Source organism: Gadus chalcogrammus, chromosome 14 (assembly GCF_026213295.1).
Source record: "Gadus chalcogrammus isolate NIFS_2021 chromosome 14, NIFS_Gcha_1.0, whole genome shotgun sequence".
NCBI lineage: Eukaryota > Metazoa > Chordata > Actinopteri > Gadiformes > Gadidae > Gadus > Gadus chalcogrammus.
Window position 1 is genome coordinate 195,222 of NC_079425.1, and position 127,500 is coordinate 322,721.

Genomic DNA, 127,500 nt, shown 5'->3' on the forward strand with positions numbered 1-127,500 from the left:
AATCTCTCTATATATAGAGATTTCTCTCTATATCTATAGATCTAGACATAGAGATGTTCCCTAACCAAAGCAGGCGTGCCTCTGTCCTGCCCGCTCTCTTTGTGTCTGCTGTCAGAGTTCTGCCGATCGGGCTGCGTGTTTGTGTGTGTGTGGCTTTGTGTGAATATGTTTATGTGTATATGATTGTTTGCATTTGCGTTTGCGTGTGCGTGTGCGTGTGTGTGTGTGTGTGTGTGCGTGTGTGTGTGGTGGGGGGGGGGGGGGGGGGGTTCACCTCCGCTGTGGGGGTCCTGGTAGTTGGGGTCCAGCCCTCTCTCCAGCAGTCTGGACACTTTGTCCACCTGCTGGTTCTGGATCAGCTCCAAGAACTTCCTCAAATTGGCCTGCACAACAACAACAACAACAACCACAATAACATCAACAATATCCAACACAACAACAACAACAACAACAACCACAATAACATCAACCAATCACAACAACAACGACAACATCAACAACAACAACATTAACAACAACTTCAACCAATGACAACAACAACATCAACCAACCACAACAACAACAACATATCCAAAATGACAAAATCAACAACAACCAACACGACAATAACAACACCAACCAACCAGAGCAAGAGCTCACCACTCCTTCATTAAGGGGAGCTCATGACTCCTTCATTAAGGGGAGCTCATCACTCCTTCATTAAGGGGAGCTCATCACTCCTTCATTAAGGGGAGCTCATCACTCCTTCATTAAGGGGAGCTCATCACTCCTTTATTAAGGGGAGCTCATCACTCCTTCATTAAGAGGAGCTCATCACTCCTTCATTAAGGGGAACCAGAGCTCATCAATCCTTCATTAAGGGGAGCTCATCACTCCTTCATTAAGGGGAACTCATCACTCCTTCATTAAGGGGAGATCATCACTCCTTCATTAAGGGGAGCTCATGACTCCTTCATTAAGGGGAGCTCATCACTCCTTCATTAAGGGGAACCAGAGCTCATCACTCCTTCATTAAGGGGAGCTCATCACTCCTTCATTAAGGGGAGTTCATCACTCCTTCATTAAGGGGAGCTCATCAATCCTTCATTAAGGGGAACCAGAGCTCATCACTCCTTCATTAAGGGGAGCTCATCACTCCTTCAATAAGGGGAGCTCATCACTCCTTCATTAAGGGGAGCTCATCACTCCTTCATTAAGGGGAGCTCATCACTCCTTCATTAAGGGGAGCTCATCACTCCTTTATTTAGGGGAACCAGAACACATCATTCCTTCATTAAGGGGAGCTCATCATTCCTTTATTAAGGGGAGCTCATCACTCCTTCATTAAGGGGAACCAGAGCTCATCACTCCTTTATTAAGGGGAGCTCGTCACTCCTTTATTAAGGGGAGCTCATCACTCGTTCATTAAGGGGAGCTCATCACTCCTTCAATAAGGGGAGCTCATCACTCCTTTATTAAGGGGAACCAGAACACATCACTCCTTCATCAAGGGGAGCTCATCACTCCTTTATTAAGGGGAGCTCATCACTCGTTCATTAAGGGGAGCTCATCACTCCTTCATTAAGGGGAGCTCATCACTCCTTCATCAACGGGAGCTCATCACTCCTTTAAGGGGAGCTCATCACTCCTTCATTAAGGGGAAGCAGAGCGCATCACTCCTTCATTAAGGGGAGCTTATCACTCGTTCATTAAGGGGAGCTCATCACTCGTTCATTAAGGGGAGCTCATCACTCCTTCATTAAGGGGAGCTCATCACTCCTTCATCAACGGGAGCTCATCACTCCTTTAAGGGGAGCTCATCACTCCTTCATTAAGGGGAAGCAGAGCGCATCACTCCTTCATTAAGGGGAGCTTATCACTCGTTCATTAAGGGGAGCTCATCACTCGTTCATTAAGGGGAGCTCATCACTCCTTCATCAACGGGAGCTCATCACTCCTTTAAGGGGAGCTCATCACTCCTTCATTAAGGGGAAGCAGAGCGCATCACTCCTTCATTAAGGGGAGCTTATCACTCGTTCATTAAGGGGAACAAGAGCACATCACTCCTTATTAAGGGGAGCTCATTACTCGTTCATTAAGGGCCCAGATGGAGGACCCTCACTCTGAATTGCCTTTTTAATGTGTGGTGAATATCAGGATGGTCTCAGAGTCCGCTGGAACAACCGGCCCATTCCGGTTCTTTACCGCCTGCCTTTTCCAGGCCACACGGCAAGAATAGATAAGAGGGGCGTGTCCCAGTGGAGGAGGAGGTGGAGGAGGAGGTGGAGGAGGAGGTGGAGGAGGAGGAGGAGGAGGAGGAGGTGGAGGGGGAGGTGGAGGGGGAGAGGAGGAAGAGGGGGAGGGGGGGTGGAGGAGGAGGTGGAGGAGGAGGTGGAGGAGGAGGTGGAGGGGGAGAGGAGGAAGAGGGGGAGGGAAAGAGGGGGAAAAGGAGGAGGTGGTGGAGATGAAAGGAGGAGGAGGAGGAGAGGAGGAGGAGGGAGGAGGAGGGGAAGAGAGGAGGAGAGGAGGAGGAGGAGAAGAGAGTAGGAGGGGGAGAGGAGGAGGAGGGGGAGGGGGGGTGGAGGAGAGGAGAGAAGGAGGAGCAGAAAGGGGAGGACAGGGGAGGAGGAGAGGAGGAGAGGAGGAGGAGCAGAAGGGGGAGGAGGAGGAGGAGGAGGAGGAGGAGGAGGGGGAGGAGCTCACTGAAGACCTACCTTGGTGTGTAGTTTGGAGATCATCTTCTCGTCGACGTGAGGCTGCCTGTACACTCGGCTCTTGTAGCGGAACTGTGTGGGGTTCCATAGGAAAGGGAAAGGTTTATGATACTAACAAATGAGACACAAAGCCATGGGAAACCTGGTGTAGAAACACTTCCTTTAACGTTTATTGTAGGCCACTAAAGCGCCCATCAGTGGGAGGAATCCCAAAGTGTTAAAGCTACACAGTTACAGTTACGCAAAGCGTTAACCCTTACAAAACTCTGATAAACTTCTACTGTTGACCTTACAGCTGTACCTCTAACGAGGGACCCCCTAGCTGAGTGGCTGTACCCCTAACGAGGGACCCCCTAGCTGAGTGGCTGTACCCCTAACGAGGGACCCCCTAGCTGAGTGGCTGTACCTCTAACGAGGGGACACCCTAGCTGATTGATCGTACCTCTAAGGACGGGACCCCCTGGCCGACTGGCTGAGGGTACTCCCTGAGCACGCGCTCCTCGTCCAGGAACTTCCCGTCGCGGCCGCCGCTGGCAGGCTGGAAGAGGCCGTAGTTCAGCGCGTCCTTCAGACCACGGCTCAGCGAGCAGAGCACGCGCTGCGTGGCCGCCCACACGCTGGCGTCCGGGTTGAAGCGCATGCATTTCTGAGGAGGAGGAGGGGAAGATCAATGACGCCGGTTCCACACCTCTTCACCTGATCAATCACAGGGAACTCATGAGAGCCTCAGCTCTCACCTTCGTTGATAAAGAGATAATAGGATTAATGTTAGGATCAGTAGAGGATGTCATCAAAGTTGCCATTGCATCGTTAAGAAAAGATATAAGTTGCCTAAATAGTTTACTGCTTTTCTTTTTAAATGTGAGCCACATCAGAGATCAGTTTTTCTTGCACCATTGATGGACAACAAGTTTTCAGGATCTCAAAATCAATCCTGGAACAGATGAAGAGTTTACTCTGTTAATGATTTACTTAAGACAGCCATCATCGGAGGCGGAGCCACGACTCATCCTAGAGGCGGAGCCCCAACTCCCAGAGGAACCCCTCCAGAAGCTTCTCTCTCGCTCCTCCTCAAACTCTGAGCGACTCAACGCCGGAACAAAACACAAAGCGGGATTCAGCTGAGGATTACTGCTGCTATGTGTGTGTGTGTGTGTGTGTGTGTGTGTGTGTGTGTGTGTGTGTGTGTGTGTGTGTGTGTGTGTGTGTCTGTGTGTGTGTGTGTGTGTGTGTGTGTGTGTGTGTGTGTGTGTGTGTGTGTGTGTGTGTGTGCGCGTGTGTGAGCATCTGTGAGCGTGTATGTGTCTGTGTGTGAGCGTGTGTGAGCGTGTGTGTGTGTGAGCGTGTGAGAGAGCATTTGTGTGTGTGTGTGTGTGTGTGAGCGTGTGTGCGTGTGTGAGCGTGTGTGTGCGTGTGAGCGTGTGTGTGTGAGCGTGTGTGTGCATGTGTGTGAGCGTGTGTGTGCATGTGTGTGAGCATGTGTGTGTATGTGTGTGTGTGTGTGTGTATGTGTGTGTGTGTATATACAACTGGACGTGCTGCTGAGCGAGTGATGAGGGCTTAGCCCTGAAACCACTCGGCTAATCGGAGGAGGAGAGAGGAGAGGAGAGAGGAGGAGAGGGAAGAGGAGAGAGGGGAGAGAGGAGGGGAGAGAGGAGAGGGGAGAGGAGAGAGGAGAGAAGAGAGGAGAGAGGAGGAGAGAGAGGAGAGGAGAGAGGGGAGAGGAGAGAGGAGAGAGGAGAGAGGGGAGGAGAGAGGAGGAGAGGGGAGAGGAGAGAGGGGAGGAGAGAGAGGAGAGAGGGGAGGAGAGAGAGGAGAGAGGGGAGGAGAGGAGGGGAGAGAGGAGAGGGGAGAGGAGAGAGGAGAGAAGAGAGGAGGAGAGGGGAGAGGAGAGAGGGGAGGAGAGAGAGGAGAGGAGAGAGGGGAGAGAGGAGAGGGGATAGGAGAGAGAGAAGAGGAGAGAGGAGAGAAGGAGAGAGGAGAGGAGGAGAGCGGAGAGAGAGGAGAGGAGAGAGGAGAGAGGGGAGGAGAGAGAGGAGAGAGGAGAGAGGAGAGGAGAGAGGAGAGAGGGGAGGAGAGAGAGGAGAGGAGAGAGGAGAGGAGGAGAGAGGAGAGGAGGAGAGAGGAGAGAGAGGAGAGGTGAGAGGAAGGAGGAGAGAGGAGAGAGGGGAGAGGAGAGAGGAGAGAGGGGAGGAGAGAGAGGAGAGAGGAGAGAGGAGAGGAGAGAGGAGAGAGGGGAGGAGAGAGAGGAGAGGAGAGAGGAGAGGAGGAGAGAGGAGAGGAGGAGAGAGGAGAGAGAGGAGAGGTGAGAGGAAGGAGGAGAGAGGAGAGAGGGGAGAGGAAGAAGGAGAGAGGGGAGAAATGAGAGGAGAGAGGAAGGAGGAGAGAGGAGAGAGGAGAGAGGAGAGAGGAGAGAGGAGGGGGGGCAGCAGAGCAGCATGAAGCTGGACCAGGAGATGTAGGTTTAAGGTACCAACGTCTGGTGAGACCCCTGCTGTTTCCTGCTGATAACCCTCTCTCTGATGACTGGCTGAATACCTCGGCAAATCGCCATGGCAATATTTCCTTTCCGAATCATCCTCTTCCTAGGTCATTTAAACATCGACAAAAGACGGTGATTGATGGGAAATTACAATCTGATTTTCTTTCTTTTTTTTTCACAGAAAGGAAAATGTCTTTGGCACAGGCACTGCTTTGAATGTCGTCCAGCATTTTGGAAACGCCTAAATGTATTATTACTCTCTATGTTTAAATCCCCCCCCCACCCCAGCATGAGCCAAATCCACTTCACAATCTCAAGAAAGGAGAATGAGAGACCATACCTTGCAAAAGCAACAAGGGTTAGGCTTTTCAATCATTTTTCCCAAACTGTTTTGTTAGTGAGAAACAAATTAAATGATTTAACATTCAGTCAGGGAGCTCAAATAAAGGCATATTAAAGGGGGGTGGTGCGTAAAAAAACATTGCATTCATTATCTTCCTCCTTTGACCCATTTTACCATTTTCTTCCTTTTTATTTCTTAACCTGCTTTTGTGACGGTCGTACCCCAATTTCATCTGTTCCATCATGTCTAGTGCAGCTATATAGAGCCCCTAGCTAGCGGCGCACAGAGCACTTAACTAGCAGTAATGCAGCCCTTAGCTAGCAGCTCACAGAGCCCTTAACTAGCAGCTCACAGAGCCCTTAACTAGCAGTAAGGCCGCCCTTCACTAGCGGCTACACAGTCCTTAACTAGCAGTAAGGCCGCCCTTCACTAGCGGCTACACAGTCCTTAACTAGCAGTAAGGCCGCCCTTCACTAGCGGCTACACAGCCCTTAACTAGCAGTAAGGCCGTCCTTCACTAGCGGCTACACAGCCCTTAACTAGCAGTAAGGCCACCCTTCACTAGCGGCTACACAGTCCTTAACTAGCAGTAATGCCGCCCTTCACTAGCGGCTACACAGCCCTTAACTAGCAGTAAGGCCGCCCTTCACTAGCGGCTACACAGCCCTTAACTAGCAGTAAGGCCGCCCTTCACTAGCAGCCCCACCCTGTGGAACTGAGCTGCAGGGGGTGTTGCTTCATATCACAGTACATCATGGGTGAAGAAAGCAGGATTAAAGGACGGAGGTAATGATGTTGTGGAACGTGGAGGAGGTGGAATAAGGCTCATGTTTGGGATAGAACGTAATCAAGTTGTAGTACTGATAAGAGTGAGCTTGAGGAGGGGGTGATACCATTAGGGTGTGTGTGTGTGTGTGTGTGTGTGTGTGTGTGTGTGTGTGTGTGTGTGTGTGTGTGTGTGTGTGTGTGTGCTTACACGATCATGTGATCAAGTGGTTCCACTGAGTGCTCGATGTTGAATCACATCCTTAAGTGCACACATGTGAATGGGCTTTTATACACATCAAAGCATGCCCCCCCCCCCCCCCACACACACACACACACTCACACACACACACCCACATGTATGAACATGTGCATACAAGCACAAACCATTACCCCATTTGAATGTATCGCCATAGCGACCGTATTTTGTCGTAAAGCAGCAATTAGTAACAAAAGATTTCACTGCCATAATTGTGATCAGGATGTCGTCCGAAGGCAGGTGTATTATAGCACTAAGCTATACTACACACCAGACCTACACACGTAGCATATATAGATATACTACACACAAGGATGTAGTATTTAGGTATGTAGTATATATAGATATACTACACACAAAGATGTAGTATTTAGGTATGTAGTATATATAGGTATACTACACACCAGTATGTAGTGGGCAGGTGTTTAGTATATATAGATATACTACACACCTGCCCACTAGATACTGGTGTGCAGTATATCTATATATACTACAAACCTAAATACGACATACTGGTGTGTAGTATATCTATATATACTACAGGTATGTAGTATATATAGATATACTACACACCAGCATGTCGTATTTAGGTATGTAGGTAGTGAGCAGATGTGTATGTGCCCAACCACTCTGATCGTCGGGGTCTCCCACCTTGCCTCTACTGACGCCTGCTGTTTGAGTGAATCAGCCAGCATGTATTAATTCATTCATCCACCATGGGTCCCCCACCCCACTGACGTCCGCCGCATCCCTGCTGCTGGAGCTGGCCTGTCCATCAATAGGATGAACACACATACTGCCTCATAGCTAGGCCTAACACATACTGCCTCATAGCTAGGCCTAACACATACTGCCTCATAGCTAACCCTAACACATACTGCCTCATAGCTAGGCCTAACACATACTGCCTCATAGCTAGGCCTAACACATAGTGCCTCATAGCTAGGCCTAACACATAGTGCCTCATAGCTAGGCCTAACACATAGTGCCTCATAGCTAGGCCTAACACATACTGCCTCATAGCTAGGCCTAACACATACTGCCTCATAATTAGGCCTAACACATACTGACTCATAGCTTGGCCTAACACATACTGACTCATAGCTAGGCCTAACACATACTGCCTCATAATTAGGCCTAACACATACTGCCTCATACCTAGGCCTAACACATACTGCCTCATGCCTAGGCCTAACACATAGTGCCTCATAGCTAGGCCTAACACATACTGCCTCATACCTAGGCCTAACACATACTGCCTCATAGCTAGGCCTAACACATACTGCCTCATACCTAGGCCAAACACATAGTGCCTCATAGCTAGGCCTAACACATAGTGCCTCATAGCTAGGCCTAACACATACTGACTCATAGCTAGGCCTAACACATACTGACTCATAGCTAGGCCTAACACATACTGCCTCATACCTAGGCCTAACACATACTGCCTCATAGCTAGGCCTAACACATACTGCCTCATGCCTAGGCCTAACACATAGTGCCTCATAGCTAGGCCTAACACATACTGCCTCATACCTAGGCCTAACACATACTGCCTCATAGCTAGGCCTAACACATACTGCCTCATACCTAGGCCTAACACATAGTGCCTCATAGCTAGGCCTAACACATAGTGCCTCATAGCTAGGCCTAACACATACTGACTCATAGCTAGGCCTAACACATACTGACTCATAGCTAGGCCTAACACATACTGCCTCATACCTAGGCCTAACACATACTGCCTCATAGCTAGGCCTAACACATACTGCCTCATGCCTAGGCCTAACACATAGTGCCTCATAGCTAGGCCTAACACATACTGCCTCATACCTAGGCCTAACACATACTGCCTCACAGCTAGGCCTAACACATACTGCCTCATACCTAGGCCTAACACATACTGACTCATAGCTAGGCCTAACACATACTGACTCATAGCTAGGCCTAACACATACTGCCTCATAGCTAGGCCTAACACATACTGACTCATATCTAGGCCACACTGCCTCCCACAGCCAGTCCAGCTGTGCAGGGCTTTCATGTGGAGAAGCTTTTTGGAATATAGGTAGGATATATTGTTTGACAGCTAGCTAGTGGTTGTATAGTGATAGCATAGCCACTATACTATCGTGGCTATGCTATCAAATCGATCCCTGTGTTACGACCCGGCTCGAGGGAAGTAACATGAAGTCGACAAACAAGGATTAAATATACGAAAAACCGGGTTTATTGTTACACAAGGTTAAACAGACTGGTGAATGAGGACCATGCTGCTGGCCCTGGCTAGAGAGCGAGTGAATGAAGCCTCCCAGGCCTTAAAGGCAACAGCAGGTGCCAGGTAACGAGGAGAAGGAGGGGCTGAAGGAGGAGCTCCAGGAGCACTGCAAAACATGGAGCAGATCTGCACATAACACCCTGTAAAAGCATGCTGTATTTGACTGTCAGGATCCCTACCCACTGTGACCTGTATCTGTATTCACTTTATAGAAGTTCCTCTCTATAAATCATCATAAGCATTGATAATATGTTTATTACACATATTAGAAATGCAGCTGTTGAAGATGAGCTGGCTGTTTAACTCTCGTTAAGGTGTTGTTTAATGAACCAGGTGCACTAGAATCCCTTCCATTTTATATATGGCGACATAGTAACCATGACAGCGGTTGCAATAAACCAACATAACAAGCTAGATTTTTTTCAACACCAACACTTTCCTAATCGCTCATTTAAAATAGGCTTTTTGGAAAGAGCAAAGCACAATGAAACAAAATGATGCTATGCCGAAGAATATTTGATACAGTTAAATTGCTTTCAGGATCTTTGATTCATCATCTTTAGTTAAGTCAGAAGTAAGTTATTTAAGTTTTCATTTTAAATTCAATCAAGAAAGAAAAAAATATTTGAACTGACTAAAATGCTACAGATCCCCGACAGAGAGGCTCTGACCGGAAGAAGGATACTTAGTACTCGGTAGTATAAGTACTACTCTCTGGTAGTAAGTACTACTTCGTATCCACACCCTCAGAACTGCTCCAGTATAAAGATCACAGCAGCCAGTTGCCTCCCAGAGGAACCTGTGGATCCTCCAAGAATGCACCTGTCCCCAGCCCCATAATGCACCTGTCCCCCGCCCCATAATGCACTTGTCCCCCGCCCCATAATGCACCTGTCCCCCGCCCCATAATGCACCTGTCCCCCGCCCCATAATGCACCTGTCCCCCGCCCCATAATGCATCTGTCCCCAGCCCCATAATGCACCTGTCCCCCGCCCCATAATGCACCTGTCCCCCGCCCCATAATGCACCTGCCCCCGACCCAGAATGCACCTGTCCCCCGCCCCATAATGCACCTGTCCCCAGCCCCATAATGCACCTGTCCCCCGCCCCATAATGCACCTGTCCCCCGCCCCATAATGCACTTGTCCCCCGCCCCATAATGCACCTGTCCCCCGCCCAATAATGCACCTGTCCCCCGCCCCATAATGCACCTGTCCCCCGCCCCATAATGCACCTGTCCCTAGCGCCATAATTGACCTGTCCCCCGCCCCATAATGCACCTGTCCCCCGCCCCATAATGCACCTGTCCCCCGCCCCATAATGCACCTGTCCCCAGCCCCATAATGCACCTGTCCCCCGCCCCATAATGCACCTGTCCCCCCCCCCATAATGCACCTGCCCCCGACCCAGAATGCACCTGTCTCCCGCCCCATAATGCACCTGTCCCCAGCCCCATAATGCACCTACCCCCGCCCCAGAATGCACCTGTCCCCCGCCCCATAATGCACCTGTCCCCAGCCCCATAATGCACCTGTCCCCCGCCCCATAATGCACCTGTCCCAGCCCCATAATGCACCTGTCCCCCGCCCCATAATGCACCTGTCCCCCGCCCCATAATGCACCTGTCCCCCGCCCCATAATGCACCTGTCCCCCGCCCTGTAATGCACCTGTCCCCCGCCCCATAATGCACCTGTCCCTCGCCCCAGGGCGCCCCTGCCTCTAGCCCCCCCTCACCGTCTGCTGCAGGTCGGGGACGAGCACGCGGACCACCAGGGAGTGCGTCCTCACGTCCTCCATGTAGGGCGGGGCCGAGGGGGCGGGGCCTATGGTCTCGTAGACGGTCTCCTCCCGGTCGGAGGCGGAGTCCTCGGAGTAGTCAGAGAGACTCTGAGCCATCTCATCCTCGCTGGAGGTGGGACTCCTAGGGCGGGGGGGGGGGGCAGCCTTCAGCTGGAGAGAGGAGGGGGGGAGCGAGAGGGAGGGGTAGAGACAGGGAGGGGGAGAGAGAGGGAGGGGGAGGGGCAGAGAGAGGGAGGGGGAGGGGGGGAGAGGGGGAGAGGGGGGGAGTGGGGGGAGAGGGGGAGGGGGGAAAAGGAGAGATGAGGGGAGGGGGGGGAGAGGGAGAGAAAGGGAGAGGGGGGAGGAAAGAAGGAGGGAGAGGGAAGGGGGAGAGGGAGGGGGGGAGAGGGAGTGAGACAGAGATTAAATGTCCTTTTAATTCCTTCCACCTTTTGCCTTCATACATGTATCTTTCATTCATAACCAGAACGTGTTTACTTGTCTCAACCAGATATTCCCCAAAGCCTTTTATTTATTTTATTTTAAGTTATGGTTTTAAGTTAACCTTTTCATTTTGTCACCAAAGACGAGCCAGGATGAAATATTTGCAGATAATTGGTTTAACATTTTGTGTTAGTATTGTATATTGTTTGGTGCGTGCATGAATGTGTGGATATGTGTGTGTGTGTGTGTGTGTGTGTGTGTGTGTGTGTGTGTGTGTGTGTGTGTGTGTGTGTGTGTGTGTGTGTGTGTGTGTGTTTGTGTGTGTGTGAGTGTTTGTGCACGAGGGAGAGAGAATACAACTATTTATCGAGTCCTAGTATCTGTGCGATGAAAGCGATTCAAATCCTGGCGGCTGACAGCTGCTCTACATCGTTACCTCTGGAGAGTAGAGAGCCCGGCGAGAGAACCAGGGAGACACGGAGAACGTAGACATTAGAGGAGTCGAGCGTTCATTCAAATCTTCATCCTCCTATTCCTCTCCACAAGGTCCTCCGACCCCAGCACAGCCGAGCAGCGTGGCTCGTTCAACCCTGGTCCTCCTGGGGGTCCCCCCTGGAGACAGACCTCTCCAACGTGTCCCTGAGCACCACAGCGCTATGAGGAGCAGCTGTCCATTCTGAACGCGTCAACGAGTTCCACAGAATCACCTCAGACGGACTGAGCTGATACCAAAGAGTCTGTAGGCTGGGCCATGTGACTCAGACAGCAAAGCGGACGCAGAGGTTAGCGGTGACTAACCCTGACCCTAACCCTAACCCTAACCACAGAGTCTGTAGGCTGGGCCATGTGACTCAGACAGCACAGCGGACGCAGAGGTTAGCGGTGACTAACCCTAACCCTATCGGTGATCTATCGGGCATTCATGAGTCTGTCAGCAGATCAAGATACCTCTGAAGAAAACAGCGAACCTAACCCTGACACTAACCCTAACAGGCCTTCCCCATTTCAATTAGAGAACAGATGTTCTGTTCTGGACTCACACACACACACACACACACACACACGCACACACGCACACACGCACACACGCACACACGCACACCCGCACGCACACACACACACACACACACACACACACACACACCCACACACACACACACACACAGCTCATTCTGCACCGTAGGTTCACTGGGTTCTTCTGAACGGCAGTTATGTCTGTGAGTTGATGATGACAATACAATCGCATAAAATTGAAGACGATGGTACTGGCATACAAGGCAGTCGATGGAACTGCCCCTGCCTACCTCCAAGCATTGGTAAAGCCACACACCCCAGCTCGATCCCTCCGCTCAACTACCTCAGCTGGACGTCTGGTGCCGCCATCGCTAAGAGCTAGCAAAGGTCGATCAGCAAAGTCACAACTTTTCTCGGTTTTGGGACCTCAGTGGTGGAACGAGCTCCCTGCCATTCTCAGGACCGCAGAGTCGCTCACTATCTTCCGAAAAAGACTCAAGACTCACCTGTTCAGAGTCCACCTCGACTCTGCATAGCCACCCTCCCCCTTCTGGCCACCATTGTACATTGTATTGTGTTGTATTGTATTATAGTACTTAACTGTGTAGCAACTGCAGTAGCTGCTATCATTGCTGTAACACAGGGAATTGGTTAGCCTAGCGATTGTTGTACTTGCACTTGGTTCTATGAACATCCATACTGTACCGACAGCGATATATTGTTGCACTTCTTATGACAAATGTACTTATTGTAAGTCGCTTTGGATAAAAGCGTCTGCTTAATGCCCTAAATGTGAATGTAACAATCTGGGACTGTTTCCTGAAGTGCACACAAACATGTTGTTTGGAATATGGTTTAACATAAATGCATTTTCCTCATTGTGTTTTATCTCCCACTGTCCATGTGTGCTCCATAATTATTATTGATACAATTCATAAAACAAACCTCTCTCTAATGTGTGTCATTCTGCGCTCTGGTCAGCAGGATGCTTGTTGGACTGGACCTAGGAGCTGCAAATGTGCAGTTTCTCACCTTATTTGTGACCTTAGTTCGATCTGACAGATGATTCATTTGTTTTCCCCGCTTTGCTTTAAAGGTTACCTCGTTTTACCATACAACACCAGCTAAGGGGGCGGGGTTAATTGACATTGCCTAGCAACAGAGGATCTATTGAAAAAGCAGATCTTTGGAATAGAAGTTCCAAGAGCATAAATAGGAATTCTTAGAGTAGAAATGCACTGGAATAAAATAGTTCCTTTACCAACAGTCAGCTAACATGAGTATAATACTTTGTTCTATAGTTTATATCAGGAGCTGTTAGTAGTTAATACCTTAATACTGAAACTTTCTAAAAAGATATCTCCACCACTTTACTGCTTATAAATCCATCCACCTGCTTGGAGAAATATGTGCAACAACAATATCTAGAGCTTTCGGTGTTAATGATTTTCCATGACACTAAAAACCGTCTCAATGTGTTTTGGACTCATATTTTAATAGGAATTGAATCCAATTATTCTAATGACTCCTGCTTAGAGTCTCACTTCAAAGGAGAATCCTGAGAGAAACAAACCCAGTGTGAGTCTGTTATCCACTGTAGGTCCAGTAGGGTTAGGGTTAGGTCACTAACCCTAACCCTAAGTCCAGTAGATCACTAGCTGCCAAACAGAACATCCAGAGGTTGTCCAAGGCTAGAACCCACCAGCTCCTGCTCAAACTGCCTGGAACCAGTTATCGGAGTGGCATGGTAACGGGGAAATATGCTAAAGATGTATATCTAATCACTCAAGTGTTTACAAGCGTCACTGGTTCCCTCTGGTTGGGATCATACTGGTGTTTAGGAATCCACCTCACGAAGGCTGGGGAGGTTGTTCTCCTTGTTGTTCTAAAGCGAGAACCGGTTTGACAGTTTGGAACCTCGTCCCCTGGAGAACAGAAAGGACCCCCGGGAAGCTGAGTGACAGGAGGGCCGCAGATTAATGAGGCTGAGTGGCAGGAGAGGCTGAGTGACAGTTGAGGCTGAGTGACAGGAGAGGCTGAGTGACAGGAGAGGTTGAGTGAGGGTAGAGGCTGAGTGACAGGAGAGGCTGAGAGACGGTAGAGGCTGAGTGATGGTAGAGGCTGAGTGACAGTAGAGGCTGAGTGACAGTAGAGGCTGAGTGACAGTAGAGGCTGAGAGACGGTAGAGGCTGAGTGACAGTAGAGGCTGAGTGACAGTAGAGGCTGAGTGACAGTAGAGGCTGAGTGACAGGAGGGCCGCTGAGTGACGGTAGAGGCTGAGTGACAGTAGAGGCTGAGTGACGGTAGAGGCTGAGTGACGGTAGAGGCTGAGTGACAGTAGAGGCTGAGTGACAGGAGGGCCGCTGATTGACAGTAGAGGCTGAGTGGCAGTAGAGGCTGAATGACAGGAGGGCCGCTGAGTGACAGGAGAGGCTGAGAGACGGTAGAGGCTGAGTGACAGGAGGGCCGCTGATTGACAGTAGAGGCTGAGTGGCAGTAGAGGCTGAGTGACGGTAGAGGCTGAGTGGCAGTAGAGGCTGAGTGACGGTAGAGGCTGAGTGACAGTAGAGGCTGAGTGACGGTAGAGGCTGAGTGACAGTAGAGGCTGAGTGACAGTAGAGGCTGAGTGACGGTAGAGGCTGAGTGACAGTAGAGGCTGAGTGACAGGAGAGGCTGATTAACAGTAGAGGCTGAGTGACAGGAGGGCTGCTGAGTGACAGTAGAGGCTGAGTGACGGTAGAGGCTGAGTGACAGTAGAGGCTGAGTGACAGGAGAGGCTGATTGACAGTAGAGGCTGAGTGACAGGAGGGCCGCTGAGTGGCAGTAGAGGCTGAGTGACGGTAGAGGCTGAGTGACAGTAGAGGCTGAGTAACAGTAGAGGCTAAGTGACAGTAGAGGCTGAGTGGCAGTAGAGGCTAAGTGACAGTAGAGGCTGAGTGACAGTAGAGGCTGAGTAACAGTAGAGAGTGAGTGGCAGTAGAGGCTGAGTGACAGTAGAGGCTGAGTGGCAGTAGAGGCTGAGTGACAGTAGAGGCTGAGTGACAGGAGAGGCTGAGTGGCAGTAGAGGCTGCCAGTTCAGGCTCTTTAATGAATCCTGATGAACAGAGGCGGAGTGGCACTCGTGTCGGTAGGGGGGAAACCCCCCAGACCACCGACCGCCTCAGCCTCCCCAAAATAACCCCCATAATTCTTCCTGCAGATCGTTGCTGCATGCGGAACGCCCTGTGTCTACGTATAAAGAATATTGTAATCTATTCGTTTCATTTTCAGAGCTGGCCGCTTGCGAGGGTCTTCTGCTCGGGCGGAGAAAGCTCACATGGAGAGAGGGGAATGCAATCAGGTGGATCGGTTCTACCGGGGGAAATTAGACCAGCGAACTGACACGCACGTAAACGCTTTAAAAAATAATCATAAAATCAAATGCTGAGCCTTTGGATTTCATGCCTCACATTTGTTCAGAGCATTGTTGTGTGTGTGTGTGTGTGTGTGTGTGTGTGTGTGTGTGTGTGTGTGTGTGTGTGTGTGTGTGTTTGTGTGTGTGTCTCTGGTGGTTGTTCTGTTCCCCATGTGTGAGGCATGTCCACTCAGTGCGGACGTGGTCTATGGTTTTGTTCTTCAGAGGTTGAAGAGTGTCGGCTGGAGGCCGGCAGCACACCGTCCCCCGTCTGAAGACGGTCTGGTGTCCGCTCCGTTCACAGGGTTCAGCTTTTTGCTGGTTGCTACCCTGACCTCCTTCTTGCTATTGTAAAGCAGTGAAAGCTTTCCCAACAGATATCGTCTTCTGTCTGAACGCACTCAAGCGCCACCAGATTTAAGAGGCTGCAGTTAACATTTTATGAGCACCCATCTTTGTTTGGATTCCCTACTGGGAGTTTTGCAAGGAGCTCAGGATATAGACAGACACACACACACACACACACACACACACACACACACACACACACACACACACACACACACACACACACACACACACACACACACACACACACACACACACACACACACACACACACACACGTAGTGCCCCCTACTAATCTACCCCCCGCCACTTTAATCAATACAAAATCAACCTCACTAAATAACATGCAGACACACTCAACACACACAAACACACACCCATAAATACTCAAACGCACGCACGCACACAAACACACACAACACATACACACACATACTCATATACTCATACACACGCTGTGGCATCCTGCTCCTCAAACCTCGGCCCGGGTGGGTGGGTGGGTCCGAGGTTTGAGGAGCAGGATGCCACAGCGTGTGTATGAGTATATGAGTATACTCATACACAGAGGAACCGCCGCCGCCACCCACTAACCGGCGACAGAGAGCGTCACTTCTCACCCCCCAATCAGGGAGATAGGGGAGACTTGGCCGGTTGGAGGAGAAGGCCAGGAGGCCATCTTAAAAGGAGCACGAGAGCTGACGACAGGAGAGAACAGGAGCGACTGGCACGGGTGAAGCGCTCAAGACCACATCCTATTATAGGCTCACGGAGACCCTATGTATAGTGCGCGTGTTTCCTGTGTGAGAGATCATTGTAATAAATGCCGAGTTCGGCTTAACCCTGACTCCGAAGCGTAACACGTACCTTGAACCCCGAGACATTGAGGAGCGGGTTACCACAACGCACACACACACACACACACACACACACACACACACACACACACACACACACACACACACACACACACACACACACACACACACACACACAGCTGAGAACGATTTGTATAAAGGCCATTTAACGCAACAAATCAACATAGATAACCAAATGAAATACAGTATAAGAATTTCATGGTAAATCAGTGTAAGATAAAGTTACTATGTTGATGGTTCAAGCTGTTGAGAGCAGCATTCTCCGGCTTGTTGAACACCGAGGGCAGAGAGAGGGTTAGGGTTAGGGTTAGGGGCATGTGCTGACCTCTAAAGCATTCACTCTCACTGTCACCTGGAGCCAGAACAGGAGCGGGCAGACCTCCACGGAACCATGGTGAATACCAGGAGGAACCAGGGAGGAACCAGGGAGAGGAACCAGAGAGAGGAACAAGGGAGGAACCAGAGAGGAACCAGAGAGGAACCAGAGAGAGGAACCAGAGAGAGGAACCAGAGAGAGGAACCAGAGAGAGGAACCATGGAGGAACCAGAGAGAGGAACCAGAGAGAGGAACCAGAGAGGAACCAGAGAGAGGAACCAGAGAGGAACCAGAGAGGAACCAGATAGAGGAACCAGAGAGAGGAACCAGAGAGGAACCAGAGAGAGGAACCAGAGAGGAACCAGAGAGGAACCAGGGAGAAACCAGAGAGGAACCAGAGAGGAACCAGAGAGAGGAACCAGAGAGAGGAACCAGAGAGGAACCAGAGAGAGGAACCAGAGAGGAACCAGAGAGAGGAACCAGAGAGGAACCAGAGAGGAACCAGAGAGAGGAACCAGAGAGAGGAACCAGAGAGAGGAACCAGAGAGAGGAACCAGGGAGAGGAACCAAAGAGAGGAACCAGAGAGAGGAACCAGAGAGAGGAACCAGGGAGGAAGCAGGGAGGAACCAGAGAGAGGAACCAGGGAGGAACCAGAGAGAAGAACCAGAGAGAGGAACCAGGGAGGAACCAGAGAGGAACCAGAGAGAGGAACCAGGGAGGAACCAGAGAGAGGAACCAGAGAGGAACCAGAGAGAGGAACCAGAGAGAGGAACCAGGGAGGAACCTGAGAGAGGAACCAGAGAGAGGAACCAGAGAGAGGAACCAGGGAGGAACCAGAGAGAGGAACCAGAGAGAGGAACCAGAGAGGAACCAGGGAGAGGAACCAGAGAGAGGAACCAGGGAGGAACCAGAGAGAGGAACCAGAGAGAGGAACCAGAGAGGAACCAGAGAGAGGAACCAGAGAGGAACCAGAGAGAGGAACCAGGGAGGAACCAGAGAGAGGAACCAGAGAGGGGAACAAGACAGGAATCAGAGAGAGGAACCAGGGAGGGACCAGAGAGAGGAACCAGAGAGAGGAACCAGGGAGGAACCAAGGAGGAACCAGAGAGGAACCAGAGAGAGGAACCAGAGAGGAACAAGAGAGGAACCAGAGAGAGGAACCAGAGAGAGGAACCAGAGAGGAACCAGAGGAGGATAAGAGGAGGAACCAGAGAGAGGAACCAGAGAGAGGAACCAGAGAGGAACCAGAGAGAGGAACCAGAGAGAGGAACCAGAGAGGAACCAGAGAGGAACCAGAGAGAGGAACCAGAGAGAGGAACCAGAGAGGAACCAGAGGAGGAGAAGAGGAGGAACCAGAGAGAGGAACCATAGAGAGGAACCAGAGAGAGGAACCAGAGAGAGGAACCAGAGAGGAACCAGAGAGAGGAACCAGAGAGGAACCAGAGAGGAACCAGAGAGAGGAACCAGAGAGGAACCAGAGAGGAACCAGAAAGAGGAACCAGAGAGAGGAACCAGAGAGGAACCAGAGGAGGAGAAGAGGAGGAACCAGAGAGAGGAACCAGAGAGAGGAACCAGAGAGGAACCAGAGAGAGGAACCAGAGAGGAACCAGAGAGGAACCAGAGAGAGGAACCAGAGAGAGGAACCAGAGAGGAACCAGAGGAGGAGAAGAGGAGGAACCAGAGAGAGGAACCATAGAGAGGAACCAGGGAGGAACCAGATAGAGGAACCAGAGAGAGGAACCAGAGAGGAACCAGAGAGGAACCAGAGAGGAACCAGAGAGGAACCAGAGAGAGGAACCAGAGAGGAACCAGAGAGAGGAACCAGGGAGAGGAACCTGGGAGGAACCAGAGAGGAACCAGAGAGAGGAACCAGAGAGGAACCAGAGAGAGGAACCAGAGAGAGGAACCAGAGAGGAACCAGAGAGAGGAACCAGAGAGGAACCAGAGAGGAACCAGACAGAGGAACCAGAGAGAGGAACCAGAGAGAGGAACCAGAGAGGAACCAGAGAGGAACCAGAGAGAGGAACCAGAGAGAGGAACCAGGGAGAGGAACCAGGGAGGAACCAGAGAGAGGGACCAGAGAGGAACCAGAGAGAGAAACCAGAGAGAGGAACCAGAGAGGAACCAGGGAGGAACCAGAGAGAGGGACCAGAGAGGAACCAGAGAGAGAAACCAGAGAGGAACCAGAGAGAGGAACCAGGGAGAGGAACCTGGGAGGAACCAGAGAGGAACCAGAGAGAGGAACCAGAGAGGAACCAGAGAGAGGAACCAGAGAGAGGAACCAGAGAGAGGAACCAGAGAGAGGAACCAGAGAGGAACCAGAGAGGAACCAGAGAGAGGAACCAGAGAGAGGAACCAGAGAGAGGAACCAGAGAGAGGAACCAGAGAGGAACCAGAGAGGAACCAGAGAGAGGAACCAGAGAGAGGAACCAGGGAGAGGAACCAGGGAGGAACCAGAGAGAGGAACCAGAGAAGAACCAGAGAGAGGAACCAGAGAGAGGAACCAGAGAGGAACCAGGGAGGAACCAGAGAGAGGGACCAGAGAGGAACCAGAGAGAGAAACCAGAGAGGAACCAGAGAGAGGAACCAGAGAGAGGAACCAGAGAGAGGAACCAGAGAGGAACCAGGGAGGAACCAGAGAGAGGAACCAGAGAGAGGAACCAGGGAGGAACCAGAGAGAGGAACCAGAGAGAGGAACCAGAGAGAGGAACCAGAGGAGGAGAAGAGGAGGAACCAGAGAGGAACCAGGGAGGAGCCAGAGAGGAACCAGAGAGAGGAACCAGAGAGAGGAACCAGGGAGGAACAAGAGAGGAACCAGGGAGAAACCAGAGAGAGGAACCAGAGAGAGGAACCAGAGAGGAACCAGGGAGGAACCAGGGAGGAACCAGAGCCTGGACCAGGACCTCAAACTCAAACTCATTAGTGGTTCCCGTGAGTGCTTGATTCCTGGATTCTGATTGGTTCTGATCTCTCTCTCTCTCTCCCCCTTCTCCTCGCCCCTCCTCCCCCCTCGCCCCTCTCCCCTCCTCAACACTATTGCCCGACTGGGGTCTTCCTCTGCTCCCTGATTGGTCAGTCAGCGGGGAGTAGAGCATGATGAAGATGGTGGGAGAGGAAGAGGAGGAGGGGGGGCAGGAAGATTGAGATCTTCCCGAGGAGGAGGCGGAGCTCCAATTAACTCAGCGTCATTCGGCGGGTCGGTGTGTGAGGCTTAATTAACGGTTCGTTATTTTTCTGTTGTTTCCCCCCTCCTCTGCTCATCAGGCTGATTCGAGTCCCAGTTGGAACAACTTATCATTTGTGGCACTTTTTCAGTCTTCAAAACTCTCTTCAAAAGTATATTCTACTTCAACAGCTGTTTCCATCTAACCTCTGTCTACCCCAATATGTCCCTGTACATTGGCCTCTGTCTACCCCCATATGTCCCTGTACATTGGCCTCTGTCTACCCCAATATGTCCCTGTACACTGGCCTCTGTCTGCCCCCATATGTCCCTGTACATTGGCCTCCGTCTACCCCCATATGTCCCTGTACATTGGCCTCCGTCTACCCCCATATGTCCCTGTACATTGGCCTCCGCCTACCCCCATATGTCCCTGTACACTGGCCTCTGTCTACCCCCATATGTCCCTGTACATTGGCCTCTGTCTACCCCCATATGTCCCTATACACTGGCCTCTGTCTACCCCCATATGTCCCTGTACACTGGCCTCTGTCTACCCCCATATGTCCCTGTACACTGGCCTCTGTCTACCCCCATATGTCCCTGTACACTGGCCTCTGTCTACCCCCATATGTCCCTGTACACTGGCCTCTGTCTACCCCCATATGTCCCTATACACTGGCCTCTGTCTACCCCCATATGTCCCTATACACTGGCCTCTGTCTACCCCCATATGTCCCTGTACACTGGCCTCTGTCTACCCCCATATGTCCCATATGGTACGGATCATATTCATGCAGGACATCAGAGCACACATCAGAGCTCCATGAAGGGAGACTCACTGGTCCAAGACAACCAGAATAGCCACACCTAAACGCAAGCAGATATGTCCTGCATACGGTGAGGCTGCTGTCCAGAGTGCTGACACACACACACACACACACACACACACACACACACACACACACACACACACACACACACACACACACACACACACACACACACACACACACACACACACACACACACACACACACAAAGCTAAAGTTTGGTTGTTTTCCATTTCTTATCAACCCCTGTAATGAGCTTGCTGTGTGGTACATGGCCCACTCACCAAACAGACCTTTGCCGAAGACTTTTGCAACATTTTCACTGTATTAATGAAAGTGAAATAAACCCCCAGTCTGCTTCCTGCCGCACCGACCACAACCCGCCTGAACCTTATCACACAACCCCTCATCAATATGAAGCTACACTCACTCCTTCAATAATACACATGTGGCCCAGTTCTGCTCTTTATCTGGTCCACATGGCCACTAAATATTGTACAGTAAACCAGAGGACTCTAGCCCTGAGCCAGAGATAGCTCTGAGAATCATTGACGACAACAGCCTCATTTGAATATTCCAGAGAGGAGAGCAGCGGACCGAGAGTGGCAACATGCCTTCGTCTATTTATATAATAAACCTATGACTTTGTGGTATGTGTGCCTGAATATCTGTGCATTTGTGTATGCGTGTGTGCAGTGTGTGTGTGTATGCGTGTGTGCAGTGCATGTGTGTATGCGTGTTTGCAGTGTGTATGCGTGAGTGCAGTGCATGTGTCTATGCGTGTTTGTGTATGCGTGCGTGCAGTGCACTCACAGATGATTGCATCTCGCAGATGGAGACAATGTAGATATGTGAGTGAGGAGAGGGGCGGTGGACCCAGAAACTCTAAAGGAGAATCAATAATGGATCGGAGGGCTTCCGCTCACAAAGCCATCCCACCAAAGAAGAACTAAAAGGTCATGTGATGATGAAGACCCCCTGGGACACCGGAACAATGAGACAGCCCCTCCTGTTAGTTTATGCAACACCTCCAGACGCTGTGCTTTGGCTTCAGCCTCCAACAACGCAGCCTTCAGCTCTCTGCAGGGCGGTGGCCTCAAGTCCTAATGGAAGGACTCCTTGTTGTCCTGCCGTCATGTTGTCAAAAGGTTCTTCCTCTTTTGTTGGTTATTTACCCTCAAGAAAAAAGCCAATTTGAAAAGGAATACCACATAAAGAATTATCTAAAGGAAAGCCGAAATCTCACCTCTCTCCCTGTCTCATATCTGTACAGGTGTGCTTAACCCTAACCCTACCCCGAACCCTGTACAGGTGTGGTTAACCCTAACCCTACCCCGAACCCTGTACAGGTGTGGTTAACCCTAGCTCTAACCCAAACCCTGTACAGGTGTGGTTAACCCTAGCTCTAACCCAAACCCTGTACAGGTGTGGTTAACCCTAGCTCTAACCCAAACCCTGTACAGGTGTGGTTAACCCTAACCTCTGTACAGGTGTGGTTAACCCTAACCCTAACCTAACCCTAAACTCTGTACAGGTGTGGTTAACCCTAACCTCTGTACAGGTGTGGTTAACCCTAACCCTAACCTAACCCTAACCTCTGTACAGGTGTGGTTAAGCCTAACCCTAACCTAACCCTAACCTCTGTACAGGTCTAGTTTCCTTAGCTTGAAAACAAATCTGCATGTAAGGACATGCTTGGATATCTCCCCCGCTTCCCTCTGCATGCTACCGACAGACCCCACAGACGAATGCGTTCACACACCAGCTCTACAGACACACCAATCCAGAGGAAGACCTCCTCCGTAGGAGGAGGGGACAATACATGGGTCAGTATACAGGTGGGATTCAAGGCATCAATGACATGGAATGATTAAACCCAGTGTTCAGGGGACTGTTTCCTCTGAGTGACTCTCTCGACATACTACTCAACAACTGTTCTCAGAGCCTCATGGGGCCTTAGCTTCAAGGGAATGGCTGGGATTTTAGATAGTAGATTGGGGTTAGAGAGAGATGATGATATGGGCGTGTGCGTGAGTGAGTGAGTGAGTGAGTGAGTGAGTGAGTGAGTGAGTGAGTGAGTGCGTGCGTGCGTGAGTGAGTGCGTGAGTGAGTGAGTGATGTTTGCGGGTGGGTGTGTAACTCGGCAGCAGCTTTTGCATGTGTTGTCAGTCTTGATTGGGTTAGACTGTATCTGCACATCTTTACAAATTCTGTGAATCAGATCAGAGGTACTCATCAGAGGCACTCATTTATTTACATAATTCATCCAATAAAACGTCCAGGCTTAGAATCCAATTAGTCCCGTTAACCCTTAAGGAAAAAGTATTTTTCGGTCCAATTTGAAATCTAATATTGACTTGAGTGAAACTGATGGTGTACAGTGATGAAGGATCTGTTTTAATTGTCAAATACACAGCAAGTGTGATTGGTGGAATGTCCCTGCCTCCATTAACCCCCCCCACCCCGCCCCGCCCCCAGAGGATATCCCCGCCCAGAGCATAAAACAGTCAGTTAGTACCTGGCTGTCGTAGCAGCCACCCGTTACCAACCTCCCAGCCATCCGTCCATTCTCCACCTCTTTGAATTTTTATGTGCAGCGGTCTCTTCAGCACGAAGCAACGCAACGTGAAGCACCACAACACAACACAAAGAACCACAACACAACACAAAGCACCACAACACAACACAAAGAACCACAACACAACACAGAGCACTACAACACAACGTGAAGCACTACAACACAACACAAAGCACCACAACATAACACAAAGCACCACAACACAACGTGGAGCAACACAACACAACACAAAGAACCACAACACAACACAAAGCACCACAACACAACACAAAGAACCACAACACAACACAAAGCACCACAACACAACGTGAAGCACTATAACACAACACAACACAAAGCACCACAACGTAACACAAAGCACCACAACACAACGTGGAGCACCACAACACAACACAAAGAACAACAACAAAACACAAAGCACCACAACACAACACAAAGCACCACAACATAAAGCAGCACAACACAACACAAAGCATCACAACATAACGCAAAGCACCACAACACAATGTGAAGCAACACAACACAACACAACGTGAAGCACCACAACACAAAGCACCACAACATAAACACAAAGCACCACAACACAACGTGAAGCACCACAACGTGAAGCACCACAACATAACACAAAGCAACACAACGTGAAGCAACACAACATAACACAAAGCAACACAACGTGTAGCACCACAATGTGAAGCACCACAACACAACAACAACAATAATAATAATAACAATGATAACAATAATAATAAGTACTTAAGAGTATGGATGTCAGCCAAGCCTTTCAGTCACAGCTCTGATGATAAAGAATCTGTCAAACACATCGATCTGTTTGGCTGTCATGCAGAGAAAATAGAAGCAAAGTGAAACACAAATCAACCCTGAACCCGTCGACTAAAGAAGGCAGCACACTTCATCGTCGGCAGTCCAAGACTCAACAAGTTTGTTGCAGACAAACTTAGTTAAGAGATTTAGTTTAGAGACCATTTCCTCTACCAAACGTTCCCGCCTCCACGGGAGATGAATAGAGCTACTAAACAGCTGGACTACCTCTCCATTTTAGTATTACCTAGTGTAAAAGGATGATGAGTTTCAACAGTATTAGGAGCATCGCAGCCCGGCTCAAGGGAATGACTAGGAGGAGACCACACATGGTTTTAGTTCAACTATAATTGTTTATTTAACCAACTAAAGATAAAGTAAATTAACGTGATGCATGTCAATCAGTAATCAGTAATGAGTGCTGTGTGTGGATGAGTGGAGAATGTGATGTATGTGCAAAGCAAAGTTAACTAAACCCCTAAACAAACCATAAGTCAAAGGAGAGAGCGATCAAGTGGCTGACTCCTACAGTTTCTATAGCTGAGGAGCTCAGCCCGCGTGGGTGTTAGTCATTACACTGATCACTCAATCAGGAGGTGCCAGAGGGCTGGCACAGTAATATTGGTTACAGCAGCAGAAGCAGCATTAGAGCTATTCAACAACAGGACTACGTCTCCCCACTGCCCAAACCTACTGCAGAATACAGACACACCTTGATGTCTCAGGTCATTGTTTCATGATTAATCCCAAGAATCCCACTTCACTGGGATTAGCGCATGGAGTATTTTCTCCATCTACACCTAGAGTAGGCTAGTGGACCTCTAAGCCACCTGGGAACCATTGGCACTCATATTCAAACTGAGGTTTTCACCAATGCTGGTGAAGTTCTGAGGCCAAGGTGGGGTACAACAGAATCCTGCTAGGTTACTCCAAGACAAAAGCCTGCCCCAGTCAGTAGGTGCAGCTGCTGCTGCTGTATCATGTGTCCCTTCTACATAAAAGTTCCAACACAATATATAGTCATATACTGTAGTTGGTATCAAATTGATTGATAGTCAGCATAAATATAAAAAAGTAATGCTTTAGTCTTAGTTTATATGGTATATATATTTTATATTCTGCATTCTAGTTGGTTATATCCTCTTCTGTTCCCCAGCTCTCTGTTCAGTTCGCTGGTGCACGGTCCTAGGTCTATAGAATGACCCCCCCCCCCCCTCGGTCCTAGGTCTATAGAATGACCCCCCCCTGAGGCCAGGGGTACGGTCCTAGGTCTATAGAATGACCCCCCCCCCTCGGTCCTAGGTCTATAGAATGACCCACCCCCCTCTGTCCTAGGTCTATAGAATGACCCCCCCCCCTCGGTCCTAGGTCTATAGAATGACCCACTCCCCTCTGTCCTAGGTCTATAGAATGACCCCCCCCCCCCTCGGTCCTAGGTCTATAGAATGACCCCCCCCCTCCTCGGTCCTAGGTCTATAGAATGACCCCCCCCCTCCTCGGTCCTAGGTCTATATAATGACCCACCCCCCTCGATCCTAGGTCTATAGAATGACCCATCCCCCTCGGTCCTAGGTCTGTAGAATGACCCCCCCCTCGGTCCTAGGTCTATAGAATGACCCCCCCCCCCCCCCCCCCCCTCGGTCCTAGGTCTATAGAATGACCCCCCCCCCCCTCGGTCCTAGGTCTATAGAATGACCCACCCCCCTCGGTCCTAGGTCTATAGAATGACCCCCCCCCCCCTCGGTCCTAGGTCTGTAGAATGACCCCCCCCTCGGTCCTAGGTCTGTAGAATAACCCCCCCTCGGTCCTAGGTCTACGGGGACCAGGCCTCGTGTGGACCATCGCTGCCCTTTGGGGAACTCAGTCTGTCCTGGACCGCCAGGTCCGCCGGCGGGCAGACCTGGGCCCCTGAGCCTGGGGGCCGGCGTCAGGCCACAGGTGGCGCTGTGTGTGAGAGCGCTGTGTGTGTGAGCACTGTGTGTGTGAGCGCTGTGTGTGAGCGCTGTGTGTGTGTGTGCACTGTGGTTGTGTGTGCACTGTGGTTGTGTGTGTGCTGTGGTTGTGTGAGTGCGCTGCGGTTGTGTGTGCGCTGCGGTTGTGCGTGCGTGCTGCGGTTGTGCATGCGCGCTGCGGTTGTGCGTGCGCGCTGCGGTTGTATGAGGGCGCTGCGGTTGTGCGTGTGCGCGCTGTGGTTGTGTGTGTGCGCTGGGTTGTTTGGCGTAACACAATGAGACGATCCCTTTGGAGTTGGAGGGCGAGTGGAAACCTCAGCTGAGAGCTGTAAGATAAACGACAAGACCTGTTCCTCCGCTGTACACTGTCCGCCTCAGTACACCTCACATCTGCTCACATGCCCAGCTCCCCAGCCTCATGCCCAGCCAGTCGCTTACACACCCAGCCTCTTACAAACCCAGCCTCTAACAAACCCAGCCTCTAACAAACCCAGCCTCTAACAAACCCAGACTTTTACCCAGGCTTTAACAAACCCAGCTTCTTACAAACCCAGGCTTTAACAAACCCAGCTTCTGACAAACCCAGCCTCTAACAAACCCAGCCTCTAACAAACCCAGCCTCTAACAAACCCAGACTTTTACCCAGGCTTTAACAAACCCAGCTTCTTACAAACCCAGCCTCCTACAAATCCAGCCTCCTACAAACCCAGCCTCTTACAAACCCAGCCTCTAACCCACAAAACATCTAACCCATAAAAGCCTCTAACCCAACCATGCCCTCAGAGAACTGGGTCTTACTTAACAACTTTAGATATTGTGATTTCCCGCGGCCCAACCAGTGTTTAGCTCAGATTAACCCATCGGGTTTAAGGGGCTTCTTAAAGATAAGGGCTCTAAAGAAGGGAACCAGACTTAGATAAATGACTACCGGACTGAAGCCTGTGTCTCTGCTTCACACCAGACCCTGCAGAACAATGACATCACTTCCAGATTGCAGAGGCTCATGGATTGCCTTTAAACATAAGCTCTCAGCCTTTGCACTACTGTAAATGAATTCAAGCACCTAAAAAAAATCACTCATGGGTCGATTCATTTGCCAGCGACACAACGTGAACACAACGTGAACACAAACTGATGTCAGTCGTGGTCCAGGCCGGGTCCTCCGTGGCCGTCGGTTGGCAGGAGAGAGTGAGGCTATCATGGCTGACCTCACACCGGCTGCTCCCCCCTCCTCACGGTCACCAGGCCCGAGCAGAGAGGAATGCACTTCTGTCATCTAATTATACAAATATAGATCAGAGTGTCTCTCCACACACTGCACGGAGCTGTCAGCATCTACACATGAATGAACATCAGGAACAATTTGTGATTGTGACGCACAACTAAGGGCTTGTTCACACTACCTCCTTCCGTAGACGGATCACATTGACTTTGCATGGGGCGCTCGCGAAATGCATTGTGGGTCCGTCCGTCCATTAGGCTCCGTGGCCTGCGTCAAAAAGCTGAGGAATGTTCAACTTTTCAGGCAGCGGGGATCCGTCGGCCAATCAGATCGCGGTGCAGATATGCAAAAATGCAAATAATGCACTCCACGCGTTTCCTGGATCCATTTTGCAATAACAAGCAGGAAGAAGAAGGAAAACTCTGGCCGTTTAAAGAAACGTGGAATGATAGGATTGTTTTTAGCTACTTTTTGATTGGCTGCAGTATGGTCTACAGAGACTAGTCCCCTAGTCCCCCGTCGACGGACGCATGTAGCGTGAACAAGGCGTTACAGACGATTACTCTGATGTTAGGAAGATAATGATGATAACGATGATGATGATGATGATGATGACGAGGATAACGATGATGATGACGATAACGATGATAATGAGGATGAGGATGATGATGATGATTTTGATGATGTTGATAATGAGGATGATAACGATGATGATGATGATTTTGATGATGATGATGATGATGATACGATGATGTTGATAATGAAGATGATAACGATGATGATGATGATGATGACGATTTTGATGATGATGATGATGATGATGATACAATGATGTTGATAATGATGTTGATGATGATAACGATGATGATGATGATGATAATAACGATGATGATGATGATGATGAAGATAACGATGATGTTGATAATGATGATAATGATGATGATAATGATGATGATGATGATGATGATGATATCGTAGATGATGATAACGTTGATGATGATGATGATGATAACAATGATGATGATGATAATGAGGATACCCCCGGGCCTTAGATGCCACTTTAAGTTAATTGGTTAGTGTCTTGGGTGTAAGCTAAGGTTTCCAATCGAAGAACAGTTTCTAAAACATCCAAATGTTCTTTGAGAGGCGACTGCACTGATCTCCTTATTATTGTTTTTGGAAAATGTTACAACCTGACTGTTGGCTTTCACATGATTCCTTAAACAACTTAAAAGCCTAAAGTCTTGGTGGCTGATTAATACAAATCTGACACCGAAAAAACCTTGATTGTGTTTTATTTCCCCTCGAGGGGAACCCCACATGGTGAGACTGATGAGACTATATTTCACAGCGTAGCCTGACCAACACTGATCTCACTGATGTTCAGAGAACACGAGGATCCCACTGACGTTCAGAGAACACAAGGATCTCAGTGACGTTCAGAGAACACGAGGATCTCACTGACGTTCAGAGAACACGAGGATCCCACTGACGTACAGAGAACACGAGGATCCCACTGACGTTCAGAGACCACAAGGATCTCAGTGACGTTCAGAGAACACGAGGATCTCAGTGACGTTCAGAGAACACGAGGATCTCACCTACGTTCATCTGACAACACTATGGAGCTCTCAGTGATTCAGGTGTCCTACTTTCATTCAACCGGAGTCAGTACTCTGATTCACTCGGCCACACACACACACACACACACACACACACACACACACACACACACACACACACACACACACACACACACACACACACACACACACACACACACACACACACACACACACACACACACACACACACACAGCGTATCCAGCAGAAAGAGGCCATCACACAGCGGAGTTTCTCCTCAAGGAGAGGAGTCTAAATGAGGCGTATCGGGGCCGTCCTCTCCTGCTCCTCGCTCTCGCTCAGTCCCTCCTCTCACTAAACGCCAACACACAACGCCGTTCACCGAGCAGCTGCTGCCCTGTTCCCTGGACCAGGGGCCCTGTGCTGTCCGCTGATTGGCTAAAGCCCCCCGGCGGCTCGGCTCCACTGACGTCCACCACATCCCAACCAGTGTTAAATGGTCAACGGTAAATGGACTGCATCCATTGCGCTTTTTCTGTAACCAGTGGCTACCCAAAGCACTTTACAATATTGCCTCCCAATCACCCGTTCATACACACACCCACGGCGACGTCAGCCACGCCGGGCGACAGCCAGCTCGTCGGGAGCAGTCAGGGCGAGGTGCCTTGCTCAGTTAAGCAGCTCCCATTGCTGTAGCAACGGGGTCCATCTCTACACCCGGGGGCCCACTCCACCGGGGGCCTTTAGTGGGCTCCTCCACCAGGGGGCCCACTCCACCGGGGGGCCTTTAGTGGGCTCCTCCACCAGGGGGCCCACTCCACCGGGGGGCCTTTAGTGGGCTCCTCCACCAGGGGGCCCACTCCACACACTTTATAATCACACATGTATATATAGTATATCCATATATATACTATATCCATATATATATGTCAGAGTCAGACCTGGCTGTAAAAGATTTCAAACTTACATTTAATTACGTGTTTTACTTGTTCAGTAGTCCTAATCACAGCTTCTCCTCATTCCCGTTGGTATGACAACCACCTGCCCACCAAACCCAATCTCATTGTGACGCAAAGACGAGAGGCAGAGGTTGAGAGACAGAAGAGGTTAGAGGTGAAGAGTAAATTAGATGGAGAAACCAATTTAGCATAAAGACTTACTTCATGCTGTTGAAACAATGAACAGCAGGATCTGAGAGGGATCAGCATTCATCAGTAATACACATCATTAATATGCATCTAAATGTCAGCTATCAACTGATTCTCAATGTTCGGAGACAGCGTAGCTTCAGTCAACGGCAGCGTTGCCATACTAGGAGTGTATGGTAACTGGTACCAGCTAGTTGAACTGGAACCGGGTGGTTTAACTGGTACCGGCTGGTTTAACTGGTACCCGCTGGTTTAACTGATACCTGCTGGTTTAACTGGTACCAGCTGGTTTGACTGGTACCAGTTAAACCAGCTGGTTTAACTGGTACCAGCTGGTTTACCTGATACCAGCTTGTTTAACTGGTACCGGCTGGTTTACCTGGTACCGACTGGTTTAACTGGTACCGGCTGGTTAAACTGATACCAGCTGGTTTACCTGGTACCAGCTTGTTTAACTGTTACCTGCTGGTTTACCTGGTACCGACTGGTTTAACTGGTACCGGCTGGTTTAACTGGTACCAGCTTGTTAAACTGGTACCGGCTGGTTTAACTGGTGCCAGCTAGTTTGACTGGTACCAGTTAAACCAGCTGGAATATCTGGTACCAGCTGAGGAGAGTGGGTGGAGGTGGGAGAGGAGAGTCATGCTGGACGTGCGTTCAGTGTCACCGCCTCACCTCCGGTTGCCATGGACGCGGTCTCATTAGGACTAATTGGCTTCTCAAAGGGCCGAGCTCGTTATCTCTTACCGCTCACTTTCTTTGCGTCTGAACGCTCTGATTACCCAGCATGCTTTGTCTCGGTGGCCCCATCCAGCTGCAGTTCAGAGATCTGATATTAATCTGTAGTTTATTGTTTAGTACGGACACGCCCGGATACCATCAAATAATATCATTGATCAATCAATTTAACAAGCAATTCATTCTTACAAACACACAGGTATGACAGCCTCCTAGCCTCTTCTCCTCCACCCCCAGCCTCTTCTCCTCCACCCCCAGCCTCTTCTCCTCACTCCCAGCCTCTTGTCCTCCACCCCCAGCCTCTTCTCCTCCACCCCCAGCCTCTTCTCCTCACCCCCAGCCTCTTCTCCTCACCCCCAGCCTCTTCTCCTCACCCCCAGCCTCTTCTCCTCCACCCCCAGCCTCTTCTCCTCCACCCCCAGCCTCTTCTCCTCACCCCCAGCCTCTTCTCCTCACCCCCAGCCTCTAGTCCTCCACCCCCAGCCTCTTCTCCTCACTCCCAGCCTCTTCTCCTCACCCCCAGCCTCTTCTCCTCCACCCCCAGCCTCTTCTCCTCACCCCCAGCCTCTTCTCCTCCACCCCAGCCTCTTCTCCTCCACCCCCAGCCTCTTCTCCTCACCCCCAGCCTCTTCTCCTCACCCCCAGCCTCTAGTCCTCCACCCCCAGCCTCTTCTCCTCACCCCCAGCCTCTTGTCCTCCACCCCCAGCCTCTTCTCCTCACTCCCAGCCTCTTGTCCTCCACCCCCAGCCTCTTCTCCTCACCCCCAGCCTCTTCTCCTCACCCCCAGCCTCTTCTCCTCCACCCCAGCCTCTTCTCCTCCACCCCCAGCCTCTTCTCCTCACCCCCAGCCTCTTCTCCTCACCCCCAGCCTCTAGTCCTCCACCCCCAGCCTCTTCTCCTCACTCCCAGCCTCTTCTCCTCACCCCCAGCCTCTTGTCCTCCACCCCCAGCCTCTTCTCCTCACTCCCAGCCTCTTGTCCTCCACCCCCAGCCTCTTCTCCTCACCCCCAGCCTCTTCTCCTCACCCCCAGCCTCTTCTCCTCACCCCCAGCCTCTTGTCCTCCACCCCCAGCCTCTTCTCCTCACCCCAGCCTCTTCTCCTCACCCCCAGCCTCTTCTCCTCACCCCCAGCCTCTTCTCCTCACCCCCAGCCTCTTCTCCTCACCCCCAGCCTCTTCTCCTCACTCCCAGCCTCTTCTCCTCCACCCCCAGCCTCTTCTCCTCCACCCCCAGCCTCTTGTCCTCCACCCCCAGCCTCTTCTCCTCCACCCCCAGCCTCTTCTCCTCCACCCCCAGCCTCTTCTCCTCCACCCCCAGCCTCTTCTCCTCCACCCCCAGCCTCTTGTCCTCCACCCCCAGCCTCTTGTCCTCCACCCCCAGCCTCTTCTCCTCCACCCCCAGCCTCTAGTCCTCCACCCCCAGCCTCTTCTCCTCACTCCCAGCCTCTTCTCCTCACCCCCAGCCTCTTGTCCTCCACCCCCAGCCTCTTGTCCTCCACCCCCAGCCTCTTGTCCTCCACCCCCAGCCTCTTCTCCTCCACTCCCAGCCTCTTGTCCTCCACCCCCAGCCTCTTGTCCTCCACCCCCAGCCTCTTGTCCTCCACCCCCAGCCTCTTGTCCTCCACCCCCAGCCTCTTGTCCTCCACCCCCAGCCTCTTCTCCTCACCCCCAGCCTCTTGTCCTCCACCCCCAGCCTCTTGTCCTCCACCCCCAGCCTCTTCTCCTCCACCCCCAGCCTCTTGTCCTCCACCCCCAGCCTCTTCTCCTCCAGCCCCAGCCTCTTGTCCTCCACCCCCAGCCTCTTGTCCTCCACCCCCAGCCTCTTCTCCTCACTCCCAGCCTCTTCTTTTCTCTGCTCCTCCTCTGGTGACGGTGAGATCACACTAGCCGTCAAGGACCACAAGGACTAGTTAGTTAGTGGTTACCTGGTTATCAGGTCCCACAGCTAGTTAGTGGTTACCTGGTTATAAGGGCACATAGCTAGTAAGTGGTTACCTGGTTATGCCAGGGCACACAGCTTGTTAGTGGTTACCTGGTTATCAAGGCACACAGCTAGTTAGTGGTTACCTGGTTATCAGGTCACACAGCTAGTTAGTGGTACCTGGTTATCAAGGCACACAGCTAGTTAGTGGTTACCTGGTTACCAGGTCACACAGCTAGTTAGTGTTTACCTGGTTAGCAGATATCACAGCTAGTTAATGGTTACCTGGTTACTAGGCCACACAGCTAGTTAGTGGTTACCAGGGCATACAGCTAGTTAGTGGTAACCTGGTTATCAGGGCACACAGCTAGTTAGTGGTAACCTGGTTATCAGGTCACACAGCTAGTAAGTGATTAACTGGTTATCAAGGCACACAGCTAGTTAGTGGTTACCTGGTTACCAGGTGTGCCTGACGCAGAACAAAGTTCCACAGCTGGACAAAGTGACTCACACTTCTCCTGTTTTTTGTTGGGTGAGTACAGGGTTAGGTTTAGGTTTAGGGTTAGTACAGGGATAGGTTTAGGGTCAGTACAGGGTTAGGTTTAGGTTTAGTACAGGGATAGGTTTAGGGTTAGTACAGGGATAGGTTAAGGGTTAGTACAGGGATAGGTTTAGGGTTAGTACAGGGTTCGGTTTAGGGTTAGTACAGGGGTAGGTTTAGGGTTATTACAGGGTTAGGTTTAGGGGACCATCCAACGTGCTGCTGTATCTGTAGCTCTCTCTCTCTCGTTGCTACCTTCAGTCACTGTCAGACCTGCACAGTGTGCACATCCGCCCAAAGCGTGCTACGATGCAGGGCTGATCACCATGCCAACCAGACCCAAGCATTTAAAGAATTGACTTTAGGATTCAGGTGCGTGAACACGAGAAACAAACTCTGTAATCATTCACAGCAACAGAGAACATAAAGAAATACATCAATACATAAAAAGACCCAGTTGGTAAACCAACGTTTACATCTTCCACCAGAGGGGTGAGGCCAGGAGGGTGGGCAGAGGCTCTGCACTCCGAGGTCCAGCCTTCTGCTGGTCCACCACCGAGACCTGCTGGTCCACCACAGAGACCTGCTGGTCCACCAGAGACCTGCTGGTCCACCACAGAGACCTGCTGGTCCACCACAGAGACCTGCTGGTCCACCACACAGACCTGCTGGTCCACCACAGAGACCTGCTGGTCCACCACACAGACCTGCTGGTCCACCAGAGACCTGCTGGTCCACCAGAGACCTGCTGGTCCACCACACAGACCTGCTGGTCCACCACACAGACCTGCTGGTCCACCACACAGACCTGCTGGTCCACCAGAGACCTGCTGGTCCACCAGAGACCTGCTGGTCCACCACACAGACCTGCTGGTCCACCACACAGACCTGCTGGTCCACCACACAGACCTGCTGGTCCACCAGAGACCTGCTGGTCCACCAGAGACCTGCTGGTCCACCAGAGACCTGCTGGTCCACCACAGAGACCTGCTGGTCCACCACAGAGACCTGCTGGTCCACCAGAGACCTGCTGGTCCACCACACAGACCTGCTGGTCCACCAGAGACCTGCTGGTCCACCAGAGACCTGCTGGTCCACCACAGAGACCTGCTGGTCCACCAGAGACCTGCTGGTCCACTAGACCTCTACACGGAGGTCCTGGTACCAGCGAGACTAGCAGGGGCTCCTCCCTCCCCCTCCTGGAGCAACGGTCCCACGTGAAGGAGATTAATGAGGCGGCTTTAACGGAGTGAAGGAACACACACACACACACACACACACACACACACACACACACACACACACACACACACACACACACACACACACACACACACACACACACACACACACACACACACACACACACACACACACACACACACACAATTGACCAATGTCACAGCCTGTTATTTATGATGGCTCCCAGAGTAGCGTTGACAGAGTTCCATTCCTCCAGCTCCTTTCTTCTTTTTACTACGCAGTCTGTCATTATTATTGTCATTATTCTGTAAAACCTTTCAAACCTGAGACAAAGACCAAACAGACGACACTATGCTACTTTCTAAAGCCGTCAAGTCGTCTTTATTGGAAGATATGAAAGGAGAAGGAAAGCAGAACACAACCACTGAACTCCTCTCATTTTATCATCTCCTATGATGCTTGTTTCACCTGAAGTCATCATAAACAGCGTCCTGACTTTATACATCACAAATGTTTGAACCAATTGGAAGTTTATGGGAACCTGAATTGGAACATAGTACATAGCACTACATAGTCCAGAACATAGTATCTCAGTCCTCATGAAGCACCAGGGGGAGGACATGTTGGAGATAGAGAGACGACAGACACCGCTGTGTATACGTGGAGGCAGAAAGCTACATCTGGTAGCTACGTCACCATGGGAACCCTTCTCATTCTTATTCTTATCCTCCTTATGTTCATAGAGCACATGTTTTGTACTCAACACAAAACACAACAACTAAGGTGTTTGCTGAGGGTGTGAGTCTCCACTTCATTGAAGGGACACATGATCGATCGGACTCAAAGCAATATTAATGATTCTGTGGAGCAAAGCTATGAGACAGAGCAGCAGAATGTGGTGCTCATAAAACAGGGAGGAGAAGGTGAACCCAGAACGACGGAGTGAAAGGATTTGCAGAGACAATGGAGATCTTCTGGTATAATTACAGCACAGATCCTCCTTCAGATCCGTTCCCTCTGACACAGGTATATATAATATGTGTCCTGTTCCCTTCGGATGGTCTACTAAACTATATGCATGATATATAGATATAGATATATACTGGTGCCTGCATCCCCCCCCCCACACACACAAACACACATGCCCATAAATACCAATATAAGGAGACCAAAAAAGATGAAGAAATGAAGAACCTGATGCAAGGTTAAGGAGTGGATGAGGCGGAAGGGGGAGGGAAAGAGAGAGAGGAGGGAGGGAGAGGGGAGGGAGAGAGACACACATTGAACAGGAGAAGAGGTGGTCATGCTCTCCCATCTTCGAGTACAGAAAAGGGACTGGGATACACTGGGGCTTCAGTTCCCAAAGCATCCCAAAAGTGAGTTGACCTTCCGGTCACAGGTTTGGTGGTTTTGGCGGGAGGCCGCCTGAAGGGTTTGTCTGTGGGGGGGGGGGGCGGGGTCCGATTCAACATCTGGATCACTCGGTTCGGTTTCTCCGACCTTTCATGAAGCATCACGAGAATCCATTTCATTCAAGCTAAGTGAGCAGCAGAAACATACAGAAATATTAACTGTGTTTATAACTGGGACTTTAGGTTGACATCAGAGAGCAGGTAGACGGACACACGGACGGTGCAGAGGTTACTGAGCGTCTTAAAGTAACGCTCTGCCCAAATGCGCTGCGCTCCTTTTACGCGCGGCCGTTGGCAGCTGCCAATGACTTGAGGTCGAGGATAGCAGCGACGGTTCAAAATGACATCCTCCAGATGGAGTCAGGGACTACAGAGAATAGCCTACGTCTACGGGCATGAGAACGGGCATGATGAAGAACAAGGTGCGAGCAGCTGGAAGTCTAGAGCTCCACCGAAAGAGAGGACCTTCAGGTTCGGCGGGACTAAGAGTTCGCCCGAGTGTAGAAGATGAAGAAGATGATGGTCGGCCGAACGCTGTACGGACTTTGGTTGGAGCGCGCCAAGTTCATACTGTGTGTGTGTGTGTGTGTGTGTGTGTGTGTGTGTGTGTGTGTGTGTGTGTGTGTGTGTGTGTGTTAAACTAAAGTTGATAATTGACCGTTGCATCGTTTCAGTTCGCCGCTCACTCATGAATCGGTCCTAAAGGTAAGGGTAATAGTCCTACCTTGAACGTCTCCCGTGGTCCGGCAAGAAGAAGGTTTATTCCGCTTCCTCCGGTTCACCGATCGATCTGTTAGCCGCCGGTACCGACAGCTCGGGGAGAGGAGAACTCCATGTGAGAGTCTAAACTATAAGGACTGAATGAATAAATAAATATATAGAAATATAAGGAGATGGCACTGAAAGCGACGAGGTAGAGAGCGAATAGAACAAAATAACAAAAAAGAACAAGAGAAACAGCGAGAAAGAGCCGCGCGTTGAACCCGATCTGAGCGGTAACTCGACCGGGCGACAGACACCGAGCAGCGCTGGTCTGGGGGGGGGGGGACCGAGTGGGAGCCGAGGGGAGGTGGGTGTGGGGGCGAGGGGGGGCTGGAGCCGAGGGGGGGCTGGACTCTGGAGCCGAGAGGAGGAGAGTGGGATAGGGGGTAAAGGGGGGAGGAAGAGACGAGGGGAGAGGGGGCGCCGGGGGGGGGGGGGGGGGGGGGGGGGACACAGCTGGTGGTCGGAAGCAGATGTGCAGCCAGCGGCCGCCGAGCTGCAAGTTGATAAAGAGAAAAGAGAGAAAGGGATGTGAACATAATTCCTGTTTCAGTGATCATTGTGATGAACTCGATAACAAATGAATGGTTCTGGCTGTAGGATGAAATGTGACGTTATCACAGCTGTCCTTTAAAAAAAAAGACTAAATAAAAAAAGTGTGAAACATGCTTGATAGTAACACAAAGAAAAAAACAGAAGAAGAAGAATGCTCCAATTGATGTGGACGGTTTAGTTACGTGGGGATCAAAGGGATAATTGAAGTCTTCGGGTCTTGAACCCACAGCTTTACTGAGTAGAACACACCGTTGCCTGCCCTTTAAACAGACTGCCACCATATTCTCTCTCTCTCTCTCTCTCTCTCTCTCTCTCTCTCTCTCTCTCTCTCTCTCTCTCTCTCTCTCTCTCTCTCTCTCTCTCTCTCTCTCTCTCTCTCTCTCTCTCTCTCTCTCTCTCTCTCTCTCTCTCTCTCTCTCTCTCTCTCTCTCTCTCTCTCTCTCTGCCCCGCCCACTTTCCCTATTCCGGAAATGATGACCTCCCTGAAAAATTAATGGCCATCGCCATGACAACCGCCTTATACGCACACATGCATGCGCAAACACACAACCTGGATGGTCATGGCAACAGTGGCAGGGAGCCAAACCGACAGCCTATCCCCCCAGACCGGTCCCGACCCGTCTGCTCCCCAGGGAGGAGACACCGGCCTCAGGGTGGAGACACCAGCCTGCTGTAGGTTGGAGACACCAGCCTCAGGGAGGAGACACCAGCCTGCTGTAGGGAGGAGACACCAGCCTCAGGGAGGAGACACCAGCCTGCTGTAGGGAGGAGACACCATCCTGCTGTAGGTTGGAGACACCAGCCTCAGGGTGGAGACACCAGCCTGCTGTAGGTTGGAGACACCAGCCTGCTGTAGGGAGGAGACACCATCCTGCTGTAGGTTGGAGACACCAGCCTCAGGGTGGAGACACCAGCCTGCTGTAGGTTGGAGACACCAGCCTCAGGGTGGAGACACCAGCCTGCTGTAGGTTGGAGACACCAGCCTCAGGGTGGAGACACCAGCCTGCTGTAGGTTGGAGACACCAGCCTCAGGGTGGAGACACCAGCCTGCTGTAGGTTGGAGACACCAGCCTCAGGGAGGAGACACCAGCCTGCTGTAGGGAGGAGACACCATCCTGCTGTAGGTTGGAGACACCAGCCTCAGGGAGGAGACACCAGCCTGCTGTAGGTTGGAGACACCAGCCTCAGGGAGGAGACACCCGCCTGCTGTAGGTTGGAGACACCAGCCTCAGGGAAGAGAAACCATTAGGGAGGAGACAAGCACGGAGACCTTTATGGCTTTCCATGTTTAGGTAACTGCTTGGCTGTCGGAGGGTGGAGGAGGGTGCAGGAGGGGTGGAGGCCTGGAGTCCGGGTCCAGGCCTCGGGTTCTCCCAGAGACTCCTTGAGGCCGCTCCCAGAGCCCCCTTGAGGCCGCTCCCAGAGCCTCCTTGAGGCCGCTCCCAGAGCCCCCTTGAGGCCGCTCCCAGAGCCCCCTTGAGGCCGCTCCCAGAGCCCCCTTGAGGCCGCTCCCAGAGCCCCCTTGAGGCCTCTCCCAGAGCCTCCTTGAGGCCGCTCCCAGAGCCTCCTTGAGGCCGCTCCCAGAGCCTCCTTGAGGCCTCTCCCAGAGCCTCCTTGAGGCCGCCTGTTCCAGAGCCTCCTTGAGGCCGCCTGCTCCAGAGCCTCACCTCCAGCCAGACGACTTCATCAGAAGCTTAAGTCGCCACCATGACGCTCTGGGACTCTTACCGGTATTCATGGTGAACTGAACGTACCTCCCACCGTGACGCACGCTAAAGAATTGTTGATATGGAGTCAACATATTATTTTATATCTGCACGTGAGGAGCGGTAGGAGGAGGAAGCCTTCGCAGCCCGAGAGGGGAGGCTATTGATGTGCTCCAGATCTGCAGATGTAATGAATGCAACAGCGGGAGGGGATTTGGAAGTTATGCACAGGCATACAGCGCATACAATAGATACACAGGGCCTCTTGGGTGAGGAAGTACATTTCTAATTACATGATCGTTATGCAGTGAGGTAGCTGTGCCCTCATGTCATTAACATGGACAACAAGACAGTCTTATTCTTTCTGTACCAGGATATCAGCCAGAGAGAGGTTTGTACCATACATTCATATCAACTGCCTTGGTATGTAAGCTTTTTCTCACGGCTCGGACCAAAAAAGGACTTCAGAAGATCCGTTGGTCTCTTTGAAGTTGCTTCATGTCTTCACCCTGCTTGGAGGCAGAGGAAATAACTCATCTTTTTACAAACTGCATTAGCATCTTCTTATTAGTCAGAATTGTTTCAGAGTAGCCAATTAGAAAGTCTGTGGGAGCATAATCTAAATGGGGACCTTGCAATTAGCAGCAGGAAGTGCCCCCAGCAGAACGCGACCGTCCACGCTGCCTCTGAACCTCTTAGACCCTCGCTGCTGCTGTAAACAAACAATTACAGCGCGTGGAGCGGGCGGTAGAGCGCAGAGCGGACCATAGAGCGTAGAGCGGACCATAGAGCGTAGAGCGGACCATAGAGCGTAGAGCGGACCATAGAGCGGACCGTAGAGCGTAGAGCGGACCATAGAGCGTAGAGCGGACCATAGAGCGTAGAGCGGACCATAGAGCGGACCATAGAGCGTAGAGCGGACCATAGAGCGGACCATGGAGCGCAGAGCGGACCATAGAGCGTAGAGCGGACCATAGAGCGTAGAGCGTAGAGAGGACCATAGAGCGGACCGTAGAGCGTAGAGCGGACCATAGAGCGTAGAGCGGACCATAGAGCGTAGAGCGTAGAGAGGACCATAGAGCGTAGAGCGGACCATAGAGCGTAGAGCGGACCATAGAGCGTAGAGCGGACCGTAGAGCGTAGAGCGTAGAGCGGACCGTAGAGCGTAGAGCGGACCATAGAGCGTAGAGCGGACCATAGAGCGTAGAGCGTAGAGCTTAGAGCGGACCATAGAGCGTAGAGCGGAGCGCAGAGCGGACCATAGAGCGTAGAGCGGACCATAGAGCGTAGAGCGGACCATAGAGCGTAGAGCGGACCATAGAGCGGACCGTAGAGCGTAGAGCGGAACATAGAGCGTAGAGCGGACCATAGAGCGTAGAGCGGACCATAGAGCGTAGAGCGGACCATAGAGCGTAGAGCGTAGAGCGGACCATAGAGCGTAGAGCGGAGCGCAGAGCGGACCATAGAGCGTAGAGCGGACCATAGAGCGTAGAGCGGACCATAGAGCGTAGAGCGGACCATAGAGCGGACCGTAGAGCGTAGAGCGGACCATAGAGCGTAGAGCGGACCATAGAGCGTAGAGCGTAGAGCGGACCGTAGAGCGTAGAGCGGACCGTAGAGCGTAGAGCGGACCGTAGAGCGTAGAGCGGACCGTAGAGCGTAGAGCGTAGAGCGGACCATAGAGCGTAGAGCGGACCGTAGAGCGTAGAGCGGACCGTAGAGCGTAGAGCGGACCGTAGAGCGTAGAGCGGACCGTAGAGCGTAGAGCGGACCATAGAGCGTAGATCGGACCATAGAGCGTAGAGCGGACCATAGAGCGTAGAGCGGACCATAGAGCGTAGAGCGGACCGTTGAGCGTAGAGCGGACCGTAGAGCGTAGAGCGGACCGTAGAGCGTAGAGCGGACCGTAGAGCGGACCGTAGAGCGTAGAGCGGACCGTAGAGCGTAGAGTGGACCGTAAAGCACAGAGCGGTCCGCTCTATGCTCTAATTTTTTCGTGACAAAAGCACAAATTTCTAACTCATTGGAAAAAGAAGAGATGAAGCAGCTACCTTTTTCTCCGTCGCGGTTTGCCTACAGTGCAGCGCACCTGCATTAAATATATCTGTGAATTATCACAATTTCTCAGAATCAAAAGGTGAAAGTAGAAACGGGTGGCCAAAAGCTGTCATATTGTTAGAAATGTGTGCTTTTGACACGAAAAAATTGAAATGACGCGTCCCAGATCACAAATTAATAGATGAAATGATGTGACAGTGTCCCGTATTTCTGCCTGCCACCATGAAGAGCTCTCTTCATGACCACCAAGAAGATCTCTTCTCATGAAGACCTCTCCTCATGAACCCTGAAGAGGAATTCAATCGTAGATCAGCCAGAGGGATATTGAAAAGAAAAAGGCTATAAAGGGCTGAAGATATAAAGACGAAGAGACGTCGTTACACAGCAGAATGACCTCCTATTGTCTTTCTTCTACACTACAGGTTCACTGTATATATACTGTGTATATATATATATATATATATATATATATATATATATATATATATTTATATATATAATTAGATATCCATATCTCCCCCCCCCGGCTCTGCTGCATGATGGATGGAGGAGGGATGAGAACGGACCTCAGTGTGTGCGTGTGGTGGAAGACCCTGTTACCATGACGACAAATTAGGTCATTTTCATTGCCTTTAGTGGCTTCATGCTGGATCTCCAGTGACGTAGTGGCTGTGGGGGGCTCAGCGATGGGACAGTTTAAGAGGTTTGATTTGAGGGTCGTCTCTTATAAATCCATCATGCCTGTCAATCACAGGTGTGTGAAACGCAATACAGAAGGGATGGGAGAGACGGGGGAGAGATGGATACCTCCCTCCTGTCCACCTCCTATGTCACCCCCAGCTCATCTTAGGATGAGTAACATTACCACCAATCCACCGGAAGGTGATCAACCAATGAAAACATCAGTGAACCAGGAAATGTTCTGTCTGGAAGAAGAGGAGGAATGAGTTCAATACTGGCTGGCTGCTGCCCAAAGTCAGAGGACAGAGAGAACAGAAGTGTCCTTCGTCTCCCAAAGGGGTGCAGCCCGTTCTGAAGGTGTGAGGAGAGAATGGAACCGGGGAGACGTGCCAGACACAGAGCGCACCCTGCCATCGCCTGGTGGACATGCAGTCCCCTCCACACACACAGCTCACACCTGCCCCCCCCCTTCCCCATCCCCCGCCCTGATCCAAAGTAGGGCAGAATGTAGGGCACGCCCAAGAAATGTAGGGCCGGAGAATCGGATAAAAGAACTGTAGCTGCCGACTCGCACCCGGTGCGCGCGCACACACACACACACACACACACACACACACACACACACACACACACACACACACAGACACAGACACAGACACACACACACACACACACACACACACACACACACACACACACACACACACACACACACACACACACACACAAATCTTTAATTTGGGTTTTCCTGCAGGTTTGTATTGATTCTGTTTCCAGGCACGCTGACATCAGACCTTGTGTTCTCAACATGTTAACATTACCAGTTCGTACCAGTTTGGAACGGGGAGGGTTGGCCGACCTGCAGTGGACCGTGCCCCCTTGGCTGCTCGTCATCAGGGCGTCGCCCCTCCGAGCCCCCATCCATCACGGAGACCCCGCATGCCATGACTTTGTGAAGGACCTGAAGGCTCTTGAAGGTCCCTGGAGGTCTCAGAGGGGGCCTGGAGGTCTGTGAGGGGGCCTGGAGGTCTGAGAGGGGGCCTGGAGGTCTGAGAGGGGGCCTGGAGGTCTGAGAGGGGGCCTGGAGGTCTGTGAGGGGGCCTGGAGGTCTGAGAGGGGGCCTGCAGGTCTGAGAGGGGGCCTGGAGGTCTGAGAGGGGGCCTGGAGGTCTGAGAGGGGACCTGGAGGTCTGAGAGGGGGCCTGGAGGTCTGAGAGGGGGCCTGCAGGTCTGAGAGGGGGCCTGGAGGTCTGTGAGGGGGTCTGCAGGTCTGTGAGGGGGCCTGGAGGTCTGAGAGGGGGCCTGCAGGTCTGAGAGGGGGCCTGGAGGTCTGAGAGAAGGCCTGGAGGTCTGAGAGAAGGCCTGCAGGTCTGAGAGGGGTCCTGGAAGTCTGAGAGGGGGCCTGCAGGTCTGAGAGGGGGCCTGCATGTCTGAGAGAGGGCTTGGAGGTCTGTGAGGGGGCATGGAGGTCTGAGAGAAGGCCTGGAGGTCTTCGAGGGGACCTGGAGATCTGTGAGGGGGCCTGGAGGTCTGAGAGGGGGCCTGGAGGTCTGTGAGGGGACCTGTAGGTCTGAGAGAAGGCCTGGAGGACAGTGAGGGGGCCTGGAGGTCTGTGAGGGGACCTGGAGATCTGTGAGGGGGCCTGGAGGTCTGAGAGGGGGCCTGGAGGACAGTGAGGGGGCCTGGAGGTTTGTGAGGGGACCTGGAGATCTGTGAGGGGGCCTGGAGATCTGTGAGGGGGCCTGGAGATCTGTGAGGGGGCCTGGAGGTCTGAGAGGGGACCTGGAGGTCTGTGAGGGGGCCTGGAGGTCTGTGAGGGGGCCTGGAGGTCTGAGAGGGGGCCTGCAGGTCTGAGAGAGGGCCTGGAGGTCTGAGAGGGGGCCTGCAGGTCTAAGAGAGGGCCTGGAGGTCTGGGAGGGGGCCTGGAGGTCTGTGAGGGGACCTGGAGTTCTGAGAGGGGGCCTTTGAGGTCTGTGAGGGGACCTGGAGGTCTGAGAGGGGGCCTGGAGATCTGTGAGGGAACCTGGAGGTCTGTGAGGGAACCTGGAGGTCTGTGAGGGGGCCTGGAGGGGTCTGAGAGGGTGCCTGCAGGTCTGTGAGAGGGCCTGGAGGTCGGTGAAGGTCATGCCTGAAGGTCCCTGGAGGTCTTTGAAGGTCACCCCTGAACCAGTGGACAGGGCTGCCAGAAGCTCATCCCTGAGATGGACTCCCCCTTCTTAGGTCAATGAAAACTTAAGGACAAATACGACCAAAGATGTGCTTCAGATGTAAACTGTAACCTCTGTGTAGGACTGTCCGTGAGAACATCAACGTGAGTTAAACAAGACGAATCATTCGGAAACGGGTCAGATCGTCCCTAGCGTACCGGGTCCCCGATGTTGAATAAGGATGCAGTGCCATCTGGTGGACATCCACAGAAGAACGTTATTTTAACATGATGAATTACATCAGCATGGTGACCTTTCAGTTCTAAATGAGACAAGGGAGAGTTCATTTACACGCATCTCATGCTTATGAATGCACATCAAGATTTTTTAGGCAAAGAACCAAAGTCAAATGGTTTTATTAAAATAATCTCAAGATGCCTTCAAACCACTTGAATGAAGATGACGTCATGTCGTTCACACACATTTAACCTGTCCAACAAAAAACTCTCTTCCAGAACCTTTTGAAAACCAAACAAATAGAAATAAAGCTATAAGAAAATATGACATCTTAAATATCTCAGTAGTAATCTAATTTATAAATAGATTTTTCTTTGTGGTGATCACCATTATATACAATCAATACAGAGATCCCAGCAGAAGCAGTTTCATCACTTAATCGGATCAACAATCAAACGCCCAAATTCAAGTCTTACTGTAGTGTTTCCCCAAATTAACGAACCCTCTTAATACAACCAATCAAATACATAATCACCTAAACACCAATGATCCATCCAGTGAGCTTAGCTTCAACAAAACCATGAGATGTCAGAGCATAAAGAATTGTATAAATACATTTAACGCAATCATCATGTAAATCCAGTAACCTTACTAAACACAAAGAAAAGCCATTTAACCTTGTTACACGTCTTTCTCTCGCTAGACGTCGTATAGTTAGACGTCTCCTGAGACCGTACCGTTTAGGGAGTCATTACCACGTCATTAGAGCCCTTTAAAGGGGAACCACTGTGTGTGTGTGTGTGTTTGTGTTAGGGGGTACTTTGTGTGTGTGTGTGTGTGTGTGTGTTTAGTACTTCGGGACTGATAATACACTGGAACATACACAACACAGTGAGGAGACGGAGTGCATAGATTCTCTGGTCAGCAGCAGCAGCAGCAGCAGCAGTGATGGATTATGTGCAATATGAAGGAGGCGGGCGTGGCCCCCCACAGAGACAGGAGCCTGAGAGCCGACGGACCTTAGGGTCTTGGAGTCTTAGGACCTTAGGGTCCTAGGGCCTTACAGCCTTATCGCCTGGGGCCTTAGGGTCTTAAGGCCTAAGGCCCCAAGGCCATAAGACCCTAAGGCCCCAAGGCCATAAGACCCTAAGGCCCTAGGCTCGAGGCCCTAGGCTCTGAGGCCCTAGGACCCTAAGGTTCTAGGCCCTAAGGTTCTAAGCTTGATTTAATAAAAACAAGGCGTCCAAGTCGTCATGTCACCATAACAGAAAGAATCAGTGAGTCTTTCTGCTTCTCTTTCCAAGTCCTGGTTTCCTACAGGCTCTCTGGATGTGGTGACGTCCTGGTGCCTCGCCCCTAGAGGGCGCCAGAGGCCCCAGAGGGCCCCAGTGGGCCCTAGAGGGCGCCAGAGAGGCACATGAGCAGCAGCGCGTGCAGCAGGAGCAGGTAGGCCAGGAAGGCGTGTCTGGAGCGGGCGCGGCCCGTCAGCAGCTTGGAGCAGTACAGGCTCCTCCCACGCAGCCAGCGGCGGCAGGCCAGGACACTCCCCTTCACCTGGACATACAGACAGACAGACAGACAGACAGACAGACAGACAGACAGACAGACAGACAGACAGACAGACAGACAGACAGACAGACACATGGCCTTTAGGAGTGCTATAAGTAATGGTGAATGTTGTAACCCTTTTCTCCCTTTAGCCGTCCACTGGGGGCCGGTGGGTCTCCAGACACCTCCTGGGGGCCCACTGGGTCTCTAGACCCCCCCTGGGGGCCCGGTGGGTCTCCACCTACCCTGCGTGTGAGGAGCGGCTGGCCCGGGCTGAGGGCCAGGGCCCCCCAGTCGTCCTCCGCCTCCAGCTGGACGGTGAAGTCCCTCTGGGCCGCGGGGGCGGGGCCACTGGAGGCCAGGCTGCAGCACACATCACTCCAGGTTACCATGACGATATCATCACACAGGTCACCATGACGATACCATCAACAGCTCCATCATCGAACACATCACATACACATCACTCGAGGGGGGAAGAAAGAAAGAGAGACAGAGACGGAGTGACAGAGACACAGAGACAGAGACACAGAGACAGAGACAGAGACAGAGACAGAGAAAGAGACAGAGACAGAGACAGAGACAGAGAGACAGAGACAGAGACAGAGACAGAGACAGAGAGACAGAGACAGAGACAGAGACAGAGAAAGAGAAAGAGACAGAGACAGTGAGAGACAGAGAGACAGAGATAGAGACAGAGAGAGAGACAGAGACAGAGACAGAGACACAGAGACAGAGACAGAGACACAGAGACAGAGAAAGAGACACAGAGACAGAGACACAGAGACAGAGACAGAGAAAGAGACACAGAGACAGAGACAGAGAGACAGAGACAGAGACACAGAGACAGAGAAAGAGACACAGAGACAGAGACAGAGACAGTGAGAGACAGAGAGACAGAGAGAGAGACAGAGACAGAGAGACAGAGACAGAGACGGAGAGACAGAGACACAGAGACAGAGACAGAGACACAGAGACAGAGATAGAGACAGAGAGAGAGACAGAGAGACAGAGACACAGAGACACAGAGACAGAGACACAGAGACAGAGAAAGAGACACAGAGACAGAGACAGAGAGAGACAGAGAGAGAGACAGAGACAGAGAGACAGAGACAGAGACAGAGAGACAGAGACGGAGAGACAGAGACAGAGAGACAGAGACGGAGAGACAGAGACGGAGACGGAGAGACAGAGACGGAGAGACAGAGACGGAGAGACAGAGACGGAGAGACAGAGACAGAGAGACAGAGACGGAGAGACAGAGACGGAGAGACAGAGACGGAGAGACAGACAGACCTCTTTGCTCTCTCCTCTGCATGACTGAGAGATTCTTCTGCCGCCTCTCTTCTGTTCCGCTCCTCAGACAGAGTCTGCTCCACCTCCAGCAGCCTGACACACACAAACACACACACACACACGGTTTTATCCACACTATGTTATTTAGCTTTTTAAAATCAATTTGGGTGTGTATACTCTCTTATCGAGACACACGGGGCTGTTGGCCCAGACCACTGGTATCATTAAGTTTCATGTTTCTAAAGTCCGTTCTGATCTCCGTCACACAGGCCTCACCTCTCCCGGAGTAGAGACACCTCGCTGGTTTCCATGGTGATGGAGTGGCTGCTCTTCTCCTGCGGCGCCCCGGGGGCCACCTGGGCACACACTGACCCCAGCTGGTGAGGAGAGGAAGTACACGTTGGGTCATTAACCCAGTGTCTCCACACTGACCCCAGCTGGTGAGGGGTGGAACTACACGTTGAGTCATTAACCCAGTGTCTCCACACTGACCCCAGCTGGTGAGGAGAGGAAGTACACGTTGAGTCATTAACCCAGTGTCTCCACACTGACCCCCACTGGTGAGGAGTGGAACTACACGTTGAGTAATTAACCCAGTGTCTCCACACTGACTCCCACTGGTGAGGAGAGGAAGTACACGTTGAGTCATTAACCCAATGTCTCCACACTGACCCCCACTGGTGAGGAGAGGAAGTACACGTTGAGTCATTAACCCAGTGTCTCCACACTGACCCCCACTGGTGAGGAGTGGGACTACAAATTGAGTCATTAACCCAGTGTCTCCACACTGACCCCCACTGGTGAGGCGTGGAACTACATGTTGAGTCCCACTGGAGAGGAAGTGGAGATTGGGCTGATTTAATCATATTCCACCTTAACTAAGGATTTAGGGTTTGGCTCTCCATTAGATAGAGCAGCTTGTCTGATTCAACTGGCTGTAAACTAAGGGACACACACACACACACACACACACACACACACACACACACACACACACACACACACACACACACACACACACACACACACACACACACACACACAGCTCCTGTTGCAGAGCCTCACCGGGGCGCTGTGGGCCTCCAGCCAGTGGCAGTGCTGCTGGGAGTCACGCAGCGACTGGGAGACGGCTCGGAGCTGGGCGGCCAGAGCACCCTGCTGCTCCTGGGCCTGGAGGAGCTGGAGGAGAACACCGCATCATCAGAGAGCCCTGGGTCTAACCCTAACCCCAACCCCGAAGGACCAGGGCCTGCCCCCACCCAACACACCCTGAAGGGTCTGCCCCACCCAACACACCCTGAAGGGTCTGCCCCACCCAACACACCCTGAAGGGTCTGCCCCACCCAACAAACCCTGAAGGGTCAGCTCCACCCAACACACCCTGAAGGGGCAGCTCCACCCAACACACCCTGAAGGGTCTGCCCCACCCAACGCACCCTGAAGGGTCTGCCCCACCCAACGCACCCTGAAGGGGCAGCTCCACCCAACACACCCTGAAGGGGCAGCTCCACCCAACACACCCTGAAGGGTCTGCCCCCACCCAACACACCCTGAAGGGTCTGCCCCCACCCAACACACTCTGAAGGACCAGGGTCTGCCTCCACCCAACACACCCTGAAGGGTCTGCCCCCACCCAACACACTCTGAAGGACCAGGGTCTACCCCCACCCAACACACCCTGAAGGGTCTGCCCCCACCACACCCTGAAGGGTCAGCTCCACCCAACACACCCTGAAGGGGCAGCTCCACCCAACACACCCTGAAGGGGCAGCTCCACCCAACACACCCTGTAGGGTCTGCCCCCACCCAACACACCCTGAAGGACCAGGGTCTAACCCCACCCAACACACCCTGAAGGGTCTGCCTCCACCCAACACACCCTGAAGGGTCTGCCTCCACCCAACACACCCACCCGCGGTGTCCCTGGAGGTTAACAGGTCTTCAGCGGGCTAATGGTCGGTGCAGATTTCAGGAATATCCTCGTTCTTGTTCAGATCCTTGCTCCTATTCCTTCACCCCCCCCCCCTGTTAACTGTCCCTCCATCCGTCTGAGCGAGCGTCTTTCTGACTGAGCACCTTGTGGTTGAGCTGCTGGGAGTACTGGTCCCTCTGCTGGATCTCCACCAGACATCGCTGCAGTTCTCGGTGGATGTGGATCCTTTCGGCCTGCAGCTGCTTCACCTCCTGCTGGCTCCCACCCAGCAGCTCCAGCGCCTCCTGCAGGAGGAAATCCGACCGGTGTAGCCCATGTCTCGGTACCATTGGCACCTTTCAGCGCTAGGTTTCTATGCATCATAGATGTTATCAGTGTTAGTAGGGACAGGGGACCCCTACCTTGAGGGGCTGCTTGGCGTGACCCCCGTTGGCCTCCTGGTTCTGCCTCAGGGCTTCGCTCGGCAGCCTGCTGGTTTCAGACCTACAACAGAACAGGCCTTTCAACACACACTGGGGACCCGCGGGGATACAGAAGACCTACAACAGAACAGGCCTTTCAACACACACTGGGGACCCGCGGGGATACAGAAGACCTACAACAGAACAGGCCTTTCAACACACACTGGGGACCCGCGGGGATACAGAAGACCTACAACAGAACAGGCCTTTCAACACACACTGGGGACCCGCGGGGATACAGAAGACCTACAACAGAACAGGCCTTTCAACACACACTGGGGACCCGCGGGGATACAGAAGACCTACAACAGAACAGGCCTTTCAACACACACTGGGGACCCGCGGGGATACAGAAGACAGTCCTTCAAGAGCTTTAATACACCATCCGCATCTAGGTTTAAATATATGGCCAATAGATATTTCTTGAAATGTATATTTCTCAAAACCAGATGACCTCATCTCAGCGAGCTGGAGTTGGGCGCTGCGGAGGTCCTGCTCTGTGAGACGTCTGCAGGCCTGCTCCTCCTCCAAGGCCTTCTGGAGATCAAGAACCTTCAGACGGACCTCCTGCAACCAACCAGAGGAACACCTTTAGGGCTCTGGCAACAGACATCCAATGGAGGAAAGAGTGAACAGCGACTGAATTGAGACCAATCTCTCTTTAGTCATTTGTTTCAAATGAACAAAATAGATGTATTTAATGAAACACCATGCAAGTCAAAGCAGTGGCATGAAGAAGCTATGCGACTCCAAACCTTCATGCGGTAAGAAAAATGCACAGCCAATGGCCCAGAGAAAAGACAAGACAAGCAATGGAATCACAGCCACCAACTTACCAGCCCGTCCCTCTCATTTTGGAAGGTTTCAATACGGCTTCCATTTGGTTCGTCCGGCCCGTAGGAAACGACTGCCCCTGAGATCGCCCCTTGCCCTCTCTTTGCCCCCACCAGCTCGCCCATCAGCCTCTCCCGGTCGTTCTGGAGGCTGGCCATGGACTTGGAGAAGGCGGACATCTGCTTACTGAAGGTGTTGTTCTCCAGGCTGACTCTCTTCAGCTCGCCTTCCTTCTCCGAAAGAGCTTTGGAGAGCTCGTCCACCAAAGTGTTGAGCTCCGATTGAGTGTTATTGCTGCTCAAGGCGTTCACCTTGTGAATGAGGACGTAGTTCTCTTTGGCCAACACGGCTAGCTCAGTGGTAGCGTCCTGGAGGCCGTGTTCAGCCTTGGTCAGGGAGGCCCGAGTGTCTCGGAGTTCTTGGTCATATCTCTTCTGCAGGGTTTTAAAGTCCTCGATAAGCACGTCGCGATCATTCTGCAAAGCAGCCATGGCTTTTCCCAGGGACTCATTCTTAGCAGTTAAATCTTTGCTTTGACTGTGGGAGTCTGATAAAAGTTGTTCTGTTTGAAGCAAATCCCTGGCCAGTTCCTGCACCCTTTGATCTGCGGTTTCTCGCTCATTTCTCATCAGCTGCACCTCTCGCTCGAACGTGTCCAACTCACTGTTGTATTTATCCTCGGCTTCGGACAGTTTTTTGTCAGTGTCACTTTCGAGCTGCTGAAGTTTATTCTTCAACTCGTCTGTTAAGAGTTTCTGGGCAGAAAGTCTTTGCTGTATGCCATTACATTCACTGGCTTTTGAGGCCACAACCTGCTGCAAATCGCTAATCACCTTTCCTTCATTGGTCTCTGCTCTCTGCATTTTCAGGGCCAATAATTCTGCTTCCTGATTTGAGAACTGAGATTTAAGATTAGATGACTCTGCTCTTAATGACTTGCTTGTTTCCTGTTCAGTTTGAAGTTCTAATATAGAGTCTCTGTGCTGCTTTTCTTCAACAGCTTTTTGGATCTCCAGATTTTTTATCATATCTTGCTGCCTTTTGAGCAGTTCCTTTAACTGGTTGTCCTTGAGTGACAGCACTTGATTCAAGTCCTCCCTATAGCGAACCAACTGCGCCCTGAGCATGGCGTTTTCAGAGTTCAGGTCATCCATCTGATGCAGAAGTTTCCTTATTTCATGTTTCATTCCTTTGGTTGCACTGAGGTCCCCATTGGCAGAGCCATCTCTGTCTCTTAGCGCCAACTGATTCTTCTCCTCTAGCATTCTGTACTCGGATATCAACCGCTCCCTCTCCGTCTGCAATGATATCATGGAGTTCCTGAATGAAGCCATTTTCTCATCAACACTCTCTTTCTCTTGAGTCAACCTGTCCAGTTTCAGCTGCAGACTTCTCACCGTGTTCTCAAGCCTCCTGGTCTCTTTGTCAGCCCGGTCCCTTTCAGAATATAAAGACGTGACTCGGTCCTCATAGCCTGCTATTTGAGCACGATGATTGGCTTGGAGTTGTTCTAGATAGCCTGACATCTGGCCATCTCTGCACGATAACAAGGAGGAGATCTCTGCATCTTTATTCTGTAGAAGCTTCTTCAGCTGAAGAGAGATTGTCTCTTGCTTCTCAAAGTCAGACTTAAATGTGTCCTTCTCAGACTGGAATGTGTAAAGCTGTTCCTCCAGATCAGAGCTAATCTTTTCCAGTTGTTGGATACTGAGTAGCCTTTGGGATCCAACATCTTCCTTGTCGGCAAGATCTCTGTTCAGTTTGCTCTTGTCCTGTTCTAGCCGTTCAACTTGAGCATTAAGTTTGGTTAGGTGCATGTTCATTATTTCTACCGTTTCATTGAGTTCAGTATTACTGACGCCTAGAACCAAAATTTGACGCTGGTGTGCAGCGGCTGCCACTGAATATTCATTGTGTCCCCTTTCTAACTTGGACTTTAACATTCGTAACTCGTTGATCTCTCCATCTTTTGTCCTCATGTCCTCAAGAAATTGTTTGATCACAAAGCCTTGCTCCAACAGCTGGCTATCTTTCTCATGCAACGCTTTTTGGAAAATATTGTTCCACTGTTTTGAGGCATCTGCCCCATGAGGATCAGACGACATTACGGCCAACTTGGCCATATTAGTATCTGCCTCTCGCCTGAGAGTTGCATTCTCCAGATCTTTGGAGTCCATTTGCTGTCCAAACTCAATGAGCATTTGATTTTCTTTTTCCTTTAATCTCTGAAGTTCATCTATTCTTCTCTGTAGAACTGCTTCACGCTCCATGTACATGTTTTGTGGAATGTTTTCATGCGTGACCTGATGTACTGCCTTTTTACTTTTCTCAGCCATTTCCAGAACTAGCTGTTCTTTTTCACTTTGAAGTCTCCTGACGCTTTCATTAGCCTTCTGGAGAACTATTTTGCATGTCATCAGCTCCTGTTCAAGGTCTTCACTTCTGTCTTCTAAATATGAACCTTTCTCTGAACTGTTCTTCAGTTCTTTTTTCAGCTGTTCACATCCAGCTTGTGAGGCTTTCAAGGCCTTTTCCAAGTCCAAAAATCGTTCCTGGTATTTGATACAGTCTTGTTGGAGCTGATTCACTTCTTGGTGCTTTTCCTTGAGCAGCTCCTGAAGTTCCCTTTTGATGCTTTTGGAGCCTACACTGCCCCTCTGAGCCGTTTTGAGTTTTTCTTCAAATTCTTTGACTAATCGTAATTGTTGTTGCTCCTTTTCTTGGCATACCTGAGTCACATTTTTCTTACTAACACCTAGTTGGGAGGATAGCTGCTTATTTTGAGTTTGCAAAACATTGACTGACTCGGTCAATTCGGCCATTCTTTCTGAGTTCTTGAGAAGCATATTTTCCAAATATTCATTTTCATTTTTTACCTTTTCAGAAATCTCTTGAACGTTTTCCAGTTCCTCTTGCAAAAGAGATTTGTCATCCTCCAATATCCTGACCTTCTCATGAAGGCATATCATCTCTTGGCTGTGGTCATTACGAATATCTTGGAGGTCTTTTATTCTGTTATCCTTGTCTCCCAAATGCAATTCATGATCATTCTCAATATGGGAGATTTTTGCCAAAAGACTCTGTTTCTCCTTTTGCAACAAGTCATTCATTTGCTTTTGAGCCCCAAATTCAGCATTATGAGTCTGAATCTGGACAGCAAGTGAATTGTTCAAACCAAGTGCTTCATCAAGTTTAAATTGCATGTTTTCGAAGGACTTGGACTCAAACTGAAACTTTTCTAATGAGGATATGGCTTCCTTTAGCTCTTCTGACATTTTGATCTTCTCTGATTGAACCTCTGTAAGCTCTTCTTCTCTAATCTTTGCGGAATCTTGGAGGCTCCTGATTCTTTCCTCTAATTGCTGAATTTTAACCGTCAAATCAATATTGAATTGACGTTTTTGATCAAATTCAAGCAATTGCTTCCTAATGTTCTGATTCTCCTTCTCCAACACGTCAATCGTGTTCTGCTTTGCTTTAGCAAATTTGCGCATTTTTTCTTTAATTCTAACATTTTCCTCTCCAACATCTCGAGCCTGCATCTCTAAGACCTCCCGCTCAGATTCAAGTTGATGCAATTGTACGAGTGCCTCTTGCCTCTCTCTTGACCCCCCCTCCAGAAGCAGTCTCATCTTATCCATTTCACTACATACATTTTCATAAGATTGGAAAAGAGACTCATAGTCTTGTTTGAGCTCTGAATGTTTAGACTTCCATTCAGATAGTTCCTCTGTTTGGGAATCTTTAAGTGACTCAAGCTGGCATGAAAATGCTTGCTTTTGTTGTGTGATATTTTCAATGGTCCGCTTAAGGCTTTCACAGGCTGCTGATAGATTGTGGTTATCATTTAGAATGCGATCAACTTCTGCAATGAGCCTGTCCTTCTCCGTGCCATGAGAAGATACCACATTTTCAATGTCGGTATTTTGTTGTTTTAGGTTTCCCACTATCGACTCTAATGATAACGTTTTGCCCACCTCGTCTTCATAATTCACCTTCATTGTTTCCAACTGGTTTTTAAGTGTGGAGTTCTGCCTCATTAGGTCCTTCCTGGACACCAAGGCTGCTTGGAGTTTTCGTGTTAGCAGAGCAGTTTTACTTATATTCTCCTGATCAACATCTTTAGAGAAAACTTGTTCAGACTTCTGAAGCTGATCTACTTGGGTTCTCATTTTCTCCATAGCCAATTCATGGAGATGAATTTGTCGCTGCAGCTGATGTTCAAGGGAGGCGATGAGTTCTTCCTTTACTGTAACCAGAGACTGAAACATGAACAAAGCTTTGTCTCTCTCCTTAAGTTTTGCTTCAAGCTGTTCAGGTAATGTGTCCAAAGACTGAACTTCCTCTTTGAAAAGAACATCCTGCTGAAGACTGTCCTCTTGCTGAATGGGGATGTTCTGATTACACTGGTCATTAGGTTCCTCAGCCTCACTAAGTTTACCTTTAAACAGTGCAACCTCATTCTTAAGCGTATCAACAAACCTGAAGGCATTTTCTTTCTCTTGTTGCAACAATCCCGTATTCATCTTGCTACTTTCCCCTTCCATTCTATATAGTTGTGCCTTTTCAAGCTCCTTAGCAAGGACATATTTTTCCTCATTAAGTTTCAGGTGTGTTTCTGCTAATTCGCTTTGAATATGTTGGATCTCTAAAGATTTTTGAGACACTGACTCAACTGCTGTCTGCAGATTTGCTTTCAACGAGCGTATTTGTTCTAGGAAACCCTTTTTCTCTTCTAGTAATATCCTATGCTCATTGGTAATAGCATCTGAACACCTCTGTGTCTCCTCTGCGGCAGCCCGTGACACAACCACCTGGCTTTCGAAGGCTTGGTGTTCATCTATTAATCTGTGTTTCTCTTGCTGACCGCCTGATTTTTCTACTTGAAGAGCCTGCTGATATTTATCCAACTCTTCTGTTTGCCCTTTGATCTTCATATGAGCTTCCTCCAAATCTTTCTCAACCAGTTCAAGTTTTAATAGCAATTCCTGTGAACTATGCTCAAAGACTAAGAGAGACTCATTTTTACTCCTCACTTCAGATGACATTGCCTCCAAGTCTGACCTTAAAGTGTCAAGTTCTGAATGCAAGGTTGAAAGGGAATGGCCCGTGTTATTTTCAGCAAGGTTAATTTTTAGGTCTCTTAAAGTTGTATCTCTCTCTTTAACAAGCTGTTTCAAAATCTCTAATTCCTGAAGGCGAGACAAAGAAATGGGACCGATGTTTTCCAGTTCAATGCTCTGATGTTCAAACTTCAACTGGAGATCATCAAGGTCATTGGTCTGCTGAGCATGTTGTTCAAGGAGAGCCTTGAATTCATTCTTCAGCTGAGATAGCTCTTGAACCAATTTATTTTCTTTCTCTTGAGATTTCTTTAATGTTTCTTTACGGGCTATTAAAGCAGCTTGGGCCTTTTTCTGCAGCACTGCCTTTTCTTGTTTAATCTGTGCAAGTTCATTTTCCAAAACGACAAAGGACTCAGACTTCTGTTTCAAAATATCTTCCCTTCTTGACACCTCATACTCAAGATATTGTATTTTTTGCTGTAAGTCATGTCTGCCCTCTTGAGAAGCAAGCTCTTTTTCTGAAATACTGGTCTGCAGTTCCGTGAGGAGGGAAGTCTTTTCATTGAGTCTAAGCAATGTTTCTGACAAACAATGTTCTTTATCATTCAATGCAGCTTCTAAAGTCTGTCTATCTGTCTGGAAACTTCCCACAATAATATCTTTCCCTCTTTCCAGTAGGGAAATATCATTTTCTTTGTCTAGGATTTTGTTTTCCAGCAGCAAAATATTTTCTTCATACTGTCTCGTTGAAACCTGTTCCTGGGATTTCATTTCTTGCAACCTTTGTTGTAGAACTGATAGCTCTTCTGTGTTCCCATTTTCTTCTTTTTGCTTTTCAAACTGCTCAAGCCTTTTCATCAGATCCTTTCTTAAAAGGAGAGCGGCTTGAAGCTTTTTCTTTATTGCATCTTTATCTTTGGATAGTTTTATATTTTCCGCTTTGACATTATCTTTTTCTTTATTCAGCTCACTATTTTCTGAGATCTTGGATTCAATGTCTTTTTTAGACAGTAAAGTATGCTCTTCCAAATGTTGTAACTTATCCTCTTGCTTTTTCATTAGGCTTCTGTACTCCTGCTCCATGCTTTGCAATTGTTTTTGTAGACTACCATTTTCATCTGCAAGTTTGATTCTTTCATTGGAGGCAGATTCTATCACCTGGGCTATAGCCAGATCTATAGCCAGATCTTTCTCCTTCAGCTGCTGGCTGAGCCCGGCCAGTAGCTCTTTCTGCTGACTGATCTGGATGCTCATGCATTCAGTTTGTTCAGCCTTTGCTTGCAACTCATGGCACAGAGAGGATTGTTTAGCAATGGCCTCCTTCTCTTTTTCACATGCACTGTGGCACTGTGCTTGCAGCTGGTTCACTTCTACTTGTAAGTCATTGATCTGTTCGTATGCGGCCTTATGACTCATCTCCCCTTCTTCAAGCTTATATTGTGCCTTCTGCAGTTGCACTAAAGCTCCATCCAGCTGGCCCTTTAACGATTCTAACTCTAAGAGATTGCGTTCTTGCAGCTCTTTCAATCTGACCTTTAAAGATAACCCTTCTTCTGATGATGCTGCCGATCTCTCAGACATGCTTTGTGACAAAACAGATAGATCATTGTCTGCATCGACTTTGCTTTTTTTCAGTTTTTCCATCTCAGCTTGTAAATCTTGCAATATCTGTTGCAAGTGATTGTTCTCAATCTCCTTCTCCTGGACAGAAGCCAATATATTTTCCAGTTGTAGTCTTGATGCTGATGCCTCCAGCTCTTTAGCCTTGAGCTGTTCAGAACCCATTTGGATTGCCGATGCTGCATCTGACAGCTTTGCTTGCAAATTGTCCAACTCTTGTTTCAATGAGCTAACTTTAACATTTTTGGAATGAATTTCACTTTCAACACTTTTCAACTGCTCCAAAAGATAATTTTTATCTTTTGATTCTTTATCGAGAACTAATAACCACTCTTTCTCAGAATCTTGTAGAATTTGCTCTATCTTATGAATGCTTGATTTTAATTCAAAGATTTCTTGGGCTTTGACACTAACCTCATCTTGGAGCTTCTCCTTTTCGGACTTGGCTTTCTCCACGGTTTCATTCATGTGGCTGGTCAGCTGCTGCAGCTCCTCCTGTGTGGACCTTGTATGTTCAACATGCCTTTGCTCCAGCGTCTCCTTCTCTGCAACAAACGTGTTAATCTCCTCCTTCAAACTAATATTTTCATTATTGATGGAGGTGAGATTGATCTGGTGTTCTTCTCTCAATGAACCGATTCCCTCATGCAGTCTTTTATTTTGCTCCTCCAGCCTCTGAAGTTCAGAAACCAGGTTGGTCATCTGTTTGGCCTGGCCTGTGTACTGGCTGTTTATTGCATGAAGGTCCATTTTTCTCTGCTCAAGTTTTTCTGTCAGCAGATTCTTCTGTACTTCTACCTGAACATGTTTGGATTTCAGACTCTCCATCTCCATTGTCAGCAATGATGCGTTTGTTTTGTATCTAGAGGCGGCTTCTTCGTTTTGTTTTGACAAACTAGAATTTATCTCAAGAGTTTCCCGAAGTTCTTCCTTGGTTGACAATAACTCCTTTCTAAGAATATCTACACTATCCTCTGCAGCCTGAAGAGAAGCATTACTGTCATCAAGGGACTTTGAAAGACTTGCTACTTCGCCAGTTCTTATAGTCAGTAGATTTCTGGCAATTTGTATCTCCTCTGAGAGTTCTGCATATTTATCTTGGAGGCTGCTAAAGGCACTTTGCTTCTCTTTTCAGACTTGCTGAAATGTGCAGACTCTGTGGAGAACAGCTGAACCTGACTCTGTAACTGTGATATCAACTCAGTACTCTGCATGAACTGAGCCCTGATAAGGGTTGTCTCTTCTGCTTTTGTTTGCATCTCCTCAAGAGACTTAGTATGTACTAAAAGAAGGGATTCTTTTTCTTTAATTGTTTCTTTTAGACTTTGGATTTCGGACATGTGTGCTTGGAGACTGTCGTTTAGCTTTGCAAGAGATTCTTGAATGTGTGAAAGCTGCTCTTTCAGGCTTCCACATTCAGTTTCTTTGGCAACAAATTTTGAGTTCAAGTTTTCACTGGCTGCCAATGATGTCTTCTGAAATTCAAGCATAACGATTTCCTTTTCCTTCACAGTGGCTTTTAACACAGAGGACTCTGAGGTTAGGATGTCAATCTGATTTCTCAGGATTAGAATCAAGTCATCAAATTGGGTCACTTGTGAACCTAAATTGCAATTTTTATCAACCATTATTTTCATCTGAATCTCTTGATTAGCTAACTGACTGCCAAGTTCGGTGTTCTTTCCCACTGCATCACTCAATTCTCTCTTGATTCTTGCTATGGTCTCTACATTTAAATCAATGTCATTTTGGAGTTTAGTCTTTTCACCAGTCAATTCTGTCTTGGTTAAACAAAGGTCTTTCTCATTCTGTTGCAACATGGCCTCTTTATTTTCAAGACACTGCTGAAGGTTCTGAATCTGAGTCTGAAGCTGGGTGATGACCAGTGACTTCTGGCTTGTCTGGCCCTCAGTCTCTACAGACTTTGCTTGCAACTGCTGAAGGAAATACCCTTGCTGTTTAAGAGAGTCTTCTTTCTCTTGGACAGTCAAACCAAGACTTTCCCTAATTGAGCATGCCATTTTTAGTTCTTCTGTCAAGTTAGACACCTGGTTTTCCATATCAGAGACTGTCTCTTTGAGATTTGAGACATTCTCAAGTAATTTGGACTGCTCAACCAATGTTTTCTGATGCTCTGAATTTAACACTGCATACTTTTCATTCAGAGCTTGAATATTGTTCCTGAATTGTTCAAGCTCTGTTTTCCTATGATTTACTTGATCTACAAGTTGCTGGTTTTCTGTTGAAACAGTTTCAACAGCAGATCTGAGGTTATTGATTTCAATATCCGTCTTTCCTGAAATCTCAGTCATCACACCAAGCTGATTGGTGAGCGATGCCACCAATTCATTCTGCATGTTCAGTTCATCTTTGTGATTTCTAAGGTCATGGGATACATTTCTCAAAAACTGTTCCTTTTCTTCCATTTGTCGATGTAGATCCAAACATTCCTCCCTTAGTGATGCAGCCTCACCCTGCATCTTGGATACAGTGTCTTTCTGCAGCATCGACTCTTTCTGAAAAGCAGAACATTCCACAACTTTCTGCTGATGCATTGTGTCTTTCTCCATCAACCCCGACTTCAGAGCAGAACCTTGTTCTTGAAGAAGAGACAAAGTTTCATGCAGTTGCATCATTTGATTGTTCTGAGCTTCCATGTTAGCACATTGCTCAGAAAAGATGGTTTCCTTTTCAGTCATTGAAAGGTTGAGTTGATTCAATTGTGTTGTCAAACGGTCCAATTGTTCTTGTAAAGCTGCAGCTTCATCTTCCTTCGCCCTTAACGTGTCTGAGAGATTCTTACATTCAGCTGATTTAAGCAGCAAACTTTCAGCATGGGTCCGTTTGTTTTGCTCAAGGACATTGTTTAATTCAACCGTTTCCAATGTAAGATCATCTATCTTTTTCAAAAGTCCTTCTATAATTTTCCGATTTTCAGAATGTTGCATTTCGAGCCCGAGAACTTTCTCTTGAAGCAAATTCCTCTCAGATACTACTTCGGCGAATGACTGAATCTTCTGTGCCAAATCTTCTTTAAGTTGTTGACTTTCCTCTGAGAGATTGACCACTTCAACGCTTAAATTTGAGTTCTGCTCAAGAAGCCCCTTTAGTCTTCCATCTAGTTCATATGCTACCTGTATTTGCTGAGCAAGCTCCTTTTCCCTGATTTCACAAGCAGCACGCAGTTGATGATTTTGCTCTGTAAGTGCTTGGATGTGTCCATGGAAACCAGACATTTCTACTTGTTTAAGTTCAAGCTCTTTTCTCAGTCCAATGTTCTTGGCATCAAAGTTGTCAAGGCTTGTCTTTGCCTCTGCCTTTTCAGATTCTAGCTTTGTGACATTTACCTGAATGGCAGAGAGCTTGTTGGTAAGCGATGTCACCTTTTTATCCCTCCTAACAAGATTCTCTTTGTAATTCTTACATTCTTGTGTTAAATTTTTCAACACATCATCTTTGCCTGCAATTTGCTGTTGGAGGTTTGAGCATTGTACTCTTAATGCTTCAAACTCTGCCTGGTCATCTGATATAACAGAGGTCTTTTGGACAATATCATTCTGCAACATGGTGCACTCCTTCTCTTTTTGCGTTAAAGATACTTCTCTCTCAATGAGATCAGACTTCAGGGATAAGTGCTGTTCCTGAAGAAGAGACAGCGTTTCTGTCAGTTCACTGTGTTGGTTTTGATTGGTGGTTATCACCACCCTGAGATCAGCAATGGTCTGCTCTCTCTCCTTGATGCCATTCTGGAGCTCCTCAACATGAGATGATACACTTTTAATGTTTTCTTTTAGCAGGGTTACCTCTTTCTCCTTAGTGCTAAGCAATTGGTTGAGATGATCACATTTGTTGGATTTCTCTGAAATGGACTGAGAGCTTCGCTCAAGGACTCTGTTCAGTTCCTGGGTTTGAACCCTCAACCCCTCTTCGTCTCTTTGAAGGACTTGAATCATTTTGCTCTTCTCAGAATTCTGATTTTCAAAGTCAATAACTTTCATATGCAGATCCCTCTCAAGTTCAGAAACATTTTTGCTTGTCACCGTTACTTGTGTTTCAAGTCTCTCGTTTTCATCTTTCAGGTGATTAACTTGGTCCTCTAGATTTGAGTTCAGCTGAAGAGCAGATTTTAGTTTTTCACTGAGTTCTTCTACATTCTTCTTTTGTGAATCAAGATCCTTATTCAAGTCCTTTAATTTGCCCTGCAGCTGCTGTTTTTCAGCTTTGGCGTTTTTTAGGAGGTTCTTGAGTTTAGAGATATTTTCTGATTTACTTTCTAGTTCTTTTCCTGACTTTATATTTTCAGATTCTCTGGCTTGCAATTCGGTGATGAATTTGTGTTTTTCAACTTCAGCTTGTTCCTGGTTATTCTTAAGTTGGTCCCCTAAAATCGTTATTGTTTCAACTTTTTCTTGTGTGACCTTTTCCAATTGCTCTTGTCTCTCTAAATGTTCCTTTAGCCGTTCAGACAGTTTTTGCATATCAATGTTGTGCTTTGCCACATCTGCTGAGAGATTGTTACGTTCTTCTTTGAGGGATTTGAGTTCTTGGTCAAACACCTGATCTTTATCAAGGAGCTCCTGCTTGAGTTTATCATTGCACAAATCTTTTTCTTTGAGCTGAATGAGGATTCCTTCTGAATCCTTCTGTAGTGTACAGGCTGACAGGGCCACCTGCTCCTTCAGGGAGGAGATGTGGGTTTCACATCCAGCTACGTGACCGTTATGGCTCACAACCTGTTCCTGGAGATCGTCTTTGAGGACCTGTATGTTTTTTCTGTACTCTGCGCCCTGCTTGGTCAGTTCCTCCACCTCTGCTGCTTTCAGCTCTCCGTCCTCCTTAGCCTTGATCAGCTCAGTCTCCGTGCCCTTCAGCTTCTCCACCAACTCTGTGATGTTTAAGTTAAGGGTTTGCTGGTCTGAGTCCTGAGAATCTCTGAGGATGTGCGCATGACACTGTGCCTCGCTCAGGGCCTTTTCTGTGCGAGCTAGGTCCTCCTCCTTCACCCTGACCTCCTTCTCCAGGGCTGAGATCTGATCGTTATAGTCCAGCATGCTACCGGACAGGGCCGATAACTCCTTTTCCTTGTCGATCAGGATATCTTTGAGATTATCGATTTCCCTCTCACAGCCTTGGAGGTCCTGAATGAGCTGAGCTCGCTCCTCTAAGTGGCTGGTGTTCAGTTTGTCCAGCTCTTCGTTGGTCTGCTCAAGCTCCGTCTGGAAGGTTTCTATGGCAGCTTCTTGTCTCTGAGTCTTGAGTTTAGGAGGGAACAGGAACAGTGGTCAGGGATGGCTACAACAATAACATCAGAACGAAAATAAGGCTTAAATAATACACATTACTATACGTCTTGAGGAGTTTTCTATAGCACATACCTTATCCTTTAAGAGACTGAGCTTCTGAGAGAGGTCTGCAACCTCTGCTTTTAATCCCAAAGACTGTTTCTCAAACCCACTGGATTTCTGGGTCATTTCCATGAGCTATGGGGAGAACAAAACAACCAGATAGTCATTCCCCTCGCCGTCAGACCCCACGGCGTTCACCCCCCCATCAGCTGTGTGTGAATGCTTACATTGTGCTCAGCGTAAAGGAGTTTATCAGACACGTCTTTGAGGTCGATCTCCTTTTCCCTCAGGTTTTCCCGCAGACTGTTGATGAGCTCCAGTTTCTCAGAGGTCAGGGCGAGAGTGTTCTCCTTCTCGATCAGTGAGCTCTCCAGGCACTCCTGAGTGTCACTTAGACTTAGAGAAACAGAACCAACGGCACATGTTTTGAACATATTTGTTTTTGCTTTCAGTTTTATCTTAAATGTAATCTTACATTTTATATTTATAAGAAATACAACCATAATGTTTAATGCACTGTCCATTCTATCCTAATTAAAATTAAAGACATTTAATTATTACCATATATGGCCACCCTTTACTATAGGTATTGCTTGACAAGTGAAGATGGTTGTAATATTGCATAATTATATTTGATATGAAGGTTTTAGCCATTGGATAACAATGATGCACGCAGAATCTCTCTGAATAGTTAGCCTACCCCTTTAGCTGTTGATTAAGACTGGTAACAAGTAGCTGGTGTTTCTCTGCATCTCTGCTCTGTTGACTTCGGAGGTTGGCGAGCTGTCCTTGAAGTCTCTCAGACTCATTCTGCAGTGGTAATCAAGGGAAGATCGTTATGAGCGGTTTAATAAAGCAACCGTAGACACACTCAAAGACGCAAACAAACAATTCTTGGTCCGATTGTTGATTAGAATTTATGGTATAGCTATGGTCTCATTAAAAATGTATAATAATTATTAACACATTATGCACATTGTATAATGTGTATGCATTACACTATCTTGTGTACCCATAGCACACTAGGTTAATTCTTCTTCTTCTTGATAACAGAGAACTCTGCAGGACTTTGCATGAGAGCAGCATTGTGGTTAATATGAGATTAGAGAAGCACACCAAACCATTAGCCTTCACCGCAAGAGGTGCCCTCCATTCCACACAAGACACACACACACACACCTGAGTGAGCGCACATCGCACTACATCTTCATCTACATCAAACGTCACCTGTGTTAGAAGGGTTTGTTCAAAGTCCTAAACCTCAAGGGGGGAACATGCAATCTCAAACCACCAAGACCTTGAAAGAAACACGATGTGATTGACAGCCATGGGTCTGTTTAACAATGAGACCAAGTAAGGTCATCCGTAAGGCCATCCCTAAGACGGATGATCAATTCTACGGGTTCAATAAATAAGGAGACCCCTGGAGCGTCTTAAAGACCCGTCTTTCTGAGCCTCTAAAAGACCTGTCTACCTGAGCCTCTCAAAGACCTGTCTACCTGAGCCTCTCAAAGACCTGTCTACCACAAAGACCTCTCTACCTCAAAGACCTGTCTACCTGAGCCTGTCAAAGACCTGTCTACCTGAGCCTCTCAAAGACCTCTCTACCTCAAAGACCTGTCTACCTGAGCCTGTCAAAGACCTGTCTACCTGGAGTGTCTCGATGCGGGCCTGGAGCTGCAGGCGGTCCTCCAGGTCCTGGCAATGCTCCTCTAGGCCCAGGATCTGCTCCTGGAGCTGGTTCCTCTCCAGCTCCAGCTCTGCCACCACCGACCGCAGTCCTCCTGGAGCCCAGAGTGAAGCAGCGAGAGGGTCAGAGGAGCAGCACCCAGACAGAAGGCACAGACGCTGGCAGTTAAAGGGTCATAATGTTGATGTGATGGCAAGCAACAGGAGAATGGGCAAGGTGAAAGGAGGAAAGGCATCTTAAGAAAGATTTCCAGTGAGTTAAAGTCCTGAGAATGAAGAACCTCCAATGCAATCCCAAGCCTGAAATCCAAAGCAACCAAAAAACATCAAAAGGTCTGGATGGACACCCATCTAACTACTACCATCCTCTGACTGAAAAAGGTGAACATCTGTGTGTCTGTCCTTTGGTTCTCGACAACCGTTCATCTGATCTACTTTGCCCTTGGCGAGTGTATTGGTACTGGCCAAACGGAGTTCAGTGTCTAATTTTGAAGTTATAGGGATGAGTGGTTCTCTAGGGAGCTGCATGTTCTGAACGTGCTCTGCGTTAGTTTAGTAAATTACCAACTGCTTAATGTTTTTTGGTTGCCCATCCTGGAGGCAAAAGCACAACTCAAGAAGAGCAATAGGATACCAAGAGGAAATGGGAAGGACATGTTAGGGCATGCAAAACAATTATGAACACAAAAACAACACTTACCACAAAGGTGGGGGGGGTCTCTGCAGGTACAGTTACCTGATCTAAGAGTTCACAGCATTTCACAGGCTGATGACCCTATCCTAGCCAGCTCAGGCAGCATGCACATGGTCAAAACTAACTCCAAATGGGATTCAATGTTAAATTAAAGATGTAACTGAAATGCTTCATGGTTCTGAGGTGAATAATTGTGATATACAATGTCTCTTATTGCACTGGGGTAAGTATTAGATTGCTGTGTTAATCTCAGAACAACTTTTAACAGTTAGTAGTCCAGATAAGTCCCAATAAGACCAAAGCAACCACATCAAAGCTGAGATAACCATTTCTGAGGAAACCCAAAAATAATCCATTCCAACAGAAATAAGATGGGTTATGTCACCAAACAGAAACCAATGGACCCCAATCCCACACGCACGACGGGGACACTGGTGGGACCCCGCTACCTTGAAGGGTTAACATCAACCAAACAGATAAAGGATAGGGTTCCAAAATAGTGCGTGGATGACCGTGTGCATGCTGGTGTAAACTGTCCAGTGGCGCTCACACCTGGGTCGGGGGAACTGTACTCGGGCCACCAACCTCCCATGTTCTCCCCCTCCATGGCCTCCGTGCTCCCGGGGGCCACGCCCGGCTCCTGGAAGGGCGCCTGTCCGTCAAACTCAAAGTCCTCCTGTGAGGGGATCAGCCGGGGTTCAGCTCAGAGGTACAAGGTTCTCCGACTCTGGACCCACAGTCATGTTCATTCCTCAGAGCAGCCTACATCACTTGGTTCAAGCCCCTCAGAGCAGCCTACATTACTTGGTTCAAGCCCCTTAGAGTAGCCTACATCACTTGGTTCAAGCCCCTCAGAGCAGCCTACATCACTTGGTTCAAGCCCCTCAGAGCAGCCTACATTACTTGGTTCAAGCCCCTCAGAGCAGCCTACATCACTTGGTTCAAGCCCCTCAGAGCAGCTTATATTACTTGGTTCAAGGCCCTTAGAGCAGCCTACATCACTTGGTTCAAGGCCCTTAGAGCAGCCTACATCACTTGGTTCAAGCCCCTCAGAGCAGCTTATATTACTTGGTTCAAGCCCCTTAGAGCAGCCTACATTACTTGGTTCAAGCCCCTTAGAGCAGCCTACATTACTTGGTTCAAGGCCCTTAGAGCAGCCTACATTACTTGGTTCAAGCCCCTTAGAGCAGCCTACATCACTTGGTTCAAGCCCCTCAGAGCAGCCTACATCACTTGGTTCAAGCCCCTTAGAGCAGCCCACATTACTTGGTTCAAGCCCCTTAGAGTAGCCTACATTACTTGGTTCAAGCCCCTTAGAGCAGGCTACATCACTTGGTTCAAGCCCCTTAGAGCAGGCTACATCACTTGGTTCAAGCCCCTTAGAGCAGCCTACATTACTTGGTTCAAGCCCCTTAGAGCAGCCTACATCACTTGGTTCAAGCCCCTTAGAGCAGGCTACATCACCTGGTTGAAGCCCATCAGAGCAGCCTACATTACTTGGTTCAAGCCCCTTAGAGCAGGCTACATCACCTGGTTCAAGCCCATCAGAGCAGGCTACATTACTTGGTTCAAGCCCCTTAGAGCAGCCTACATCACTTGGTTCAAGCCCATCAGAGCAGCCTACATTACTTGGTTGTAGCCCCTCAGAGCAGGCTCCATTACTTGGTTCCAGCCCCTTGGAGCGGAGGGCCACCTACCTGCAGGCTTCGTGGGGCCGGGCCGCCTCTCCGCGGGGCCCGGTGAGTGCCTTGCCCGCGGGCCCGGGTCAGCTCCTCCTCCAGCTCCTGCTGTCGGCTGACCAGCGCTGGATCGGAGCAGCCAGGAAAGAACCAGTCATCCTCAATCAGTTTTGTGCCACAGGGGAAGGGAGGGGTATGGGTTCATGGATGAGTTATGATGGCCTTAATAACGATGACTGAGTGAATGTAGAGAAGTAGAAAGAAGACAAGGTGCTGGGGGATGATTGAATAACAAGTGGATAAGCTAATGATGTTAGACAACAAGGATCTTTGTTGAAATCCACAGAGATAGAAGTAGAGGAAAGACACAAACAGTCAGAGGTTAAGAGAGAGGAGACAACGCCTCTGTGAGGGTGTGAGCAGATATTATCCATTATCTAGGTTTCCACTGAACAAGTCTAGTTTAATGCCATGCATCACCTGCTATGCATGGAAAACACAAGCAAGGATGGCAAGTTCACTGCCATTACTGTAAGTGATGAACACCTACAGCAAATACATAGAGAGAGAGAGGGAGGGCTTGGGGGGGCAGACATGACTAGTTCTGGGGGGGGGGGGGGGGGGGGTGTGGGGAGACATGACGGTCTTTGAGAGGGGTGAGGGGAGGGGGGGAGTGGAGTATTGCAATGTGTTTACTGTATGGATAATCTGAAATACAGCAGCATGGTGAAAGCAGAACAAACGTATCAAGCAAACCACAATTTGAACAAAACAATGCTCCATCTGTTTTGTGACATCAGGCAGAGACGGAGGGGGTGGAGGGGTGGAGGAGGGTGGAGGTTAGGGTTTGGGTGCAGCAGTATTAAGGGTTAGGGTGCAGCAATATTAAGGGTTAGGGTTAGGGTGCAGCAGTATTAAGGGTTAAAGTTGGGGTGCAGCATTAAGGGTTAGGATGCAGCTTTAAAGAAAGATTAGTTTCAAGGCAATAGGGGAGAGGGAGCGAGAGGCCATGGTACAGCGAGCAGCTGGCAAGGCATGTGCAGTTCCTCTGAAATGTATTCGTACTTAATACTAATTTACACTATCAATAAAACATTGACACAATGTTCTGCACCCTGACCACGAATTCTAGTTATTCAAACCTATTAAAGGCGTAAATATATGACGGGTTGCATTTAGTCATCTGTAGTAGAACTCCAAGTCACTATGGGTTCAGTTGGTTTAATCTAAGGGGAATCACTCAGGGTTCAGTATGTTTAATCTAAGGGGAATCACTCAGGGTTCAGTATGTTTAATCTAAGGGGAATCACTCAGGGTTCAGTAGGTCTACTCTAAGGAGAATCACTCCGGGTTCAGGAGTTGAATTTCACTGTAGCATGGCTGGCAGTAGAGTTAAGTCCATCCATTTCCTTTATGACTCAAAGGGGTCAAGGTTAAAAACCTTTGTTTTAAGCATCAGCAATAGGAATGAAAGCGCAGCAGCAGTGGTTTCTCCAAAACGCTTTAGCGTAAAGAGTAACCTATGAATAAACCCGCCCATAAAATATAGATTTCAAAAGCCGCAAAGCCAAAACATGAAAAAGACGAGTGACTTTGACCTCATCAGAAGGTCTTAGCTCAGCCTCTCCCCTGGGTTAGTTCAAACACAGACGACCCCATACCAACGCAGAAACACAATGACTCCAAACTACCGCTTTTCCACTGCATGGTACCAGCTCGACTCAGCTCGCATTTTTGGCGTTTCCACCGCAAAAACATCTGGTACCTGAAGTGGCTGCTTTTTTTAGTACCGCCTCGCTCTAGGTTCCAAGCGAGCTGAGCCGATGCTAAAAGGTGACGTCGGCAGACGGCCGGCCACTGATTGGCCAGAGAGTGTGACGAAGTCACGAGAGCGACATGGCAACCATGCTGGTAACAGCCATAGCAGCACCGCAGCCAACATATTCCACTTCTTCAACTTCTTCAACATGCCAGCTAATAATACGAACACGAATACCATCGCATCGATTTCCTCCATTGTTGTTATGTGGGTTCTGTCCATGTGTGGGTTGCGTAGGTGTTGTTTGCGTCGCGTACAAAAATACGTCACGGCCCTTTCGCGCAGCCGACCCCGCCCACGTCCAGGAGGTACTATTTGCGGGGGAAAACGACCCGTGCTGCTACCGTGTCGAGTCGCGTCGAGTCGAGTCGAGTCGAGCTACATGTGCGGTGGAAAAGCGGCATTAGACCCTGATGAGGATGTCCAAGGGGACCGAAAAAGGAGGAGATAAAAGAAAGATGGGAGAGTTGAAAAGAAGAGGAGCAACAGAAAAAAGGAAAGAAGCTAACAGAGGCTGAACTAAAGAGCAGCAGCTGTCACTGCACTGCCGGGAGTTTCCCAGTGAAGCCAGAGGGAACCACCAGGCAGTGCAGCGGACGGGCCGACGCCGGGAGGGGAGGGGAGGGGAGGGGAGGGGAGGGGAGCCTGCATGCACAAAACTGATGGGACACCATTCTGTGGTGGCTGCCCCCATCCCTGGAGCAGAGGAGAGGGGGCTGAGGCCGCGAGACTGGGAGGAGGCTGAGGCCGCGAGGCTGGGAGGAGGCTGAGGCCAGGGGGCTGAGGCCAGGGAGCTGAGGCCAGGGGGCTGAGGCCAAGAGGAAGGGAGGGGGCTGAGGCCACGAGGCTGGGAGGAGGCTGAGGCCACGAGGCTGAGGCCACGAGGCTGGGAGGAGGCTGAGGCCACAAGGCTGAGGCCACGAGGCTGGGAGGAGGCTGAGGCCACGAGGCTGAGTACAGGGAGCTGAGGCCACGAGGCTGAGGCCAAGAGGAAGGGAGGGGGCTGAGGCCGCGAGGCTGAGGCCAGGGGGCTAGGAGGAGGCTGAGGCCGCGAGGCTGGGAGGTGGCTGAGGCCAGGGGGCTGAGGCCAGGGGGCTGGGAGGAGGCTGAGGCCAGGAGGCTGAGGCCAGGGGGCTGGGAGGAGGCTGAGGCCACGAGGCTGGGAGGAGGCTGAAGCCAGGTGGCTGGGAGGAGGCTGAGGCCAGGAGGCTGAGGCCAGGGGGCTGGGAGGAGGCTGAGGCCAGGAGGCTGAGGCCAGGAGGCTGAGGCCAGGAGGCTGAGGCCAGGAGGCTGAGGCCAGGGGGCTGGGAGGAGGCTGAGGCCACGAGGCTGGGAGGAGGCTGAAGCCAGGTGGCTGGGAGGAGGCTGAGGCCAGGAGGCTGAGGCCAGGGGGCTGGGAGGAGGCTGAGGCCACGAGGCTGGGAGGAGGCTGAGGCCAGGTGGCCAGGAAGAGGCTTAGGCCATCAGGCTGAGGCCACGAGGAAGGGAGAAGGCTGAGACCATGGGGCTGAGGCCACGAGGCCGAGGCCAGGGGGATGTGAGGCAGGGGGCTGAGGCAGGAGGCTGAGGCCATGGGGCTGAGGCCAGGGGGCTGAGGCAGGAGGCTGAGGCCAGGGGGATGGGAGGCAGCCCACGGCCAAATGCTCGCCAAAGACAATGGAGGAGGGAGAGGGAGGAGAAAAATTAAATGATATTCATGCTGTCAGGATAATGGCGGTGGTAAATAATAACATAAAATATAATTAACATCTTTTAATAACGCACGGCCCCATTGTTTCTGAACAGGAGGACCACGGCATCGTGATGCGGTGATGGAATGTGACTGGCTTGGAGACGGCCCAATGACTACTGAACAAAAAGGGACACACTCTCTCTCTAGTCCTGCCGTGAATACAACCCTTGTTAAGGAGAACAGGTGTGTGCTGCACCGGCTATCCACGGGATGGACGGCGGCTACTGGTTCTCACCGCCATCACCACCGGGGCGGTCAGTACCAGTGACTGACAGCCCCGGTGGAGACGGTCAGTACCAGTGACTGACCGGCCCAAGGAGACGGTCGGTACCAGTGACTGACAACCCCGGTGGACACGGTCAGTACCAGTGACTTACAGCCCCGGTGGAGACGGTCAGTACCAGTGACTGACCGCCCCGGTGGAGACGGTCAGTACCAGTGACTGACCGGATTACTAGGATGGAACTATTGAACCAGATACCTGGACCGGTGGCGACATGAGACAGCCCGCAGAGTGACAGCTCAGAGAGTGACAGCTCGCAGAGTGACAGACCGCAGAGTGACAGCTCCAAGAGTGACAGCTCGCAGAGTGACAGCTCACAGACTGACAGCCCGCAGAGTGACAGCTCGCAGAGTGACAGCTCACAGACTGACAGCTCAGAGTGTGACAGCTCGCAGACTCACAGCCCGCAGAGTGACAGCCCGCAGACTGACAGCTCGCAGAGTGACAGCTCAGAGAGTGACAGTTCGCAGACTGACAGCCCGCAGAGTGACAGCTCAGAGAGTGACAGCCCGCAGAGTGACAGCCCGCAGAGTGACAGCCCGCAGAGTGACAGCCCGCAGAGTGACAGCTCAGAGAGTGACAGCCCGCAGACTGACAGCCCGCAGACTGACAGCTCAGAGAGTGACAGCTCGCAGAGTGACAGCTAGTAGACTGACGGCCCGCAGAGTGACAGCTCGCAGAGTGACAGCTCAGAGAGTGACAGCTCGCAGAGTGACAGTTCGCAGACTGACAGCCCGCAGAGTGACAGCTCAGAGAGTGACAGCCCGCAGAGTGACAGCCCGCAGAGTGACAGCCCGCAGAGTGACAGCTCAGAGAGTGACAGCTCGCAGAGTGACAGACCGCAGAGTGACAGCTCCGAGAGTGACAGCTCGCAGAGTGACAGCTCACAGACTGACAGCCCGCAGAGTGACAGCTCGCAGAGTGACAGCTCACAGACTGACAGCTCAGAGTGTGACAGCTCGCATACTCACAGCCCGCAGAGTGACAGCTCGCAGAGTGACAGCTCAGAGAGTGACAGTTCGCAGACTGACAGCCCGCAGAGTGACAGCTCAGAGAGTGACAGCCCGCAGAGTGACAGCCCGCAGAGTGACAGCCCGCAGAGTGACAGCTCAGAGAGTGACAGCCCGCAGAGTGACAGCTCGCTGAGTGACAGCCCGCAGACTGACAGCTCAGAGAGTGACAGCTCGCAGAGTGACAGCTCGCAGACTGACGGCCCGCAGAGTGACAGCTCGCAGAGTGACGGTTGTGTGTTGGAGTGGTGCAGGGCTCCCTCCCGACGGGTCAGCCTCCCTTACCCTCTCTCTCCTCCTCCAGGTGGGAGATCCGTAGCGCCATGGAGGCCTTCTCCCCCCGGGCGTGGTCTCTGCTGCTCACCGCCTCAGACATCATCTCCTGCCACTCCAGCACCGTGCTCTGGGGCTCGTCCGCGCTGCCCGACTCGCTGGCCTGGGACGGGACAAACCACTGAGCTGACAGAACCGGGGCGGCGGTCCACAAGCACCTCCAACGGACGGCCCAACTCAGACCGGTGACCAATCGATGTGGTGCAAGAAATACAGTGTCAACGGAAACCAAGCATTTTAGAACGAGGTTGGTCCAGCGTCTGAGGAACACACTCAGGGGTTCTGTGGTCGGTACCGTTCTGGGCTGTAATTGGATGTTGAGGAAGGGGCTCACCTGCGAGGTGGCCCTCTGGGTGACCTGCTCCAGGTCGGCCTGCAGGCTCCTCTGCTGCTCCTCGTACACCACCAGCTTCTGCTCCAGCACGCCTACACACACACACACACCTCCGTCAGGGGACCTCCTGGCTACCACCTATTGGGAGGGGGGGTGCACAGGTGTGTGTTGCTAGGATACCGTTGTGAGCTCTGAGCTGGTCGTACTGCTCCAGCCTCCAGAGGCTCTCCTCCTTCTCCTCCTCCAGCTCTGTGATGCGTTGGCGCAGGGCCGTCAGCTCTGGGGGGGCCCCTCCGCCCTGGGGGGGAGCGATGGGCCGGACGGGCAGAGAGACACTTTAGTAACAGACACCACGCCTCAGAGGGCTAGGGACTGGACCCCCGAGGGTTAGGGTGAGGGCCCCCCGAGGGTTAGGGTTAGGGTCAGGGACCGGACCCCCGAGGGTTAGGGTCAGGGACCCCCGAGGGTTAGGGTGAGGGACCCCCGAGGGTTAGGGTTAGGGTCAGGGACCGGACCCCCGAGGGTTAGGGTGAGGGACCCCCGAGGGTTAGGGTCAGGGACCCCCGGGGGTTAGGGTTAGTGACAGACACCATGCCTCAGAGGGCTAGGGACTGGACCCCCGAGGGTTAGGGTGAGGGCCCCCCGAGGGTTAGGGTGAGGGACCCCCAAGGGTTAGGGTTAGGGTCAGGGACCGGACCCCCGAGGGTTAGGGTGAGGGACCCCCGAGGGTTAGGGTTAGGGACCCCCGAGGGTTAGGGTTAGTGACAGACACCACGCCTCAGAGGGCTAGGGACTGGACCCCCGAGGGTTAGGGTGAGGGCCCCCCGAGGGTTAGGGTTAGTGACAGACACCACGCCTCAGAGGGCTAGGGACTGGACCCCCGAGGGTTAGGGTGAGGGCCCCCCGAGGGTTAGGGTTAGTGACAGATACCACGCCTCAGAGGGCTAGGGACTGGACCCCCGAGGGTTAGGGTCAGGGACCCCTGAGGGTTAGGGTTAGTGACAGACACCACGCCTCAGAGGGCTAGGGACTGGACCCCCGAGGGTTAGGGTTAGGGTGAGGGACCCCCGAGGGTTAGGGTTAGGGTCAGGGACCGTTAGTGACAGACACCACGCCTCAGAGGGCTAGGGACTGGACCCCCGAGGGTTAGGGTGAGGGCCCCCCGAGGGTTAGGGTTAGTGACAGACACCACGCCTCAGAGGGCTAGGGACCGGACCCCAGAGGGTTAGGGTGAGGGACCCCCGAGGGTTAGGGTTAGGGTCAGGGACTGGACCCCCGAGGGTTAGGGTGAGGGCCCCCCGAGGGTTAGGGTTAGGGTCAGGGACCGGACCCCCGAGGGTTAGGGTTAGGGACCCCCGAGGTTTAGGGTCAGGGACCGGACCCCCGAGGGTTAGGGTGAGGGCCCCCCGAGGGTTAGGTTTAGTGACAGACACCACGCCTCAGAGGGCTAGGGACTGGACCCCCGAGGGTTAGGGTGAGGGACCCCCGAGGGTTAGGGTTAGTGACAGACACCACGCCTCAGAGGGCTAGGGACTGGACCCCCGAGGGTTAGGGTGAGGGACCCCCGAGGGTTAGGGTTAGTGACAGACACCACGCCTCAGAGGGCTAGGGACTGGACCCCCGAGGGTTAGGGTCAGGGACCCCCGAGGGTTAGGGTTAGGGTCAGGGACCGAGGGTTAGGGTTAGGGTCAGGGACCGGAACCCCGAGGGTTAGGGTCAGGGACGCCCGAGGTTTAGGGTCAGGGTCAGGGATCCCCGAGGTTTAGGGTCAGGGTCAGGGTCAGGGACCCCCGAGGTTTAGGGTTAGGGTCAGGGACCCCCGAGGTTTAGGGTTAGGGTCAGGAACCGGCCCCACGAGGGGTACAAGTCAGGGTTAGGGACCCCCGAGGTTTAGGGTCAGGGACCGGACCCCCGAGGTTTAGGGTCAGGGACACCCGAGGTTTAGGGTCAGGGTCAGGGATCCCCGAGGTTTAGGGTCAGGGTCAGGGACCCCCGAGGTTTAGGGTTAGGGTCAGGGACCCCCGAGGTTTAGGGTTAGGGTCAGGGACCGGCCCCACGAGGGGTACAAGTCAGGGTTAGGGACCCCCGAGGTTTAGGGTTAGGGTCAGGGACCCCCGAGGTTTAGGGTCAGGGACCCCCGAGGTTTAGGGTCAGGGACCCCCGGGGTTAAGGGTCAGAGTCAGGGACCCCCGAGGGGTTCAAGTCAGGGTTAGGGACCGGACACCTTTAGTATAATGCTACGATGTGTGGCACATTTAATATACAACATCGCCCTTTGAAACGCTCATACACAACCGCGGTACTAAAGACTAGCACACGTATGCCGTGGGCTGTAACCGTGGAGATAACCTCCCCTCCTTCCTAGAACTCTCAGACTAATGCTCATTTTTCAAAATCTCATAATGTTAGAATTGCAGCATGTTCAGTTGTTCTTAAAGCATTATCTTATCTACACAAAAATGTACTGTATGATAGGTCTGCTAGATTATGGTAGGAAAATCAGAAAATATAAAAGGTCTCAACTCGATATTAGTTTGACCCAAGAATCTAAATCGTGGTCTAAATTTGATTAATTGCACATCCCTAACGTATGACACTGAGGCAAACCAAGTGATAGTACCTAGGACGTATATGCATACCAACAGTAGGTGTTTGTAAGCATCCCAATATTAAAGTGATAGTACCTAGGACGTATATGCATACCAACAGTAGGTGTTTGTAAGCATCCCCATATTAAAGTGATGGTACCTAGGACGTATATGCATACCAACAGTAGGTGTTTGTAAGCATCCCCATATTAAAGTGAGTGAGGTGATGCAGTGCCTCCAGAGGAGGTAGGTGACATTGAGTGACTTTCTATTATCTGTTGACAAGAAACAAGACCAGCTGTGATGGGGATTACAGAGAATGGTAATCACACATAAATGTTAAGATAGGAGATGAGAAAGTGTCTGTTCCTCCACCTGGCTCTTCCTCAGTTCCTCCTCCAGCTGCCGGATGCGGGACTTGGACCAGGCTTTGGTCTTCAGAAACTTGGCTTCTGATTTGCATGCCTCCTCTGTTTTTTGCTTTGCTTGAGCTGCAGGAAATAATAAGAAGATCAAACGTTAAGATTGAAAAATAATGACACCTGGAAATACAACACTGAGTTCTAAAGAGTGGAAAAAATGTGGGTGTTGTAATTAAAGATGCTTGTCCTGTTGCAACACCACAGCATCAAAATCATGCAAATCCCATCATCATCCTATTGGTTGTTTGTATGTTGTTTGATACGGGGCCAAGTCTAGCTCTGAACCTCCAAACATGTTTATATTATGGGTTCCTGCCTGGACAGACAAGAAGAAACAACTGGCTGTTGAGACAGCAAGTCTCGTCTATGAACATCAGAAGACAGCAAGTCTAGTCTAATATTAACATGTATGTGAACATCAGAAGACAGCAAGACTAGTCTAATATTAACATGTATATGAACATCAGAAGACAGCAAGTCTAGTCTAATATTAACATGTATATGAACATCAGAAGACAGCAAGTTTAGTCTAATATTAACATGTATATGAACATCAGAAGACAGCAAGTCTAGTCTAATATTAACATGTATATGAACATCAGAAGACAGCAAGTTTAGTCTAATATTAACATGTATATGAACATCAGAAGACAGCAAGTCTAATCTAATATTAACATGTATATGAACATCAGAAGACAGCAAGTCTAGTCTAATATTAACATGTATATGAACATCAGAAGAGAGCAAGTCTAGTCTAATATTAACATGTATATGAAAATCAGAAGACAGCAAGTCTAGTCTAATATTAACATGTATATGAACATGAGAAGACAGCAAGTCTAGTCTAATATTAACATGTATGTGAACATCAGAAGACAGCAAGACTAGTCTAATATTAACATGTATATGAACATCAGAAGACAGCAAGTCTAGTCTAATATTAACATGTATGAACATCAGAAGACAGCAAGTCTAGTCTAATATTAACATGTATATGAACAAGGGATCGACCGATATATCGGTCGGCCGATATTATCGGCCGATATTCTTGTTTTTTTATTTTTTCTTACTTGTTCTACCTCACCTATTTTTAATATTTGTTAAATATTGTTCATCTACTTGTTCTTACTTGTTCTACCTCACCTGTTTTTACTATTTATTAAATATTGTTTTTTATATTGAAGTTCACTAAATGTTCCTTTTTTTAAGTTGAGACTTGTAACATTTGTTATCAGTGTAATTTTTACGATTGAGGGAGCAAAAGCAGCATCGGCTCTGAATATCGGCTCTAAATATCGGCTCAAGAAAATCGGTATCAGCGTATCGGCTAAGGCTGATGAAAAAATATCGGTATCGTATCGGCCCTAAAAAATCTGTCTCGGTCGATCCCTAATATGAACATCAGAAGACAGCAAGTCTAGTCTAATATTAACATGTATATGAACAGCAGAAGACAGCAAGTTTAGTCTAATATTAACATGTATATGAACATCAGAAGACAGCAAGTCTAATCTAATATTAACATGTATATGAACATCAGAAGACAGCAAGTCTAGTCTAATATTAACATGTATATGAACATCAGAAGAGAGCAAGTCTAGTCTAATATTAACATGTATAAGAACATCAGAAGAGAGCAAGTCTAGTCTAATATTAACATGTATATGAAAATCAGAAGACAGCAAGTCTAGTCTAATATTAACATGTATATGAACATCAGAAGACAGCAAGTCTAGTCTAATATTAACATGTATATGAACATCAGAAGAGAGCAAGTTTAGTCTAATATTAACATGCATATGAACATCAGAAGAGAGCAAGTCTAGTCTAATATTAACATGCATATGAACATCAGAAGACAGCAAGTCTAGTCTAATATTAACATGTATATGAACATCAGAAGACAGCAAGTCTAGTCTAATATTAACATGTATATGAACATCAGAAGAGAGCAAGTCTAGTCTAATATTAACATGTATAAGAACATCAGAAGAGAGCAAGTCTAGTCTAATATTAACATGTATATGAAAATCAGAAGACAGCAAGTCTAGTCTAATATTAACATGTATATGAACATCAGAAGACAGCAAGTCTAGTCTAATATTAACATGTATATGAACATCAGAAGAGAGCAAGTTTAGTCTAATATTAACATGCATATGAACATCAGAAGAGAGCAAGTCTAGTCTAATATTAACATGCATATGAACATCAGAAGACAGCAAGTCTAGTCTAATATTAACATGTATGAACATCAGAAGAGAGCAAGTCTAGTCTAATATTAACATGTATATGAACATCAGAAGAGAGCAAGTCTAGTCTAATATTAACATGTATATGAACATCAGAAGACAGCAAGTCTAGTCTAATATTAACATGTATGTGAACATCAGAAGACAGCAAGTCTAATCTAATATTAACATGTATATGAACATCAGAAGAGAGCAAGTCTAGTCTAATATTAACATGTATATGAACATCAGAAGAGAGCAAGACTAGTCTAATATTAACATGTATATGAACATCAGAAGACAGCAAGTCTAGTCTAATATTAACATGTATATGAACATCAGAAGAGAGCAAGACTAGTCTAATATTAACATGTATATGAACATCAGAAGAGAGCAAGACTAGTCTAATATTAACATGTATATGAACATCAGAAAGAACTGCGACCAAATCAAAAGAATAACTATCTCAAAGACAAGTAATTAAGACAGAAGACCAAAGAGGATGCCCTACCTTCCAGCTCCGCCAGCCTCGGACTGGGCGGAGGCTCTGTGTCGGGGGGTCCCCGTCCTGGAGCCAGCTGGCCGGCGGCTCTCCTCAGCCCCTCCAGCTGGGCCCGGAGGTCCTGCTGGCTCTGCTCCAGCAGCGCCCCGTGCTCCTCCGACAGCCGACGCACCTCCACCTGCTGCTTCTCCATCAGGTCGCGGAGCTGCGCCCGCATCACGTGCTTCTCCGCCTCCATCTTGGACTCCAGGCTCTCACGCTCCACCTGCAGACGCCGCATGCGCTCCGTCAGGTCCTGTGGGAGGGGAGGGTGGAGGAGGAGGAAACAGGGTGGAGGCGGAGGAGGAAACAGGGGGGAGGAGGAGGAAACAGGGTGGAGGAGGAAACAGGGTGGAGGAGAAAACAGGGTGGAGGAGGAGGAAACAGGGTGGGGGAGTCGGAGGAAACAGGGTGGAGGAGGAGGAAACAGGGTGGAGGAGGAGGAAACAGGGTGGAGGAGGAGGAAACAGGGTGGAGGAGGAGGAGGAAACAGGGCGGAGGAGTCGGAGGAAACAGGGTGGAGGAGGACACAGGGTGGAGGAGGAGGAGGAAACAGGGCGGAGGAGTCGGAGGAAACAGGGTGGAGGAGGAGGAAACAGGGTGGAGGAGGAGGAAACAGGGTGGAGGAGGAGGAAACAGGGTGGAGGAGGAGGTAACAGTTAGCCAGTTGAAGGTGCTGTTACTATGATTCAAGAGTTCTTATTGGAGCTTCATTGTTGGAAAGTCCAAAGCCGTCCGCCAGCTGTCACTGAGTGAAGACCTGTTCCATGAGAACCTGTTTCATGAGAACCTGTTCCATGAGAACCTGTTCCATGAGAACCACTGTTCCATGAGAACCTGTTCCATGAGAACCTCTGTTCCATGAGAACCTGTGTTTCATGAGAACCACTGTTCCATGAGAACCTGTTTCATGAGAACCTGTTTCATGAGAACCTCTGTTCCATGAGAACCTGTGTTTCCTGAGAACATCTGTTCCATGATAACCTGTGTTTCATGAGAACCTCTGTCCCATGAGAACCTGTTCCATGAGAACCTCTGTTCCATGAGAACCTGTGTTTCATGAGAACCACTGTTCCATGAGAACCTGTTTCATGAGAACATCCGTTTCATTGGAACCACTGTTCCATGAGAACCTGTTTCATGAGAACATCCGTTTCATTGGAACCTCTGTTTCATTAGAACCTCTGTTCAAGGAAAACTTTTTTTTCATGAGAAACTGTGTTTCATGAGAACCTGAGCATCATGAGGACCTCCATTCAATGAGAACCTGTTTCATAAGAACCTGAGTTTCATGAGAAACTCTGTTCCATGAGAACCTCTGTTCGATGAGAGGATCTGAGTTAACTGCGCTGCCTCTGTAGGAGCCCATTTAGACTTTAGACCACTCCTGGCTGATTTCTGCCCAATCAAGGATCTCTTCACTGATTGGTTGAGGGAATCCTTCTTGCGAGTCAATCAAAGATGCATGAAACCAAACACTTCTCAAAGGTGGAGAAACGTAGGTAGGGAGAGAGAAGAGAGGGAATGGTTTTGGTGACTTAGTTTTTAAATCTTGCTCTCTTCTGTTATTCTCTACAATCCCAACCTGACAATCTTACCAACATCTCCTTTAGATAAACACACTGAACTCACAATCAATCACTTTTGGTCCGGCCTTAAATGTGATTTCTGACGGTATCACTAACTGGGAATGACAAACTTTAACTGGGAGTTAAATGTATCAAGACCATCTGAATGTGTCCAGTGTGAGTACAGTGTGAGAACAGAGAGGAGCTCAGCAGACCTTGATCTGCTGGTCTGGCCGTCCACCTCCTAGAACCTTCTGAATGTGTCCTAACATGAGGAGGAGGAGCAGACCTTGATCTGCTGGTCTGCCTGTCCACCTCCTAGAACCTTCTGAATGTGTCGTAACATGAGGAGGAGGAGCAGACCTTGATCTGCTGGTCCCTGCCGTCCACCTCCCCCTGGAGGACGTCGATGACCTGGTTCCTCCCCAGCAGCACCTCCTCCTTCTCGTGCAGCTTCTGCTTCAGAGCCTTGAGGAGCTGGGAGCAGGTAGGAGGAGAACAGCAGAAGAATCAGACTCAATGAGGAGACCACCACCGGGATGGACTGAGACCTAAAATATCCTTCTCCATGGACTCAATGTTCCTGCTTCTTTCATTTTTGCAATGTTGAAACAATCACCTCCGGGATTCCTAAAGTCCTCAGTATGCGTTTCCTGAGAGTAACATTATTGCCACATTAAACCCTGTCTGCAGTCACTGCTAAGCCTCGCTCTCAGAGAGCTGCCGTGTCTACCTGCTCCAGTTCAGCGCTGGCGTCAGACTTGGCCGCCAGCCTGAAGAGCTCCTGCTGGTGCTGGTGCTGGAGCTCCGTCAGCTGGCCGTCCTTCTCCAGGAGGATGTCCTTAAACGTCTGGATCTGAGGTGAAACGTAAAGGATTGGTCAAGAGGGTCAACGTAAAGGATTGGTTTATCCATTATTGGTTCATCCAATCCTCTCAAAATCCTGTTATTGAAGAGACATATCTGAATTGTGGTATGAGGCCATCATCTGTCATTAATGGGTTGCTGCCCACTAGCTTTCTGACATGGACTCAAGGCAGCCTCTAGCACTAGGTCTAAGCAGCAGGAGGAGGAGCGTACGTTCTGCTTGTACATGCTCTCCTTCTGGCTGAAGGTCTCCTTCTCCGTGGACAGCAGCTGCTTCAGGCTGAGGCTCTGCTCCTCCAGTAGGCTGTAGCGTTCCTCTCCCTCTCCCACCTGTCTGGTCAGGCTCTGCACCAGCAGGGTCAGCTCCTGCAGCGATCCCACCTCCTCCACCGCCTCCACCTCCTCCACCGCCTCCACCACCTGCAGGCATAGCACAGTCAGCAAACCCTCAGGCTTGGGGCCCATCGCCCACAGCTGAACAGGCTTACAAGGACGTTACCGTTTACAGGTGGAAGACTTAAAGGGGGTTATGGTTAAAGACGACCTAAAGGACGACCTCCCCAGTGCTCCACCGGCTGTGGATCAAATTGAACAAGGTTTAACTGGAGGTTTAACTCCATGTTGCTGCACCCGGATCTCATTCAAGGACCACAGCGCGTTCCACCGCCACAGCTGGGAGATCTAGGTTCAGCAGCATGGAGGCAGGTTACCCATCTGCTTCTACTGCCAACAATGATACGAAGCAGGTTGAAAAGTCCATTAAAAGCCAATATTAGGGTCGTGACGATATTTCATGCCACGAAATATCGTGATATTAAAACTTGACGAAATGCAGCGTTGAGACGAAAAAATGGTTTGCGATATAACTCTTATTTTTTATACTTTGGTTGAGGCGGGGGGGCTGGTGGAGGCAGGGGGGCTGGTGGAGGCGGGCTGAGCTCCAGCCTGGCCCGTCTGCAGATGGACGATGTAGGCCTCCTTCTCCTCCAGCTTCCTGTCCCGGTCCGCCAGCATGGCGTCCATCTCCTCGCCACGCCGATGCTGAGCAAGCACCTCCCTCCTCTGGGGGGGGGGGTCACAGGGAGGGGGGATGGTTAGGTGATGGACCCGCCCCGCCCCCTTCCTTGGGGGGAGGAGTCTTTGTATTATTATAATACAACCAGGAAGACATGACGGCGTCTACATACCGCTAGTCTTAGTGAAATGACGCTATGAACTACAGCTGAGTGACGAGGACGCAGAACATCAAGCATAGGATCTTATCAGGTGCGTTGCCCGTGGGTTTAACAGAGCTCTTATGTAATACGTTAAGTTGAAGTGCTTTAGACAGACTGTACCTTGTCTTGCAGTTCTGCGTCAGCCTGTTTGAGCAGCTGCTCCAACTCCTCCACCTTCTTCTTCAGCAGAACCACTTTCCCCCGGCTCGCCTGTTCACTGCCCTCTGCTGCCCCCTAGAGGAACACGCAGCAAACTGTTAGAGAGGACTGGTGTGTGGTGAGTGAGTGAGTGAGTGAGTGAGTGAGTGAGTGAGTGAGTGAGTGAGTGAGTGAGTGAGTGAGTGAGTGAGTGAGTGAGTGAGTGAGTGAGTGAGTGAGTGAGTGAGTGAGTGAGTGAGTGAGAACGTGAGTGAGTGCGGGAGTGAGGGAGTGAGTGAGTGTAGTAGTGCACCTTCTTGGTGGGGGTCCCCGGGCCCCCCTGCTGTCTCCTGAGCTCCTCCAGCTGGGCATTGAGGGACGTCACCTTGGCCTTGTTCTGGAGACGTAGCTTGGACAGCTTGGCCTCGCTGCCACTCAGCTCGCTCTAGAGAATCAGCAGCCAATCAGACGTCAGCTCACTGACACTCAGCTCGCTCTAGCGAATCAGCAGCCAATCAGACGTCAACTCAGCTCGCTCTAGAGAATCAGCAGCCAATCAGGCGTGGGAGGCCCAACCTGCCAATCACCCTACCTTTGGTTTCTGGTCATCGGGTTATTCGTCCAGCTTTATACCAGTAAGTACTTTCAATCACAATGACATAGTGTGCAGAATATGTTAGATGTGAGTGATTTAATTATTATCATTCTCATTCCCTTTTAAAGCACATCGGGCTGTGTATTTTATAAGGGATATTTAATCAAGCTCGATTCGCCGACATGTTTTAACGCAGAGCCAATATAACAGCAGCCTTGTCTCAAAACTCAATCTTAGATGTACAAAATTGGTTTAACTTTTGGTTCATTTTATGGTTTATAAAGATTCAAGAATTTGGTGAAATTATAACTTAATTTCAAACTTCACTTATAATGTCCGCACATGTCTTCTCCCCTATGGCTTAGGCCTAAAAAAATAAAAAGTTTGGTTCCTGTTGGTTGTCAGTTGAGGTCATGGGTAGGTAGGGAATTTATTTTATTTTTTTATTTTATTTTTTCCAGCGGCAGCGAATGATAGGTAGGTTGTTTTCATTTAAAAAAACGAGAGAATGCACTCATCCTTGTACATAATGAAGAGGTGCTGTAAACAAACTTACAAACTTAACGTTTGTAAGCCAAATTAAACATTATAGAAAACAGGAGAAATAAGTAATATATTTCTCAATCTTGTCTCCTACCTTTAAAGCCCTAACATTCCTGATCAGAGGACTTTGACTAAGTAATCATTAACTAATTACTAGTGAGCTCGATTGGATAACGCAAACAATGGAAGGCAATGTAGGGTTAATGTAAGCTGTAGGAGATCTGGATGGGATTTGACCATTTCCTAACAAATCCAATCAGCTTCTCCTCCATCTCATCAAGCAGCAAACAGCCTCTGGTCCAGACGTGCCCCCACACGTTGGACCCCCTCAGCAGACAGCTACAGAGGAGCCGTGATCAGGAGTAAACGGACCTTCAGCTGGTCGTCTTTGGCGCGAAGAGTCAAATCCTTCTCTCGGATCATCTCTTTCAGCTGAGTCACCAGCAGCTCCGTCTGGGCCAAACGCTCCGTCACTTCTCCCAGAGTCACATCCCCACCCCCACCTCCAGCAGCAGCTGTAGCTGCGGTGGTGCCTTGGGGGGAGCCAGGGGCCTGGAGAGGATGAGGATGAGGATGAGGAGAGAGAGAGAGAGAGAGAGAGAGAGAGAGAGAGAGAGAGAGAGAGAGAGAGAGAGAGAGAGAGAGAGAGAGAGAGAGAGAGAGAGAGAGAGAGAGAGAGAGCGAGAGAGAGAGCGAGAGAGAGAGAGAGAGAGAGAGAGAGAGAGAGAGAGAGAGAGAGAGAGAGAGAGAGAGAGAGAGAGAGAGAGAGAGAGAGAGAGATTACTGAGTAGCAATGTCAACATCACAACTTAACATTAGGATGTTTGTCTGTCTGGAGGATGTGGAGAGAGCAACAAGAGCAGTAAAGAGCTGATCATGGAACGGCATATAGTCAAAACTAGTACCGGTTTGAGGATCAACTCGGTCACAGGAACCCGGACAGTTCTTAACATCAGGGTTAGCAACTCTAATATATATTTGGTGATTAGTGGCAGGCCCGAGTGTAATGTAACGGAATGGAATGAGGGCTTAGTGCGAGGAGAAGGGCGAGGAGATGAAGACCAGCACACTGCCTGGATCCCAGGTTAGCATGCTTCCACACAGACATGTTCCGCCGCCTCTGGCCTTAGATACGCCGTTTAAAACTGTTCCAGTGTGGTTTAACCCACCTTATTTCACTTTTCTGTAGCACTTAAATTGAACAATTGAAATAGATTGAACGATTGGACATAGAACAGTATAAACCAGTAAAACCATTGGAGGAACATGCTATAGGGATGGAGCAAAGCGTGGGGGAAAGGGGAAGAGGGGATTGGAAACACTGCAGTGAAACAGTCCTCACTGAGCGGGGCGGTTCGGCTGAACACCCTTGGCTCAGCACTCCGTCTAAAGCCTCTCCGTGTACAACAGGATAATGAAGCAGGCTAAAGAGCAGCAGACTCATCGGCTCGGCCTAATGGGATTGACACGTGGGGATGTTCTGCAGGGGCCAGCGTCCGACCGGCAACAACAAATGTAGAGCTCAAATAGTGGACAGGACTTCTTTATAAAATACTGGTTTCACACTAATATCACAAAGAAAAATAAGGTCTTCAACTTCTATGATGCAGACATGACATGGTGATCATCATAATAATGTTGAGTGAATAATCTGATCAGATTCAAGCTGCATGATGCAGTACTCACCACCGAGCCAGGCTCGCCCTCCTCTCCAGAAAACCACTTCAGCATGGTGTCAGTTCACCTGAGAGAGAATCAAACACCGTCAGCCTCCACCCGCCCGCAGCGAGGAACACACACTCTGTTGTCGTTTGGATGATTCACTGCAGAGCAACACCAATACCTTATTCTTTATCAGGGAGATGTGTTATTAATGATGATGATGATGCTGCACAGAATATGCAATGAAGACGACCGTCAACAAATGCACACAAACAAACATTTAAGAGCATTAAGGTAAATGGAAATTAAACTCTAGTAAGTGAAACCTCTTGGTCGTCTGATCAAGGTCCCCTTACCTAAGTGTGAGGCCTGAATTCAGTATTTATGAATGCAGTCCTAGCGTTCCAGTTAAGAGTTTCAGGAGAAACCCGTTTTGACAGCGAATGAGTGTCTGACCGACCTGTTCCACGACATGGTTTAGATCAGGTCATACGTACACAGACACTACTGACACAACTAAAGGCTCCTTCAAAAGCTGTTGGCTTCAGGCATCGTGTTAACTATATCGATATCTAAAGATATAGATCTATATAGGAGAGCCACCAAGAAGTACCTTCACCCACAGGCTGAGGATGAAGAACTACAAGATGAAGAACTACAGGATGAGGAACTACAAGATGAAGAACTACAGGATGAAGAACTACGAGCCCGGTCTAAGGACCAACATGGGGTCGAGCCCGGTCTACCAACATGGGGTCGAACCCGGTAGTCCCAGAGCTAGCTGGCTAGCTGTAGCGTGATAAGCTAAGTGCTAAGTAAGCAGGAGCCTGTGTCTACTACCGGTCTACATCGTTAGGCATCATGTTCCGTTCACACTAACCTTGTGTATTCCTTGTTTTAGAACGCGTCACCTTCCTAACGAACCCGTAAAATACATTTTAGTCCGTCGGAGACGAGAACCGAAAACTACTGTACTGACAGTGTCAACACATAGTGTGCGCATGCGCACAACGCATCAGCGCTCAGCTGTCTTTGAGGAGGTGATGCTGACAGTATAGAGGCCTGGGCATGGAGACATGGACTGGGAGATTTAACAGAGACCAGTAGAACACTTGAGGCCAGATCATCTTCCCTCTCTTCTTTTGATTTCACTTCTGCACAACCTTTTCTTACCAGTAGGTTTGTCCGGGATTCAGGAACAAAGCATCCACGGAAACCATGGGCCTACTTAATAAGGATACGTGTTTTGGTTATAAGTAAGACTTAAATACAATATTTGATATAATGTCTAAAGCTAAGCTTAATGCATGTAGAGCTCGTCGTGTTTATAGTCTATGTATCATAGACATATTGGGAGGCCCAACCTGCCAATCACCCTACCTTTGGTTGCTGGTCATCGGGTTATTCGTCCAGCTTTATACCAGTAAGTACTTTCAATCACAATGTCATAGTGTGTAGAATATGTTAGATGTGAGTGATTGAATTATTATCATTCTCATTCCCTTTTAAAGCACATCGAGCTGTGTATTTTATAAGGGATATTTAATTTAATTCTGATTTGAAATGAAAATAATTCATCCTACAATGCTTGCATTAAGAGGTTGGAGGATCCCACTTTTAAAGTACAACCAGGGAAACCCAATTAAACAAAGATACAAACTCACCCCAAATAAAAATAGTTTGGTTGGGCTCAAGGGCCGACTAAGGCTTCCTAACCACTCCTTCCCTGGCCACTCTGAGGAGGCTCCAGGGCCCTTCTCACGGCCACAGCTCCTTCAGGGAGAGCTTCCACTAGCGGGGAACACAAACATCTGGCAGGGGAACCAGGGGAACTCAGGCTGGGGGTCAGAGCCGTTGGAGGAGGGCCTGAGGTAAACACTCCTAAGTCCATGGTCTCAGGTCAGCTCAGCAGATGGGGCCCTATCCACACGGCAAGAAGCGCTTTGCATCTTCATACTGAAGTTTACAAAGAGAGGAACAAAATAATGGAATGCAAACCTTTATTGATTATAGATCTTTTGACACACACACACACACACATACACACAAACACACACACACACCCACAGACACGCCCACAGACATACACACACACACACTCCAACATACACACACACACACACACACACACACACACACACACACACACACACACACACACACACACACACACACACACACACACACACACACACACACACACACACATGCCCACACAGACAAACAAAAAATCGTGTGAGCCTTTCCTTCAGGAGAATGTAATGGTTTCGACTATTATTCTCGGTTTAATTCCCATTATCGTTCTCATCCATCGACACCAATCTGCTTATCTAATTAAACCATGTCCTCCTGTCCTAGATACATCTATTTGGGAATGAATGAATGATAATGACAAATTAAAAAAGTTTGGATCAAAACAATATCAACAATAACTTGTGTCTCTTCTATTCTTTCCATTCGTTTTCTGTAAAATGAAGTTCGTCCCTCTATTCTTTTCTCATTAAACACTGCAATGCAACTCCAAATTCATCCAGGTTTACATGGAGATAAAGATGGTAAGAATAACTCATTGCATATTTTAACCTTTTCAATTCCCAGATAAAGCAAAACAATATGAGACGTGAAAGATCCGGCCCTAGCATAAATGTTTTTTTATTAAAGCCCATTTCTGGTCCAGACTGCTGCTCCCAGAGATATTGTGTAAAACATTTCCATGCTGATTGGCATGGATTATTGCATGGAAACGTAGACAGGTTTCTCTCTCCTCATTCCAAGCTGAACACATGGACATCATTCTTCATCATCCATTGTTGGGTTGTTCTGAGTCTTTGTCTTTGCCTTGTGTGACTGAGATGTCGCTGCCAGGCCTTGTTTGTATCCCCCAAAGGGTCTGTCCCCCCTGGCCCACAAAAATAATCCAAAGAGTAAAGATTCCAGGTGGAGGTTAAGGCGGTTAATCCTGTAGAGTCAGGACCTCGTCTTGCTGTTCAGGAACCAGCCACACGGCGTAATGTCCAGTTTGAGCTGCTCCAGGACCCACGGGTCCTTCTGCGCTCCCTCCATGAACTCCTCTAGAGAGATCCGCTCTAAGAACCACACAAAGGAGGTGCATCCATTTTAAAAGGTCGGACAGAAACATGCAAACATTGTTTGTTGAAACCAATTTAAGGTTTAGTTAGTCATTACATTTACATTAATACATTTCCAGTCAGGGCATTTAGCAGACGCCTTTATCCAAAGCAACTTAGTAGTACTAGATATGCTTACCATCGTTGTTGACATCGACCAGTTCAAATATCCGGTCACAGATGTCCTCCACCTTGGCTTGGGGAGCGGGGTTATTATGCTTCTTCAGCATGTAGATAATCTACAAGGACACAAACAATCATTACACACCCATACTGATCATGTAGCATTTATAGCCAACCATGTCAAATATATCGGAATGGCAGAAGACCACGAACAAATCATTACACGAACATATTTTACACCGTGTCACAGAGAACGTATTCAACATTTATTTGAATCTTTTTCTCTAAAATGATGAATACGTTTATTTTTAATCTTTTTCTCTGAATGATGAATATGTTGACCCATGCTTACTGTCAGCACATGCTTCACTTCCCTCCTGTCCAGACAGCCATTGCCATCGCTGTCATACACCTTGAAGGACCACTTGAGCTTGTCCTCCAGCTTCCCTCGGAGGACCAGGTGAATGGCCGCTACGTACTCCATGAAGTCAATCTTGTTGTCCTATTAGACGACAGTGTGTGGACGATGTTATTCTGTCCTGGGCTCAGAACACAGTCATCATCTAAGATATGCAACGTACCTGGTTGGTGTCGAAGGACCGGAACACGTTCTCCATGTAGGCGGCCTCCTCCGCCCTGGAGGTGCAGTTCACACCGAAGATCCGCTTGAACTCGTGCAGGTGGAGGTTTCCACTCGGGCATTCAAAGGCAAATTTGCGGTAGAGCTCCTGAATGTCTTGAAGAGTAATTTCCTCATCATCGATGCTCTCTGTCTGACCCATGACGTCACTAGTCAAACTATAATCATAATGTAGAAGCACAAACAATTTCAGCCATGAACATTCATTAATACCCTTCAGATCAGAAGCAGAACAGAGTAACAGTGGGTTTCAGCGTTCCTCAGAACCCGTCGCAGTAGAGTGTTCCCAGGCTGGAGACATGATCCGACTGCTCCTACTGCTGTAGTGTTTAACCTGCGGGGGCTATTTCTGGGAAGCTTCCAGGCTAATCCAGTTGCCCTGTGACCTGTATGAGTGGATGAGCCGATCTCTCCTGAGTCCTGGGCCAGAACCAACCAAATTGTTTTAATTTTGACAAAAGATTGAATGAATTGATTTTAGCGCTCTGAGAATGCTGTGCAGCATATTTGATTGTTTGAGTTCTGGGAGGTTTCCCAGATGAGAGAACCACCAAGCTCCAGTCGATACATATGGATGACCCCTGGACCAGCTGAGCCACTGAGTTTGGAGGATGGGTCAACAGCTTACTTCCACCTACTAACACACAACGCAAACAACACATTCCACTGGTCAAAGACCGAAGGGATGGAAGTGGACGAGTGTGACGGAGTGATGTGTTGAGGAGGTATTACTCAGGATAGGGGTATCATTAAGAAACCAGAAGAATCAAATAGGCTGCCAGGAAGTCAAAGCGCTGAGTTGTGCAGAGAAAAGGTTCTTGGTCCTCGGGAGTCTTAGGTTACACTGAAGCGTTTCCTTGTTTAGATCACTGAAACGTGTCAACCGCATCTATGTTGCCCCAGTTAACCTGACTATGTGAAACGAGCCTCAGTTAATGATATTATGGTATATGTATTATATAATAATAGAGGTATATGGTGCATCTTTACTCTGCTTAATAACCCCCTCTGCATACTTCGTCAGCTATGGCCATTGATGATCGTGCACACTCGCTTGACTCTAAAGGAGGTGTTGGCCACTGTGGAGGGAAGAGGAAGACCTTTATTTGTTTTCTAATCAGTCTCTCGTGGATCTGGCACAGATCGTTACTCTGTGTTCTGTTGGGCAGACGCCTGCCTCCCAGATAGAATTAATGAGGATTTGAAGTGTTCGCCAATTACTAACCAGGCTGTTGGGCAGCAAAGCAGTGCAGGCAGTGGTCGTTCTCTGAACTGCAGTCTAATCGTTAGGAGGGATGAGTGTGGGGAGGTCTTCAGGTCCCAAAGGAGGACCCCCTAATAACTAACCCGCTGCACTGTTCCCCTTGATGGTCGCTTTGATCAGGAACATTACCGCCTGACGGACCTCAAACAGAATGATTGGCAGCCATGGCTTCCAGTCCAAGATTGGATTAAGCTCAGAGAGTTAAGCTACAGTTAAGTTAATAAGAGGGAAAGGGGAAGGGTGGAATGGCTGCTTCATAATACCAGACACCTCTCCGCTATTTCTTGATTTTGTATATTCTTAAATAAGACAGATCAGCCACTCTTAATCTTTATTATAGTGACACTAAGCCAAAACTGATTCAGAAAATGCTTCAATCATTATTATTTTTTCAATGCTAAAGCATGCTATTAAACGGAGGTCATCTTCCTGTATAGTATATTTGATTAACTTTCTATACCAGATGGAATTGCTGATGTAGAGAAGAAAGTTGTGTGAGATGACCACTTCAAAGTGAACTGAGCCTCCAGCCTCCACTCTTGTTTGGGAGGCTGGGAGACACACACATCGTGCCCACATTGTGCACTTCAGGCTAAGTTTATGTCTGTAGACTCTCTTTGTCCTGATGTTTATTGACTGCCCCTTAAACTAAGACAAACTTCCCAACCCAGGGAAGATCCTGGTATTATTTTTAGATTCCTTTGACTACTAAGACTTAAATTGTTGTGGAGATCAGTTGTTTATGTTTGTCACACTTAAGACTGAGCCCATAGGTCCATAGAGCAGCTCTTGTGATTGGTGGAGGCAATAGGCTTAGGTCTCAGCATGCTACATGCTACATGCTACCTCCATGGTGAGAGGTACTTCTTTCTGTGAGCTGAAGCTCCCTGACATATGAATGCTCCATGATGGATGTAGTCGTCTGGTGTAGTTCAGCGATGTGATCCACATTATTGTCCCAAGCACTTTGCTTGTGCATCCATAATTAGGGACGGTGATTGTGGTTTTAATGACAGTGTTAATGGGAGTGAAGCCGGTGCCTCATCCTTTAGCAGATAATGTTCCAGTTGGACTATACCTCGCCCTGCAAAATTGTGCTGCTGTGCATTTACTGCTACTGCTACTGCTGCATATGGCATGAAGTGGGATTCACCAGTCCACCACTGCACTGATGGGGTTCAATAACAGTCTGCAGACCATATGGGGTTCCGTCCCATCAGTTACAGTCTGCAGACCATATGGGGGACTTCTGGCCTGCGTTAAGGTAACCATTGTTCCGTGAGGAGGAGGAGTCAGGACTAGCTGTGTTTTGGTAACCATGGTCTCCTGAGGAGTAGGAGGAGTCAGGACTAGCTGGTGCGCAGCTGTGAACATGATAGGCTGCCACTTTGACTTCAACGTTTTTGATTGTATCACAAACTCTGTGAATAAAAGTGTGAATTAAAATGGATAATGAATTTATTAATATTTTTTTATTATTTTATTAGTATCATTGATATGTTTTTGTCATTAATGTGTGTCCTTTTGCCCTGTGTTACATCCACATAGGAGGCAGTCCCAGAGCATTTGTGTTGGACATTTCCCAACACTTACACAGTGGCCATTGTTTTAGGACAGACTGCGTCGCCTCCTCCTTCATGGCCTGAAACTCCTCCCCTTAGCGCTCATCTGCATTTTATATTTTCTCACAGCACCTTTCACTCGCTAATTGCTGACGGCCCTAGTAGGTCTAAAAAATTGCACTCAAATTACAGATCTAGAGTCTAACCTACAGCGCATTTATTACTCTTATTGTGATCTTAATTAAAGAATACAGGCTATTGGAATTTAGTAATCATAATCTTCTCATACCTGATTGCTTTGCAATAAAAGAATACACTCAAACAAAAGCACTTATCTTACCCACAACACCTTTAAAGCATGAACATCAAATAAAAACCAACCTATAAAGTGTCTTCATTCCCTCTTCATTATAATGTGTTAATGCACATGTTGAAATTTACATTTACATTTACATTCAGGGCATTTAGCAGAAGCTTTTATCCAAAGCGACTTACAATAACTACATTTGTGATTAGAAGTGCATCAATATATCGCTGTCGGTACAGAAAGGCTTTTGTACCGACAGTTCTTAGAACCAAGTGCAAGTACCACAATCGCTAGGCTAATCAATTCTCCGTGTTACAGCCATGATAGCAGCTACTGCAGTTACTACAAGTACAATAATACAATAAATAAATAAATAAATTCTAGTTCATTTCAGTTCCTATCGTATCATCCAGCAAGGGACACTCTCTGTGCAGCCGGGCATGAAAAGCAGTGCACAGACATTACAAATACAAATCCACACAATGCTAGAAGGATGTAAAGAACACTAAGAACATCAAGCGCTGAGATAAGAGTGGCAGTAGTGGGACATCAGACGGTGGTCCGTCCCTCTGGGCCCCTTCAGAAGTGGGCGCTCATCCTCCTCCGCTCCAGCACCCACCCGGCGGGGTTCATGTCCAGCTTCAACATGTTCAGCACCCAGGGGTCCTGCTGGGCCCCTCGGATGAACTCGTGGAGATTAATATGACCTGGAGAGACAGTAGCATCTAGTTCAGCCCCGCCCATCATTACCTGACCTATATCTATATTATAAACCTCTATGACTATCCCTACAGCTCACCGTCTCGGTCGGAGTCCACCGCCTGCAGGATCCCGTCCACCACCTGGTCCACGCTCAGCGGGCCGTCCTTCCACTCACTCTTGGTGCTTCTGTTCACTCGGTAGATGCTCTGGGGAGGGAGGGCGGAGTTAGTGCTCTGGGGAGGGAGGGCGGAGTTAGTGCTCTGGGGAGGGAGGGCGGAGTTAGTGCTCTGGGGAGGGAGGGCGGAGTTAGTGCTCTGGGGAGGGAGGGCGGAGTTAGTACTCTGGGGAGGGAGGGCGGAGTTAGTGCTCTGGGGAGGGAGGGCGGAGTTAGTGCTCTGGGGAGGGAGGGCGGAGTTAGTGCTCTGGGGAGGGAGGGCGGAGTTAGTGTTCTGGGGAGGGAGGGCGGGGTTAGTGCTCTGGGGAGGGAGGGGTTAGTGCTCTGGGGAGGGAGGGCGGAGTTAGTGTTCTGGGGAGGGAGGGCGGAGTTAGTGCTCTGGGGAGGGAGGGGTTAGTGCTCTGGGGAGGGAGGGCGGAGTTAGTGCTCTGGGGAGGGAGGGCGGAGTTAGTGCTCTGGGGAGGGAGGGCGGAGTTAGTGCTCTGGGGAGGGAGGGCGGAGTTAGTGCTCTGGGGAGGGAGGGCGGAGTTAGTGTTCTGGGGAGGGAGGGCGGGGTTAGTGCTCTGGGGAGGGAGGGCGGAGTTAGTGCTCTGGGGAGGGAGGGCGGAGTTAGTGCTCTAGGGAGGGAGGGCGGAGTTAGTGCTCTCGGGAGGGAGGGGTTAGTTCTCTGGGGAGGGAGGGGTTAGTGCTCTCGGGAGGGAGGGGTTAGTGCTCTGGGGAGGGAGGGGTTAGTGCTCTGGGGAGGGAGGGCGGAGTTAGTGCTCTCGGGAGGGAGGGGTTAGTGCTCTGGGGAGGGAGGGCGGAGTTAGTGCTCTCGGGAGGGAGGGGTTAGTGCTCTGGGGAGGGAGGGCGGGGTTATGGAACTGGGGAGGGGTTACTGAGAGGCTACTATCAATAATAGCACCTACATATATCAGATGACCTTTGATAACTGTCACTTGTCAGATAACTGGACTCTTTCCCCTTCAATACCCGCGATATGTCAGCGTTTGAACTCACGTCGATGATGGAGCGCAACTCACTGCGGTCCACGTAGCCGTTGCTGTCTTTGTCGTACACTTTGAACGACCAGCGCAGTTTGTGCTCCAAGTCGCCTCGGAAAACCAGGTTCAACGCCGCCACAAACTCTAGGAAATCAATGGTGTTATCCTGTTGATGAAGATCAGAACACAAATCAATGGTGTTATCCTGTTGATGAAGATCAGAACACAAATCAATGGTGTTATCCTGTTGATGAAGATCAGAACACAAATCAATGGCGTTATCCTGTTGATGAAGATCAGAACACAAATCAATGGTGTTTTCCTGTTGATGAAGATCAGAACACAAATCAGTGGTGTTTTCCTGTTGATGAAGATCAGAACACAGATCAGTGGTGTTGTCCTGTTGATGAAGATCAGAACACATCATCATGAGTTTACGCGGTCCCTTGTGTAAAGGGTGGTAAGATGGGGCTTCAGAAACCTCCTCACCCCGTTCCTGTCGAACGCGCGGAACATGGCCTCAGCGTAGTCCGACGCCTCCCCCGTCGGGTCCACCCCGAAGAACCTCTTGAACTCGTGCAGGAACAACACGCCGCTGGGACACTCCACCACAAACATCTTGTACATCTCCTGAAGCGCCTTGACGTCGATCTCCTCGTCGTACCTCCCCGTTTGGTTTATCTGCCCCATGCTGGGGATGGCTTCATCCAACACCTCTCCTCTGTTCCCTGGTGTCTGCGGAGTGTCTCCTGAAGCCAGCGGTGCCGACCGGTTCAGTTATAACCTCGTGTCCCAGGGTCACTCCTGCTGGGAACCACAGGGGCTTCGGGCACTGAGCCTCAGGATTAGCCTGCTGCTGACTACCTACGTGGGGTAACCCTACCCAGCAGAGCACCAGAGCAGTGCATCTCATTAACAGGAGGCTTACTTAACCTGACAGCAAACCAGGGACACCTGTCCGTCTGGTTCTATTCTGATGCTTTTCTTTTTGCGCTGCCAAGATTAATTATTATAGTAGTGTGTAAGACACATTTGGTCAGTTGGAGATCAAGATTAATTATTATAGTTGTGTGTAAGACACATTAGGGCAGTTGGAGATCAAGGTGAATTATTATAGTTGTGTGTAAGACACATTAGGGCAGTTGGAGATCAAGGTGAATTATTATTGTTGTGTGTAAGACACATTTGGGCGGTTGGAGATCAAGGTGCGTGGCTCGGTTTGATGAATTAACCTTAGCCATAACGCTGAGGTCCTCCCAGTGTTGCTGCATCAGGGGGGAGAAGGGCAGGCAGTGGACACACAGTTAACCTTAGCCATAACGCTGAGGTCCTCCCAGTGTTGCTGCATCAGGGGGGAGAAGGGCAGGCAGTGGACACACAGTTAACCTTAGCCATAACGCTGAGGTCCTCCCAGTGTTGCTGCATCAGGGAGGAGAAGGGCAGGCAGTGGACACACAGTTAGGCATTCATCTGAAAAATAAAATGGCAATTCCTACCGTGAAGACTGTTGCAATATCTGTGACCTGATTAATCAATGATTGTTCAACCACACACACACAGAAGACTATATATGTAGCAAGGAATGTATTGAGGGATGAACATGTATATACATCAGTATACAGTATCTCAGATCAGTCTGTATATGCCTGGAATCAGTCTTTTCCTGTACGAAGATTATTGCCTACATCCAATTACCTGGCGTCGTACCAATCTCTCTGAATTAGATTGCATTAGCTTTAGGATAATCAATTAGAGCCTGAAGCAAAAGCTGACCGCTGAACCGTTGACAAGAGCAAGAGGGAGAGGGAACCCCCTTTGTGCAAGAAGCTTATGTATTAGTATACTTTGAGTATTTAAGTAGATTAAACAACTCTTTTATCAAGACAATACTGACCAATTCCTAATTTACGACTGATTGCTACCTTATTTTCAACCCGAAGCTGTATTTACTAAAATAATTTAGTTTAAGAAGTGGGATAACCAAACATTAAAATGAGCAAGACCATTAATGTTTGTGGTTAAACCTCTCCGGTACTGACGAGGCTTTAGTACCTTTCTATGCTCTTCAGTCTTGGCAGCGGCCCCGTTGGCCACAGAACGCAGCGTTTGTGCCAATAAGGCTGATCAGGGACACCGAGGAGTGAGGGGAGAGGGTGAGCAGGGCGGTAACAACACCATACATTTCATTTCCCAGAATACCTTTCAACCCAAATCGTTCCTTTAAGATACAGTCAGACAGAAAAACAGACCCTGCAGAATCAAAATATGTCCTTCCTGGGTCTCTTCCATGCAGCCCTCCAATATCTAAATCAATAAGAGTACCAGCGGCATCTATCAAGTGTTAGTGACCATTTCTTCCCTGATTGGTCTGTGAATCCATATCCCTGTCGGTCGCAGGTGTGTTATTGGCTGAGGATAACCCCGTGTAGTAGCTAGAGAGCGTATGGTGTGGCTCCACACCGTTTTCATAGTCGATGCACCTTGTGGGCGTCGTAGTAACCTCCTCTGGCCTCAACGGTCCGATGTGCTGCTCGTTGCTGCTGTGCCTCATGCTCTGAGGAGCCCAGAAGAATACCTTCATTATATTATACCTGCACTGTAGTCCTTAGGGACCACAACCGCGTATTGGAACATAGTTCAGACCCACACCCTGCCTCTGAAGGTGGTGCAGAGCCAGGAGGCTGGGACCTGCCTCTGAAGGTGGTGCAGAGCTAGGAGGCTGGGACCTGCCTCTGAAGGTGGTGCAGAGCTAGGAGGCTGGGACCTGCCTCTGAAGGTGGTGCAGAGCCAGGAGGCTGGGACCTGCCTCTGAAGGTGGTGCAGAGCCAGGAGGCTGGGATCTCCCTCTGAAGGTGGTGCAGAGCCAGGAGGCTGGGACCTGCCTCTGAAGGTGGTGCAGAGCCAGGAGGCTGGGACCTCCCTCTGAAGGTGGTGCAGAGCTAGGAGGCTGGGACCTGCCTCTAAAGGTGGTGCAGAGCCAGGAGGCTGGGACCTGCCTCTAAAGGTGGTGCAGAGAGCCAGGGGGCTGGGACCTCCCTCTGAAGGTGGTGCAGAGCTAGGAGGCTGGGACCTGCCTCTAAAGGTGGTGCAGAGCCAGGAGGCTGGGACCTCCCTCTGAAGGTGGTGCAGAGCTAGGAGGCTGGGACCTGCCTCTGAAGGTGGTGCAGAGCCAGGAGGCTGGGACCTGCCTCTGAAGGTGGTGCAGAGCCAGGAGGCTGGGACCTGCCTCTAAAGGTGGTGCAGAGCCAGGAGGCTGGGACCTGCCTCTGAAGGTGGTGCAGAGCCAGGAGGCTGGGACCTGCCTCTAAAGGTGGTGCCAGAGCCAGGAGGCTGGGACCTGCCTCTAAAGGTGGTGCAGAGCCAGGAGGCTGGGACCTCCCTCTGAAGGTGGTGCAGAGCCAGGAGGCTGGGACCTGCCTCTAAAGGTGGTGTAGAGCCAGGAGCCTGGGACCTGCCTCTGAAGGCTCTGAGGGGAGATGGATGGGTGGTGGAGAGGAGGACGGAGGGGGAACGTGGGCTGTGGATCCGTACCCTGCCTGTTCCTCAGTCTCCACTTGGTGGTGATAAAACATTACAAAGAATCTGGACCGCAACAACAACCCACCCTGCAACACAGGGTGGGTTCCCTGCCGACTTTTCATGGGCCTTTCCACCACAAACCACACGGTAACCACAAAGTGGAAGCCCTTCAGAAGATTATAGAGAAGATCACAAGCAAGGCGCTCCTTGATTTAGTGAACATCGTGATATTTAAAAGAGATTAGGGATCAAATGACCCATCAGTCTCAAATGAATATTGATCAATTATGTTCATGTTATGATAATTAATGTATAAATTATTGATGGCATTCTCAAGGCATTTGTTCTTTCCCCGCCTGAATCCGATCTGCATCCGAGCTGATTCCAGATTCTCTTTAAGGTCGGCCCAGGAGGGGGGCGGTCGGTCCATTCAGGAATAGATCAGCTTTCCGCCCTTCAGAGGCAGATTAGACGGAATTCTACACATTAAAATGTCACAGAGACTCAAAGCTCAGCAGATATGCATGAAAAGGCTTCATATTGAAAAAAAAATTAACATCAGATTCACACACTTGTGAAGACTCAGCACCACGCATGCACAAACATGCACATGCAAACACACAGGCACTCACACACACACATACAGACATATATATTTTAATATATATATATATATACATATACATATGTATATTTAAATATATCACCTCTGGCCCGGAGAGTTTGTTCAGACCCTGTGTCCATTACAATGGACGCCACATGACGGGGGCTTTTTTTTTTACTTTTTGCAACGTTTAACACCACTTGAACCCTTAAGTCCATATAAGTGGACGTTTAACAACCAATCAAACGGCAGTATAGCTTTGCTTGTTGACGTATGAAAAAAATCCACCACATGGAAGAGAGGCATGGCAGGGCTTCACCCCACACGTCGAAGTAAGGACCATTTTCAACAGTTATATTCATATTTATAGATATTTTATAGAAGATTTCATAGTTTTGATACAATATTGAAAGATGGAATGCATAAATAGAAGTGTAATATCATATGTTTCAGTGTTAGTTTTTACACAGGATTTGTTCAAATATCGCTGTCCATTAGAATGGACATTGGGTCAGAAACCATGTTATTGAACTCAATTTACCAGTATTGATGAATGACCTTATTACTATAAAAACAGTACATCAGAATAAGAGAATGAGTTGATAATCAGTTGAAAATATTCCATATGCAGAATATACAGCCCTTGGAGTCGTTGAACTGATCGACAATGGAAATATCTCTGATAATGATTTATTTTAGTTATTTTTGTTGGTAAATTGTAACCAAAAAAAAAAAAAAAAAGCTATGATGTTATATTTTAGAAATTGTTTGGACCTTACAAAAAAACATAATTTGAAATGTTGAAGTTCATGTTCCATGTAATGTCAATGTTATATAAGACAAAAAATAGGTATGATGTCATATGATGTTGATATTTTAACAACTGTTTGGACCCGATGTCCATTGAAATGGACAAAAAAAATAACAATTAAAGAGTTATGATAAAAAAAATTTATGTATTGATTCTCATTTCTGGTTGCATTAAGGATGGGAAAAAGTCATTATTATATTTTTCACAACCTTGGAACATAATTGGGGTCTGAAGGGGTTAAACTATGTTGTTGCCAAGCGCTCCGCTTGGCAACAACATACCCTTGACAAATTAGATTTTATAGGCATTTAAGAAAATAAAAGCAGAATCACAGTGAAAAACAGTGAAAGTCGTTTTTGAAAATAGGCTTATCTTTGGAATCCAGACGATGAAAGGCCGTTCCTGAGGAGGTCTGGCAGCGACAACAGTAGTTACACTTCATGATGAAGGTGGCACGATGAGCCTCCGCTCCTCCAGGAATTAGTTTCACTGATTAGATCTCCAACGCAGTGCACCGTGGGTATATTTCAACTCTACACTGTCTTTAGCCGGGGCCTTTCTGCTTGAGCTTCAGGGTCCTTATAGCCTGAGAGATCAACGAGTGACGGATCTCAGCCTGAAACCAAACCTATGTTTCCTTTATATTCATCAATTATTTTGGATCATATTTTTGTTGTCCAGCAAATATTTCTTCAGTTTTTAATATTATGAAGACAATTGCAAGTGGCTTTCTATAATTCTAAATTATTTCGGTGGTTTGCTTCCCAATCTGCCAGATGTTCAGTTCCTCACATTCACAGCATGTCTTCCCATCCTATAGTCAGAGTATGGTTCACATCCATCTGTGGTTAATGGTACATTTACAATCCACAGGATATCAGAAGCACTTAGTCTTTACTTCAATGCAGCTTCTTGGAGAATCCAGTTCAGATGTTTGGTGTAGGACGAGGAAAATGACAGTATTCCAATCTAAGGCAAGCTTCTGAAAATTCCTTGTGTAAGGTGAGTTGGGAAACTGGGAGCTGGGAAAGCATTTACTTCTCCAAAAGGATCAAGGTTATTCCGCTGTTCATAACAAATGTATCTTCTCCCTGCCTGTGAACTGTCATGATGAACCCCTATGAGGGGTCAGAGGTCATCACGGCTTGTGATGCAGGAGAGGAATAGCAGTAATGGTTAAACAACATTGATTTATAATTAATCTTTGTACTTCCTGTCAGCACACACATACACACACGCACGCACGCACGCACGCACGCACGCACGCACGCACGCACGCACGCACGCACGCACGCACGCACGCACGCACGCACGCACGCACGCACGCACGCACGCACGCACGCACGCACGCACGCACGCACGCACGCACGCACGCACGCACGCACGCACGCACGCACGCACGCACGCACGCACACACGCACACACACACACACACACACACACACACACACACACACACACACACACACACACACACACACTTAGAAAGTAGCCCAAGGGCAGAATAAATGGGCTTTTGGTTTCAGAAGGTTTCCCTGGTTCATCACGGCTCCATTACTCAAATAACACTTTGCGTACGCGTGGTGGACACACAAGTAAACCGCATCAATCTTCCATATTAGGGATTGAAGCGATCCGTAAAACCCTTAAATGAATCTGAATGAGTCTCACACTTTTAGAGGACGTCTAGAATGATAACAATACTTGGTAGCACTTAAGAAAAACAGCAATTTTGAAGCATTAAGGAAGTAAAAGTAATTCAGCTCATTATTAATAACAGATTGAGATAATCGTTTAAAAGATAATTTATAAATGATACATTACAATGCTACATAAACACTTAACAAAGCTTTGTCAATGGTCCATCTTTCATGCGGAAACACAGGAGATGTTTTTCACAGCACACTCACGGTAATCTCTTAGAATCTGTGGGAAGTGTGTATTCCTGATGTCTTTGTATGACTGGCAGGAAGTCAGGAAGTGCAGTTTTGTCTCTAGTTGGTTGTGTGTGCAGTGGGAGCACAGTCTGTCTTCTCTTGGGAGCCAGGTCTGTCTGTGGCGTCCCTTCTCGATGGCCATGCTGTGTTCGATGAGTCTGTATCTGGTCAAGGATTTCCTCCGTTTTGGGCCGGTCACGGTGGTCAGGTATTCTGCCACGTTGTAGTCTCTGTGAAGGGACAAATAGCATGCCAATTTACTCTGGTTTTTGGTGGACTCTTTCCAATGTGCCAAATACTTTTGTTTTTGTTTTCTTAAAATTTTGTTTTGCCTGATGTGTTGGACAGATTCCCAGGACAAGCTGGCTAAGGGGAAACTTTTTTGGGTGTAACTCTCTGTGGGTAAGAGCCTTGTTGTGGAGTGTGTGTTGCCCTCACTTTCCTTAAGGTGGTTACTCAATTGTCCTAATTCTGATCTGCATGCATTATTTAGGCATCTCTCTCTCTCTCTCTCTCTCTCTCTCTCTCTCTCTCTCTCTCTCTCTCTCTCTCTCTCTCTCTCTCTCTCTCTCTCTCTCTCTCTCTCTCTCTCTCTCTCTCTCTCTTCCCCTCTGAGTCCTCTTAGGCACAATGCACCTCTGCAGCCTTCAGACTCCTTTGGGTGGTGTTGTCAATGTGTGTGTCTTACGTTCTCTCTAAAAAAAGGTATCATATCCTTAATCAGCTTTTCAGGATAGCGAGAATATATGTAGGGCATGCTGGGAGTAAGTCTGTAGTCAACAAAATGAAGGACTGCTCTGTAATAATAACTCTGGAAAGGTACAGGTCATTTGTTTTGAATAATGATATTTTAAATGATTCAGCACTGAATCCCTTGAGTCAAATCAAAGGAAAAGCAAAAACACTGTGGTGTGTTGAGGCATGCTGATTATAGTTTGTACGTCTATACAGGTGTGTGTGTGTGTGTGTGTGTGTGTGTGTGTGTGTGTGTGTGTGTGTGTGTGTGTGTGTGTGTGAGTGTGTGTGTGTGTGTGTGTGCGTGCGTGCGTGTGTGTGTTTAATTTTCTCTCTCCTCATATATCTTTATTATATATATGTTAATATGTATATCACTGGATTGAGCAAAATAATTCCATTCAGACTCACGCAATTAGATTGTTCCTCTAGAGAACCAAAACAAAACAACACAATTAAATATCAAGGCAACGGCAAGAGGCAACAAGCAACATAGATCAATGAAACAGATCAATGAAATAACCCAGTGAAATAAAACATAGATCAGGGAAACAGATAAATGAAGTAAACCAGCGAAATAAAACATAGATCAGGGAAACGGATCAGTGAAAAAAACCAGTGAAATAAACCAGTGAAGTAAACCAGTGGGATGGCCCCTGAATAGTGACTCCATGTTAGCTCTTCTGCCTCGTTTGGAGGGGGGACGGACTGCACTGCAACCTTCAGGTGGGTTAGGGTTACATTCACTCCATCACTTGTTATTCATTCACTCATACAGGATTCAGTTCACTTACTCATACACGTTATCCCCCCATATGTATGTGTTTATATATATATATGATAAATGCACATCATCCTGTTGAATGGCAGCCAGGTTGCATAGGAAGAGGAGTTGGCCTCAGAATGGCCTCCGGCGAGCCGAGGCAGCTAGAGGATCAGAGTCACTGGGGCGTGGCGGTAAGGTCTGCCCCGGCGGAGGTCCCTGGCATCATTAGCACGGGACCGGGCCCCAGCACACAGGCCACATAGACAAGATAGTTCTCCTTTGAAGCTCCAACTCTCTTTGCTCCTTGACCTTTTCTCCAGCTCTGTAATTGCAGCATTTCTCTCTGGGACCACTTGTATGATATCTCTCCCTCCCTCTCTCTCTCTCCCTCCCTCCCTCCCTCCCTCCCCCTCCCTCCCTCCCTCCCTCCCTCCCTCCCTCCCTCCTCCCCCTCCCTCCCTCCCTCTCTCTCTCTCTCTCTCTCTCTCTCTCTCTCTCTCTCTCTCTCTCTCTCTCTCTCTCTCCTCTCTCTCTCTCTCTCTCTCTCTCTCTCTCTCTCTCTCTCTCTCTCTCAGGAGGTCTAAAGCCGGTTGTCTTGAGACTTAAAGAACGCAGTGAAGTGCACACATTCACACACCGACATCTGGCCCGCGTGACTAAAGAAGGAATTAATTTTCTAAATCACTTAAGCATTTGTGTCCGTTTGTTTTCTTTCACCGACAAACCCCGCGGGTTACAGGTCGGAACGGCAGGAAGGAGGCGGCGGAGAGGACCATTCACCCAACCCAGACACACAGCACGGTCCCTTCAGTGAGTCTAGACCCCATCACCCTTCAGTGAGTCTGGACCCCATCACCTTCAGTGAGTCTAGACCCCACGGTCCCTTCAGTGAGTCTAGACCCCATCACCCTTCAGTGAGTCTGGACCCCATCCCCCTTCAGTGAGTCTAGACCCCACGGTCCCTTCAGTGAGTCTAGACCCCATCACCCTTTAGTGAGTCTAGACCCCATCACCCTTCAGTGAGTCTGGACCCCATCACCCTTCAGTGAGTCTGGACCCCATCACCCTTCAGTGAGTCTAGACCCCATCACCCTTCAGTGAGTCTAGACCCCATCACCCTTCAGTGAGTCTAGACCCCATCACCCTTCAGTGAGTCTAGACCCCATCACCCCTTCAGTGAGTCTAGACCCCATCACCCTTCAGTGAGTCTGGACCCCATCACCCTTCAGTGAGTCTAGACCCCATCACCCCTTCAGTTAGTCTGGACCCCACGGTCCCTTTAGTGAGTCTAGACCCCATCACCCCTTCAGTGAGTCTGGACCCCATCACCCTTCAGTGAGTCTGGACCCCATCACCCTTCAGTGAGTCTAGACCCCATCACCCTTCAGTCAGTCTGGACCCCATCACCCTTCAGTGAGTCTAGACCCCACGGTCCCTTCAGTGAGTCTAGACCCCATCACCCTTTAGTGAGTCTAGACCCCATCACCCTTCAGTGAGTCTGGACCCCATCACCCTTCAGTGAGTCTGGACCCCACGGTCCCTTCAGTGAGTCTAGACCCCATCACCCCTTCAGTGAGTCTGGACCCCATCACCCTTCAGTGAGTCTAGACCCCACGGTCCCTTCAGTGAGTCTAGACCCCATCACCCCTTCAGTGAGTCTGGACCCCATCACCCTTCAGTGAGTCTGGACCCCACGGTCCCTTCAGTGAGTCTAGACCCCATCACCCTTCAGTGAGTCTGGACCCCATCACCCTTCAGTGAGTCTAGACCCCATGGCCCCTTTAGTGAGTCTAGACCCCATCACCCTTCAGTGAGTCTAGACCCCATCACCCCTTCAGTGAGTCTGGACCCCATCACCCTTCAGTGAGTCTAGACCCCATCACCCTTCAGTGAGTCTGGACCCCATCACCCTTCAGTGAGTCTGGACCCCACACCCTTCAGTGAGTCTAGACCCCATCACCCTTCAGTGAGTCTGGACCCCATCACCCTTCAGTGAGTCTAGACCCCATCACCCTTCAGTGAGTCTGGACCCCACGGTCCCTTTAGTGAGTCTAGACCCCATCACCCTTCAGTGAGTCTGGACCCCATCACCCCTTCAGTGAGTCTGGACCCCATCACCCTTCAGTGAGTCTGGACCCCACTGCCCCTTCAGTGAGTCTGGACCCCACTGCCCCTTCAGTGAGTCTGGACCCCATCACCCTTTAGTGAGTCTGGACCCCACGGCCCCTTCAGTGAGTCTGGACCCCACTGCCCCTTCAGTGAGTCTAGACCCCACTGCCCCTTCAGTGAGTCTGGACCCCACTGCCCCTTCAGTGAGTCTGGACCCCACTGCCCCTTCAGTGAGTCTGGACCCCACTGCCCCTTCAGTGAGTCTGGACCCCACTGCCCCTTCAGTGAGTCTGGACCCCACTGCCCCTTCAGTGAGTCTGGACCCCACTGCCCCTTCAGTGAGTCTGGACCCCACTGCCCCTTCAGTGAGTCTGGACCCCACGGGCCTTTCAGTGAGTCTGGACCCCACTGCCCCTTCAGTGAGTCTGGACCCCATCACAGACCTGGCCCTGTAGCTCTGAGGTGAGAGGCTGCTCGCCTCAGGAACCAGCTACAGTAGGAATAACTTGTTTGAAACTTTATAATATTGCTCGCTAATAAATGTTTCAAAAGTTGAAACAGATGTTGATGTCAGCTTGATGTCACCTTACCCTCACTAAGGAACATTAATGTTTATCTATGCACTCCTTCCCATGTTGGCCCAGTAGCAGTTCTGTAGGCTATGGTCTCTGTCACGTCGGCAGCTTGTTGATCAGCTGTTTTTATCAATCAACCCGCGAGAAAAGGATAACCAAGGGATGCAGGTTAGAGCGAGCTCCATGCCTGGGACTGTGACGCTCCTTCAGTGCCCCACATTCCTCACTACCACGTGTTATGCCAGCGCTGCTCCGGTGAGAGGCTCTGGTTTCCCGAGCTGTGAGTCGACTGTGGCTTCATTAAAACACTCGAGTCCTGTGTTCTGTCCCTCTGCCTCTCAGAAAACCTCCTTTGTAGCGGAATGCCCGGCACACGCGCGTTACCGTCGCAAACACCCAACAACAACAACAACAACAACAGAACTGCTAAATCAGTGGAAACAATTCCCTGACACCAATCCCTTGTGTGCTTCTTAAACCTACACATTTCTCAACCCAGTGCTTGTGAAAAGCCATTTTAGAGGGAAAAGTAATTTAACACCAAATTATCCCTCCTCACCGAGCCCGACGTGGTGGATGCGCTGGGGATCTCCCTGTAGAGAAAGAAAACAAGTACAACGGGCAACATTCTACATCTTAGATTCTGGTTCAGCCTCATCAAAGCTCTATAGGGTATCTCTATAGCGTATAGCTCTATAGTGTATATATCTCTTTCATGCATGTATATATAGCTCTATAGTGTATGTATATTACTCTATAGTGTATATATAGCTCTATAGTTTATCTCTATAGAATATATATATATATATATATATATATATATAGAGCTGGCGCTAGGGTTAGGGCTAGGGCTAGGGCTCGCGCTAGGTCTAGGTCTAGGGCTAGGGCTAGGGCTAGGGCTAGGTCTAGGGCTAGGGCTAGGGCTAGGGCTAGGGCTAGGGCTAGGGCTAGGTCTAGGGCTAGGTCTAGGTCTAGGTCTAGGGCTAGGGCTAGGGCTAGAGCTGGCGCTAGGGCTAGGGCTAGGTCTAGGTCTAGGTCTAGGTCTAGGGCTAGGTCTAGGTCTAGGGCTAGGGCTAGGTCTAGGGCTAGGTCTAGGTCTAGGTCTAGGGCTAGAGCTAGCACAGGACAGGCAGGATCTGTGTGATCGCCTGGAAGCACGGAACGGCCTGAGGGAAAGAGATAGGTGGAAGGTGTTGGACTGTATCATAGAAGAGGAGGACGACCCTTCTGCCGCCCTGGTTTGGTTTGCGAGATGAATAAACCATTCTGCACTGGAAGTGCTCTCTGTGTTGTGTCAGTTTATCTATCCGACTTGGTAGCGTGGAAGCCCCACACCCACTGGCCCACTACATATATATATATATATATATATATATATATATATATATAGTGTATATACATAGCACTATAGTGTATATATTTAGCTCTATTGTGTATGTATATATAGCACTATAGTGGAGCTCAAAGCTGCTTCATGCTTCCTTCCTCTTCCTTCTTCTCTTCTTGGATCTCCTGCACCAATTAACTCTCAGCCAATCAGAAGTCCCGATCCCTCTAGTAAGTGATTAGTATCTGTATTAGCGCTAAGGCCTGCCTTTCTAGGTCTCATTGAACATTCTGTGTTCATCGGCTCCTGTCAGCATGTACTGGAAGAGGGGGATTCTGTGCTGAGCACTGAACATGATTCTGATGACAGGACCACTTCCTCCAGCACTCTGCCTCAGTGGTGGTAACTGCCTTTAGTGGTGGCCCACTAACCCTAACCCTCACCCATATGGGTTGGTGAGTGATCCTAAAGGTCTGGCGATCCAGTTCACATGGGTTGGTTAGTGCTCCATTTGTTTGTATTCTGTATGTGAACGGTTATTTTGAGCTGAACTCTAAGACAGAGCTGCACTCCCAGTGCTGCTGTCTGTAGGTCTTTCTGCCAAAACTTTTCATAAACATGATATTAAAAATGCAAAATGCAACAATACTCTAATAGATCAACGTTGTGAGCTTTACTTTGCTGCAAGAACACTGTGCAGTACGGAAACATTATCTATTATGCATTACTGAAAACCTTTTTGCAAATATTTCGCTGGAAACAAAGTCAGCCTATTATCACGTGTACATCGTCTTAGTGTACATAGGCCAGACCTGCTACGATTATTTGACTCTAACAAATGCAAAATCAAACTTGCAGCATACAAGCAAGCCTATAGCTCAATGGCCTGAGCTAACCTATAGCTCTATGCACTGAGCTATACTATAGCTCAATGGCCTGAGCTAACCTATAGCTCAATGCACTGAGCTATACTATAGCTCAATGGCCTGAGCTATACTATAGCTCAATGGCCTGAGCTAACCTATAGCTCTATGCACTGAGCCATCATATAGCTCAATGCACAGAGCTAACCTATAGCTCATTGTATGGGGGTAACCTATACCTCAATGCACTGAGGCAACCTATAGCTCAATGCAATGAGCTAACCCGTAGCTCAATGCACTGAGCTAACCTGTAGCTTAATGCAATGAGGCAACCTATAGCACAATGCACTGAGCTAACCTTTAGCTCAATGCACTGAGAACTGTTGGATGTTTGTATGGTTTTTAATGGTATTAGCCACTAAATAGGTCACGGTAAAACACATCATTTACTATCCAATCACTGTATTGGTACTATGAACTTCCAAATCAATTGTATTTTAATGGAGCTAATCACCACCAAACCTTTCCAGTGTAATCAGTAAACAAGCTCCCCTATGAGTTTACCTTGCTTCATTGTGTTGTTGGAGGGTCTGATATATGGGATTCATTCTTTCGCCTCAGGGTGGCCAACAAAGGCCAGGCTGAATCGTCATCTCTTATACCAAATCATACATCCAGAATATCCCAAACCTCTCTCTGGTTGGTTTATTAGCTATGTGTTGTTGCAACAAGATGGATGTTGAAGCCGTTTTCTAAATCCTGGAGTCTGAATCGAGGCCGCAGACCCTACCCCAGCAGTGACCACATCCAACGGTTCAGACCCTTCTCCTCTTGTTGGGCTGATCTCTGAGGCTCTGCGACCGCTGGGTACCAATGACCCTCTGTAACACGATGATAGTGATTCTGTACTGACATCGGACGGATGAGCTTCAGCCATGAGTCCACTCTTATATTCAGAGGTGGTGTCTTTCGGATCTGCCTTCTTCTTAGTTTTTATGAGGAGCTAAATCATTTCTGGACTTTTTTTGGTGAATATTAATATCTTAGCTGGTTATCAAATATACATATGCTGCATAAAAGTCCCATCAAACATAGCGTGCCTCCCTGGAGGAAGACAGAGTGTTGCTTCATCAGAGGAGAGGAGATAATAAGGCGAGCGAGCAGGGGTCATCCGCATCACAGCCATCAAACCAGACCGTTATCTTGGCCTCATCTGTGATTCAGTGCTGCATGATTTCATGGCCAATTCAGCGTGACTTCAATGTTTTAAACGTGCCAACGTCATTCTGAGAGAAAGGCCTTAGTCACAGTTAAATACAAAAACTGTTGAATTTCAATGTGTAGGTAAAACTTGTATGTTACAATCGCCATATCTCTCCAAGTGTTGAGGAAGGGAGAGAGTTGAATGGCTTGTCTACTGTTGCACGGAGGCCTTATCGATGTTCGGCTTCAATGGAACCCTCCAAAGTGACAATACTTGATATACTGTAGATGTTTAAGGGGGACATACGATTGGTGAGTCCATGTAAGGATGGATTCTGGGTGAACAAAGCAACAGACCATCTCTGTGTCTTTGTTACACTTTTGTCGCCGTTTGCCTGGACTGTGACCAAAGGTATAAAATCTGCTGAATGCTGGACACTTCTTAAAGCAAGAGAAGAACCTTGTGCCTTTTGATCATTCATTGATGTCGACAACCTCCAAAAAATTACGGAAAAGGAACATCTACTTCTAAACCAAAAACATTACGTTCTTATTGAAGACATCCGAAAAAAGAGCCTCCCTTAGCGGTTAAAGTGTTCAGTGTGATCAGTCATTAAGCTGCCCTCATCATGATCTCATTCTCTTACACAATAAAACAGCTTTGGTTAATATAATATCACAGACAAACCATTGGGATTCCCTTCAGGGAAACCAAAGTGTGCTCACTTTCAGTTCAGATAATTGATAAAGCTGATTAATTAACGAGGAGGGGAGGCGGTTGGGGCACACCTCTGCTGTGCCGAGGACCTGCCCCTTCCTGCTGCAGGACTAATGGGTCCTGTGGTAACGTCTGCAGGCCCTGATTAACTTAGCCCCCCGTAACTCCACCACTCCCCTTAGCTCCGGAGCCCCCTTAACTCCTCCACCCCCTTAAAATCATTTTTTGGCCAAAGTTTTATTTTATTTATATAAAATATATAAAATATTATATTTGTACTTTGGGAGCCTGAGCAGGAGACAGTGAGACAGGTCCCTACCTCAGCAGTAGTCCAGTGGTATGAACAGACTGAATCACTGGGCGTGGACACCCTGGGTCCTGTTAGGGTTAGGGTTAGGGTTAGGGACGCCCAGAGCCCTGAATCCCTTAAGAGGGGCGTGTTCGTCCACTGAGGCCGCCTCCATTACACACACATAGGGCCACTCTGTGGTGTTTCTGTACGCACATACATGTATGTGTGTGTGTCCCCCGTGCACCCGTCAGCGGGGGATAGAGTGAGGCTGGCCCCTCCCCCTCTGAGTGTATTCACCTGCAATGGAGCTCAGCCGGGCTCCGAGCGCACACACACACACACGCACACGCGCACGCGCACGCGCACGCGCACGCGCACGCACGCACGCACGCACGCACGCACGCACACACACACACGCACACACACACACACACACACACACACACACACACACACACACACACACACACACAGACACACAGACACACAGACACACACACACACACACACACACACACACACACACAGACATCAAATAGCGGCGGTAGATGTGGGATGTCCGTCTGGGAGAGATAGTACTTTAGCCTACAGGGAGCACTCGCCCATTTATCAGCCAAACGCAATCAAGCAGAATTAGTGTCAACAATGCAACACCACAGCCTGGGCCCTGTGGCCTGCGCTCCTTCCAGTCCTGTGGGGCCCGTCCTTAGGCCCTGCTCCTTCCAGTCCTGTGGGGCCCGTCCTTAGGCCCTGCTCCACTGTGGGGCCCGTCCTTAGGCCCTGCTCCACTGTGGGGCCCGTCCTTAGGCCCTGCTCCACTGTGGGGCCCGTCCTTAGGCCCTGCTCCTTCCAGTCCTCTGGGGCCCGTCCTTAGGCCCTGCTCCACTGTGGGGCCCGTCCTTAGGCCCTGCTCCTTCCAGGCCTGTGGGGCCCGTCCTTAGGCCCTGCTCCACTGTGGGGCCCGTCCTTAGGCCCTGCTCCACTGTGGGGCCCGTCCTTAGGCCCTCCTCCACTGTGGGGCCCGTCTTTAGGCCCTGCTCCACTGTGGGGCCCGTCCTTAGTGTTACGACCTACATGGAGACACACAGTAGGGAGGTCAGCAGAAAGGGATCAAAATGACGCTTGACAACCAGACACTGATCAAAGAAAGGTTGATTAGGTCCCAAATATCTTCAGGGGAGCCAAGGCCAAAACAACCAGAATGATCCCCACTAACAACTCCCAAACTAAGACCTGCAGGCTAGACTAACCTACCTCTCTACACAAACACCGGAGAAAACCCTTCTCTAGAACAAAGTGCACTGGCAGAGCTCTCAGTCCTGGACAACAGTCCGTAAGCGAGGCTGAAAGAGAGCAACAGGACAGAGTGCAGACTGATGCACATGGAGGCTGGTTCCACCTGATTGCTGATTGGGTCCACTTGCGGTCATCAGCCTTGACAGAGGCTTACAGCCTCTGCATCATCCGTTAAGAACAACTAGAGTATTGACTCTTGGACCTTTCATCTCATTATTTGCAGACGGAGTAAGAAAAGAGCACCATACAATTGTGGTTTTAATTTTATTGTACGACGATGCTTCTATATGAAGCACTTTGTGTCTGCATCTTGTATGAAAAGTGCAATATAAATCAAGTTGCCTTGCCTTGCATTGCCTTATTTAGGACATCAATATTACAACCCAGTCTCACAGAAATATGTGACACTGTCACATCACGTCATTTAATCCATTAATTCGTGATCTGGGACACGTACATTTTTCGTGCCATAAAGCACAAATTTCAAACTCATTCTAAGAAGAAGAGATGAAGCAGCTACCTTTTTTCTGTCGCGGTTTGCCTACAGAGCAGCGCACCTGCATTAAATATTTCCGTGAATTGTCAAAAGTCATATTGTTAGAAATGTTTGCTTTTTGGCACGAGAATTTCTAAATGACCTGTCCTAGATCCTGAATGAATACATTAAATGACATGACAGTGTCACGTATTTCCATGAGACTTTGAATATTAACCTCAGAAGAGAAAAAGAGCGTTCAGGTGAGTAGAGAGAAAACAATATATTTTTGTGTGTGGGGAGATTCATGTTTATTGTTAATATTCAATCCCAGCATGCTGCTCATATCTGTCTCCTGTCTGCTGGAGGAACATGCAGCTCTCAGCCAGTCGGAGACTCTCTCTGTCTCCTAAACAACGCCTTCCTGCCGTGGGTCGAGTGAAGACACTGACAACACAACGGATTAGAGACGGAGCTATATGAACAAACACACACACACACACACACACACACACACACACACACACACACACACACACACACACACACACACACACACACACACACACACACACACACACACACGGAAGGAGGAAGGGAACAGGAGAGACGGAGAGACGACACATTCTTGTATAACAGAACCACAGCGAGGAACAATTTAACCCTATCATCACATTCTTGCTTAGAGCTAAGACCTAGAGTTTAACAGACTAAATAACTAAATATAATTAATAAACCTATATAGATAATCCTCTCCTCTGTTGGAATCCAGAGAGGTGGGGGGTGGGGGGGGGGGGTATTCAGGTGCTTCCACTCTGCGTCTTCACCACTAGAGGCCGTTAATCCCACACACTGCCCCTTTAAACACCCTTACATGTGTTATTCTGGTTATGAGGTGACCCTTGCTCCTCATACATGAATGTGGCTTAACATGTGATTAAGGTCCGTTGAGCGCTGACCTGAACGGGCCCCTGAAAGAGGAGTCGCTCTCTGGCGCGCTGAGGGTTCCCTCGGGACAGCCGGGTCCATTAGACAGTTCTACTTGGAGCAAATCTTGGATGGCAATATCCGCCTACAAATGTCACCGCATCACGGAGATATACCCTGAGAATCCCCCGGGAAAACAACCCGAGTGGAGCCTGACAGCGTAGAGCGGCGAGCGGCGAAGCGCGGGAGAGAAAACACGTCTCAAGTTCCAGAACTTCTCATGCGTCTCAATGATTTGTTCTTGAATGAGGAAAGATATTCAGTTTACAACGTAAATAGAACTCAGTGACCTGGGACATACAATAAAACAGTCAAACAGACAACAAAAGGGAGAACAAATCCATAATATTACACCATAAAACGGCAGCATATGGGGATTATTATGAAAACAGTGATGCTGGAAGCTGGAGAATCACAATCCATGCCTGGCATTGTGTTGTATTCAGTACATATGTGTGTTCTGTATTATTAATGTTGGCTTTTACTTGATATATCCACACGCACACACACTTAATTAATTACAATACAATATTGTGTATACCAACTTTATAGATATATTTCATCATAATTGTTAGATGTTATCCTTGTAAATTTGTGAGTGTATGCTCGTCGCCACTGTAAATGAGGGATAGTAAAATAAAGTTATTGTATTATATGGTATTGTATTATTTGTAGTGTCTTTTAAAACAATGTTTGTATTTAAAATGGGAAGAGAAACATGCATATATATATATATATATATATATATATATATATATATAGAACAAAGTGAACCAGATTTAGTGTTACATGTTTGGACTAAATCAAGAAGGTTTCGGGAGATGTTGAGGCCAAAAGGAGCTGTGACTCACATGTAGTCACCTTCCATTTGGTTTGGTTTCCCTCTCCTGCTCTCTGTCCCTGGAAGCCATTTAAGATTCACCACAGCAGCCTCTCTCTGCACTGGAGCAGCAGTATCTGGTTTAAAGTGCTCCTTAGATTCCCCCACCATGCCTGGACATCAATTCTGTTTAAGGGCGACATTGAGAACCTTGGGAAGAAGAAACACCGCAATGAGAGGAATAAATGGAGCCGGGCTCGTCTCACAGAGCTGACCCGAGCCTGTGGAGGACGGGTTGGAGCCGGGCTCGTCTCACAGAGCCAACCCGAGCCTGTGGAGGACGGGTTGTAAATTTGGGTTTTAGAGCAACATGGTTTCATTATAGGGAGAATATAAATAAGTATATATAAGGTTGAGATGAGTTAATGCATAAAAGGGAGAGATGGGTTGAAGATAAGATATATGCAAAAATACACTATATATATAAATGATTCCAATCATAATAATTATATGCTGCTTACATCGTTTTAAAGTTGATAACTAAAACAAAAACAACACAACACATGAAAGGAATAAAAACAAACTGAATGAAGGAAGTAGATGGAATTAAATAAAAGAAATCTTTCTTAGTTTCCTGACCCTGATGGGAGAGGAGCTGTAATCACTCTGTCCAACCCATTCTAGTGTGGACTCATACGTCTGAGTATATAGACGTATTGTACAGAGCATGGTAACTCGGGTCCTTCAGCGACAGAAGTCATCCCACACCACCAAAGTGTGTGGGAGAAGGTCTTCAACAAACACAGCCTCAGAAGTCAATGTATTCCACAAGGCTGTCGTAGCTCTGCCTGCTGCCTCCACCGTTAAGAAGGGAGGTCTGTGGCTAAGAGGGGACAGCAGCAGATCGAGGAGCTGTTCTTTAAGGACGTACATCACACACAGCTTGTAGGACCAGGAGGACTTGCCCTCCCCCTTCATAAAATAAAAAAGGACATAAATGACCTAACATAAAAATGACATGGTAGACAAGGGTAAGTAATCGTTTCAATGACAGGATATCCTTGGATAAATCTAGAATAAGGCTTTACTGTTGGTACTAGGGCCTAATGAGGGGAATGAAAAGACGAGGAATGAGGACCCAAAACTCCCACTGAATATGGTGCTTCTTTCCGCTGGAGCCTCTCAGAGCTGATGTTGGGATGGTTATGGGCTGTGAGAGGTTTGCTATGCTCCACGCTGTGCCATATATATTATTCCATTACTGGCCGTGGAGAGATGCACATTACCCAGAGCTTCATGCTGCTTTCTGAATCTAAAATGTGTTCGGACTAATAAAGAACACAAGGTGTAACAACACAGATCCTTAGAATATGATGCGTCGTCGGTTTTCTATTAAGATATCTGGAAACGTTGGGAAGTGAGTGATTAGATGTTATCTCCGCTAGTGGATGGAGGTTTAGTTTGGGAGTGTGTAGGTGTTATCTCCGCTAGTGGATGGAGGTTTAGTTTGGGAGTGTGTAGGTGTTATCTCCGCTAGTGGATGGAGGGTTAGTTTGGGAGTGTGTAGGTGTTATCTCAGCTAGTGGATGGAGGTTTAGTTTGGGAGTGTGTAGGTGTTAATTAGTAGGTGGAGGGTTAGGCCCCGTCCACACGAAGCCGAAACGGGCGAAACCGTTCCGGTTTCGATCTATCCGGTTTCGGAGTATCTCCGTGAAGACGAAGTCAAGCAAAACTGGGTAGATCTGTAGAAACGCTGTAGTACACATGCCAGGCCCATAAGGGGCGCTGCTTCTGCTACAGAAATCCAGAAGAGAAAATGTAATAAGAAGAAGAGGCGAGCCCGCGCATAAAGGCTGCCCCCTGAACCACTAACAACACAAACAAACAGTCAGTCAACAGTCTCAATAATTAATGGCTTAGCAACCCAACAAGGGACATGAGCTGCTGCAGAACGATTACAAGCCTGTAGTCCGCCATCAGCTTTTTTGTTGTGAGTTCTGTGACTCCGCGGGCTTAACAGTCATTGGCTAGAGGGTAGAGGGGTGGGGCGATGACGTCATGGTTTACGGTTTCAGTTGGTTTCAGGCGTCCACACGAATCCAAAACGAAACCGGGTAGATTTGAAACCACCTCCGTGGGTGGTTTCAGAAGTATACGGTTTCGGTCAGTGGGTTCGCCGGCTTTGTGTGGACGGAAGGCCGAACCGTACAAGACCTTTGCGGTTTCGCCATGAAATCGGCTTCGTGTGGACGGGGCCTTAGTTTGGGAGGGTGTAGGTGTTATCTCAGCTAGTGGATGGAGGTATAGTTTGGGAGTGTGTAGGTGTTATCTCAGCTAGTAGATGGAGGTATAGTTTGGGAGTGTGTAGGTGTTAATTAGTAGGTGGAGGTATAGTTTGGGAGTGTGTAGGTGTTAATTAGTAGATGGAGGGTTAGTTTGGGAGTGTGTAGGTGTAATCTAGTAGGTGGAGGGTTAGTTTGGGAGTGTGTAGGTGTTAATTAGTAGGTGGAGGTATAGTTTGGGAGTGTGTAGGTGTAATCTAGTAGATGGAGGTATAGTTTGGGAGTGTGTAGGTGTAATCTAGTAGGTGGAGGGTTAGTTTGGGAGTGTGTAGGTGTAATCTAGTAGATGGAGGTTTAGTTTGGGAGTGTGTAGGTGTAATCTAGTAGGTGGAGGGTTAGTTTGGGAGTGTGTAGGTGTAATCTAGTAGGTGGAGGGTTAGTTTGGGAGTGTGTAGGTGTTAATTAGTAGATGGAGGGTTAGTTTGGGAGTGTGTAGGTGTTAATTAGTAGATGGAGGGTTAGTTTGGGAGTGTGTAGGTGTTAATTAGTAGATGGAGGGTTAGTTTGGGAGTGTGTAGGTGTAATCTAGTAGGTGGAGGGTTAGTTTGGGAGTGTGTAGGTGTAATCTAGTAGATGGAGGGTTAGTTTGGGAGTGTGTAGGTGTTAATTAGTAGATGGAGGGTTAGTTTGGGAGTGTGTAGGTGTTAATTAGTAGATGGAGGGTTAGTTTGGGAGTGTGTAGGTGTTATCTCAGCTAGTAGTAGGAGGGTTAGTTTGGGATAGTGTAAGTGTTATCTAGTAGATGGAGGTATAGTTTAGGAGCCTAGACTTGATGAAGGTCATTTATTGTAGGACACAGTATAACCGTAACCAGTAACCCTGACACACATCAAAGAATACAGAGAAACACAGACCAAAGTGTGGTTCTGACTGTCTCCACTGTTTAGATGTGATGTAAGTATGAGGTTATATCAAACATAGAACAGGTGCTTTCTCATGGTCTTCAATGGGAGCCTGGTTAATTAACAATACACATATTGGCCACGCTGGTGATAAAAAAAAGCTAAAGGGTAATCTTACATGATGCATATCACTTTGTCCGTTATTCTGTATCTGTACTCTTTGAATAAAAACTTTGTTTTTTAAAAATGAAAAAATAAATGCTTATCAACACCTTCCTATGAAGTAGGGAATGGACCTGGATGTAAAAGGGCAAGGAGACTTGGTACAAAGCGTATGCAATGAACTAGTAATAAATTACCGAAGGTTATATCATTTGTGCTATTATTCATTTTTTGATGAAGGACAGCATGGGTTTACCTTGCTCATACGGGGAGGGCAACCTCCCTGTAAACCAGGGTCTAGCTCATGTCTGGCTCCAAACGTTATTAGAATGCAATCTGGTATGGATCCTGCATTGGCAGGAAGCCATTGCAAATATGAAGCTAAAACAGAGGAGATGTGACCACATTTTCACTCTGTTCGTCGATTGGAAGAACAAATATTACATTTGTTCAACATAAAATCATTGAGCATTTTAACTATTGAATGCTCAAAATGATACAAAAGGAAAAATGCATCATGACTGAGCTTTTAAATGTGACCATTTCAATGTCATTCATAACAGATGAAGCGCTGCCTAAATCAAGCCTCCTCAGAATGCAGCCTCAGATGGTGCTTAATGGCCAGTGTGGAGCGACCAGAATGCTGATGCTGAGACATTTGTAAAGGTAGAGAGAGAGAGAGAGAGAGAGAGAGAGAGAGAGAGAGAGAGCGAGCGAGCGAGCGAGAGAGAGAGAGAGCGAGCGAGAGAGAGAGAGATAGAGCGAGCGAGCGAGAGAGAGCGAGGGAGAGAGAGAGAGCGAGGGAGAGCGAGAGAGAGCGAGAGAGAGGAAGAGAGCGAGAGAGAGCGAGCGAGGGAGAGAGAGCGAGAGAGAGCGAGAGAGAGGAAGAGGGAGAGAGAGAGAGAGAGAGGGAGAGAGAGAGAGAGAGCGAGCTCTGAATCGGTCACAGGAGCGGTTCACAATGGGTGACGTCTGCCTTCCTGTCAGATGTGCTCATCATCTTGATTCAGCCTCTGCAGACTGCTCTCTTGACCAGGTTAAATTGGCCAATCAGAGGAGAGATGGGATGACCTCCTGGGCTCTGGTGTAGGCAGGCACAGGAGTAATTGAATGTCACAATAGTTGACAGCCCTTGTTACAACTTGAAAAGACACCTGCTGGTAAGACAAGACTGGAAATGAGATTTTGTGACGGTGAAAAGAGCAGAGGGTGAGTGGCAGGGAATCAAACTCTGGTTCTGCGGTGGCCATGTCCGACGGCGGCCATGTGGCCATGTCCGACGGCGGGGTGAGGCGCTGGATAATGAAACACAGTTCTGCGGTGGCCATGTCCGACGGCGGGGCGAGGCGCTGGATAATGAAACACAGTTCTGCGGTGGCCATGTCCGACGGCGGGTTGAGGCGCTGGATAATGAAACACAGTTCGAGCGGATGCGGGGGAAACAGCTCATTTCCTTAAGACTCTGGATGGATGAGTTACTCTGAAGAAGAAGGCAGCATCTAGTGTGTGGTCACCGCGTGGGTCAGTCTCACTCCTTACACCCAGAGGCTGATAACTAAGAGGGATTGTTTTATGTTAATCTCCAGACTTTGGCCTGAGAATATGAATGTGTTCAGACACCATGAGGAGGGGGAAATAGACTGCAACAGAGAAGCGGTTGCTTTTCGCCCATCCATCGGTGCAGGGTCATAAGGCCGTCTCCACGCCAACCGTCTCCGTGGGAGTGACTGCGGAGATCAGACAGCCCCGTGCTACAGGAATCCTCGCTGTTTACACATCCTGCTATTTGTTGCTCGGTTAAGCAAGGATGCTTGTGATCTAGACCAGCAGCTCTCAAACTATTCTTTACCAAACATTTTCAGTATCCCTTTAACCAGCACAAGGCATTTTGGGGAGGAAATCAAGGAAAATGAATATAAACAATGTAGGTGTATTTTATTAGGTGTAAAGATTAAATGGGTGATGCAAACACTCAGTTAGGCTGGGAACCAGGGCTGCTAGTTTATCTATCTCATTTCTGTCGTTCATTGTAAAGATTGAGCCTGTTTGAGCCAGATTTAGCTTCACAATTTTTCTTTAACAATATTAGAAGTACCACATTTGAGAAACACTGAACATCAGAGAAAGAATTATAACATTAATTGTATGACTTTTGTTTGCTTTCTGAATGAAACCATAGTATACAATGACTATGGTTCCGATCCAAGTGGCTAACCCTGGGTAAACGAGCTGATGACTTAATGAGAGAAGGACATAAGCTCTGTGACTTGAGTCCTGCTTAGTGTTTCACCAGCGTGTTCAGCAGTGAAACAGCTATTAGGGACTGAAGACACGTCTGCTAATGCCAGCATACGTAATTGCCTTATTGCCCTAATTTACATCAAATAAAAACAGATGCTAATTAATGTAAATTGCTGTGTTTTGTTGTCTTTAATTGTGCCTCCCCTTTGCTCTGGCTCATCTTTTATTTATTTCGAGACCCTTCACATTTAGTGTGCAGTTTAATTGTTGTCATTTAAATGATCTTCCCCAGTGATCAATAAGTGACAGCAAACTGTTCATGGTTGAGTCCTCCTTAATCACTCTGGGCTTCCCTCCCTGCTTCCACATGAGGGCCGTCGGGCTCCAGGCAGCGCTGGCAACATCCTGCCGGTGATCTAAGGTGAGCAGTGGAGGAATCAATACACAAGACATATGCAGCTCTTTCACCTCTAAACGAAAGATTTCTAATTCATGAACTCTACTTCTCTTACAGACAGACAGACAGACAGACAGACAGACAGACAGACAGACAGACAGACAGACAGACAGACAGACAGACATCAGACTCCCATGCTGTCTTCCACCTGGCTTGATGTACTTACCGACACAAAGCTCTACCCAAAGCCATGTGGCTGCATCTCCGTTCAAGCAGCCCTGAATGGATACTAGTGATTCAACAGAGTATTAAATGTACACATACACCGCCAGATACTGATACACTACACATGGCAGATATCATTGTTGGTGTTATGAGTTGAATTGTAAGTATGTACGTACACATGCATGCACGTATGTATGTCCACGTGTGTGAGTGTTTAGGTGTTGTTGGTGTGTGGGTCTGTCTGTCTGTCTGTCTGTCTGTCTGTCTGTCTGTCTGTCTGTCTGGTGTGTGTAGGTGTAGGTGTGTGTGTGCAAGTGTATTTGTGTGTGTGTGTGTGTGTGTGTGTGTGTGTGTGTGTGTAGGTGTGTTTGAGTAGGTGTCTGTGTGTGTGCGTTTGTGTGTGTGCGTGTGTATGTAGGTGTAGGTGTCTGTTTGTGTGTAGATGTGTGTGTGTGTGTGTATGTGTGTGTAGGTGTGTGTGTGTATAGGTTTTTGTGTATGCGTAGGTGTGTGTGCGTTTGTGTAGGTGTGTGTGTGTGCGTTTGTGTAGGTACGTGTGTGTGTGTGCAGGTGTGTGTGTGTATGTGTAGGTGTGTGTCTGTGTGTGTGTGTGTGTGTGTGTGTGTGTGTGTGTGTGTGTGTGTGTGTGTGTGTGTGTGTGTAGGTGTGAGTCTGTCTGTAATGATGTGTGCATGCGTGTCCCGTCATGTGTGAGTACGCCCTTCGGTATCTCTGCTCTTCATCCATTAGCGAATCCTCTCCAATCAGAGGACTCTGATTGGAGCGAGTCCTCTCCAATCAGCAGCCGGCGTGCAGCACTGGGCTGGAGGCCCGCCCCACTGACTCCTGACCCGCCGCGAGTAGCAGGCAACACGTTAGTGCCAAGGAGAGGTCAGGGTGACGCCATCCCAACAAGAGGCTGCCCGCCGTACTCCCCCGCCGTGGCCACACCGCCTCCTCAACTCATCTCAGGGTTAGCGTTAGCGTAGGGTTAGCGTTAGGGTTAGCGCTAGGGTTAGCGTTAGGGATAGCGTAAGCGTTAGGGTTAGCGTTAGGGTTAGCGTTAGGGTTAGGGTTAGGGATAGCGTTAGGGGTTAGGGTTAGGGCTCCATTTCAGAGGAGACTGCGCTGGGAGAGGAGGACGCTTTCTGCTGACGAGAGGCTCAGGATCTCTGATGAAAGAGCGGGTGTAGCCCCACTCCAGGGGAGAGTGGGAGAGGATAGTGACGCCATGTTTGTTTACGTCCGGACAGCCAGAGCTCGCTCCGCCTCCTCTCTCCTTTGATTTATTCCACAGACCGGAGAACGGTTGGATAATTGCCGTCCCCTGGCCCTCATATAATCACCTTGGACTGAGTCTTTCCCTTGAGGTTCTGTAAGGCTGTTCCTCTGTTTCATTTTAATTACCCAGAAAGCCTTGTTTTTCCTCCATGTTGTTTGACTGCAGCCCTGGAGGACAGCCCTTTGATCAGGCTCCATGGTCAAGCTGAGGATGAGCAGTAATACGGGCATGACACAGTTAGCTATTTAGATAGCCTACCAAGCTCACCAGGCTCAGGGTCCACTCAGTAGGCTCAGAGTCCACTCAGTAGGCTCAGGGTCCACTCAGTAGGCTCAGGGTCCACTCAGTAGACTCAGGGTCCACTCAGTAGGCTCAGGGTCCACTCAGTAGGCTCAGAGTCCACTCAGTAGGCTCAGGGTCCACTCAGTAGGCTCCGGGTACACTCAGCAGGCTCAGGGTCCACTCCGTAGGCTCAGGGTCCACTCAGTAGGCTCAGGGTCCACTCAGTAGGCTCAGGGTCCACTCAGTAGGCTCAGGGTCCACTCAGTAGGTTCAGGGTCCACTCAGTGGGCTCAGGGTACACTCAGCAGGCTCAGGGTACACTCAGTAGGCTCAGGGTCCACTCAGTAGGCTCAGGGTCCACTCAGTAGGCTCAGGGTCCACTCAGTAGGCTCAGGATACACTCAGCAGGCTCAGGGTCCACTCAGTAGGCTCAGGGTCCACTCAGTAGGCTCAGGGTCCACTCAGTAGGCTCAGGGTCCACTCAGTAGACTCAGGGTCCACTCAGTAGGCTCAGGGTACACTCAGCAGGCTCAGGGTACACTCAGTAGGCTCAGGGTACACTCAGTAGGCTCAGCGTCCACTCAGTAGGCTCAGGGTCCACTCAGTAGGCTCAGGGTCCACTCAGTAGGCTCAGAGTCCACTCAGTAGGCTCAGGGTCCACTCAGTAGGCTCAGGGTCCACTCAGTAGGCTCAGGGTCCACTCAGTAGGCTCAGGGTCCACTCAGTAGGCTCAGGGTTCACTCTGGAGCCGGCTCAGAGTCCACTCGGTGGATTCCTCTGCCTCCGGTCAACATGTTGTGTAAAATACGGAGCTTCAATTTCAAACAATGTGAAATTGAAATTGAAGACAAATCCAGTTGATTAATTATGAAGGTTATTAAAATGAAAGGAGCCTGAATGTGATTTATGCGAGCCTTATCCACCATTCTCAACCTTTGATTAATAATATTGAACAGATGATTGACTTGTGCTGCCGTGTTTTTTGTTTTATATAATTTAATATTTCATCGTCTTAAAATTGATGAGCAAGACAGACGAGGTACAGTGAGCTTTTATGCTTTTGTTATTATGTAAGAGAAGACATGAATCAACATGTCATGATATCATGTGAAACACAAGCAGTGTTGCAATAGTAATACCCCCATACCGAACATGTATGACATATGCTTTAAACAATGAAAATGCAGAAAAAGAAAGTTGTGTATTTGACCAACATAGCAATCTTTATACTGGAAATATTTTCTGATACATTTTAGAAAGAATTTCAAGTTATACATCTGATAATTGCTTACTTGTAATTTTCATTGCATATCAAAAATTGTATATCTGTTTGTGGTGATACACCAGCACAAACATCAGCAACACGTCCTCAACACGCGGCTCTCTATCAGGTGTTTCCTCTCCTCCTCTCCTCCTCTCCTCCTCCTCCTCTCCTCTCCTCATTGGATATGAAAATAGCCTGGCAGCCCAAGAGAATCCTCTGTTAAAGCTATTTCACTATAATTAGTTAAAGGTTGGGTATGGTAGTGAAGACAAGGTACACATTAATCACATTCAGCCTCATTTTACTAACCTTCATAATCCAAAAACATGTATATGCATACTTGGTCCAATTTCAAAGTCTTTGTTTGAGAGTGAAGCTCCACATTTCACACATCAATGGTCTTGAATGTCGACAAATTAGTTTACCAAACTCTATTTTGTAAATATCAAAACCACCTTTGCTCCTAACTATGTTTGTTGCACCACACATTGCCTGACAGCCTATGTGCATTTGCTGCAAGATACAATCAGCAGCGGCCAACAGAGCCACCTCCAGCCCCCTCTGAGCGGCACGCCAACTCAGACGACCCTCACGTTAAACAAACCAACAGCCGTCCAGAAGCATAATGAGCGTAAATACTGCGCTGGTTCAACCTACCAACATAAAGTTTCAAGCGACCTACGTTTGAAATCAATATGACATCCGCACCATGTTTCACTTCCTCTGTGACACACAGCTGATATCAACCCGAAGCGAGCCGTGTTAACGAAGCAATTAAGGCTATTGTTGGCGGCGCTGCGGAGACCAGGAGAAATAATTACCCAGAGGTCCTCACTCCACGGCTGTTAGCAGAGGAAGAAGTGCTTTGATGACAGCTATTTCAACCACCCTCCCTTTAAGAATCTTAACGTATTAAATAACCATGTATGTTAAATGGGTGGCTGCAATAACAGAAATGCTCATGAGAGAGAGAGAGAGAGAGAGAGAGAGAGAGAGAGAGAGAGAGAGAGAGAGAGAGAGAGAGAGAGAGAGAGAGAGAGAGAGAGAGAGAGAGAGAGAGAGAACTAAATCCTACAAAATGAAAATGTAGAGTACATTCACCACGGTAAGTGTTTTCCAGTACTTTTAAACACGTACTGAACTCCAAAGTTCTTCTTTCGGGCTCAAATGGTGATATATGATCCTAGTCCTCTGCTATATAACTCTCCTCTCTATTCATAGCTCTCCTCATCTCAGATTGACAAATAAGCTCATGTTCATTCTTAGTGCATTTTCACCCACAAGCACACACCCACACACACTTACCCAATGCCTCCCTCTGTGCTTCTGTCTCTCTATTAATAAGTATTAGCAGCTCCCTGGTTAGATAGAGCTGTCAGAATGACCCACACTCTGAGGGCCGGCTTTGCACCCAGCAAGTGGTTTGCTATATTCTCATTCTAGACATGTTGCTTCTTCGATTTTTGGAACTGCTTAATAAAATACGATCTGTTGATCTATTCAGCAGACAATACCGCTTAAACATAACAAGTTGGGCTGGTCCTTGTGTTATGATGGAGAATAGTGCATGTTTTCTGGTGTTAGATCCGATGTGATTAACACAACTGAGACACGATGCTTGTGTTCCCTCTTTACAATCCTCTGAAGGGTAGAAATCGCTTGTAAAGGATGATTGACAGCATAGTGTTTTTATTTTCCTCACTTTAACCTTGTTTGGGCTTTTCAAGGTCGACAATAGTAAACCCTGTAAAGATAACCCAACCCTGTAAAGATACCCCAACCCTGTAAAGATACCCCAACCCTGTAAAGATACCACAACCCTGTAAAGATACCCTGTAAAGATACCACAACCCTGTAAAGATACCCTGACAAGGGGCCCTGTGAAGATATCTTGTAAAGATATCCTGTAAAGATACCCTAACCCTGTAAAGAAACCCCAACCCTGTAATGATACCACAGCTCTGTAAAGATACCCATATCCTGTAAAGATACCCCAACCCTGTAAAGATACCACAACCTCTAAAGATTCCATGTAAAGATACCCCAACCCTGTAAATATACACCAATCCTGTAAAGATTCCACAGCCTTGTAAAGATACCACAACCCTGTAAAGATACCCTGTAAAGATACCACAACCCTGTAAAGATACCCTGTAAAGGTACCCTGTGAAGATATCTTGTAAAGATATCCTGTAAAGATACCTTAACTCTGTAAAGAAACCCCAACCCTGTAATGATACCACAGCTCTGTAAAGATACCCGTATCCTGTAAAGATACCCCAACCCTGTAAAGATATCACAACCTCTAAAGATTCCATGTAAAGATACCCCAACCCTGTAAAGATACACCAACCCTGTAATGATACCACAGCTCTGTAAAGATACCCATATCCTGTAAAGATACCCCAACCCTGTAAAGATACCACAACCTCTAAAGATTCCATGTAAAGATACCCCAACCCTGTAAAGATACACCAACCCTGTAAAGATTCCACAGCCTTGTAAAGATACCACAACCCTGTAAAGATACCCTGTAAAGATACCACAACCCTGTAAAGATACTCTGTAAAGGTACCCTGTGAAGATATCTTGTAAAGATATCCTGTAAAGATACCCTAACCCTGTAAAGAAACCCCAACCCTGTAATGATACAACAGCTCTGTAAAGATACCCATATCCTGTAAAGATACCACAACCCTGTAAAGATACCCCAACCCTGTAAAGATACCCTTTAAAGATACCCCAACCCTGTAAAGATACACCAACCCTGTAAAGATACCACAGCCTCTAAAGATTCCATGTAGATACCCCAACCCTGTAAAGATACCACAGCCTTGTAAAGATAACACAACCCTGTAAAGATACCCTGTAAAGCTACCCCAACCCTGTAAAGATATCACAACCCTCTAAAAATACCCTGTAAAGATACACTAACCCCGTAAAGATACCCCAACCCTGTAAAGATGCCCCAACCCTGTGAAGATACCCTCTATATACCCCAACCCTGTAAATATAGCCCAACCTTGTTAAGATACCCTGTTAAGATATCCCAACCCCTTAAACATTCCCCAACCACAGGTGATCTCATCCCATGTTGGAACACCGGCCATCTGCTGCTCAAAATGAGCGTGGATCTTTGGTTTAGTAAAATGGATGGTTTAGAGAGGGAGGGACTTCCGAGAGCGGGAGGGACTTCCGAGAGCGGGGGGAACTTCTGAGAGCGGCAGGGACTTCCGAGAGAGGGAGGGAATAGAGTGGCGAAGTGAAAAATTGCATGAAAAAAGTGCATGAAAAATTATCATTTAAATCCACAAACAACATATGTGTAATCCAGGGCATATAAAGACTGGGACCAGAAAATAATAATTTTCTCTCCATTGACACCCATTCATATTTTTCGATCTCATAGGTCCCATGAGCTCTACCGGAAGGGGCGTGACTTCGCCACTCTATTCCGGGACTTCGGAGAGTGGGAGGGACTTCCGAGCGAGGGAGGGACTTCCGAGATAGGGAGAGACTTCTGAGAGAGGGAGGGACTTCCAAGAGAGGGAGGGACTTTTGAGAGCAGGAGGGACTTCCGAAAGCGGGATATCCATTTCCTTTTCATGTTTCAGATATTGCATTGTCAAACTCTGTGTCAAAAAGACTCCATGTTTATTGTGCTTATCTTGTTGTTCCTGTTCTTGTTGTGTTCTAGTTGTTCTCAGGGTTCAAAGTTCAAATAATTTTTTTGGCAGACCTCACAAACGAATGTCTTTCTCTGAGCTTATGCACCGTAAGAACACAACACAATCCAGCATCCAACCCACCATTGTTGTTTTTAACACTAAGATAAAATTCTCAAAAGCAATTACAGAAGTCTGATGGACCATTGTCTCCCGGAGGCAACGAGACTTGAGATTGAACTGATTCTCATCCTCCTGTTCTCCTCTCGTTGGCCTTCGTCAGGCTGCTGATGTCTGCCTCAGCTCCAAGGACACACAGCCGCGGCTAATCAGGGAGCTAGCCCGGATTAAACATGGATGTAAGTGGTGAGGGACGGTGTGTGTGTGTGTGTGTGTGTGTGTGTGTGTGTGTGTGTGTGTGTGTGTGTGTGTGTGTGTGTGTGTGTGTGTGTGTGTGTGTGTGTGTGTGTGTGTGTGTGTGTGTGTGTGTGTGTGTGTGTGTGATGAGGCTGCAGGCTGATCATGTATTACTGTGTTCTCCAACTATTTTCTGACTTCACATCGGCTGTACTAGCCAGGTCCTACCAGACTCTCGTACTAATTTGCACAGAGAGTCTGGACCTACTCAATTGACAAACGTTAACTCACTTGAAGGCGGGTGTCTGTTGAAGTTTAAAACTATTGGATCTGCCCAGTGCCTACCTGGATCTGCCATAACCAATCGCTTACGTTTGGCCGGGAATCACGTTGCGCGCAGGCTGTAAACAAACCTAACACCGTGCATGAAGATGTCCGTCAACGAGAGCTGACCTTAACTTCATTGTTCTCAGCCACTACCTCTGTCCGCTGATTGGACACAGAAAATTTGGAAGGAGAAAACCAACTAATGCCGTGTTCCCACTGCAGGGTGCGGTACGGTTCGGTTCGCCTCAGTCCGGTAGGGAGGGGGCGGTATGGCCCAGCTCAGTTCCGAGGTCGCGTTTCCACCGCCGACAGAACCCTTTATGGTAGGCCGGATGTCGATCGCCACGGCAGCTACGTAAACATCGTAAACAACGTCTTCCTCCCCAAGAATGCAGAGGAACGTCTCCACCTCCTTGTTCGCCCAAGCAAGCGTTTTACGCGACATGTTCATTGTAAAGAATAATACCTCGAGGCTACTGTTCGTTTGTTTTTATCCCCACGTCGCCCGGAAGTGACGATTCTTTCGACCAATCAACAGAGGGGGTGTGTAGCTTGAATTTTCCGGCACCCTTTCAGGCGTCTCAGTACCCCAACTGAGGAGTACTGAAGACAAGGGCAAAACGAGTACGGCTCAGTCCGGGTCACGCCCACTTTTGGCGGTGGAAACGCAATCCGTACCGCACCTTTGCGAACCGAACCGTACCGCACCCTGCAGTGGAAACGCGGCATAACATACCGCAGACCCAGACCTAGTACTGAAGGGAAATCAAAATTGAGCCCGCCTAATAACATTAGGCGGGCGGAGCCAGGCTACGGCTGTACGTCACGTTTAAAACTAAGACAGGAGAATTAGTACGTCTTTAACAAAGCCATATCTGAATCATGTAAACAGACACGCCTCCCGCACAAGCCCCTCCCTCTAAGGTCTCTCCCCCGTGCACACACACATCGGAACGTGCTGCAGCGTGGGGAGAGATCCCCTGGGAACAGCTGGGGCTGTCTGCTGCAGTATCCTCCCAGGACTCAACAGATACCGACGGACATGAACCGCATCATGTGCATCCTGGGTAGTAGGTGATGTCACACACTTGCTTTTCTCCTCATATCTTTTGCATTTTAAACAGCAAACTGTGTGTGGGCGTGTTTGTTCGTTATTCTTTTCTAGAGATTTACGCCCTCAGTGTGGAGCGTAACATACATATCTAGACCACGAAATAATTCAACAGTATTGTAAAAATATCAGAATATTGTAGCTATAAAGTCCAAACTTTATGCAGTGTTTTGACGTCTACAAAATGAATGAGGCCAGAACAGCAACCTGGGTGAGGCCACTCCCACTCTGAGTTCACAAACCCACCCCTCCCCCACACCAACCCCTCCACCACAACACCACCACCCCTCTGCCCCTCACCCCCCCACCCCCTCCATCCCCTCCCCCATCCCCTCCAAACCACCACCACTGCACCACCACAACACCACCACCCCTCTGCCCCTCACCCCCCCACCCCCTCCATCCCCTCCCCCATCCCCTCCAAACCACCACCACTGCACCACCACAACACCACCACCCCTCTGCCCCTCACCCCCCCACCCCCTCCATCCCCTCCCCCATCCCCTCCAAACCACCACCACTGCACCACCACTGCACCACCACCCCCAACCCACATCCACATCACCATCATCCACGACCTCCTACCCTACCACCGCTGCACCACCACTGCACCACCGCTGCACCACCACTACACCATCTCCTCCCCCACCTCGCCTCCTTCATCACGCCGATACACCAGCACAAACATCAGCAACACGTCCGCACACGCAGCTCTCTATCAGGTGTTTCCTCTCCTCCTCTCCTCCTCCTCCTCCTCTCCTCTCTCCTCCTCTCCTCCTC

The 127,500-nt window shown here is 48.8% G+C and overlaps 4 protein-coding genes across 4 annotated transcripts in view; all 4 read right to left on the minus strand.

Moving 5' to 3' along the window:
- LOC130403562 (SH3 and multiple ankyrin repeat domains protein 2-like) overlaps nt 1-16,683 on the minus strand; it is a 66,832-nt gene extending 50,149 nt beyond the window's left edge. The window contains exons 1-5 of the mRNA XM_056607976.1: nt 16,667-16,683; nt 10,557-10,743; nt 3,136-3,339; nt 2,694-2,765; nt 275-383 (exon numbers count right to left, since the gene is read on the minus strand). Of these exons, the coding sequence (XP_056463951.1) occupies nt 275-383; nt 2,694-2,765; nt 3,136-3,339; nt 10,557-10,743; nt 16,667-16,683 (589 nt within the window). The remainder of the gene's footprint in view (nt 1-274; nt 384-2,693; nt 2,766-3,135; nt 3,340-10,556; nt 10,744-16,666) is intronic.
- Nucleotides 16,684-44,206: 27,523 nt separating this feature from the next.
- LOC130404013 (golgin subfamily B member 1-like) lies at nt 44,207-85,289 on the minus strand. Its single transcript, XM_056608599.1, is given in 30 exon segments — nt 44,207-45,808; nt 46,048-46,165; nt 47,099-47,191; nt 47,375-47,475; nt 48,164-48,277; nt 49,175-49,315; nt 49,433-49,514; nt 49,947-50,059; nt 57,427-58,145; nt 58,148-62,264; nt 62,388-62,492; nt 62,585-62,753; nt 63,058-63,167; nt 64,008-64,141; nt 65,293-65,416; nt 66,438-66,544; nt 71,549-71,699; nt 71,931-72,022; nt 72,111-72,228; nt 74,894-75,009; nt 77,683-77,968; nt 79,644-79,757; nt 80,014-80,136; nt 80,361-80,567; nt 81,030-81,209; nt 81,485-81,598; nt 81,816-81,947; nt 83,013-83,192; nt 84,327-84,384; nt 85,183-85,289. Coding segments are annotated over 29 exon segments (8,364 nt in total). The 5' UTR covers nt 84,372-84,384; nt 85,183-85,289; the 3' UTR covers nt 44,207-45,649.
- A 1,980-nt stretch (nt 85,290-87,269) lies between these two features.
- Nucleotides 87,270-88,335, minus strand: guca1g (guanylate cyclase activator 1g). The gene is made up of 4 exons (XM_056607979.1): nt 88,135-88,335; nt 87,906-88,055; nt 87,570-87,669; nt 87,270-87,388 (listed from the first exon to the last, which is right to left on the minus strand). Exons 1-4 carry the CDS (start codon nt 88,333-88,335, stop codon nt 87,270-87,272), a joined length of 570 nt encoding a protein of 189 aa, XP_056463954.1.
- A 3,495-nt stretch (nt 88,336-91,830) lies between these two features.
- On the minus strand, nt 91,831-93,876 carry LOC130403744 (guanylyl cyclase-activating protein 2-like). Its single transcript, XM_056608179.1, has 4 exons — nt 93,676-93,876; nt 93,203-93,352; nt 92,126-92,234; nt 91,831-92,033 (listed from the first exon to the last, which is right to left on the minus strand). Exons 1-4 carry the CDS (start codon nt 93,874-93,876, stop codon nt 91,906-91,908), a joined length of 588 nt encoding a protein of 195 aa, XP_056464154.1. The 3' UTR covers nt 91,831-91,905.
- Nucleotides 93,877-127,500: the final 33,624 nt, after the last annotated feature.

What these genes read in the sequence shown, in the direction of transcription:
- guca1g (XM_056607979.1), bottom strand. Translation starts at nt 88,335, where the DNA reads ATGGGTCAGACAGAGAGCATCGATGATGAGGAAATTACTCTTCAAGAC. An exon ending in GGTCCTTCGACACCAACCAG is followed by an intron (nt 88,056 to 88,134) that starts GTACGTTGCATA and finishes GTCGTCTAATAG; the next exon opens with GACAACAAGATTGACTTCAT. An exon ending in AAGTGAAGCATGTGCTGACA is followed by an intron (nt 87,670 to 87,905) that starts GTAAGCATGGGT and finishes GTGTCCTTGTAG; the next exon opens with ATTATCTACATGCTGAAGAA.
- LOC130403744 (XM_056608179.1), bottom strand. Translation starts at nt 93,876, where the DNA reads ATGGGGCAGATAAACCAAACGGGGAGGTACGACGAGGAGATCGACGTC. An exon ending in GCGCGTTCGACAGGAACGGG is followed by an intron (nt 93,353 to 93,675) that starts GTGAGGAGGTTT and finishes CTTCATCAACAG; the next exon opens with GATAACACCATTGATTTCCT. An exon ending in AGTTGCGCTCCATCATCGAC is followed by an intron (nt 92,235 to 93,202) that starts GTGAGTTCAAAC and finishes CTCCCTCCCCAG; the next exon opens with AGCATCTACCGAGTGAACAG.